General features: G+C 37.7%; 1 protein-coding gene across 8 annotated transcripts; it reads right to left on the bottom strand.

Annotated features, from left to right (window-relative positions):
- Nucleotides 1–38703: 38703 nt before the first annotated feature.
- Nucleotides 38704–107896, bottom strand: LOC139977723 (uncharacterized). Of its 8 annotated transcripts, none has more exons than XM_071987236.1 (29): nt 107591–107882; nt 106007–106079; nt 99225–100035; nt 90139–90409; nt 89378–89677; nt 86386–88124; nt 85506–85708; nt 84497–84573; nt 83714–83775; nt 79276–79336; nt 78677–78741; nt 72611–72721; nt 70684–70942; nt 68942–69265; nt 68167–68387; nt 66920–67057; nt 65629–65766; nt 64790–64903; nt 62776–62925; nt 61655–61774; nt 60912–61022; nt 59012–59270; nt 58269–58344; nt 57575–57743; nt 57033–57184; nt 53931–54062; nt 52477–52587; nt 51382–51512; nt 38704–39605 (listed from the first exon to the last, which is right to left on the bottom strand). In XM_071987236.1, the coding sequence occupies exons 2-23, from the start codon at nt 106036–106038 to the stop codon at nt 58322–58324; spliced, it is 5589 nt and encodes a 1862-aa protein (XP_071843337.1). In that variant the 5' UTR covers nt 106039–106079; nt 107591–107882; the 3' UTR covers nt 38704–39605; nt 51382–51512; nt 52477–52587; nt 53931–54062; nt 57033–57184; nt 57575–57743; nt 58269–58321. The 8 variants fall into 8 exon arrangements, with proteins under 8 accessions (XP_071843337.1, XP_071843338.1, XP_071843339.1 ...); XM_071987237.1 differs by lacking the exon at nt 38704–39605 and adding an exon at nt 44291–46035; XM_071987238.1 differs by lacking the exon at nt 38704–39605 and adding an exon at nt 52990–53136 and having other exon boundaries at nt 46160–51512.
- Nucleotides 107897–142010: the final 34114 nt, after the last annotated feature.

Below are 142010 nucleotides of genomic sequence, written 5' to 3'. Positions count from 1 at the left end.
CTCCAAATATCAAAGGAAATGTGTTTTGAAAATTAAAAAAGACATAAAACATGAAGGTCTCATTCTATCAGGTCGCTAGAACCTCCAAAAAGGCTACGTACTGGAATATACATCTATGGCAGTTTGACCTTTTCTTGCCATGTATCAAAGGTATTAAGCATATTAAATAGTATCTAGTGTGGCTTACGCTGTGCCTTTCTTTAACGAAAATGCAAAGGACAATGTTTTCAATACTACATGTGATATATGCAGTGCCTGTTTGGTACCATTTTATATTGCAAAAAAAAAAACAAAGAAAGAATTTTGAAGCTATATTTATAATATACCAGATAAATTATCACACTAATAACATACCAATGATGCAGGACTTGTGATACATCATTTAAGGCACGGCGCCTGCCAATATAATTGTTACTGAGCTTTATAAGGATCCACACCGTTATACTAAAGAGTATCTGTCCCATCATGCCATGGAAATTGACTTCCGAAACAATTTCATAAACAATGTTGTTAAGACCTAGGTTTTGCCCAAAGCTGGAACAGATCCGGTCGATGTGGGGAATGGGGTCGGGATAACGATTACATAACACCATTGAGCCTCATTCGGATATGTTAATTAATTTCGTAATGGATAATTTAACCTAGATAAGTCATTATACGTATTCCTGTATAGTTCTTTTCAATGATACAGTACTGAAGTTCTTTTTAAGATGTTAGGGGATGGTTGCAATAAGTATAGCCCTAACTGAATTTCACAACGACATTAAATTAACACGAACAACGTGATATCTAAATTAAATCCATGTTATTCAGCTTCATTTATTTGTCAGCATCAGGCACTCCTTGCACTCTCTAACCTCTCCCCTCACCATATCCAACCCCCTCCATGCCACCCAAGTAAAACATACTAAGACACATGTTGATATATCTTGATAACCTATGCAAATCCCTTGTATATTTTATAGATTGTAGAAAATTTTGGGGGTTCTTCTTAAGATAAATAAGACCAACGTACCACCCCTTTCAGCAGCCGGCTCTCCATGCCCTCCCTACCCCACTACCCCAATACCCCCCTTTCCGACGCAATATACTAAAAAACTTATATCCGCGCATTACCCATTCAAATTCCTTGTATATTTTATACATTGTAACAAAACGTGGGCGTTCTTTTAATAATTAATACGACCCATATACCACCTTTTCAGCAGCCGGCTCTCCTTGACCTGTCTACCCCTCCCCTCACCCTATCCGACCCCATTCATGCCACCCAAGAGAAACATACTAAAATACGTATGTTGATACCTGCGTATAAACATTCCTTGTTTATGTAATACATTGTAGTAAACCTTGGGCGTTCTTTTTAACATAAATAAGACCAAAGTACCACCCCTTTGATTATTTTCTTCTATCTAAGGTTATTCCACCTTACCCCCTCCCCCCCACCTCTCCCCACGTCACAGTGAAAATTAACGGTGTACCCATATGGCTACAACACACTATAGTGACGAATATGAGTATGTGACAGGACGAAACTTCAAAATTTAGTTCTAGCATAGTGACGAATGTGTGACGAATGTGTGACGAATGTCATACATTAACTGAAAAATGACATGACATAACGACGAATATGTTTGCACTAAAATTACTACTTTGTAAGAAAGTTTCCGATCAGCAACAAATATGAGAACTCAAAGTTCTATTTGTTATATTAAATATATTGACAACTTTTATTACAAAAGATCCCTTATTCATAACGATATACTAAAGTCAAAATGTTGAAATCTTTAGAGCGCGTTTACTCAAAACTCACTTTTTGCACATTCGTCACTACGCCAAAACGGGGACGAAGTGTAGCAATCATAATATGTTACATTAGTAGTTGCTATAGATGTGTTACCTGTACCAAGTGTAGCAATCCTAATATGCTACATAAGTATTTGCTATAGTTTTGTTCCCATGTACCAAGTGTATAGTAACCCTAATATGCTACATTAGTAATTGCTATAGTTTTGTTCCCCTGTATCATTCCTAATATACTACATTATAGTAGAAGCTATAGTTTTGTTCCCCTGTACCAAGTGTAGCAACCCTAACATGCTACATTAGTATTTTTTAAAGTTTAGAGCCTACAGGTTCAGCCATTATTTTTGTTACCTATGCAAATCCTACGTCATCTTAACTGTTGAATAATAACATGTTTATATAGTTGATTATGGCACTTATATTGCACTCAACCAAAACAAGCTGATATGTGTATGTTTATGATGCGACCTACATTGATATTACTGTAAGAGTATCGAATGTGCTGGTATAACATGCATCCACAATTGGATATGTGCTAGTGTTACTATGCGCTATAATGCTGTCGAGCACTACTTCCTGTTTACTGTAATTGACTCACATGTGTTAATTGGATGATACTAAGTGTTCCCTGTTCGACCTTCTATCCCATGCATGATGCAATGTTACACTTTTACTAGTAGCCATGGTGACAGGAACAACCAAACTTTTTTTGAATTTCTAGGTTGCTAGAGTTGTAGCCGTATGACAATATACATATCGACATTGGGAATTTGAGGGCGGGGACTGCAGCCGCCACCCCCACCCCCGTACCCCTCTTCCATCAAGAACATATTTTCGGGAAATTCGGGTAATATGCTGATATTGATTCGGGCACTGCAAAAAAAAAATCGCAAATATTCATGTTTGATGAGAGACATTGCTAATATCCTTATAGTGCTGACATGCCGACTAGGTATGTATGGTGAGTCAACTTTTTATTTACGTAGGTGGTTAGATGAGTCATAATAACCTATGTTACTGCTGATGTGTGGGCAAGATCGTCAAGTTAGTAATCTGTCGTTATTTATATGTGATGTGTTTAATGATCAGTTGCATAATGTTGAAGTAGCTATTGATTAGTCGGTAGAGGAGATGAGAAATGAATTAGGATTGGTAGCACTATAACACGAAATGAAATCTTAGAAAAGAGCAAAGTAAGTTAATGTTACAATGGTATTCGAAACAGTGACCTCTGATCCGAATCCAGCTATCGCTATAACTGTCTTTGTTCTTTCCATTGTTTAAAATGCCGAGCCATTTTTCGATATTCGTTTACTATTTTAAATGTTGAATCTTGTCAGCAAGAGTTTGATCAACATTAGAGATATAATCATTGATATACTTTGCGACCTCAAGGTCATTTTAAATTCCATTATCATTATATGTAAAAGCTGATAAATATTAACCCGGGCTGAATCCTTTCGTTTTGCCAATGACTTCCTTAATAGCTTTCCAAGTTTTCCTGAGATTAGTCATTTATTCACAGAAAGTGTTCGTAAAGTTATATTTCTTTGCTACGCGAATACTGGTTGCCAACTTGTGTTGTAGATGGTGTATTTAAGCTTGTTTGACGGGGCGCGGCTATGAAGGAATGCTTTGTAGTATACTTAATAGGCCTACATAACTTACATTATACAGTCACCTAATGTCCTCTAATGTTCAAGAATGCATACATTATAATACCAGTATCTGTCCTCTAACTGTATATACCATATGCTACATATAAATAACACTTCCTGCCCTCTATCTGTATGTACCAGTATACGTAATAGGCCTACATAACTTACATTATACAGACACCTGATGTTCAAGAATACATACAATATAATACCCGTATCTGTCCTCTTATACTGTATGTACCATATGGTACGTCTTCTAACTGTATGTGCCAGTATACTTAATAGGCCTAAATAACTTACATTATACAGACACCTGATGTCCTCTCATGTTCAAGAATACATCCATTAAATACCAGCATCTGTCCTCTTACTGTATGTACCATATGGTACATGAATTACACTTCCTGACCTCTAACTGTATGTGCCAGTATATTTGATAGGCCTACATAACTTACATTATACATACACCAGATGTCCTCTCATGTTCAAGAATACATCCATTAAATACCAGTATCTGTCCTCTTACTGTATGTACCATATGGTACATACATTACACTTCCTGTCCTCTAACTGTATCTGCCAGTATACTTAATAGGCCTACATAACTTACATTATACAGACACCTGATGTCCTCTAATGTTCAAGAATACATACATTATAATACCAGTATCTGTCCTCTAACTGTATGTACCATATGCTACATAAATTACACTTCCTGTCCACTAACTGTATGTGCCAATATACGTAATAAAAGAAACTTAACCCTACTATAATTTCCAAAATAAAATAAAACCGTTTAGTTTATGGAAAAATCAAACTCATTAACTAGTTGAAAATATGCATGTCCCATGTCTGTTTCGGACTTGCTAGATAAACTCCAAAACTTACTGGTTTGGATATTTACGAGTGACGAGCTTACCTGTCTCCCCACAACCTATGCACCTCATTCTACCGCGCCTAGAATGTCCTGGTAATCTTTTAACACTGTGCACCCTCTGTGACCCGGCTTCACGGGTCACCAACCTTCCTTCTCATGAGACCAAAGCCCCTCCAAAGTGGTCTCTGCCTTGGAGTCGAGTAGTAGTCCTTCCCGACAAATGGGAGGGCTACCCCCTCGACTCCTAGCCTAACATCGAATTTCTGACGCTTCCAACGGGAGGGGTAGTACTCCCCTTCCTGTGGGGAGGGGGGCTACCCTCTACGACTCCGTCCACGCCTGTACCCCTTAGCTCTAAAAAAGGTAGCAGAAGGTACTCTACAAGTTACGCCCAAGGCCCTGAACACCGTAGTGTTTAATGGAGAAAGACAAAGGAAAAAGAGTATCAACATTATAAAGGAAATATATATATAACGCTTCTCCATATATATATAAAACACTCTAAGACACTCTTCCCTAAGTCACTCATAGTGGCCCTAAGTTACTACGAGATACTACAAGTTACTACCGATTACTACAAGTTACTACCGGTTACTACCGGTCAAGATAAAACTATCTTTGCAACAAACTCGCTGGTAACAATAGGTGATGGTACGGGGGCTCGTACGGTAGTGGAACCTCCTTTCCTCAGGTCTCTTGGCCTGTGCTAGAAGGCGTTTTGTTAAGTCAATGCGACCGCTCCTCCGTCCAGCTGTGTTCCAACCCCCTCGGGGGAGGGAGGCGGGAATGGAGACAGGTAAGCTCGTTACTCGTAAATATCCAAACCAGTAAGTTTTGGAGTATTTACTTCGTTCCTCGCTTACCTGTCTCCCCACAACCTATGCACCGAGTGGCACTGCCCGATGGTGGGAGGCCCGAGGAGTGGGACCTAGTACCCGCCGGATCTCGCATCACCACGCTATGAAATGCCGCCTCAGCCTGTAATGAGTCTGAAAGGTAACAGGCGACGAACGTCGTTGGTGTTCGCCAAGCTGCTGCCTTAAGGATGACCTCTATTGCGACTCCTGCAAAAAGAGCTGTCGAGGCCGCCTTTCCTCTAATGTCATGGGCTCTCGTTAAAGTTGTGCCAACTGCGAAGGGGCGAATAATCTCCGTCAGCCACCGCGAGAGGGTGTCCTTAGACACCGTTGAAAAGATGCTCTGGGTAGTATGAACAAGGACATGGTTGTTCCTCTCAGGGGTTGAGTCTTGTTTAAGTACCATTTGAGAGCCCTGACTGGGCCCCACAGTTTGTCCTCTGCGACTGAGGAAAGCGTCTTTATTTCAGGGATAAAGATGTCCCCCGGCAGGAAGGAAAGGACCTGGTTCTTGGGTATGAAGGACGGATCGGGGACCATTCTCCCGTGGTTCTCAAACCTAATATGGTTCTGCTTTGTAGGCAGAGCGTGGAGACAGCTCCTTCTTCTTGCTGACGCGAGGGTGATCAGGAAAAGGGTTTTCTTACTGAGGGCTGCCAGCGAGGCTGAAGCCAGTGGTTCGTATGGTGATTTAGTGAGTGCCTGCAGTGCTGCTGATGGACTCCACGAGGGGGCGAGGCGTCTGGTCCGAGGACGCCTGTTTGCCATCCCCCTGATGGGCTGGGTGATGTCCCCGTTGTTGCCCGGGTGGACCCATCTGGAAAACCGCGGTGGATCGCGGTAATTGCCAACCTGTAGTTCTTGATGGTTGACACTTGCTTTCCCTCCTCGAAGAGGGAGTGAGGAGGTCTACCACTTGTGCCAGAGAGGTCTCGGCTGGCAGTGCCTGTCTGTTCTGGCACCATTCCCCGCCTAACAAAATAACCCTGATCAGCGATAACCTGTCAAACATAGAGACAGATCCCTCCTCATTGCGGTAGCCAAAAAGCCCCCGACTGACAGTTTATCTTACAGGTCCCCCTTTATACACCTGAATGGAAAGACGCAATGGAGATAAAATGCCTTGCCAAAGACACGACGGAATGATCTGGCCAGGACTCAAAACTGCAAGTCTTAGATCACCAGTCCACTGCCTTCACCATTTGACCACAGTGCTCTCGAAAAATGAGTACTGAATGGATAGTTTGCTTCATCAGAATCTTGGTCAATGCTACAACTGTTATACTGTATGTGACTCCTAAAACTATATATGTATTTATGTATTTTAGTATAATGTATTATATGTATTTTAGATCATCCTGCAAGCAGGAACTTGTGAAGAAACCTCATTGACCTATCAAGGCCGCAAGTTGACCGAATTCAGTCTCTTACATTCGTATTTAATGTCCATGATAATGAATTGTCAACAACTCTGTGACTGGACGACATACATTAATCTTGGAGTGACTCCAACTCGGGACCTTATGGTTGAAAAGCACCGGCCTTAACCACTGAGCTACAGTAACTGGGCTATAGGTCTACTCATCAGGAACAAACTCCCAACAGGGACCGTGAAGTTGGTGAGAGGGTGGGTTTGTAGAAATTCCACCTCATACATCCCTGGCTGCTTTAACCGAGCCCGGGGAGTTACTCATCACGCACAAACGCGTTATTAAACGCTTCGTCTTTTGTTATGATAACGTTATTTGCGGTGTAGAAAAATATGTCACCGAAACGTTTTCAGGCTAGTAAATCCACACAAATTTCGTAAGGACATGAATATGACTTTAATATAACATTAAAATCTCATAGAACGTTATGTCGACGTTTCAACAACACCACATTTGATGTTATAAAACGTATTAAATGTTATGCTAACGTACCTGTTACTTCTCAAGTCTCTTCATGTCGAGATGAGAATTGTATCACTATCGTAGTACAGTGAAAGTTTCCAACTTCCTATTGAAACCAGCTAGCGCATGGTCACGGCCAGCCTATCAGGTGCTACGAAGTGCAACTCTGCTTAAAGTTTTGGAACATCGAACATTATTCATGGAGCGTATCCCGTATGTTCGGAGCGTGATAGCCCTTGTAGCGTTGATGGGGTTCTATCCTACCCCTTATTCAACTTACTAACGCGTATGTCTTGGTAATTTACCAGAGAAATAGAGAGGCTTATTCCATAGGATCGCTCACATAGTCGACAGCTCGTTGCAGCAAGCGTTGAGCTCACACGTGGCAAGCCAGGTGACTGCCTGGCCCCGCCTCCTCTCTTAACAAATGTACCGCGTTATACACATTGCTGGCAGTTTGCCAAGGCTTAAGAAGTTTTCGTTTTCCTGGCACTTTGCCAATGTTTGAGATAGTCCTCTTTTTGGCAGTTTGCCAAGATATTAAGGCAGAGAGAGTACGTCACGAGAACCGTTTGAAACCATTCAGTCTTGCGCATTTTAGCATATTCGGCTTGCGCATTTTAACATGTTCTGAAAGTGGGTTCCACAAGTGTTTTAGAACGCAAGTGAGGTTTTAAACCTAGATATATGGCGATGAATTATAATTAGAGAGGAGTATAATTAGCGAGGAGGATCTGACCCATGAATGCCCAGGAAAACTATGTCATGTCCTGGTTTCTGCTGGTACTGTACTTGTTAAACACATTTGGGATGTGTAGCGATTAAAGGTGTAGCGGTTGCGGTGTTTTCCGCAATTGATTCGAACCTGTCGTCGCAGCCCAAGCTGCTAGTTTCGGGGGGCAACGATCCCCCCGATGTAGAAGGCTTTTCCTCCTCTGGGAAGCGGGAGTGACCGTCCTCTGTAACCCCGAAATATAGGGGTCGACCTCGTCGTCTAGGCCGGACAGGTTGACCGACGTTCTGCAAACCAGAAGTTCCTCACCGGGGGACAAATCAGGTTGCATTCTTTGGTCTGGGATTGGTCGTGGTGTCGCGGCCGGGTGTTCGGTGCCCGTATTTGTCCTTCCCTTTCTGAGGCTGGGGATATGTATATCTCCCTTCGCCGTGGGAACCTCGCTCGGGGCCGGCTCTCTTTTCGGATTGGGCGCTCTGGGGGCCCAGCAGTTGTTACTCTCGTCGGCCCCCGGCCTCGGTATCGGCCGCGGCTCCAGCTAGGAGGTCTGCGGACCGGGTTTCTGCCCCTGCTTCCCCGTTCTGGGGGCCCAGCAGTCGTCGATCTCATCGGTTCCCGGCTCCGGGACCGGTTCTGGGTCCGTAGTGGGACTTTGGTTTCGGGCTTCCTATGGAGTCTCGTCGGACCCGGGCCCTCCGAAGCCTATCTCTCGGGGCCCAGCAGGCGGTTGTAGCTCCGGTTCCCGGCTTCGAGGCCGGTCTCGGATCCGGAGTGGAACCTCCGTTCTTCACTCCCTCTGGAGTCTCGCCGGACCCTTGCTCCCGGAGCCCATCTCTGTGCGTACCACGCCGAGTACCACTCTCCTCGACCCGGACATTCTGTCCGTTCCGGTCGGAATTTCTAATGGGCTTTACATTGGCCTTTAGCCTTGCCCTTGCCTTCCCCCTTGGTCATACAATCCGGACGTCGCCGGGACCTTGGGGGGCAAAAACTCTTTCTTCTCTCTCTCTCTATCTCTCTCCTCCGGAAGGGTAGTCTCGTACATCAGCTAGTACAGTGCGCCAAGCCATTGGACCACTCTATGTGTTCTTGGCCACTCCCCATTCTATCTCTTAACAACTCTTTGGCTTCTTCCTCACCTCCAGGCTCTCCTACAATTCCCTCCCCTCTCGGAGAACCGTTGGGGGTACGGGAAGGTGTCCAGTTTGTCCCGGAGCCTCGAACGCTTGCTAGCCAGCCAAGTGTATAATTCTTGCCAAGGAGCTGGCGTAAACAAGATTTAGACCAACAAGGGTCTCTGGGCTACAGGTCCTGCCTCTGGGGCAAGGATCCTGGCCAAACCCCCCCCCCGATCCGGGCGGAACATAAAAACAATTGACATAATTCAAGTGGCTCCGAGTACATGATTGAAAAACTCACGTTAGGAAGGCTAGGAAAGGTAGTCTATCGTAAGAACGTAAACTAACCAAGGGAGTGGAAGGAGCGGGGTGGGGAGACTAGAATTGCCTTTGCGGTCTTTGAACGCGATAACTTTCGTGGAAAAAACGTAGAAACTTCGTTGACAACCGTGCCCGCAGTGGTCTAAATTTTGTCAACGAACTTATTCGTTTTCAACGTTTGTTAAGCGAAAACAGTACTGTACGCTACAAGAGTGAAAACCAACACTTAGAAAAGCGACCAAGTAACGAAGTACATGAAACGAGCAAACATCTTATAAGAAAAATAACAGATAAAAACATGTACGGATAAGAACATGTAAACAAGGCGAGAACCGCCCATTCGCGCTAATGCGAAAAAGGGGGCTCGTGGTTACAAGGTACGCTACAAAAGTGAAACCCAACACCTAAAAGCGAACAAGTAACGAAAGCATGGAAGGCAAAAATTTTTCTCTTGGCCGGAGCCTGGCCCTTCTCTTTCCACACTCTCTTCCTCGGCCCCCTCTCCACCACCTCTCCTACCTCTTCCTCTCCTATCTGTACTAGGTCTCCCACTACTAGGGAGCCGCTGGGGTTGGGGAGCAAGTCTAGTATGTCCTGTAGCTACATTCTCTAAGTCCTGCTAGCCAGGTATTGATATTTAGCCAAGGAATGGTGGTGAACTGGGAACACACCAGACACGGGGCCCTCCTGGAAAAAGTACGGCGCTAGGGACAAGGGCAAGTTCATCCCCGGCCCTCACTGGCCGGAACATGGAGCAATCAATGCAATTCAGCTGATTCCTAGACATGACTGAAAGACCCCTAGTTAAGGGAACAACTTCTTAACAATATGATAGGAGAAGCCCCCCTTCTCTGGGGGGGGGGGAACCAGCTAACAAGGAAGAGATAGGTATAATGTAAACATATACAAATAAATGTAATTATAAAAGTGAAATACCCATGTAGTATAAAATAATATACACATGTGGTATAAGGATAATAAAATATACACACATGGTATAAGGGCAATGCGATACTACCTTAACACCGTGCCTCGGCTAGAGGCCCGCGGCTTACAAGGTAACAGAATAGGCATAAGGCCAGCCCACAAAAAGGTGGGGAAAAAACCAGGAACGAGCCTGGGAACAAGGAAGGGACAAGTAATATATATATATAACGTATAAAGCAACGATAATACAAGAGAAGTAGAGTAGTAAACAACTAAACAACGGGTGAGGGAAAGAACTAACGCAATAGCGTGTGTAGCCAAAAAAGGCGGGAACTAGCGTAACTACGGTAAACAATTCGCGGAACTGCTACCAGTACTAGAGTTCTGCACAGAAAAAGGCGGAGCGAACGCCGCTCCCGAAAAACAGCCCTAAAAACCTCTCTAAAAAAAGAAAAGGATACTTATCGGGCTGCAAAGACTTGAAATACTTCCAAGAACAGTGGATGGGAAAATATTTCCGATCCTAGGAACCAAAAGTGGACGAAATTCGGTGGAAAAAAACCGCTCGAAAAAATACGAAGTAGACGCTTTGGTTGGTAGAATGAGAAGGAAGGTTGGTGACCCGTGAAGCCGGGTCACAGAGGGTGCACAGTGTTAAAAGATTACCAGGACATGCTAGGCGCGGTAGAATGAGGTGCATATGTTGTGGGGAGACAGGTAAGCGAGGAACGAAGTAAATTAACAGAACACTGATTGGTTAAGAAATATGAATGTGAACGATTCTAGTATAATAGCAAAGCCGAAACTAGTTTGTGAAATTTCTGGAATCTGCAATGTTTACAGGAGAGTTCATAGTTCCTAAGATTCATATCCAGTGATGTCGTCAGGAGCTTTTTGTCAGGGGCAACTGCTGGGGCACCAATGTCTTCTAGAGAGGGGCAACACATTTACTCACCAATAAGGAAGGTGCATGATGTTCTAATGCTTTAATGGTGGAACCTGGGGGGGGGGGGGGTAATTGTACTCTTGTACAGAGAAGTGCCCTCAGCCCACACTTTTTCACTGTCCTGCAGTAACTGTATGTATCTTGATACAAATGTACCTGTCCAGCATCTGTTGGTATCGGAACAAGACAAGTGTCTTCAGGAGATGTGGGACAATAGCAAATACAGGACGGACAGTAAAAGAGTCAGGTACATACTGAGTCTAACACTACAGACATATTTGGTTATCGGATGAAAATAATCCTCTCTAACACTACGAGTTACACCAAACATGTATCTAAACACGCAGCCGACTGTTTTAATGTTTAAATCTTTATTAAAATCTTCTTATTACTTCTCTAATTACAGTACAATGTAACATAGTCACAGGTTTTATGTACAATGCAATACATTACAAGCACAATAGGTTCCATGTAGCAGTTTTCTTGTATAACTGTAACTTAAGAAAGTAAGATACGTTGTAATCGTGCAGTTGTAGTTAAACAAATGAATGAAATGAAGTGTTATTCATACTACAATGAGTTAATTTACAATATTTTAAAGTTTCATATCAGCTTTAGCTTGAATCACGATATGAATGTTATAAAACATATGTAACTATAACACGTATTCATTTCACTATATGGAACATGCTACGTCACGGCCATTTGACATCATTATGGTTGATTTGAAATGTACAACATAGACTGATCATACAAATCAAACCTACTTGTTACGTTAACCAGGGGCGTATCCAGGAATTTCTAATCCGGGGGGGTTCGAATTACTATCTAAGCGGAGTGCCACTATCGGTTGGCGCGCAGCGTAAAAGAAAATTTCTGGTTTTTATACCCCCCAGATCACCGGAAATGGCACTTCTCGGGGGCTTGAAACTGACCAACCAGATGTACACTTTTGCCTGAGACCAAGTATTTCCAAATACTTTTTTTCATCTTTAACCTTTTTGAAGATTGTCACTAGTCACACATCATGTTCGAACTCATCACATCTCCTGTGGATCATTGCTTTTGTAGGTGATTCTACGTCGCGGCCCACAATACCCGTCAGCCAAACTTTTCAAGGTTTTAGCCCATTATTTGTTCAGAATTTGAAAATTCACATTTCTCGTGAATAAATTCACTTCAAAACATACCACAAAATTTCATCTATGGACAATCAATACAGAGGAACTTGAAATGCAGCTATTGGTCAAGACAAATTGGTGGGGACACGTTATATCATGTCCCCACTACTGAAAAAGTTGGTGGGGACGCGTCCCACTGTCCCCACCAGGATCTGCGTCCATGGTTTGGAGGCTGTTCATCTTGGAACGCCATTTTCATGCTCACTGATATGAAGTGATATCTGCTGTTTGCTTTACAAATTCGAATAATTGAAATGAGACTGAAATAAATAATTTTGATCTGTTTATTGTGCAATACCCCACATTCTTTTCATTTCGAAAGACGCACAGTTTCAAGTTCAATACACACTGAAGGCTTCGATTCTCTATCTGCCTTCAGTTGAGGGAAGATCTTGGGATTTCCATCCCTAGATATCGCTGGATATTGCTAGATATCCATACAGTACAGTGTCCTTAGGATTTCTTGGCATTTTTCGGGGCCTGATCTTGGGAAATTGCAAAATCGGGAGTGGTCACACTCCATTTAGGTCAGTGCACGACCTCTAGACGTCACTAATACACAACCCGATCCCTAGTCTTGTTATCTATGATGTGGTGTGTTGCCGGATTTTGTCAAGGTCTTGGTACTACGGGCGAAGGTTATTAAGTTTCGTAACTCATCGGGAAGCGATAAGAGGGGTGGGGCGTAGGGGTTGTGGGGCTCGCGTTTTCATGCAGATGGGAACAATCTCAAGAAGTGATGGGTGCGTCCGCCCCCCCCCCCCGCCCATGAAATCATCGATCCGTCACTGGCTACCCTGTGTATATAATAGGGATCAGCCATGTAATTATGTCACTGTTCCTCTTTCTCTTCCCGGTTTCTTGCCTTATTTTTCTACTCCCTCCTTTTCTCCCTTTTCTCTCTTTCTTCTTTTTCTTTTCCCTTCCTTCCTCCCCTTCGTTCCCCTCTTTTTTCCTTTTTTCTTCTCTCTTTTTTCTCTCCTCTTTTTCTTACCCGGGGGGCGCGCGTCCCCAACGCACCTCCCCCTGGATACGCGCCTGGTTAACGGTAGAAACTAACGTCATCTCGCTCTGCAGTCTAATACTGTGATTTTCTTTATTATAAAAACTGGCTAGAAATGTGATTTTTCTTGTTGATGGTCAATTAAATCTTTCTTCTACTCCAATTTTCTCTCCTGGAACTATTTCGTTTACTTTCCAGATTCTAAAATTTAACATTACAAAATGGCGGAACGGTTCATCATGCTTATCCCTGTTACGATGTGTTATAATGTAATCCACATACACACACAGTATGGAATGACACTACATGTCTTCATTACTTCCTGTAGAATCAAAGTATTGCAACCCCTGAACAGATAGTTTCCTGTTGCGAGAAGTTTCCATTTATAAATAAACTTAAAAGTCAATACGCACTGACTGATCTAGTGTATTACCTTCCGTGGGCTCAAGTAATACGCCATTGTGTGCATTACATCGTGTAGCTTGAAACAACTACATGGGATGTTCACACCGTTTCCTGAGTATATTCAATTACCTTTATACATCCGGTATCCAAATATTATCACTATTAGTTTCAAAAATAGAAACCGGACAATGTCGAACATCTTGAGATCAGTTCTGAACAACCATACGAGTAGCTATCATTCTGTTTATAAAATTTTATAACCTGTAAAACAGACAATCAAAGACGTGGACTTGAACAAGCAGTAGTGATACGAATTTAGAAAGTTGTGTATGTAGCATGATATACCTAGGTATGGTGTGATATGGAAGGCTAGACTTAACGAGAAAAGCATTTGCGATAGTTACAGCCTTTGGTAATGACTGGAAAGTTCTATACTGCCAACGTCTTAATCTGAATATTTTCTTTGCAGATGATTTGAAGTCGACCAGTAATTATATATCAAGATGATTCACTTCCAAACTCTCTGTATTCGTAGTAACATTACACAAGGCTGAATAAACGATAACATGCTCTTGTATACGAACTGGATTCGTAACACGTTTATGTTAGGTCCCTCTTTATAATGATCAAGTATATTTTGTTGCAAGTGTAAATAAGTAAAGCGACCAAAGAGATTAACAAATATGTAGCCTGGAGTCTGCAGTCATAACTGACCTCTAGTCTTACTAAAAATCACGTGATAGGAATAGCTGTGGTAGCAACTTACAAGTCAACTTTTAACAAAATAAAAGTAATATAGCAACCAAGAAAACTTAGTAAACGTACATCTATTAATAAGTCAAGCTCATTGGTGCAGTCGTAGAATCCCCGGATCTAACAACAGTTGTTGCAAATGCGTTGATTTTGTGGGTTCGTTGCTTTCAACATTTTCAGATTGTGGTACCATTTACGATTTGTGCAAACACTTTAAGGGGATAAATATCATAATGCTCCTACCATATCAAGGCGGGCGCTGAAACCCAGTCTTGCTATAACGTTCTGACGAAGTTTCCAAACCTTCTGAAAGTTTGCTTTGCCTTTACGACTAGTAATACTCGCAGTGTGATAAACAATTTTTCAACGTTTCAGGATTTATGTTTGCCTGCAACTAAGGACGTCGCTGGGTTTATATTTCAACGCAGACAATCATTTTCTATAACAAAAATATCTAGCTCTCTTGATATCAAAATAAAAGTAAAAATAATATTAGTTAAACAAACAACAATTTAACAGATTAAAAAAAATGATTTTAAGGTAAATTATCCAAATGCAAAATCTGAGAGTAACATGTTGTGGCTATTCTAACGCCAGTGAGCATTTCTTTGTGAAACCTGTGATGTTATTTGATAAACGTAATAATAGTTACTTTCATTATAAGGTTAATCTGAACGCTTCCCTTCTTGCCTTATCACATTGTTTAGGTACTCTCGAGAAGGAAGTAATTTAGCTACGTAATTGCTGTCTGAGCGGGATTTCAAAGAAAAGGCGGAAATTTAAGGTCAATCGATATAAAGGTTACATTCTTAGTCATATACAGATTGTGCGCTTGTATCCAACCAATTCACTTTTATTTTGCATCGACTAAATATTACGTTATGTTCTGCGTATATAATAAGCCGAGTGGATGATAGCATTATTACCATTCTCGGACCGAGAGTGACAACTTGTATTGTTCGATACAGGTGGAAGTTGCCAAAAGTGGAATTAAGACCTTCTTAACCGGTTTCGAACCTCTTGCCTTAGAAGCGTAGCTTTACCTACAATACAGGCGGTATCCAGTACTTATTAGTTCTCCGACGGTTGGTTCCAACATGTTATGGCCAACGGATTACTATTGTCAGATTGAGTTATTATATTTATATGATATTTGAATGGATGTTAAAACCCTTGTGTTTTAATTCTCTGTTCCTCCAAATATGAACAACTTTTACTGAAATATTGTAAGTCAAGCAGTGTCCACAGTCCATCCTATTTGCATATCGCAGTTATATTAATTGCAAGTACAACGGTCTGAAAAACATTTGCAATTCCAGGAATGCATATATACGATTAAGAATATAAAATTGGTTCACTTTTGGTTTGCAATACTATAGATGCACTCCACGACAGTGCTAAACCTTTTATCTGAATCTTTGTATTTGCAAACAGTGTGGCAGGCGATGGCTATTGTCTTTTTCCTTTCCTAAATGGTTTGAATAATTATGACAAAACAACTAATACAAACATGTAATGGTGAATTCCAGTAACATAATTAAATGCACGTTCCAACTTGTATACGTGACCAACGGTGTAGTTTTTTTTTTTCTTTTCATGGACCGCAAACCCTCCACATCTAATATTATTAGACAAGTAGTCATATTTATTTAATCAGCTGAATGTATCTATTGTATACTTTCTTTAATTGATATCGCGTGACTACTTAACCTATCTACTACCTTCCTATACCCCCACCAATGACAAACCTATTTGAATACCTTCCACCATTTAATAAATTTTTCTATCTTTAACATTCTAAATTGTTGTAACTATTTCACACCTCCCTTACCCCCTTACCCCCCCCTTGCCCCCCCCCCTTAAAAATGTATAAATATTAACAGACAAGTTGTCATATTTAAGTAATAACATATTCATATCAATGGCTCTTTCTTCAATTATCATTGAATGAACGACTTTACCCTACAACTCCCCCCCCCCCCCCCCCTCTTCTAAGAGTGTATATATTTGACATCACTTTTTTGAATTTCCTTCTAAAACAACCGTCCCAACAACAGGTTTTTATTTTGACATTACATTCCCCAACAAATTTACAGGCAATTACAAGAAAAATACACTTAACTGAAGAAAATAAAAACCACCCTAAGTTATGTCAATGAAATGCAACGACATAATATGACTCCAACAAGGAAAACATTACTATAATGTCCATTTGGATGTTAACAAATCAGTAAGTCATTGCGTAAATCGTGTACAAAAATGTGGTTTTATTCGTAAAACGTCTTCTTAATTTTGTTCATTGATTGATCGTTAAAATCGCGAAATTGTTTAGAATGCTTTGTATAACGACTATTTGGTGCAAAAAACACGTACCGTTTTAGTTTAGTATCACAGTAGCACTTTTGAGGAAACATTTTATTCATCGACGCTATTAAATTGCGCCATTCTTAACTTAAGCGTTAAACTCCACATAAGCCTTAACATTTCGCCTTCTAAACAGTCAACGCGACACTGTTGTTACAAGAAAAAAAAGGTCAAAATTCAAAATAAGATTTAATCAAAGAAACCCCAAACGTCGTGATTTTGTAGGAATTTTTGAGCTAAACAATAGTCTTGTTGAGTGTGAAAAGAATTATGAAAAAATTATGAACTATTAACCAAGATGATTTCCGCTGTTCTAAATAATTAAATGAAAGAAACCTAAATTGTTATTTCCTGGCTATCATAGTTGTAAAACAGAGATGCACGTTTACCGATTGTCAAGGTGACCTTCAGCGGTACATTTCTTTGATGTATTATTGGAAAACTAAGATATGTACGAGGACATGTACTGTAGCTGAACAGGTGTTTAATCACGTGACGCATGAAAATGTGATTGACATGCATAGACATTAAACTAGGAAGAATGCTGACACAGTGCATCGCCGTGTGTTTAAGAAAAGGACGTCGCTAAAACGGGGGGGGGGGGTGGTGGGGGCGGTGTCTCACCCCCAAACTTGGTAAACCTGACGATAGTTGTAAAATTGGAGTGCGACAGTGGAAATTTCTGACTGTCGCACTCTAATTTACCTAGGCCTATTCATGTGATTGTGAATGACCAATAACTTAGAAGGGCACTTTAGCATGAAAAATTTAAATGTGGGACACTTCTTCCTCACCTACTTTCCATCTCGTGTATTCATTAACTCGAAATAACAATCATAATTACGATATAGGCATTTATGATTAATTATACCCTCCATATATGATACGTTGTTTGTGCTTGGGGATTAATTAAGATGAAATGTATTAATCTCCATTATTATAATGTTTGCCATAACAGCATTTAAGAAGAAATTCGCTCAATCAAATCGGCTGACAGCCAGCCATGGGCTTTGAAATGCTTAAAAAAGTTAAGTGAGCATTTTAAGTACATGAAGCCACCCATGCTAGATCAAGTGTACGTATATTTAAGATTACTTTGAGAGGGTTGCCTAGAAAAATGCCTTTTGGTCAAACATATGATTTTTATGATATATGATATATTCTATATTTTTAAAACACTGTGCTATCAGGAAACTTTAGTAAGTTTGGGCTGTAGTCCGATCAGAAATGTTACAAAAGACAAAGAAAATAAAGACATTCCAGGGTTAATTTTGCCAAATATCTCTAAATAGTGTTATAATGACATACCGGTATTGCGTGTTTAGGATGAATTCCCACAATATGTCAGCTTGCGGTATATCATAAACCGCGATGTTAACGAGACGATATATCTCTTGAACTGCGACAACCATGGGCGTCAATCCAGGGGGGGGGGGGACGGGAGAACACGTCCCCCCACATTTCGATGGATGGGGGAAACGATATCAAATGTCCCCCCCCCCCCACACATTTGGAAAAAAGAGTAGTGTCGTGGCTCTATTTGGTTACGGCTTACACATCTTAGGATTCATATCATCGAATATCACTCAATGTTGCTGAATGGAGAATTCCACCCAGATCTCGTGAGTCGGTACCCTGAGCTCTCCGACAATCTTAAGCTTAGTCTGCCTTTCTTTCGAGGCCAGTTCCATTCGTCGTCGGTTGAAGGGTATAGACAAATATTCAAGTCGATGAATCCAGTGGTACGGGCTATGTTTGGTGAAGTCGAAGCTCTCTTTGCGGTTGCTCCTCGTCTCCTTCGCCAGTTCGACCGAAGCCGAGAGATCTTTTAGTGCTCTGAGGCGTTTGAAGACAAGGCTACGGAGCACCATGACTCTACAGAGGCTGAACCATGTGATCGTGTTCCATATTCACCGCGCAGGGACGTCGTTAGAGGGGTGTGGGGGTGTCTCACCCCCAAACTTGGTAAAACTGACGCTAGTTGGAAAATTGGAGTGCGACAGTCGGAATTTCCGACTGTCGCACTCTAGTTTATCTAGGCCTATTCATTTATCCCTGTGATTGTGCATGACCTAAAATTTTTTTAAAAATTTCGGTCAAAATTGACCTTTAACCTGTCATATTTACCACGTTTTCCTTGCATCTTTGGGAAATTGTATCTCGCGATTCTTATACTCCACCGTACAAAACTTCGTATGATTTTGAATACTACAAAAAAATGCCTAATAGAACTACCGTCATAGGCGTAGGAGCCCAATTTGATTTGTGGGGGGGGGGGGGGGGGGGGGGGTTGTAACGACTTGCCCGAAAATTATAACCAAAATTTTTCGCGCAGGTCGCGCGCATTCCACATGATAACGTGCATATCATACAGGCATGCATCGGTCTTTACATCGCATGCAAATAGCATACAATCATTTTCCGTCTTATTACCCTTCAGTATTGGTGACAATTGTTGGGTAATAATAATATCAGTTTAACCACTGTAGTACACATTGCAAATTATCTTTCTTTCAGTAGGTGCCCAAAAGCTATCAGCATATTGCCCGAATTTCACAAAAAAATATTTGGTTGGGGTGGGGTAGGGACCAATAAGTTTGTGAAATGAGTGCCAGTGGGAACAAATGTATCGCAACAAGTTCGTAACAGAAGTGCAGTCGCGAAAGATTGGGTTTTCTGACTGACACTGACCGTATCGTTGACGAGTAGCGCGAGGGTGGGGGGTACAAAGCAGCAGTCGCAATTTTCTGGCTTCAAAACCGATTTTCAGCCACTACACCCCCCCCCCCCCCCAATCATCAGGCCTTAGCTACGTCCCTGGGTACATGGTGGTTACATAGTACGCTCCGACCAGAATTCACCCGATAACCAGATGCAGATCCACCTAGTAACCGAGGTAACTTGCTTGAGGACTCCAACGAATAACCACTGATTTATTTTCATGCCTTCATCACTTTAGCCACCACTCACATTGGCCTATTCTAAGTCTGACGATACATGCGCATGCGTGAGGTCCTGAAAACATAATAAAAGTGGTTTGTCTTGCTATCCTTGTTTTCAAATTTCATAGAAATGTATTCTCGTAGACCTAGCAACCTGGTTTAACATGCTGGCGTTTCACGACTTTTGGCCAAATTTGAGCTAAGCTCGCTATACGAACTCGGATCTGGACTGTGCCTAATTAGTTAGTTATTTAAGTTATTAATAATGGCGTATGAGGAAATGCACCATTTTGTGGTATGACTCCCAGGACGGAAAGTCGAGAAACTCACATGCAGTCGCGGCGGATAGCTTCCTTCGCCTATATGTCCGGGGAAATTTTGGGACATCGTTCCTATAGACCAGGGGTGGGCAACCTGCGGGCCACATGCGGCCCGCCAGTGATTTTTTTGCGGCCCGTGAGTTGTCTCAAGAAAAAGAAAAAAATCAATCTAGTTTGCATCATCACCAAAAACGAGCTAGCTGCTTAGAATTTATCTGCACTAATGATGCTGTCAGGTTGGTATATTATCACCATTAATTATCAACTGGACTGTATTGACATTATGGTTTTGTGAATACAGATTAAGTACACACACCTATTGCTTGAACGCCCTCGGAATCAAAGGTTTGAAATCAACAGCAGGTCGTTGGTTAGGTGCGGCCCTGTCAATCTTTCACTCCTAAAATCTGGCCCATTCATTCAAAAGGTTGCCCACCCCTGCAATAGGCCTATATCTGAGGCCCTGGGGTCAGTGGCGTCGTGCCCATTGGAGCCCGGGGGCACAGGCCCCCCCCCCCCAAAAAAAATTGTCAAAGGTGTCATAAAATTTTGTCATAATTTAAAAAGAAAGTGTTTTCGAAATGGAAAAGTAGACTAAATATTCAATTGCTCTTTGATGGTCGTTGCGGATTTTCCACACACCTCAAAGACAACATATCGGGATTAGTAATGCGATTACCTTCGAATATGTTTGTCCTAAGCTCGCGTTTGATACAGTCTCAATTAACCTGGAAAATAATCACTTCGTTATCGCGCGTTTTACCTTTGGTTTCGCTACTTTCGCTTTTTCTGCCCATGTTTTCAAACGGTATAGCTTTTTATTCACCCAGTCACCACTTCTCACGGGCATGGGCGGTGATCAGGGATCAGCTAAAACAAAAATGTTTCGATTTCTTTAATTTTGGGCGCTTCTGGGAGACGAGGAATTGGTAAACTGAGGAATAAATGGCGATAACTTCCTTCGAGAATATTTCCCAAAATAAAAAATTACAGGAAATTTTCATCAATTTTAGGGGTGTTGCTTACTGCCATAATGCACGGGAAGTGCCGCTTCCTGCAATCTGAGGGGTCTGCCAGAAGAAAAATCTTCTTGTACGCTGCGCGCCAACCGATGGTGGCGCTCCGCTTAGATAGTACTTATGGCCGGAATACTCGAATCGATCACGTCCCCCCCCCCCCACGTTTCAAATCGGATTGACGTCCCTGGCGACACAGAAATCACACCATGAAGGATGAAATAAGCCATTACTATTACTGCCAGACATCAATATAGGTCAATGTTATGACCTTTAGAAACTGAGTCAAAGAGAGTGAAAACAAGAAAGGATTGAAATCTATTTTAAAAACAAGTCTATGAAGCAAACCTTCAAATTCACGACATAAAATTATAAGTAAAATAGAATCGGATATCGTCATCGATGTATTAATAAACATTCTCAGCAAATTTACACTTTCGTTTGCGTTTTAGGGTACAGTTTAAGGAAACCATGCAAACGGGCGTGACAAAGTGTTACCTAACAAAGGCCTCAAAGAAATGTTATCGCATATATATCAGCATAATGACGTTGTTAATACATAGAAACAGACATACGCAGTATCCAGTGCAGTTGAGGACGAACGGGGAAGGGAAAGGACATTGTACGGGAGAAATGATTTCAGTAAGAATATATAGTGGCCAGGGGTATCGGTATCATTGATATACCAGTTTATTAACTCATCTTTAATTCAACAAATGAAATTCAATGAGGAAGTTAATCTCGAGTTAAGGTTAATATAATGAATGGAATCCACAATGAACACCCCTCCCCATCCCCCTCCCTCACGCGTGCAGAGACGTTAATGATTAACACAATGAACGTTGACTAGGAGAGATCCTCGAGGAGTAAGAAAAATACAGGAAAATTTAAAAAGTTTAAAATCCTGCCTGCATGGAGATGATTCAGATATAGCCCAAAAAAAAGCTATAAAATCAGATAATGGTCACCGTGTGCTACATTGAGCAATATATTTCACGATCATTTTATTATACGCTCTTGAATATTTGGTAAATAGGTTGAATCTTTCAAAAAGCACTTGTTTCTAGAAAATTGAGATGAACTTGAAGAGAAAGTTTTAATTAAAGACTCATAGAGCGTTATCAACATTTTTATTAGGACAAGATTTTTTTTATCCCAACCTCAACTATACCAGCCTCACCTGATTTGAGAGTTACTGTATAGCCATAACCTTCTGTGCGACCTTGATGCAGGACAGGAATAGAGTAAGAGGTTGAAATAACAAGTTAGTATATAGACTACATGTTACACAGAGATCACACTGTTGACAATATTTATCTGATTAGTTTTCTTTTATTGCTTCCATTGACATTACAACATCAATACATATCAATCATTTCATTATAAGATTCTACGATATGAACTTATGATATAGGAACAGATAAATGGTATGAATATGTTGTAATTGTATCACAATGAGAGACCAGGATCGCCTCCAAGGGAACAAGTGTATTTGGTTGTAAACATTATATATTTGTACAAGCATAGAGAAACACAGAAGATACCAAGAACAATACAAAGGAAAGGAATAATTATTTCTTTGGGAATATCTAATATCATAAACAGATACTGCAACACAATGATTTCTTCCATATTCATCGTTAGTCGGTGTTGGTATAGTATAATGTACTTATATTCAGTTTTGCGGGACGGGGCTTGGGTTATATTGGTAAACTTTATGGCTTCATAAAATCATATTGCCTTAAAGCAAATACGACAAAAACTGAATTACAATGAAGAGATAATGAATATTCATTAATCATCAACCAGCACCATTAATAAGAAGAAGCAAAATAACGAGAAGAATGAAAGATATGTATGGAGAGCCGATCATCGCATTTAGGGTTAATGTTAAATATACAGAACATTATCTTCGTTACTATCATGTTAAAAGCTTACTATAATACGTCGAAGTCACGTGTTCCTATTGTCTTCGGAGAAACATCACTAGAGATCATCATATTGGAACAAAAAACTGGATTGAAAAACAATACATGTCATTGTTATAATTAATGTCTAAGACAATGTTTTAGTATGATTTTGAGTAACACAATCAATGGTATAACGGTAGACAGCCAGTCATTGTGATTATGATAACATTTAACAATATTCTTCTAATATTCACTGTATTACGCGTGAGTAGATTAATTCATAATATATAGGAGGAACGAATGAAAAGTAACTAAATCTTGAAAGAAAGTAAAATTAATGAATGGTTTAAGCAGAAAGCAGTTAAACAACTAATGACTATATAATTAGAGCAAGTATTAGTTAGAGTCTTATAATTGTTCTAAATCGAAAAAAAAATATCGGAATATAAAGAAATAAAAAAGATCTGAAATAAAATAAAACCAGTAAAATCATTTATAAAGTGCATTAACATAACAATGAAAGAATAAAATGAAAAGTATATACTATAGAGAGCCGATCTTTGTATTTAAACTTTAATACGCCAAAATTATGAAATGCTAAAAGAATTTACTTTTAACGTTCTGCGTATATACCTTATTAAAGAAGATTGTTAATGAAGCAATTAATGAAGTCAAATGTAAAATGTCAAAACTTCTTCAAATCTACAATTCTTGTATCTAAACAAATATTCAAGAATCGATATCTCCAAAATCAAATTAATATTTGGCTAAAATGGGTAACTGACCTAAAGTGACTTGCTCATCGATTGCTTACCTATTACATAATATTTAAATGATCGATATCTTACCTATCACATTATATTAAAATGATCGATAGTTTAGCTATCACGTCATATTAAAATACTCGTTGGTTTGATTCTCCTTTAGTCTCACAAACAAATTGAAACTTTAACGTGTACATGATATTACTATATCCGTCTGACTATAGACGTGCATGCCAAATATGAAATATTGTTGACACTTGCCGTAACTATGGCGGGGTTTGGGTAAATGCAGACTTTGCGATTGGAGAGGGCCGTGCGTGTCCCTCGTAATTACGCCACTGACATTAATTCCAATTAGACAAGTCCACTAATTCAATTAATAGTAGTTAGTAGTGTATTAATAAAACAGAGAAATACATCAAAATTACAAAAGTTTACATTTTTTACAAACAATCAAATTTACAAATTCGTTTTTTTTTTGTAATTCAAAATAAGGTGTTTGATGCACTTTAAAGATAACACTTCAAATTTATTATAACACTAGTTAGAGATATTTGGCAAAATTAACCCTGGAATGTCTTTATTTTCTTTGTTTTTTTTTTGTAACAATACTAACCGGACTATAGCCCAAACTAACTAGAGTTTCCTGGTAGCACATTTTTTTAAAGATATGGAATATATCATATCATAAAAATCTTATGTTAGACCAAAAGGCATTTTTCTTGACAACCCTTTCAAATTAATCTTAAATATACGTACACTCGATCTAGCATGGGTGGCTTCATGTACTTAAAATGCTCACCTAATTTGTTTTAAGCCTTTCAAAGCCCGATATTGATTGAGCGAATTTCTTCTTAAATGCTGTTATGGCAAACATTATAATAATGGAGATTAATACATTTCATCATATTTAATCCCCAAACACGAACAACGTATCATATATGGAGGGTATAATTAATCATAAATGCCTATATCGTAATTATGATTGTTATTTCGAGTTAATGAATACACGAGATGGAAAGTAGGTAAGGAAGAAGTGTCCCACATTTTAAATTTTTCATGCTAAAGTGCCCTTCTAAGTTATTGGTCATTCACAATCACATGAATAGGCCTAGGTAAATTAGAGTGCGACAGTCAGAAATTTCCACTGTCGCACTCAAATTTTACAACTACCGTCAGTTTTATCAAGTTTGGGGGTGAGACACCGCCCCCCACAACCCCCATTTTTAGCGACGTCCTTTTCTTAGACACACGGCGATGCACTGTGTCAGCATTCTTCCTAGTTTAATGTCTATGCATGTCAATCACATTTCCATGCGTCACGTGATTAAACACTTGTTCAGCTACAGTACATGTCCTCGTACATCACTTGGTTTCCCATTGAAATTATCAAAGAAATGTACCTCTGAAGGTCACCTTGACAATCGGTAAACGTGCATGTCTGTTTTACAACCATGTTAGCCAAGAAATAACAATTTAGGTTTCTTTCATTTAATTATTTAGAACAGCGCAAATCATCTTGGTTAATTGTTCATAATTGTTTTCATAATTATTTCCACACTCAACAAGACTATTGTTTAGCTCAAAAATTCCTACAAAATCACGTTGTTTGGGGTTCCTTTGATTAAATCTTATTTTGAATTTTGATTTTTTTTAATCTTGTAACAACAGTGTCGCGTTGACTGTTTAGAATGCGAAATGTTAAGGCTTATGTGGAGTTTAACGCTTAAGTGAAGAACGGCACAATTGAATAATTTATGTTAGCGTCGATGAATAAAATGTTTCCTCAACAAAACTACTCTGATATAACTAACACGGTACGTGTGTTTTGCACCAAATAGTCGTTATCCAAAGCATTCTAAACAATATCGCGATTTTTAACGATCAATCAATGAACAATATTAAGAAGACGTTTTACCAATAAAACCACATTTTTGTACACGATTTACGCAATGACTTACTGATTTGTTAACATCCAAATGGACATTATAGTAATGTTTGCCTTGTTGGAGTCATATTATATCGTTGCATTTCATTGACATAACTTAGGGTGGTTTTTATTTTCTTCAGTTAAGTGTATTTCTCTTGTAATTGCCTATAAATTTGTTGGGGAATGTAATGTCAAAATAAGAACCTGTTGTTGGGACGGGTGTTATTTTAGCAGGAAATTCAAGAAAGTGATGTCAAATATATAAACTCTTAGAAGAAGGTGGGGGGGGGGGGGTGGTATCAGGAAGGAGTTGTAGGGTAAAGTCGTTCATTCAATGACAATTGAAGAAAAAGCCATTGATATGACTATGATATTACTTACATAAGACAACTTGCCTGTTAATATTATACATTTTTTAGGGGAGGGGGCAAGTGGTGGGGGGTTAGGGAGGTGTGAAATAGTTACAACAATTTAGAATGTTAAAGATAGAAAAATGTATTAAATGGTGGAAGGCATTCAAAGTTTTGTCATTGGTGGGGTTATAGGCAGGTAGTAGAGAGGTTAAGTAGTCACGCGATTTCAATTAAAGAAAGTATACAATAGATACATTCAGCTGATTAAATAAATATGAATACTTGTCTAATAATATTAGATGTGGAGGGTTTGAGGTGGTGTGGAAAAGTCATACAATGTCAAACAACGTATTTTGTTGTTGGATATATGACAACCGTTAACTATTTAATCGTCACAAATTATCAGTCTAAATTACTAACGATGAGAAAGTATCAATCGTATATACATTATGAGCGATACGCAGATGTTAATAAGAAAAACATTAATCTTTACCATCTTCTCCATTAATGAAGAAATTGTGATATGATGAACTCGGACAGATGTGCAGAATACTGAAATGACGTCAACAGTTATCCTTCAAATAATAAGGTCCATGAAAAGAAAAAAACTACACTTTTGGTCACGTATGAAAGTTGGAACGTGCATCTAATAATGTTACTGGAATTCACCATTATATGTTTGTATTATTAGTTTTGTCATTATTATTCAAACCATTTAGGAAAGGAAAAAGACAATAGCCATCGCCTGCCACACTGTTTGCAAATACAAAGATTCAGTTAAAAGGTTTAGCACTGTCGTGGAGTGCATCTATAGTATTGCAAAACAGAAGTGAACCAATTTTATTTTCTTAATCGAATATATGCATTCCTGGAATTGCAAATGTTTTTCAGACCGTTCTATACTTGCAATTAATATAACTACGATATGCAAATAGGATGGACTGTGGACGCTGCTTGACTACAATATTTCAGTAAAAGTAGTGTTATGTTCATAATTGGTGAAACAGAGAAATAAAACAAATGGGTTGTTAGCATCCATTCAATTACCATATAAATATAATAACTTAATCTGATAATTGTAATCCTTTGGCCATAACATGTTGGAACCAACCGTCAGAGAACTAATGAGTACTGGATACCAGGTTCAATAAACCGCCTGGATGGTAGGTAAAGCTACGCTTCTAAGGCAAGAAGTTCGAAACCGGTAAAGGTCTTAATTTCACTGTTGGTAACTGCCACCTGTATCGAACAATACTAGTTGTCAATCTCGGTAAGCACGTCATACCCCCACAAGAATGTCACTTTCCGTGTTTAACACTTCCGGTATCCACGCCATACTCCATCCGAGAATGGTAATAATGCTATCATCCACATGGCTTATTATACACGCAGAAAATAACGTAATATTTAGTCGATGCAAAATATAAGTGAATTGGTTGGATAGAAGCGCACGATCTGTATATGACTACGAATGTAACCTTTATATCGATTGACCTTAAATTTCCGCCTTTTCTTTGATATCGCGTTCAGACAGCACTTACGTAGCTAAATTACTTCCTTATCGAGAGTACCTAAACAATGTGATAAGGCAAGAAGGGAAGCGTTCAGATTGACCTCATAATGAAAGTATCTATTAAATACAGTTCCATTACGTTTATCAAATAATATCACGGGTTTCACAAAGAAATGCTCACTGGCGTTATAATAGCGACAGATGTTACTTTCAGATTTTGCATTTGGATAATTTACCTTAAGTTTATTTTTTTTTAATCTGTTAAATTGTTGTTTGTTTAACTAATATGATTCTCATTTATATTTTGATATCAGAAAGCTAGATATTTTTGTTATAGAAAATGATCGTCTGCGTTGAAATATAAACCCAGCGACGTCCTTAGTTGCAGGCAAACATAAATCCTGAACCGTTGAAAAATTGTTTATCACACAGCGAGTATTAGTCGTAAGGCAAAGCAAATTTTCAGTACGTTTGAAAACTTCGTCAGCCCGTAATTGCAAGACTGGGTTTAAGGGACCAACTTTAGATGAAATTTATCCCCTTAAAATGTTTGCAAAATATCGTAAATGGTACCACAATCAGAAAATTTTGAAATCAACGAACCCACAAAATCAACACATTTGCTACAATTGTTGTTAGATCCGGGGATTCTACGACTGTACCAATGAGCTCGACTTATTAGTAGATGTACGTTTACTAAGTTTTCTTGGTTGCTATATTACTTTGATTGTGTTAAAAGTCGACTTGTAAGTTGCTACCACAGCTATTCATATCACGTGGTTTTTAGTAAGACCAGAGGTCAGTTATGACTGCAGACTCCAGGCTACATAATAGTAAATCTCTTCGGTCGCTTTACTGATTTACACTTGCAACAAAATATACTTGATCATTATAAAGAGGGACCTAACATAAACATGTTACGAATTCAGTTCGTACAAGAGCATGTTATCGTTTATTCAGCCTTGTGTAATGTTACTACGAATACAGAGAGTTTGGAAGTGAATCATCTTGATATATAATTACTGGTCGACTTCAAATCATCTGCAAAGAAAATATTCAGATTAAGACGTTGGAATTATAGAACTTTCCAGTCATTACCAAAGGCTGTAACTATCGCAAATGATATTCTCGTTAAGTCTAGCCTTCCATATCATACCATACCTATTGTACATCATACTGCATACACAACTTTCTAAATTCTTATCACTATACTGTTTGTTCAATTCCACGTCTTTGATTGTCTATTTTACAGGTAATATAATTTGGTAAACAGAATGTTAGCTACTCGTATGCTTGTTCAGAACTGACCTCAACATGGTCGGGATTGTCTGGTTTCTATATTTGAAACTAATAGTGATAATATTGGGATACCGGATGAATAAAGGTAATTAAATATACTCAGGAAACGGTGTGAACATCCTATGTAGTTGTTTCAAGTTACACGATGTAATGCACACAATGGCGTATTACTTGAGCCCATAGAAGGTAATACACTAGATCAATCTATGTGTATTGACTTTCAAGTATATATATATATATATATATATATATATATATATATATATATATATATATATATATATATATATATATATATATATATACATATATATATATATATATATATATATATATATATATATATATATATGTATATATATGTATATATAAATATATATATATATATATATATATATATATATATATATATATATATATCGCTGCTGAATAAACTTCCAAAACATTTGACAAATCAACTTCAAGCATATTAGTGTGGCAGTAAAAGATTTGTTGTATTGGCCCAAAATTTAGCAAGCTAATATTCCAAAGTAGATTGGATAATAAGAAAATATGATACTTATAATGAAACTATAATACAAAAGGATTACTCTCATGCGGTTACTTGTATTGAAATAATATCATATATGTATTACACTGACAGCAGGAGGTATTTCTTGGCAATACATTGCTCCTTGAGAGGAAATTGACAAGTGAAATCTCGCTTGGGATTGGTTTACTTGGGGGGGGGGGGTGGGGAGGGTTTGTTGGCAAGTTTCTCAGTCAATTTAGGAAGTGTTTTTTTTTTTCTTTTAGAAGTTGTGGACTAATATTAGCCTTGTATTTGGAGTAACATACAAAGATGTGTGTTAACATTGTTGATGAGAGACATATTTAAATTCTAATCAGGATACAATAAAAGTATCATCAAAGGTCGGATTACTGAAGTAACGTTATGTTTCTTGGTAGAATTTATCACGCCAAGAGCATTACCCAAGAATTCAGAATACTATAGTTTGAATCACGGCATTAATAATCAATGCTTTCATGTGAATGACTTTTTCTTGCTGTTATTAACGGATTGTTTTTACAAAATGTTCCCGTTACAATAATAATTTACGATGCATAAGCTAAATAGAAATAACTACACAACAACTCTGCTAACCTTAAATGAGTTTTGATCTGCTCCAAAATTGTGTAAGTCTTTAACACATACTACACTCATTTACCATGCATATTGCTGTCGATAAGATTCTTGTACACAGTATAGGTAACCAAACTAACAACATATTATTTGCTGAAGTTAATTATCTTGAGTTCTTACGTTTACTACCGATAGAGTTACACTAGACTATAAAGTTATGATTTATTTAACGCCTTCGACACTAGAGGTGTTCGTTGTAACAAATCTTGTTTTTTATATGATTATTGACATATTGCTCTTATTTATGAGCACCTGTAGGGGGCAAGGAAAGATCAGGGGACTTGTACTCCACATGGAAAACAAATGTGTTAATAACAATCAGGGACAAAACTAATGATACATACAAATTAACCACATTCCAGCTCGCTATAAGGGCTCAGAATAGCAGGGGTGGTCATTTAATTCTTAAAACATTGCTGGGGCTTCCCCAGCCGTACATTTCTGCGTAGCGTTGTTTGCGGTTTGCTATTATTATGCACTGGCATTATTCCCAACATAACGTTTACATCTGCAAAATTTTCATTGCAGACGACAGCATATTTGGGCATTGTTTGGATTCTAATTTTAGCTCATCAAATGTTACTTCAACATACTTTTATATATGAATAAGTAAACTTGTCAGTCGGAATTGTCTGAAACCTTATTCATGAACCAAAATCATCATGCATCTTACCAAGACGGACAAATGTTAGTTACCAAAGCGTTAAGTAACCCTACTCTTTGCCACATGTATAATATTTCAGGGTAGCTAGCGGGGGTTGGTGGCAGTGTTGGAAAATACATTTGATTTTTTCTAACACATAATTTTGTGAATGACCGTTGGCGTGTCATTTCGTTATTTCATGACGTGTTCAGCCAAGAATGTGTGTCCCGTGAAGCAATCCCCTGATCTTTTCCCCCTCTGTTAAAAAAAAAACAGTGGTTATGACGTATCATTATTCTCATGTTGCCTTCACCCGTAGAGTATTTTTAATTCACAGAATACTCACTTTCAACGTTAATTTAAATATTATAATAAAACTGCAGACATTTTAATGAATGACTGATTGTAACATTGTAATAACAATCTAAGTATAACATAAGTGGATAATTACCAAAAATAATATATAATACACATTTATATCAATAATTGTCTTGAAGAGAGGGGAAAACTGAAAAAAAGAACCACTGGTGCATTTATAATTAAATATGAAATAATATTACCGTTTTGTCGCCTCTGTTAAGACAGGACATTAAATTTATTATCATCCATCAACATTTTGACAGAAATGTCATATTGTTCAAAGGGAAATGATTAAAAGAAACGTGAGTGTTAGAAACAATAACGTTGGATTAAAGCAGTATGTTAAATGTAATTCGTATGATTTCCTCATGTTGTCATAACATGCTTTGAAACTTCGCCAAAATTGGAGCCAATCAGTTTGCATTTCCGGTGATCAAAACGGTTGGAAGTTGGTGTGTTATAAACCGGGAATCGTTTTAAAAACAATAAATCACGTTGGCTACATTTTTATTGAATACAAATACCGAAGAAAAAAAAAGAAGAGATTTAAAAATTAAAATTGTCACATTTCATAGTTAAAGTGAACTTGAAGCAAACAGGTGTGATGTCATTGTTGCACACGTGCAGATGATGTTGTGTATTTCTTAAATATTTGCATTTACTTTTCTGCCCTAAGATGTGTTCCATTCACAATTTTTAATGCACCACGGACATTGACCTTATATGCACTTGCAACCCCGTGAGGTATACTAGCCATATGTCTCTTTCAAGGTCTAAACAATAGACTGGACTATAAGGAAAAACAAAGCAATCAGTTAAAACTGTTCGGCACATCCGTCGGAATAGATATGGAATACATATGGAGTACATCATATCATAAAAATTCCAAGTTTTTGACCAAAAGGCATTTTTCTTGACAAGCCCTCGAATTAATCTTAAATATACGTACACTCAATCTAGCATGGGTGGCTTATACTAAACATGCTCACCTAATTTGTTTTTAGCCTTTCAAAGCACATGGCTGGCTGTCAGCCGATATTGATTGAGCGAATTTCTTCTTAAATGCTGTTATGGCAAAACATGATAATAATGGAGATTAAAACATGTCATCTTAATTAATCCCCAAAACACGAACAACGTATCTTATCTGGAGGGTATAAGTAATCATAACTGCCCATGTCGTAATTATGATTGTTATTTCGAGTTTGTGAGTTCACGAGATGGAAAGTAGGTGAAGGAGGGAGTGTCCCACATTTTAAGTTTTTCATGCTAAAGTGCCCTTCTGAAAGTTCTAAAGTCCCGCTCTGAAAGTTTTAAAGTGTCCCGCTCTGAAAGTTCTCAAGTGTCCCGCTCTGAAAGTTCCCTCTTGAAAGTTAGACTATGCACATTCAGTCCCTTCTACACATTAATGTTTCATGTACACCAGAAGGATGATATTATCTCTGGAAATGGTCAACAATGACCACAGGGGGCAGTCTAAATTTAATGAAAATAATGAATGATGCCCTTTTGCACATTTGCAGATCATGGTTTTACTTTCAAATCTGCATCCAATTTGCTAGAAAAACATAATTTGGTATATTTGTATGACCTTTACAACCTCTTGATGCAAACAAGCCACCTTATCCAAGGGATAAATGTAAAAGTAAAAATAAGAACACACTTTGTTGTCAGTGTGCAACTTGAATGAAAGTTTGATAATTGCTTGAAATTATTATTTTTAGTTATCTTATTTTATTCGTAGGTATATCGAAACGAAATTTCTCATGGAGTATCCTTTCGAGATATAAAAAAAACCGAAATTGCGTGTTAGGCAGATAACATTATTTTATCAAATATCAGTGGCCAATCTAGGATTTGTCTAAAACTGGACTGATATTAAATTGTCAATTGGCTGCTTTAGGCCTGTTCTGGTGTTTGGCGAGTTGGAAGAATTACGTAAGAGACGTAAATATTGAAGAAATAGTAATACTGAAGGCAATACAAATTGCTAGCATAGAAGTAGGTAACCTTGAGTTCAGTCGCAAAGCCAGTCGCTAGGTGAAGGATCCTCCTCTTCACCAAGAAGTGATCAAACATTTAATGGAGTTTACTGCTACCCTGGACCATTTCCAGGAAGAAGAGTGCTTTTCACGTTCTCAAATTGATAATTTGATCGAGATGTATTTTACTTAATTGAGAAGGCTACGACCAATTTGGTTATTTTCCAAAACTTTGAAATGCAAATAAAAATATGTTGGTTTAGGGTTGATTGCCATAACATTTTAATCTAAATTTTTATTGTAATTCAGGTACCAGTGTGTAAAAAAAAGCATACACAATATACACGGATGAAAGAAAGCATGGGCCCATAATTGATTGCTAAGTAGATGGCGTCTACACCCATCCTGAACCATTTATAGAGCAATCAATTCCTGTTGAATAGCATTTTGTATCCTATTTAACTATTACCTATTACCTAACTATTACGCTACGAGGTGCATGGTACAAAGAATGTCGAACTCGACAGCGAGTTAATTGACAGCTTGTGTTCAATGTAAGTTGACTCTATAGGAGAGTATTCGACATTGTTGAAATGAATGGAAACTGTAGGTCTTTCCGAGCGCATTTGACCTATTATTACAAATGACTACTCAATGTAGTGCGATCATACTTCTATATTGCACGCGAACGTTTATCTCACTATTTGTCATGAAGAAAACCTGAAAAACAGAGGGTCGTGAAAATAGTATCAGTTAGAAGTTACAGGTGCATTTTTTATTGTTTACGAATTTCTCGCGCTTGTCAAAACTGGAATAAATGAAGAAAAAAAAGGTACTTACAGCTTCTATAATCAAATGTGTCAAATATATGCTGACAGAAATGGCATATATAGTTAAAGGGAAATGTGTAAGAAGTATACTTAAGACGTAGAACAAAGATTGTATCCACTCCATTATTACTATTACCAGCTATGATTCACCTCAAGGAGACCATCAGTCATCAACTAAAATCCGCCTCTGTTAAAACAATAAAAGTGTCACGCACACGTGCTTCATTTGTAGGGCAAATTTAACTTGGTTTGACGTTGAACTCTTTGATTGTACCTGCCGTGGTCAGTCGAGGGTTTGTTTGATTTTGTTCCACTTTCCACCACTCCCATCGATCGAATTTTATAAATTGTCTTCAGTCATTTTTGGGCCAACAAAATATGCTGGAAAGATGATAAGATAATGAGAAGTAACTTAATTGACAAGATACTGGAAATTTTGCCCGACTAGAACATTGCGAAAATTTTCTGGAACCTTATTATTCTACATTAAATAATTCTCCATTCAACCAATACTCTACCTACGGAAATATTTTCTTTCGGAACTTGCATTTTTGCTTGCCTTACATTGTTCATTTCATCTGTATCAACTCACACAAATATATCAAATGATTCACACTTTCTGCACTATATTGTACATTGTACAAGTCAGTTTGGCCATTCGGGAGTGATATGGTAACTTATTCAATTTCACGTATCTGAAGTTTCGTCCCACTGTTTGCAGGAAGGGATACTTACCACAATAGAGATGTTTTTAACAAAATTTGAAGGAACAAATATATCAGAGGCATGAGTTTTACACGATGAAAGCACGGGATAGTCAGAATTAGATAGCAATAAACTGATATCTTCTGTCAGTTGAGTTAGAATTTTGTATAAATAACCAGGCAAAGAAATAAAGATAGATTCTGGTTTTTCAGGAAGCAGCAAGTGAGCAGTCTAATTGACAAAAATCACTATGGATAGATGTATTAACTGATGAGGTTTGTGAAATTACAGCTGTAGTTCTAAAAGACTGTGCTGGTAGCTTTGTTTTGATCGATGTCAACTCTTCTTATCATATATTGAGCAAGGAATATTGCATTAACGGTCCATAGTGGGAAGAAATTGTTAAGCCAGGTTGTCTTGCTTTGTTAATAGGCAGTTCCATTACATGTCTACATATGTATGGGCGTATGTATGGGATTGTAGTTATTTATTATTAGTCGACTTCTGTGTGTTTATTCAAATTGTCAAGTAGGCCTTATAAATGGTTGAAGACCATTAGGAAACTAGATAAGCAATATTCTGTTTTTGTAATAGAGATATAACATGGAAAATGGGAATTTTTTTTTTAAATATATAAACTTTTAGTATACAAACTAAAATTTAGTCTTCATCGATAACCTCACTTCTGCTTTGTGTGTTTATTCAAATTGTCAAGTTATAAATGGTTGAAGACCATCAGGAAACTACGTAAGCAATATTCAGGTAAAAATTTTTTTTAAATTATTTATGATGGAGAATCAGGCGAGAGAGTATGTCTACAAGAAAAGGCTTAACGAGTTCATCACCAGCCTATGAATATTAATAGTTTATTTTAAATATTTTGTGACTTGACTGGTGGATAATTTTCCTGTTATAAATTAAACCTGCATAGGTTTATAAGCATATTAAACCAAATGCAACTATAAGCAAAAACCAAAAGCGATATTAAACCTGCAACAGGTGCAGAGCTTTTGGCACGGTTTTGAGGGTATGTATAGCAAACGCTGCCCTGTGCTGCTGTTATGTATGCCGTAATATTTCAGGGAGACATTCGAAAGATTTTCATTTCGTTCCACCATGAATCTCTACATTTTGTCTCTGTTCCTTGGCCCGGCTTTATGCGCATTCAAAATATCGTTTGCATCTAGTCACAATGAAGAAAGAGTCCGTCGGAATCCGCCGAAAGAATCTGCCCAGAAGAAAGAAAGACCATTCCAGCCCTTGACATTGGCAAGTGAATATATTTGTATTCTGTGTAAAATATTTAAGAAATCTGAACCAAAATTATAGTGGTAAATTATGGTAGTTTAGTTGCAACTTATTTAATGATATGTGTGTTTAAGAAATTACTACTTAGAAATTGAAGTTGCTGTTGAATTTTGAGGTATTTGAATTTGTAAGTAAGTGAACTTTATTTAAAGGTTGGAACGAAAGATGAACTGCAAACATTTCCAAAATTGCTGCATATATCGTGAGAATGAAAACAAAAGTAGCCGACAATGCTGCAACATTAAGCACTCCAATTTCTATCTGTAGTCAGTTTTACCTAAATGTTTTGGTGACCCCCACGCCAACCTCTCCCTCCAGCGACGTCCTTGGTTCCGTGTGTCTTTTTTCAGACCAAAGGTTCATTTTGATTATTATAACACAGTTATTAATCTCAATTTGTAGTGACCAAAATACTGGGAAAACTAACCTAAAAGGGGCTAATAGAAGGTCCCCGAATTTGTGTTTAAAATGCCTGGATGTTATTAAGAATTCCAAGTCATATATATAAACACTAGAAAACTAGATTAATGAAACGAATGTTGCACCTCTGGCAGGCAAACGCAACTTTGGTATCAATGAAAAGAAGTTTTAAAATATGCAAATCAAACCCACTAGTTTTAATTTAACCAATCAGTGAGTAGTACCCACGTTATGTTATGATCCGTTGCTAAATGTAGCTTCAAAAAGCTGCGTTGATACCATGTACTGCCATAGACAATGTATACAAATATACCATGGTGTTATTTTACGTATTGGTCAATGACGTTCAGAGGTTAACGTAGGGCGGGGTTTATTGCGCTCCTAACGGGGAAAAACAACGTTGAAAGTTGTACATGTTTCAACTTTTATTCCACCATTTGACTTAAGATTGAATACATAATACATCAGTTATGTAAGTCGCTATAACATGGTGGAGTCAGTGAGGTTGAGAAAATAATATGAAAAAGACGCAAAAAGCTGCTTTAAAATGTACACTTCCGAAAGAAAATAGTATGAGTATGCTATAGCATTCTAATGGTAGCCATAGCCTACGTATGCTGAGAGGAAGTCACATGAGCAATTTATGTGTAGGTTAGTTCTTAGCTTTGTGTTATCAATCTTTGTTTCACACGCCAAAGGGACTTACGGGGGGAAGGGAGGGTGGATGAATTGAGTGAAGTGGCCATTAAGGGGACCGGAGCACAACCACCTAGTTGTTCAAAAAATGTCATATGGTGTACTTTGACACGACTCCGTCTTGTTAACGATTTGCCTATAGGAGTGGTGTCCTGAGGCTGGATGCTATATCATTAAGTAAGCCCATAGAGGCCTCAAAATGCTTAATTATCATCCATTCGTCTTAAATTTCATCCTCGAAAATAAAATAGACAAAAAAAGCACAAGGAAAGTGTGTGTGTGGGGGAAGGGGAGGGAGGGGGGGGGAATCCCAGGCCGCTCAGTATTGACCCTCTGGTTTTGCAGAAGAGTCTTAGTTTGCAATAGGGTGGGGACTTAGTTCTGCAGTGTGTCTTAGATCTTAGTTTTGTAGACAAACGTAACAACCGAACATGTTTTCTTTAATTCACCAAGTTTCATTCCTGCAAATGACTTTTGCTTCTTCCTTGTTGCATTTCATAGGGCAATGCAAAACTACCCCTTGATGTAAACAAACAGGGAAACTTAGCAGGTCATGAGAATCTTCGTAATCGTAGATTAGACGACACTGACGAGCATAAAGTGACAGTAAAGATCAGAAGCAGTAAGTTTTGTTAGATTTGAGTAAAATATAGATAATAACCTTTATCAGGCCACTGAACTGGAGCCTTAGGTAATTAAACTAATAACACTATTACAGCAATCTACCATTTGATCCGTGAACATTTCATCTTTGGGGGCAAACGATTATTTCCTTTTTGTGATGTAATATGAAATCGTTGTTATTGTATTAGTCTTGTCAAACAAACACGCATGTATGAAAAGGCAGCTTGTACAATTAAACACATATTCTACCTTAAGTGGCTCACGTAAAGACCTGCAGATCTATATTCCTTCGTAGGTTGACAATTAGTTCCAAAGAATGGAATATAGCACATAGTGTTTTATTTTCAGTTGAAGTGTGTACTTCGATTTGTAGCTTTGGTATCCAGGTTACCGAACGGTGTAGAAATATGATACTTATGTCGTAAAGAAGAGGCATTCGTAAATCTGTATTTGTATTGAAGTACGAACACCATTTAACCTTTAACTGATACTCAACAAGATTTCAAGTTAGTTCAGATCCATGCTTCGTACTATTTCAAGCTGCTCTTATATGCTATTACAGCCGGAGGTGACCAGTCTAATCTCCGAAGTCCTCTAGTAGAATCAGCTAGTGGAGCCATCTACGTTAGATGGGGTCATCATAGTTGTCCATCCTCTTCACAGTTAGTTTATACAGGTAGCTGATATGTAAATTACAAACAAATGTTTTGACAAAAATTTCTTTTTGAAAAAGCAAACTATTATGATCGCATTATTTTATGCTATTAGTTTAAAATGGTTTTTGAAAGAAAAAAAGAATCCACCAGTAATTATTACCGACAAATAGATGAGATTAATTAAAATTTTTATAGAATTGTTAATGATAAAACAATATACCCGAAATACCATGTATGTATATATTCCACCAGGCCAGTAGTTTTCAACTATTCCTTAAAACTTTTTGAAATGGAATTAAAACCTTTTCACCGTGAGATATGTGAAAAGTATTGATACGAATTTCCAACCGATCACAGTTAAGATTTGAATAAAGAGGATTTTGTCTGTTTGTAAAAAAAAGAGGGACGTCCGGGAAGCATATCTAATAAGTTATAAGATAAGATAAGATAAACTTTATTGCATCCGATAGGGAAATTACATGCTTGCAGATAAAACAGTAAGATATAAAAACGATACTATACAACAATAAGAGAACAAACAGTAGGACAATAAAAGCATAAGAAATGCTAATAACAAGGAACGGGAACAGATGGGCCGAAGCTCACAGAATGGCAAGGAATATAAAGTATAAACAAATCACAAACGGTAAATATGATAAGAACCCAATGAAAGAAGGAAAGACAAAGGCAAGAGATTAACGATTTAAAGATGCATTAAAAATTCTAACAGCTTGTCCCATGAAAGATGAGGGGTAACGATTAGTATGAGCCTTCGGAGGTCTCATCCTCCCACTACGAGGGATAATACAACTATTTAATGGAGCGTGGAGAGGGTGATCGATATCCTTGAGAACTGAATGAAGCTTATCATCAACCCGACTATCAAAGACCTCGTCAACCATTGGCAAGCGTTTCCCAACAGCCCTACCTGCCCGTTTAACAGTATCATCTAACACTTTCTTGGATGTCTTATTTATGTAATCAACCCATGAAGTTATGCAGTATGACCAAACACTACTAATAATAGAGTTGTAAAAAATGGATAAAATGTTCTGGTTCACGTGGAAAGAGACTAATTTCCTCAAGCAATACATTCGTGGTTTCAAACGTTTGGCAACGTACTCAACATGTGCATCCCACTTTAGCTGATCATCCATAACTACACCCAAATATTTGTACTCAGTTACCCTATCCACTGTCTTACTGTCAATGACCACAGGTTCGGGCACTATCTTGTTCGCTCTCCGGAAGTCTATAATGAGTTCCTTCGTCTGCATGTTGTTATACTGCATGTTGTCCGTACGTGAGGTAATCTATTCATTTAAAAGTAGAAGAAAACGATGTTTGAGTTTCTGCAATAGCCCATGATTATTGTTTTAATAGTTTGCAAGATTACACAAAGACAATATTCTAACTACCTTTATGCCCGTTTACAGTTGCGAAAATGTATCCATGTCGAAAATAACATCAATTTAAAACAAACAAAATAGGTGATGTGTTGGAGATTGAAGGTAGTGATACACCTACGCGGTTAAGTCAAATAACCTTTCTGACTTAAATAAAGACGTCTTTTGTTGCGATTCATAACGTATTAAAGTGGTCTCCAAGGTGGTATACAACTAACACTGCTCTCAGGCACGTTTCTACTACAAAAGGTTCTTAAATAGATACTTCTAATCGCATTTTCGAGAAAATTATAAATAAAAATCTTTCTACTAAAGAAAGCATGCACAGCATTATCATAAATCTTTTTATATTTCAACCGAGGCTCCGCCGCGGGAACAAACGCGCAGGATTCCGGGGCGGAGTAAATCAACTTTGCCTATCGCAAAACCCTGTGTACGATTCTCCAATAGCTGGCGTAGAGTCAGAAAGATCTTTCATTCATGGCATTGAATATCAGATAACTAATTTTCCACAACTTCAATCTAAACGATGGTATGATGTTCCTTGCGCAGTCTGCTTAGCAACGGCCAGATTCGCTAAACTGATCATTCCTGGAACGAATGTGTGCCCTTCAAATGGATGGACCAGAGAGTACGGAGGTTATTTGATGTCCGCGAGAGTTCATTCAGTACATAAAAGGTCAACGCATGTTTGTGTCGATAGAGAGATGCAGGTGATACCTAGCTCCGATGGGATTCCTCCTGATACTAAGCGGGATTCCCTCAATTTGGTGGAGGCTAGATGTTTATCAAGTGGGGCCGGCGGGGGCATTCCTCGTGGTCCTTATGTTGATGGCTATGAACTGACGTCGTGTGCTGTGTGTACCATGTAAACTAAAAGTATTTGCATATCTAAGCACAGTGACTTTGGATAATTTTTATTTTAAATCTCTAAAAACTCGTGAATATATTAAAATAATTGGTAAAAATATCGCAGTTAAATAAAGTATGAAAATATAAATAATACATTCAAATGATGTAACCAGCAGTATGCATGTTTTCAGACTTTTATCTTTGCTTTCGGTTTTTTTTTTCGTTTTTGCGACCATTTTCCGTTTTGCGAAATTTTATCATTTCTGAAAACTTAACTGTTCGTCTTTTGGGCATTTCTTTCACGTTTTTATGACTTATATTTTTCGTTTCTACTACTTCACATTTTATCTCAAAATGCAGGATCATATAGTCTCTACGCGAGGCCTCAATTGCGAAAAACAGTTCGTTCACGAAGCAAACAGAACATTGCTTCCTGGCGACTGATTTCTCTCTTCTAAAATATATTTTTCGTTTCTACTACTTCACATTTTATCTCAAAATGCAGGATCATATAGTCTCTACGCGAGGCCTCAATTGCGAAAAACAGTTCGTTCTCGAAGCAAACAGATCATTGCTTCCTGGCAACTGATTTCTCTCTTCTAAAATTGGACATCGTGAAATCAATTGTAATCCATCGATCAATCACCTTTAATGTCGGAAGAGTGTCATAGTTGGTCAATATTCTTACGAGAGATATTTCTACTTCGGAGTAGCCTGCGTTATAGGCTCTTATAGAGGTTAACAATATGATATACAGCGACCAGCCTATCGCAGTTGGAGTAGCAATGTAGCATAACTAAACTTCAGGGTAGACATACTAAAAGAATAACTAACTACAGGCGCGTATCCAGGGGAGTGTTGGGGGCGCGCGCCCCTCGGGTAAGAAAAAAGGGAGAGGAAAAAAAAAGAAGAAAAAAGGAGAAAGAGGGGGAAAAGAAGAGGAGGAGAGGAAGGAGGGAAAAGAAAAAGTAGAAAGAGAGAAAAAGAGAAAAGGAGGGAGTAAAAGAAAAACGCCAAGACACCTGGAAGAGAAGGAGAAACAGTGACATCATTACAGCGCTGATCCCTAATATATATACACAGGGTAGCCAGTGACGGATCAAGGATTTCGAAAGGGGCGTGCGCCTCACCCTACCCCTAACATCGTCAACTCCATTTTGGACGTTTCCATTTTGTCCTCTCTCAATAATGTATATGTACATATATACTACATGTAAGGTCTATCATAACGCGTGTGTGTATATGAAACCTGCTATGAAACCAACTGTGGCTGGTCTCGAACTCGACCGTGTCGTCGGGGAACATGACGCATTTCGGGAAGGGGGGGACTGCAACACCACCCCCCCCTTGAGCATATTTTTTTATGATATCTTTAGTAATTTCAAATTAAAAAATGCTTAGATGCAACATACAAGGCCGGGGAATTTTCATTACCAGCGATCTGGGAGGTATTTTTGGCCAAAATTTGCTTGTACGCTTCGCGCCAACAAATGGTCCTGGGTAGTGCCATTTCCAGCGATTTGGGAGGCATTTTCGGCCAAAAATTTTCTTGTACGCTTCGCGCCAACATATGGTGGCGCTACGCTTAGATAGTCTGCCAACAGGCTTCGTAGCAAACTCCTCGCTACGCGCCTGCTCGAATTAAAAAAGCAAACAGCAGATATCACCTTATATCAATAAGCATTAAAATGGTGTTCAAATATGAACAACCTCAAAACTGTCTATGTGTGAAGTCATGGGCGTAGGAGCCCAATTTGATTTGGGGCTGTAACGACTTGCCCGAAAAAAATAACCAACAATTTGCGCGCGCTCCGCGCGCGTTCAACACGTTAATGTCATATCATATATGCCAGCATCGGTTATTACATCGTATGCCATCGTGTACCTTACGATCCGTCAAAGTTGCGCAGTATACTGCGGGATGCTAATGTAAACAACGAAATGTCTTGTGTAGATGGGAAAACCTTGAAAAGTGGGGCTGACACGTATTGTGGGCCGCGACGTAGAAACACCTAAACAAGCAATGATCCACAGGACATGCGATGAGGTCGAACATGATTTGTGACTGGTGACAATCTTCAAAAAGGTTATGGATGGGGGGAAAAAAACTATTGGGAAATACTTGATTCTCAGGCAAAAGTGTACATCTGGTTGGTCATTTTTAAACCTGGGAAGTGCCATTTCCGGTGATCTAGGGGTATCAAAACCAGAAAATTTTCTTGTACGCTGCGCGCCAACCGATGGTGGCGCTCCGCTTAGATAGTACTTGGCGCCCCCGGGTAAGAAAATCCTGGATACGCCCCTGCACTAGAGAGTTATCGTTTAATCCGATTCAGACAATACTGTGACCCACAAATTAATTGTCATGCTTTATTTTTTTGTTTCCAAACCTTTAATTTCTCTGCCTACTCTCATCTTTCCTGGCGTGATTTTAGTGAAAAAAAAGTATCATAATGTTTCAAGGTCCTTATCTCTCCTTTCACGGCCAAGTTTGCTACCAACACATTGTAGCAAAAACAACACAAAGTATACAGACGGAGAGTATGCGCATTTCCAATTTATCCAGATTTCCAGAATCTTAGGAGGCGGATGAAAATGGTCATGTGATACAAGTGAATGAGGCTGAATAACAAGTAACGGTAACAGGAGGGGCAAGTACACGCAAAGACTACAGACAGGTTAATTAGCAGGGTGAACACAAAAAAGATAGATGTAAGAGGATCAGTAGACAATGGATGGAGAGAAGAATGAAACCAATAGGCCGTGGAAGCGAAGAGGTATATGTAGGAGATGAACTGTAGATAGACAAAGTATCTCTTAACAAGAGAATGACAAAGACAGAAAAGTGTTGAGAAAAAAGTTGGAAGAGAGCCACGAGCAGACGGGCGACGGGGGGGGGGGGCGGGTGGGGAGGGGTAACGGAGAAGATCCTGCTAGGATCGAAACGTCAGGCCTACTTACTTTACACTATTCGTCACGCGTAATTGTACAGTTGGTGAACAATTTTCAATATAAAATGAATATTCTATATATATGTATGTACTATTCCTAGTGTATATGAAGCATTGAATGTGGTCAAACCAAGTGTTTAAGTTAGGTCTGAAAATTCGTATCTTAAAATTTGTTTTCAGTAAATATTTACTGACACGCTATGTGAGCAACTTGAGCAGTTTACTTGTTGCCAGATAGGAATGAAATCAACTTGCATTAAATTATATAGCAGAAGCCGTAGAACCTGGACATAGTTGACAGTTGGTTTTCAACGAAATATTGCGAAAGGTTCAACATTAAAGATTATTAAGATCAATAGAAATTTGCGTCTCCATATGATGAACAAAGAATAGCGTAATATTGGATCAACGAATAACGATATGATCAACAAAGCTTCGCGTTTACTGTACGAACAATAGAGATTCGCCTGGTGCAATAGGATCGGTACAGATTAGTGTTACGATGTGTTACGATATGCTCGGGCTACTTATTAACAGAGATTGGTGTCCAGTAGCATCATAGGTTCTTGTAAGGTACAATGGAGGTTTAAGTTTGATAGCATCAACAGAGATCCGCGTATGATAGCAAGAACAAGGACTCTCGTTTATATTATATAGAAAATGAGATTCACGAACAATAATTTCATTAATATATATATTGGAGTTTGATAACATCGACACAGATGAGGATTTGAAAGTATCAACATATAATCGAGTTTGATATCATCATTCGAAATTGATAGCATGAAGAGAGATTTCCATATAATGAAAGAAGTATATTTATTAAAACTGCTATTTGTATATAGATTAATGTACATTCTGTACATAGCTACTGTTATGAAAGCCAAATACCTTAAAAAGTACGTATTAATAGAGTTATTTTAATGTTACAATTTTAAAATGTGTTAACTTGTATAAAATTACTTATTTTAAAATGTTATCCTATTGGGAAATCTTCAATCCACAATAATATTAAGTTACGTTTTGCGATAGTTATATTCGGGTCAGTATTGTGAAAATCCATATCAAAGTAAGGGAGTTGGGGGAGGGGGGGGGACCAATCAGATCGCTTGTTGGGCGCCTGCGAAAATAATGTTCTTCGTGGTAAGGCTCTTGCCCTCATCAACATTCTAGTCCACATTATTGGGTTTTAAGGATTTCCTGGGTCACTTTCTAGCCAAAAGGTTGTAGGAACGCCTGGAACGGCATGATATAAACTGCGTGACATTATTACAAAATGCGGCAATATTTTCTAGATCGGTCAGGATACTTCAAAATGTCGAAGTGTATACCTCATGTGTCCTTCATTGGCTGTTAATGATAAACTGCTGGTTCGTAGACGTGTGCAGTTTGTTCTACGTCAATTTGTGATAATTTGAATGCGACATTTGACAGTTAAAATTGACATCCACTTAAAAGATATATAGGTGTGACATGATGTAAACGTATTAAATCTTGAACAGAAATTAAAGAGTATGATTTTCAAATTTGGGCTAGAATGAGTTTCAAACCAGTGACCTCGTGGTTACCACATTACGGTCACACACTGGTTACTCCCTAAAGTATGTAGTTCTCATAAACATGAACAAATCCCTTTAATTCTTTTATCCCCCGGATCACATACGTTAATAAACTGTTTATGGTATTTGCGTTTAGGATATGCATAGTTATGAAAAAAAACTTCAGTGGGTTTCTTTACACGGATACGTGTAGGCCCTTTTGATTCCAATAGGTAACAAAATACAACTAAGAGGAATGGGAATGGATCTATTCATGTTTCCATTTTGTTGGTATTAAAATGAACATTTCAAATTTGTAGTACATTATCCCGTTAATCAAATTGCGTGACGTATTCTAGTGAGGTCAGTTCAGCGTTCTCATATGGTGTTTAACGAAACATTATGTGTTCATATAGCCTTGCCTACACACCTCCATTATATAACCCTTTTGGGGTTTTGTTGGGCAGCTTTCCATAACAACTTCCTGCTTATACCTATAGTCACGATAACCTGTATTTGAAGGGGACGATGATACTGAAGGGAGGGGACCAGTATGGATGGCATGATGAGAGCTATGAAGGGGATGACGGACGTTGAAGAAAGAAGACGGTCAAACATTGACCACACCCCTATCGTTTCCACATTTGGTTCTTCTATAATTGATTGATACAGTCACCCCCTACCCCCCCCCCCATCACCGTCCTTGTTGCTCAAAATGAGACTAATTATTGTTATATGTCTATTGCATATTGTTTGTAAGGGGGGGTGGGGCAAATACTGTATTATACAATAAATCTTTAGTACGCAACAAAAAAGTAAAACCGATTTTGTATTTCTTTAAGTCATATTTTATTCAAACACGATCTGCAGGAGGTTGGATTTTCCACTTCAGGTTCTTGTGAAATAACATCTCAAGCATTGACGTTCATCCAACTTTTACCTTTGGAGCTATCCTAAAGTTTGAGGGAATTTCTTCTCCATTCTCCGATCAAATAGCTGTCCAACAGACCAAAAAAAAAAAAAACGATAACCGTTCTTGTACTGAACCATTACGGTTGTAATGCATACGAGCTTTATACAAATAAGAATGAACATCGAAAATATCTTGTACAGTTGATGATGGATTTAAAGACAGATTTATTGCACTTACAATTGGCGCTACATATAACGTATGGTAGACATGGATACCTTATGATATCAGTTATTAATTAAAAGACTTTTACTTGTTGACCTCTGCTGACTGAAATGACCCTTGACCTGCAATTACAACGCAACTCAAGACGGTGGCTCTACCGTACGTACCGCCATACGTATGGTCATTCAAGTTATATCGTCTGTTGTTATTAAGTTTGCAGGGTTTTGAAACTAAACTCTGACGACTGAAAAAGACAATTCATATCCACAAAGCAATAAAGTCCTCTTATTCATTAAGGTGGATCTATATACTAAATATGTAAGAATGTTAACGGTATGTCAGACTTTTACTTCTAGTTGCGTTAAAAGACGTTTGGCCAGAAATAGCAATAAATTTAAAATACTGATGTAGATCAACATACAATGTATGAAGTTTATTCACGCCTTACTGTAACATGGACTCAATTCTTGAGTTACTTTGACCTGTAATGACCTTTGACCCCATGAAGTGCAAGAGAGCTACTTCACTAGGGTGGGATTACTTACTTAGTAGTTCTCAAACCACTGCACATGATTTTACAGGCCTATCACTCCGTTCCATTAATTTATTTTGTTCACCTGATTACATGAGCAAATATAAAGTTATAAAGCTACATATCTTACAACCAAGACTTTTACCAGAAAGTAGCATTTGCTATTTGCAAGATTAAATTCTCGGGAAATCTTTAGAAAAGCTTAGCAAACCTTATTAAACAGATATGCAAAAAAATGCAGTTCAGTGGTTAAGATGGTGTAATTAGACACATCTTTTATATGACATCCAAAAGTTCCTTACAAGAGATAGCATGCCTACAAGACCACGCCAGATTGTGCTGTTTTATTGACATCAAGGAACTATTGATTTCCACTAACTATAGCATCAGCGATATTGCAATGCAGTTAATTTGACTTTTGCACTTTTTTCACCTTCTATGATGGTTCATGGTTAATACACCATGAAATACATCATTCAATGTTGCCGAGTGTGTAGTAAGGAAGAAGCCAACTTTACCTATCGCTGCTTGTCCTACTTAATCTTGTCCATTTCCAAATTATGGAAGCTTGTAAGTAACTTTCGTATTAATACCATTAGAAGAAAAACACAACTCTGCTTTGAACTGAAATGACCTTTGACCCCATTACCACTCATTACTGAAACAAGCCAAACGTTCCATCAAACAAAACCTATTGTGACTGGAAGACTTTATCTAAAGTATTGCTTTTGTTGTAAACTCCAAACAGTTATCAATAAAGTAACATGTCCAAATATACTTCACCCATATACAAATACAATATTACCATACACTGAAATAAACCTTGACCGTATCATCCAGCAGGAAAAAAGACATTTCCAACAACTGTGATTGGCAGAGTAAATCATTACAATAAAACACTCTGATAATCCTTGAGTGCTTTTAAAGGGAGATAAGAAAGATCTGGTTGAGAGCACCAATGGCATGTAGTACTTAATCAACTTTGTTTTCACATAACATCATACTCAAGGTTACCTGCGACCAGTTTTATGAAAACAAAATGGCTGCCCTCTACTAACTTGTTTGCTAGCAATGTGAACGAGCTTTTGGAGAGATGGCACATTGGTGGCCCTTTCCAATCAGCCATTGCAAGAAATGTCCACTTGGAAGAGACTAAAACCCTTGCAGAAGAATTTGTATAAATTATTTCATATATGGACCGGTCTCGACCACCAATGACCATAGATTTATCTTTTACAGATTAATGAGGCCATTAACTAAGGCTAAAAATTGGAGAACCTTCTTTAGGATTGAGCAAATGGATTGCCAGCAAATATCATTAGAACAGATATTGACAGAAAGAAAGACACGATTGTTATGGCACAAGCTTCATTGATGATGCTAATTAAGCAACAGACAATGTTTGGAACCCATTATGAGGGTTCCTCATATGGGGTATTGGATTAAATTCTTGTTTGCTAAATCTGATATCATTACAATGTTTCAAACCTTGAACTTTGATAAAATCAAATGACGTTTCGTTTAGTTTATTTCTATCATTAAATCACAATAATATACATTTGTTCATGCCGAGTTATAATAATGAGGCAGCGGGACCAGAAGATTATTATCAGAATGCCAAAATACATTGAAGTTGTCAAGCTTGGCGTCACAATTACACACACATATACACCATCATGAATGCAAAGGTTAAGATTATCATCAAATCCAAAAAGGAAAATAGGGTTCATTACCTAATATAGAGCCTCCACATACCAAATAAGAATTGTGTCCAAGATTCCTTCAATGAGACATCATGTTTACAAACTATTCAAGTTCATGAAATCAAATAACCTTTGACCGCCAACAATTAAACCATAGTTCATTCATACTTAGTAAAGATTCCTAAATCATATTGGTCGTTTCAGGTCAGCTGACCGTGGTTAATCCTGTGAGTAACGCACGGTAAAATTACGGGGCATCACTTTAATAAATCTTTGGTTATATGTAACCAAAAATGTTTTGTTTTATGATTTTTCCCCTACACAAATGGTAGTGTATGAATGAACGGGGTTAATCAACGGTCTAGCGTGCGTTACTCACATGATTAATGCACTCCGGGTGTTAATGCTATCGTTGGATGCTTGCATTATCCCCCGATCGTGCATTAATCCTGTGAGTAACGCACGGTAGACCGTTGATTAACCCCTTATTAATTTTCTCATTATGAAGCAGTATCCAAAACTCAACTCTTGAGATATCCTCTCAAAAAGTTTTTCATTTTTGTACCTCTGCTGACCTAAAACGACCTTTGACACAATAAGTTTCTTGAATTTTAAATGTGGGGTATCAAAATTGTAATATGAGATTCATTCAATATTTCTTTCTTGAGATATCGTGTTTGGAAGATTTGTAGCTTCTGATCTCTGCTGACCTAAAGTGAAAGTTGACCTCCAATGATAACAATAGAGGTTCATCTAATTGAGTATAGAGCAAATAAACACTAAATATGACATTCATCCAAGGTCAAGTATGGTGTTTACAAAGTTTCACATTTCGTCTCTGCTGACCCCACACGACCTTTCACCTCCACCGTAAACAAAATGCTTGACATCATCATGGATTAACCACAAGGAAAGTTTGAGGTCCATCCAGTCTTATTGTGTTAACAAGCAAGGTAACACACACACACATATGCCCGTTACCATAATTGGTTACAACTCACAACAAAAAACTAAGAATATGAAACCCACAAAGGTGTAAAATATCTTCTACTTGCATGTTGATTACTGTGTGACACAAAGTGTGTGCTTAAATACACACAGTTATATTATTGTAGACTTGTTATACTGAATATTACAACATGAACATAATTAGGCTATCATTATTAATGTAAACCTAATATGTATGAACAAAGAACTTGCTTTTTAACACCATAACGTTCCCACTAGCTAAAGATAAGATGATTGGAATGTAACTGGAAGCTATTGACTAATAGTAGGTCTACTGGGTAGAATGTGCATGTAAATAAAAACAGTGTAAGGACAATCCATGTTATACACTATATGTATTAATATATGCTTCACAGTGATAATAAACACATCCTGTAACCATCAATGGTCTTTGCAATGTTCTTTGAAATGCATTCTGTGAAATGTTAGATAATTCATAGTTCTACTGAATTTTCCTTTACAAAATGTTATCAACCATAACATTAATATAGTACTTAACAGATAAAATGAACTCTGAATGTTCTTTTCTCTCATCATACTTACTATGTAAAGGAGGACAGTACATTACCAACTTGCAAATACCACTTGCACATACTTGTTTATATGATACTGACGACTATGAGCTACGTACAACACTACATAAATTGGAATGGGAAAACTCTCTGATAGTATTTAAGAGGCAACACTGGCAAATTGACACATTGAATAAACTATATATTTAAATAAAATATTACCCGATTAACCGAGCAATTCTATCATGGACAAATGATGTGTTATAAAACTCCTAGTTGATTGCATTGTGTATATGACAAAAACCAATTCCCAGTCTACTTGTCGTATAACAAACATGCCTTCATAATCCCCTTTGCTGAACTGATTGCTATTGTGGTAATTATACTGTATTAAACTCCTCCTCCTTCTTCTCCCCTATTTAGTCATTGTAACTGTAACATGTACTTTGTTGTACATTCAGTAGTACTGCAGTATATATTTGCTACAAATGCTGGTGATTTTCCGGTGATGTTAATGAAGTCAGTGATCTGATCTCTACCAGTTTCTACAGCATACATTACATTTGTCATACTTGTAGCTTCAGTGGCGTAGGAAGGTACTTTTGAGTGGGGGGGCTGAAGACTAATAGCCGGCCTGGGGGAGGGGTCTAAGGGGAGGGGGTCTCCCCCTCCCCTTTGGAATTTTTTGCATTTCCAGGTGGCCTCAGATGCAATTTGGTGCAATATAGCACACTTCAACACCCACTCCATTTTGTAAACTTAATTTTGTATTTTCACCTGGCCTTAGATGCAATTTGGTGCTCCAAATGAGATTTTTTTTCTCATTTGGAAATGAAAAAGGGGTTTTCTGACTTGCGAACCGGGGGGGCGGAATGATACTTCCGCCCCTCCACATTTTTCACTGGGGGGGCTGGCGCCCCCAGCCCCCCCGGTTCCTACGCCCTTGTGTAGCTTGCATGTAGAGTAGTTCTTTAGACTGGTCCGATGTCAAACTTCCTAATATCTCCTTCAGATGAGAGCCTGTGAGTTGCCCTGTGGTCATACTAACATCGCTTTATCCCCTATTCAGATAGCAGTTTTATGTAGATGCGTTTTCCTGACAATAACTTTCTATCAAAATAGCAGAAACTGGTTCTTCATAATAGCAGTACTCTATTGCCACAGATGTTGTAACAAAGTTGGTGCCCGCAGCCCAGTTACTTCACATTGTGCCCCTTAAATTAAATCTCAGGCATAAATAAATTGGTTACAAGATGGCCACTTGAAGTCCTTTCCTTTAGATTGAAAGTCTGTACCTTTGCTACAATATGTTGATTCTTCTTCAAAGCTTGTATAAAGATAGCTTTAAGTGAACCATAATAGACACTTTGTCTATTGACCTCAATGTTACAACAAATTTGGGTATTAAGTTAATTTTCAGTGCTTTGATAGATCACCGAGTCCATGACTTACAATTCTGATGTCATAACTGCCTCAATCCCTTAACAAGCATCCTTGGAGCAAAACTTTAGAAATTTTAGGTCTGTTGGATGGTCTGGCCTTCAAGTTGACATGTTGCTCTCCTGATTGTATCGAATTCAAAGCTGTTCATGAAAAAGAAATCATTCATTTCAAATCTATTAATTCCACAGTTTTTTGTCAGTTTGGTTCAAGTTTCGATTTAGTGATTATTCAGTTCTATGTTGAATTATACATCTAGTACATTGTACAACATTTATTAAGATAGCCTAAGATACAGTAACACATTTAATTTGTAATATAAAACTACCAATTTACAATATGAATCATCAAGGTTGGTCCATCATCCAGAGCTTCACTGCAAAGAAAACGATCCTTTTTATCTGAGGTTGGTTAGTACATGTAGTACAGCTATTGCAACCAATGCCAATTATATAAAACCATTTTCACTATTGTATTAATATTGGAACAAAGTATAGAAAGTATGACACCATCATTCCAATGATGGATTTCCAACGTAATTATCGAACTGCCCTGGAAAAGGATGTTAGTTCAGCAAATGACCTGTCACGTAGATACAGATTACCAATTCTGTTTCTACATCCTGATTCTTAACTTTATAATGATATACTGATTTTGTCATTGCAGACTGTCTGATATAAAAAAGATGCTCTCAATAAAATCCAGGGAGGTCCACTAGTTTAGGGTCCTCGGTGGCTGGAGTGTGTTTGAGTTTAACCCCTCTGTGGAAGACAGCAGTCACCTGGTGGGTTTGAAGGCTGATCCCTGAGGAGTTTGGTGCCAGATCTGGGGTACTCAATCTGCCCAAGCTTTCAAGACCATGGTCTTCTCTTTATTTCCAGATTTTCGTTATTGATGTGTCCAAAGTCACTGTCTGTTTTTTCCCTACCCTTATTCAATTTTAAATATATTTTTTAAAATAATATCGATTTTCCCACAAATGTTTTCCCTACCTTCATACAGCTCAAACTGAATCACATCACTACACACACGATCAATCAATCTTGACTTTTGACTTGGTATTTCTGACTGACTTGAGACTGACAAAACTATGAATATATAACATACCATAGGATAAGCTGATGAACAGGAATACAGCTCAAAGTATTACTGACATCTGTTCTCCATCACAGTGGTGTTCTATTCTGGATCTCTGACTCGGTCAAACTTGCTCGAGAGCTATGAAATGATCAATGATGTAAATGATGTAAACACGAGGACAAGAAAACCGAATGCATATTCATAGCTGTAACTATGATGGTAGCTCATTACAATGACAGTATATCATTGTTATGTTATGAATGTTAATGAGAAAAAATGGCACATTATACACAGATTGTTTAAAGGGGTTTAGTCAGTAGCTGTAGCAGAAATTAGGTTTCGTTTTTATTATTCCTTTTAATCAACATTAACTGATACAGTAATTAGTGGCAATTACTCTCCTGGAATATTCATTGTGCCTGTCAATGATTGTCAGGTAGATTATTAGTAATCCCAAGTCACTTCACATCCACTGAGGATATCAGTTATATGGTAGCTAATTTCCATTGGGGTATTTATATTATAACATTGAATATAAACCTTGCTTAAGCACTTCCTCCTGCAGGTCTCTACAGCCAGCTGCATTTAGAGCCCCTCCTAGTACCCTGTATGTTGATTTACTCCCATGTCCCTGTTTCCTTGTCCGTAGCATATGATAAACAGTCTCCTCGTGTCCCTCAGTGAAATCTGTTTTGATGTTCACAAGATCTACTTACCAATTATGAATTCATCCACAGTATAGTTTTTTAAATTGTCTTATTTACAATCCAATGATTCCTACACACAATCATGCACGGATTGATACTTTTTTTAAATGCTGTACACTGAGCAAAGCTAATGTAAATATATTTAAGCATGTTCAGTAGGTTCATCATATTAGCTTCACTACAGTACAGAGTCACAGTCACCCATTTGATGTAGCGTATACAGGTTTTTTTTAAATTTGTGTTATTTACATATTTTACATTTGTCATGCCACTATTGTAAGTAAAACAAGATGGCAAATCCTGGAGTTGCAGATCTCATCTCCTCCATACTTCCTAACATTTTTCGTGTAGGGTTAAGTACGATATCTCATCTCCCTATACATTACATGTATGGAGATGATATAATGACACAGAATACATAATACCATCACTGAAACTGAGGATGCTCAACCAAATGTGTACATGATTACTTTGAAGAAAGACTTTCAGTGAAGACACTCAGAGCATCACTAAACTCCATCTAAGTGATCAGAATGATTGTCACACAATTTATAACATTTTTTCAATATTTCTTATGAGAGCACTCTTGGTATCTTCTGGAAAGGCATATCCAAGTGAAGATATTGCAATAAGTAAGCTCCTGGCCAAGTAAAAGTATTTACCATCACATTATTCAATATACCTTAAAACAGTAAACCTATTGACTTTGTTGTATAAATTAATAAGACATTAGTTCTCATATAAGCAGAGTAACAAAATGTATATATTACGTACCAGATAACTGAATGGATATCTTCTTTCCTGTCCTGCTGTGATATGACTGTAATGTTAATACACAGACAGTCTAGAGCAGATGTTAACAACCATCATACAGATGATGATGGTAGAAGAGCATACCAAGAATATCTACAAAGAAAATAGGAAACATGCTAAGTATAGCAGGTGTGTTAATATAACTATTATCATGTAACTGTGTTCTACTTATATAGCCTACTGACAGATTATCAAGTTTTAATCTTGACTGTTTTATTTGTACTAATTTCATGATTTTGAGATTGACTAATACACACTACATGCTGCCATTCAAATGTCACAAGTTACTGACATTTTGTAACTGTGGTCTACTTATATAGCCTACTGACAGATTATCAAGTTTTAATCTTGACTGTTATATTTGTACTTATTACATGATTTTGAGATTGACTAATACACACTACATGCTGCCATTCAAATGTCACAAGTTACTGACATTCTGTAACTGGGGTCTACCTATATAGCCTACTGACAGATTATCAAGTTTTAATCTTGACTGTTATATTTGTACTTATTACATGATTTTGAGATTGACTAATACACACTACATGCTGCCATTCAAATGTCACAAGTTACTGACATTCTGTAACTGGGGTCTACTTATATAGCCTACTGACAGACTATGAAGTGTGAATCTTGACTGTTTTATTTGTACTAATTTCATGAATTTGAGATTGACTAATACACACTACATGCTGCCATTCAAATGTCACAAGTTACTGACATTCTGTAACTGGGGTCTACTTATATAGCCTACTGACAGACTATCAAGTGTGAATCTTGACTGTTTTATTTGTACTAATTTCATGAATTTGAGATTGACTAATACACACTACATGCTGCCATTCAAATATCACAAGTTACTGACATTCTGTAACTGGGGTCTACTTATATAGCCTACTGACAGACTATCAAGTTTTAATCTTGACTGTTTTATTTGTACTTATTACATGATTTTGAGATTAAATAATACACACTACATGCTGCCATTCAAATGTCACAAGTTACTGACATTCTGTAACTGGGGTCTACTTTTATAGCCTACTGACAGACTATGAAGTGTGAATCTTGACTGTTTTATTTGTACTAATTTCATGAATTTGAGATTGACTAATACACACTACATGCTGCTATTCAAATATCACAAGTTACTGACATTCTGTAACTGGGGTCTACTTATATAGCCTACTGACAGACTATCAAGTGTGAATCTTGACTGTTTTATTTGTACTAATTTCATGATTTTGAGATTGACTAATACACACTACATGCTGCAATTCAAATATCACAAGTTACTGACATTCTGTAACTGGGGTCTACCTATATAGCCTACTGACAGATTATCAAGTTTTAATCTTGACTGTTATATTTGTACTTATTACATGATTTTGAGATTGACTAATACACACTACATGCTGCCATTCAAATGTCACAAGTTACTGACATTCTGTAACTGGGGTCTACTTATATAGCCTACTGACAGACTATGAAGTGTGAATCTTGACTGTTTTATTTGTACTAATTTCATGAATTTGAGATTGACTAATACACACTACATGCTGCCATTCAAATGTCACAAGTTACTGACATTCTGTAACTGGGGTCTACTTATATAGCCTACTGACAGACTATCAAGTGTGAATCTTGACTGTTTTATTTGTACTAATTTCATGAATTTGAGATTGACTAATACACACTACATGCTGCCATTCAAATACCACAAGTTACTGACATTCTGTAACTGGGGTCTACTTATATAGCCTACTGACAGACTATCAAGTTTTAATCTTGACTGTTTTATTTGTACTTATTACATGATTTTGAGATTAAATAATACACACTACATGCTGCCATTCAAATGTCACAAGTTACTGACATTCTGTAACTGGGGTCTACTTTTATAGCCTACTGACAGACTATGAAGTGTGAATCTTGACTGTTTTATTTGTACTAATTTCATGAATTTGAGATTGACTAATACACACTACATGCTGCTATTCAAATATCACAAGTTACTGACATTCTGTAACTGGGGTCTACTTATATAGCCTACTGACAGACTATCAAGTGTGAATCTTGACTGTTTTATTTGTACTAATTTCATGATTTTGAGATTGACTAATACACACTACATGCTGCAATTCAAATATCACAAGTTACTGACATTCTGTAACTGGGGTCTACCTATATAGCCTACTGACAGATTATCAAGTTTTAATCTTGACTGTTATATTTGTACTTATTACATGATTTTGAGATTGACTAATACACACTACATGCTGCCATTCAAATGTCACAAGTTACTGACATTCTGTAACTGGGGTCTACTTATATAGCCTACTGACAGACTATGAAGTGTGAATCTTGACTGTTTTATTTGTACTAATTTCATGAATTTGAGATTGACTAATACACACTACATGCTGCAATTCAAATATCACAAGTTACTGACATTCTGTAACTGGGGTCTACCTATATAGCCTACTGACAGATTATCAAGTTTTAATCTTGACTGTTATATTTGTACTTATTACATGATTTTGAGATTGACTAATACACACTACATGCTGCTATTCAAATATCACAAGTTACTGGCATTCTGTAACTGGGGTCTACTTATATAGCCTACTGACAGACTATCAAGTTTTAATCTTGACTGTTTTATTTGTACTTATTACATGATTTTGAGATTAAATAATACACACTACATGCTGCCATTCAAATGTCACAAGTTACTGACATTCTGTTACTGGGGTCTACTTATATAGCCTACAGACAGACTATGAAGTGTGAATCTTGACTGTTATATTTGTACTAATTTCATGATTTTGAGACTGACTAATACACACTAGATGCCGCAGTACATAATGTCAAAAGTAACTCCATAAGCGGCCGATTACGTAGCAACATACTTGCAGTCACTGATAATGTTAGACTCTTCTAAACTTACACATCTCCACTAGTACCATACACAGAGTTCACCAAGAGAACTAGTATGTGACAAATGACATTTCTTAATTTCTCACACAAACTTTTACCAAATTGTATGGATTTATCACATACCATATGATATGCTGATGTATAGGCACATGTTTTGAAGTATCACTGACTTCTAATTTTCATCATGGTACTGTTGCTTCTCTTTTCTCATATTCAGTTATACTGACTCTATAAACTATGACAAAGCCAGTGTTATGTTCATATGAGCCGTAGATCTAAGGAAGAGAAAACAATGCACGTAGATGGAGTCAGCTACAATGATATGTAAATACAAATGAAGGTTTTTCACTTTAAATCAGTGAAGCATATGTTATAAATATTATTATTAATAAAGCTGAAATGCATATTAAAATTTTTCAATAACATTTTTCTGCTAATGTTCAGAATTAAAAGCCATTGTTTAATATTTGAATTGCTTTCTTAATAGTAAATCAAGTAAATTATTTGCATGCTTATCAATTTTTTTAAAATCAGTAACTTGACAGACGTTTTCTTTCTATATCATATAATAACTGGTCCAAAATATTTCATTCATATTAAGCAGTTCAAGCACTCTCAGCTCACAGACCAAATATAGACTATGAGAGGTGAAATGATTAACATACCTAACATTTCCCAACACCAGTTCTAACAGACTCCTACATTTTTGTGGAGAGTTCCACAAGTTGACTAATTGCCATATTTCTTCCTACTTGTAGTAAGCATTTGTAGAATCACTTCCTTCCGACGACCAGAATGGTCTGACTGAATATCAGACATACTCTCCACAGTCATCTGCGAGATGCAAGATATGGCAATAGCACGAATATAAAAGTGTAGGTTATTTCCTGTTTTTACTTATAGAATGACCTCTGAAGTGGATTAAAAGTTTCAAAGAAATGTTTTTAAATAAGATCATACAGAAATGTAAAATGATTGCCGGGTCATTGAAAACTGTACATAAAAGTTTGAATCCTTCCATGCAACAGAAACACTTATATCAGTTTTATTTATTTAAGGAAAGTGCAGCATGGAAAACTGTTATTATAATAGTAACCTAATTATTTAATATTCAATGACAATTGTAAGGATACTTGTGAAACTTTGAGAGAAGCCTGTTTTCCGACATTCGGTAAATGGCTGTACACTATACTATATTGTAATCCATTATGCAGTTAAGGACAACATTAATACTAAAAAGAATCAGGATATTTTAATGTTTAAAGTACAATACATATTATAATTGCTGAGATAATATGAGAGTGAAAGAGTCTGCATGATGGACAAATATTGTTAAATATATTAAATGATCTCACTTACCAGGCATTACAAGTACTTCTACAAAGTCACTGAATATTTTTTGGCTCTGCTCATCACTCTATAGCAGTGCCTTCAACTATGGAAAAAGAAAGTGTAAAATTTAGATACAAGTTTTGAACTATAAATATTGCCATTTATTTTTTGCTTGTATTTCAAATTCATGACTAATGTTTGCAATTTGAGATTTCTCTTTAAAATGTTTGTTGAGTTTTTAATGTAGCATGATAATTCAGCAACTAAGTTCATCTTTTTCTGAATGATTTGAGCAAAGAAACTGACTGACTGAATGATAAGTTCACTCACTGTACTGTCATATCATTAAAGTTTACTATGATTTACATTATACATATACTCTTCAAATTTTTGTTACCACGAAGTGGTTTGCAATTTTATAAGCTGGCCAACATTTACAGCAAATTCTTGATAGCTTTGATTTCTAATATCCCCCTTAAAATATTATATAATAAACTCCCCTTAAAGACGGACACACCAATGTATCAATAATGTGACCAAATGAATATTCATATATCTCATCCTTCTATGCAAAATAGCTTTTACATTTACGTTAACTCCATTGCAGAATAAGTAGGTTTTCACAAGTAAAAGTTAATTGTTCTTTCTACAGGCTAATATCCTTTTTAAATTATATTTGGCTATTGAATGTACACCTGTATAGTGTAAATACAAACCAAGAACTACATAATCCTCCTTACTGAGCTAATGTTTTGTTGTCTTTGACTTACCTGAAGTCGTTCCACATTGTTCCCTATTAAGAAGATAATCGGACAGGTCTTTTCGCTTGGCTGCTTTTAGAGCGTCTCTCAGTGTTTTGTTTGTTGCTTCCATCCCATGTTTCCGTTTCCATAGTAGCAACATGTGGTACACCACTTCTTTTTGTCCTTCTCTTCTGTTATCTGCCTCTATGTTGTAAAGCTCTGTCTCATCAAGCTTTAGATTTCTTCCCAAATCCCGCCATTCTTTGGAAAATTTTCCTGACAGGTCCTAGAAATAACCAGAAAAACAAGATGTTTCATTGTTCTGATTCTATCTCATGATGCCATTTGAACCTCAGTGGACGGTCAAAAACTAGAACAATAATGAGGCAGGTCGTCATGTCATATACTTTTAATGAAAATTAGTTGTGTACTAGACAGTTAAAAGGGCTAATGTAATCTTTTCATTTTTCCCCACCAATTCATTAATATGCTTGACAAATGCTATCATTATCCATGGAAACAGCAGCAATTTTTTGTGAAAGTATGACTTTGACACAAACAGACACATAATAGACACAACATTGCCACACGTTTGTCCCACAGGTGTTTCCTGGAAAAGGAGTGGAAAACTCAAAAGGGTTGACACAGGAATGCAGAAAATAGTGCAGATTCTCAATACTACCGATGTGCTTGTAGTTTTATATTTTGATGTTTTGTAGAGTATCATTGAAGAAAGATATTTTAAAGTTTTTTTTAGGTGGAAGTTATTCAATGCATTTTGGTTGACAGACGTTTTCCACACAGAGCATATATTGCATAATTGAATACAAACATCCCATATTCATGTAGATAACACCATGATATCATTAAAGTCAATCCGAACAAACCGAAAATAGTTCCTCGCATAACTGTGAAACATGCTATGATTCCAATATTGTGTTATATGTTTTGTGGACAACAAACTCAAGCAACATTCTTCTTTTCAAGAGTACAATCCAAGCTGTCTAGACCGTTGCAGTTCCATGGTAAAATCAACATTTAATGCCAGGTACGGAATACATCAGTCAATTACAAGCTACCAAGACCACTGTCACATTAGCACAGTCTGTTACATTAGTGTTCAGTTAAGTATGTCAGTGGCTCCTGCAGCACTACACATGGTAATTGATCAAACGTCAGATGCACAACGTCCTTCTTTACACCTTCAGTACTTTGCTAAGATCAGCAACCATTTAACAAAGGTACTACAAGACTGTAGTTGACATTTAGGTGTACAATTATGAGCATGTTTCAGACATCAAAATAAGGTAAAATACCTCAAAATAAGGAAAAATACCTCAAAATTGGTCTCTGAAATGATTTTAGTTACAAAAATAAATAGCTTTTTCTAACAATTTCATGTACTACCTACTGATAAACTTTCAAAAGAATTTTCCAATCTGGCAGCAGAAGCAAAAAAGTAACATCAAATCCCATCTACCATTTGCATAATGATTTCATTTCAACAATTTAATAAAATAACCTCATAAACACTTACAATGAAAACATGCCAAATATAAAAGATAACAAACATTTCTGTTGCCATATTAATATTGTTAATATGCTTCGCCTACTTATCAATATACATGATATTACTTCTTAAAACAATAGGAAGCATATAGGGCTATAATTTATGTACACTTTCTGATATTGTGTGGGATGTGTATAGATGTTATATGTGTACAACATGCAACCTTAATTTAGCAAAGATAACTTTCAGTAATGTCTTAATGTCGGCCTCAAACTCGTAGTGAAAAAAAAGCAAGTTATCAGTCACGATTGTTTCAATTTAACAACCAGTCTATATCAGTCAGAAATGGCAGACTTAGAGTGATATTGGTCAAAAGTCATGAATCATACTTGGAAGTTCTCACTCCCTAATACTTACCCACAAAGTTGAATCTTTCACTACTTTGTTATCTATTGTCGTTGCTTCAGCCCCTGCTGGGTTCCCTTCAGCTTCTCCTCTAGTTGCTTGATGAGATTGCAAACAAGGATTCTGTGAGAAAGAAATGGAAAAGGAGTTACGAATAAGAAAGCTAATATGATTCGTAGCTAGGACAAATGTTTAGCGGTTGATGGAACATTATTTTTGTATAGTATGTCACTGAGTATGTAGTCATTATGCAATGTAAAGGAATTTTCCAGCATAATTTTGTATTACTGTGTAGAAAACCACTTGAATTCCTACATGTCATTATTGTAATATCTTTCTCATACCAAAGTCAACCTAACTACTTTGGACCAGACTTGTAGTGAATTCATACTCACACTCATATTCTAGCAAAGATATGTGCACTCATAATCAGCCCTGTCCTATCATAGTTATGAGTTTTCATAATCAGCCCTGTCCTAGCATAGTTATGAGTTTTCATAATCAGCCCTGATCTACCATAGTTATGTGTACTCATACGAAGCCCTGTTCTAGCATAGTTATGAGTTTTCATAGCCCTGTCCTAGCATAGTTATGAGTTTTCATAATCAGCCCTGATCTAGCATAGTTATGTGTACTCATACTAAGCCCTGTTCTTGCATAGTTATGAGTACTCAGACTCAGTCCTGTTCTAGCATAGTTCTGTTCTTATCAACATATTGGTAATAGTCTTAATTGACAAATAGGATGAGCTTTACCATCACAGAGATATCTATGACTTCAGCTGTAGATTCATCAATGCATCTCTTCTCTGAGTACGGCACATTGCCTGACTTTGATGGCACAGAACTGTCTGAGAGGGATGATGCTTCCACGTCCTGCAATTAAATATGTTGAAATGAACACACATTATGATAGTCTATACAGCACTGAATATAGTTAAACATATACAACTTATGACAGTTCTCTATTAGGCCCCATGTTTAAAGATTGTATACTACAGGAGTTAATGTAAAAAATGTACATGGGTCTCCGGGGTGAGGGGGGATATAAATGATGGTCATTTATGTGCAATGTGCATTTCCAAAGAATTTAGTCTCCGAGGGAATAAAAGACCCAAATGAACATGTTAATATCTATTAAGTATATTGAAACTATTTGATCAACATGAACACTTCTCGGGGAAATAAATTTAATAAAGGGACCATTGCCAAATCGTATTGCCGTCATGACGGCGTGCGCTTGCAAGGCTATTGTTCACTTCTTCAGCTTAGTTACACATTAGTGATCAGCACTCAGCTGAGACTCAGATTTAATGAGAGGGGCTGTCTATGACATGATGCGCATGGACAATGAACGTCCTTAGTGACCAACATAAATGACATTTCTTTTTGAATAAGGATTAAGTTTCAAGGGTAACTTGTTCTGGACCTTTCTTTTCCATTGTTGGGTGATGCATAAAAATCAGGTATATGTAACGTAAGATTCATGCCGTGTTAAGGGCCTCAATAAATAATTTTGATTCATAATATTCGTAAAGACTAGTTTATTTTATCGTATGTATATTGTGTAAGCAATATTAATCCACCCCCCTACCCCTACAATTGAAATAATTCAGTATCATTAATGAAACTAACTGCAGCAAGAACATACCTCATGAAACTCAGGTATCATAAAATATTATCAGTACTAGATGGCAAGCATTTTTAGTAGAAATAAATCATGATGAAATATATACAAGCAAACCACAGAGCTTGAACCTTTACATACGAATGCCTTAAGGGCCAGTATGGACAAACTGTCAAGCACCAATTTGTGTTATATGCTCTGAAAAGAATGTTTGCCAAGACAACAGAATCTTGTGTATGTAAATTATTACCCTGAGACTTTCTGTTCTGACTTCTGGATCAATGTTTTCTAATGGTTGTTTGACAGTTTGACTTTCATCACCAGTCTTCTTCTGTGACTGAGATAGTCCTGCAGCTACTAATTTATCAGAGCTGCTAGCTGCAGAATCTTCCTCTCCATCCTAACATCAGAAACAAGAAAAATATTAATAAATATGTTAAACATGGGCTTTGAATTTTTTTTAATTTTTTATCCAGTGTTGCAAACAAGTCATATTTTGGTCTCATAAATACACCAGTCAATGTTTCTCAACTCAAGTCACAGGTAATGTTGATTTCATCAGGTCAAGTCTATCACAGGTCATTGACTTCATTGCAAGTCAAATCAAGTCACAAATTAATATTTCTTTAGTCAATTCACATGTAAATGTTATTTCAGTAGGTCAAGTTTTGTGATTATTGTTGAGGCCGGTGATGTGAGACTTAAAACGAAAGATCCAATCAATTTCTTTACGTTTACGTTCAGTAGCGGATTTGAAGTTCGAGGCAATCACCAAAAATGTATTCGTGATAATTTTGCAGGATTCCCAGATTCCGAACATTTCAATCTTCATAGTCATTCTCTCAAAAACCTAAAATGTATTTTAATTGCCTCGAACTTGAAATCGATTGGATCTTTCGTATTAAGTCTCATACAGTAGCACTAGCCTCAACAAAGACTTGGGACCCCTTAACAACTATCAGTTCTACAAACATATGTAATCCGTTCTTTGCTCCTTAATCGGCTAACTGTAAAGTCATGGTTTATTTGGTTCTAATTCCATCAATGCAACTTACACTTATCTAGCGTCATACTTACATTGTGTTACATTTTGTACTTTCATTCGACTGCCAAGTATTGCTGACGAAGGTCCCAGGGGGACCAAAAATTCCAATATATTTTCTAAAACTTTACTCCTTATTTGTCAATTATGAGTCATATTAATTTTTCTGGTTTTCTCTAATAATATATATTTATATATATATATATGTATATATATATATATATATATATATATATATATATATATATATATATATATATATATATATATATATATATATATATATATATATATATATATATATATATATATGATATGTTATTGGGAGAGGGAGGTATGAGATATATTATGTTGAAATCCTGAAACATGACACTACAATATCCACAATATCTTCACTGAATAAAGCTACTAATAAGTATACAGGCGCTGGGTGGCAAGTTGTATTGTCATGTATAGGTGGAGGAGAAATGTTTGGTAAAAGGCACAAAATTGTAGCTATTTTGCTGTTTTTAAGATTTTCAACTGTTCAGGTTGGACTGTACATGTATGTCACATGTATAGGACCATAGGGATTTTTGTCATATTTTGTCTGCAGTGTGTTATGGTTGGGGAGGGGGAGTTGCATTGATTTTTAATCCCCCACCCCCAGAGGTATGTGTGTTTGACCCCTGCCTATGTACCAACATTTTTATATCAACACTAATAGCAATCAATCCAGTATTGGATTAAACTCAGCAACTATATTTCTCACTCCTCACATTAGTAGGATACTTAAACAGACTGCATACTTCATGCCCCACCCTACTCAACCCCACCCCCACAAAAAAACTCATTTATATGAATGCTTCCAGTATATAATATAGCTCATTTGAGAAAACAGATGATGAATTATAAAAGCATGTCCTGCTTAAGACATATGAAACATTGTAATATTAAAATATTAATGATGCAATATTATCAGCTGCAAAATATTCGTTCTCAACATAACGTGGTGTAGTAAAGGTTTCCCAGATGATATGCTGGTGTCAATGCCAAGTTTTCTGAAGAAAAATACCATACTAAATTCATAGTCTACACCAGAATCCAGCAAGTTATGATATGCCAAGAAAACAATTTAATACTCATTTCTATAAACAGTGTGATATATTATGTTGTTTAAGGCATCTCATACCAAACATTTCTTTACATTTCTCTATGGAATATATTTTCAAATAACTTTTACCACCATGGATGTATCTGTGTCTGAAGGTGTAGATTCATTAAAGCGTCTCTCCTTTGAGGATTGGACATCCACTAACTGCGCAGAACTGCCTGACTGGGATGCCGCCAACACTTCCTGCAACCAAAGATGTTGATATGCGTCACACACAATTGAAAGGTATAACTGACAAAATATTGAAATCCAGGATGAAATACACTTTAAAAAATCACATGTGTAAATAGCCTGGTACATATAGAATTAGTTCTAACTATTAAAGAGGTAACTTATAAGGGTCATACTGCTTTCAACTTATAAAAATGGTACCACTGAAAAAAAAAAACAGATGCCCACACAATCTAGCATATCGCACACCATGTATCATCCAGAATTAAAGCAAGAATGTACATAAAGATTATTGTACAACCATTACATTTACCTAATGATGCATACTTGAAAATATAGAAGGTTAACTGCCACAGCCAAAGGGATATATAGGTTAGGAATGATCATTATATATCTCGAAAATTACTAACAGAGGGCTAAAGGCTCTACTGTAACTTAGTGTTAGACTCAAGTGTCACTGTGGTATGATGTGAGTAATATTGTTTTCATTAATTTATTTATGATTTCAAACATTTATTTATATTGGGCAAATGCTAAAACAGCTCCATGTTAACAAAAGTGGAAACTTTCATTGCATGAAAACATTGATGTATTGGGAAAATTGGTTAAGAATGACATAAACTTTAATGCAAATATTCCTCGAGGTGACCAGAGTTACATAAGTTATATGAATGGTCAAAATAACAGTATGCTCAAATGGATCAGGACATATGTAGGTTACATAACTATTTACAAACCTTGTATGGGACTCGCAATTCAATTGCTTCCTTCTGAGTAGCTTTGAAGTAAAACGTACAATCTTCTTCTCCAACTTTATCAAAGGAAAACGGGCACGAAAATTCTGTATTGGTCTCTACTTGCGTGAATGGAATTTCCTGCAGAAAAGAAAAATTGATAGTTTTCTACCAAGTGCAGGTTTCATTATATACTGCATGTTGCATGCAATATCAAGACTGACATAACTCTAAAACAAATGATAATGTACGTTTCTCTTCCTCAAGACTAATGACTATGGTTAAATTCAATACAGAATAAGAATTCCTTGCTAAGTGGAATATTAAATTGTTATATGTTAATCACACAATATCATAATATTTATACCCACATGTTCCTGCTATTACACCAAAAACTGTATTCCAAGTTTGGATTTTATCTGATTTAGTTGTGGAATATACTTGCACCCCTCGCCCCCCCCCCCCCCCAAATGATACCTCAAAACAAATGGTCCCAACAATATTGAGCCTTACAAATTCAGGCCCAAACAATGTGTCCCATTATGCATTTAAGGTGGAAATAAAAGTTGGGGCCAACTGGCGCAAAATATGGGCACCGAATTCTTTGGACCCGGATAGTCCCAAAGATGTAAACCTCCATGGACCCACTATTAAGCTACTATTGTACACCAAGTTTGGCTACAATCATTCTTACGGTTGCGGAGTTAATGCAATGTAAATATTCTACATAGCAAATATGACAAATATTCATCACTCCGTTGTTGAGTTAACGCGGACCGAAGCAAGTGTCATAGATGCCAGTCTGGCTGCAAAGGTTCTATTGCTTCCAGCAAGGAACCAAAATAAATCAAAATGACAAACAATTTTGATATTTTGATCTACCAATGCTGCCATAATTAACATAAACGTTAATATATCAGCAAGTTCAATGGGGATTCTTCTACATTCTAGTTGAGGGTGTTAGGTCCTAATATTTCAAATGTCTGAATGAAAGTGGCAGAATAATGTGAAAGAGCAGTGCTAACAAGCATGTGAACGTGCCGGATGACTTTGTATGCACATGGGCTGGATGAATGACTGAAAGTTTCACTTGTACAATTTCATTGAACGAAAAAATGTATAAGAGAGTAATTCTTGAGGTGCAAAAACAACTTTTCTGACACGGAAATTCCAACAAATGTTCCACTGATCTCTTCATATTTCTTAATCATTACGAACAAGCTTATGGTAATCAATTCATAGTACCACTACATTGGATTATTAAACCTATACTGTCTAAAAAGAACCTAATTACCTTTGGGTTTGTGTCTTCAGTGCATTCCCAAGACTTTGGCCGTATCTTTTCCAGTAATATCTTCAAAGGTATTCGTCCCTCTTTCCAAAATGAGAAGGGTTTTTGTTGCAGGACTCTCAAGTTATTTTTTTCGATTATCTTGAAGAAAAATCAAAACAAAGTACTAAAAACTAATAAAGAAAAGCAGATGCATGTGAAAAGATATTACAATCTGAATGCCTAGAAATGGTATTCATGGATCTATTTCTTTTTCATAACATTCCTACACAATGAGCTGGATACATGTTTATCATTTGTTTATTTGTAACATTCTTAGTCAAGGATGAGTCTTACTTGGAACAGAGACTAGTTCCAAGAACTGTAAAATTGGAAAGAATGTAACAAACGAGAATGTAACAAAGACATCACATTAGTATGGCAACCTCTCAGATGTATGTATTAAACGTGCAATGCAATCAATAACCATAGACAAATAGAAAATATGACATGGTCAACAATCCCTCTTAGTTCTGATATACCAGCAGGGCCATTTACTAAATGATGCCCATGTTTATGCAGACTACATTTATTATCAAAATCTCAGTTTCTCACAACACTTAAATACAATAACTACTATTACATGCATAATGGTGTATATAGTAACTTCGACCATGGAGCTATTAACGTTTTAGCTCCATGCTTCAACTCCGCAAGCTCCCTAACTTTGCAAGTCTTAAGTGGTAAGTCAAGTTGTTACCACTTTTTCATTCTCGCTTTGAATCTAAAAAGCATTACAAAACTTTCAACAGTGAAAAAAAGGAAACAGAATTGTTTACTTTGAGACACATTCATGGATTTTTGCACTGCACTTAGCAGAATAATACAGTAATCTTCATCACATAAGCAAAGTTAGGGAAATCTTCAAGCAGTTTGACTACTGACCTTTACAAGTACAAATTTTTCTATTGCTGGTGGTTTCTGGTCAAACCATTTATGAAATCACATAGTTGAAGGGTAGAACTAAACTGAGCAGAAACAGCGAGATCGTCATCACCATTATCCTTTAAAAGAACAATAATGGCCCTACTATCCAAAAATGTATCGTTAACCATCATAATTTGGTCAGTTAGATGTATGAAAACAAACCAACAAATAAGTAAAATCAGATATTGGAGGTAAGTCCTACTGCTAAACACCCTACAATATTAGTTTCCAAATAATTAGCTCCAAGTTCATTTTGATGATGAAAATTATTACAAGTAACTCACCTCTTTTTTACCTGGTACGTCAATATAGTATCCAAGTTCCATATTTGTAAAATGAGAATGCCAATCGCTACAGGCAGCATAGACTTGGATCCTCTTATATAAAACATCTTTATCATCAATCTGACATGTCTCCCATGAAAAGCTTTCAACCCAGATTATGCAGTTTGTTTCATTCAGTTGATACAAAGCATGTTGTTTTGGTCTCCACATTGGCTGAGCCCCTACCAAAGTAAAACAATTGCTAAATCAGAAGGTTGGTACTATTATTTTGTTTCTGTTTTCTCTTCAATCAAACACTTTCCAAGATACCCGTAACACAAGGTTAAGCTTTCCTACCAAGGTTTCACACAGCCAAATAGTAAGATGGGAATCACTGCAACATTCTCAGTTGCTTTGATGGCATTTGCTTTGAAGGCTTGTATACACTGTAACATTTATGGTGTGATAACTGTTGCATCCTGATTAGCCCTGAAAGGGGTCAGCATTGATAAAGTGGACAGATCACTGACATACCCACTAGCTTAAGAAGGTGGCAAGACAACAAGTACATTTGCTGTGATCACCTCTCTATGTACCAATGATACTGGCTATGAAGACTATTATATATATAAATAAGGTTTTGAAAAATAACAAAGACAACTAATTTCAATCAATGACAGGTGAGCACCAAACACACCTTGGTGACAATTGCTACATACTGTTAAACGACACAAATGCACACGTGGGTTGTGATTTACTGCTTTTCAAGTTACCCTAAACATAAGATAAGATGTACCTTGATCATGGTGACTGCTGAATACCAGAGCTTTGCATTCAACAGGGTTCTTCAACTTGAGACAGTGAGGCAGGGTGAGCTTTGCACGATGATGCAACTTTAAGTTATCTGGAAGCAGTTCTACTACCACTGTTGTGTTACTGGTAAATGATGATTTAGACTCTTCTTGGATATAGTTTGGAATGATTTTCATCTGGATCAAGCATTTCCGGTCAATAGCACCAGGAGGAATATCAAGTCTAACACCAGTCCCTGGTATCTCTAGAATTCTACCTGCTTTGTCAACCACTGCTTGTACACTAAGAGCCGTCTCCACATAAGAATCTTATGATTATAATACAAAGAGAGAAATATGTTATGTGAACAACTGGCAGATTAGGACTTAAAAATCCTCAACTCAATCAATGCTTAATTTATAGCTTATATATCTGCCAGTGGTCTCCCCATGGTATAATCCCTCATTGGAGTAAAAGAACACTGTGATCTTAATTCTGTTTGCTGTTCCTAGCTCAATGTCCTTTGCTCTGTGGTCCATTGCTCAAGGTCAGTACTATTTGACCTTGCTTAACAACAATATGTTTCCTGTGAGCTGCTCCATATCCCATATTGGAAGCAGTTACTTCAAAATGCAGAGGTGATAAACATGTGTGTTTACAGTAGCTTTAGGTTTTTTCAGATATTGTATTTTCAGATATCACCCTGGATCAGATACTGAAATACTTGGTCATTCTGACAACATACTATCATATCTGTGAAATGTGAACCATTTTAATAAAATACAATGCTCCATGTAACCAGTCTCAGTTCCTTTCTCTGTGAATCTCAATAAACTGATACAGCTAAAAACATTCTCATCTCGTATAGAAAGGCAGAAAGCTGTGTATCAATGTTTGATATTGATTTCAGGATTCTACGACATGATGAGTTCATTCACTATACTGTCATATCATTAATAAGTTTAGTATGATTGACATTTCACATGTACTCTTCATATCTTTGTACCACCAAACGGTTTGAATATGTATAAGCTGACCAACATTTACGGCAAATTCTTTATAGATTTCCTTTCTACTGTAGTGATGTTCCTATTGATAGTTACTTTTTATAAGTAGTGGCTTGTGAGACACCCTTCAAAGATGAAGACATAACTGTATAATAATAGTGAGACCAAATGAATATCTCAGAATACTGCCAAATATCTCATTTGCATATAAATGTTTACATGATTGTTCTTGCAATTAACATGATAATCTCACACCTCTTTCAATGCATTGTTGACAGAAGTCATGTATAAGGAGAACTAAATTGATATTCATTTTGTTTCCAATATATCAACGTGATATTACATAGTCAGAATATTGAATGCATGCATGTAGGCTGCATCATAGAAATGCTCCTTTCAAGGGGAATAACCTGCATATGATTTTGCATGTTTTATGCAGTTCTAACATAGAGTTATAAGAAGTAAATATTAGACTCCTTAACAACTTAATGTTCTTTACAGCTGCTTGCTAACTAAAAATCTGCAGATTATACCTCCATTCAAAATCGCTTCTAGACTTACATAAGTTTTTATTGCACAATAAGTAGGTTTTTCATAAGTTATGTTAATTGTTCTTACTACGCTAATATTCTTTTCATATTGTATTTGGCTATTGAATGTACACCTGTATAGTGTAAATACAAACCAAGAAATACATAATCTCTCTTACTGATCTCATGTTTCGTTGTCTTTGACTTACCTGAAGTCGTTCCACATTGTTCCCTGTTAAGAAGATAATCGGACAGGTCCTTTCGATTAGCTGCTTTTAGAGCATCTCTTAGTGTTTTGTTTGTTGCTTTCTTCCCACGTTTCCGTTTCCATAGTAGCAACATGTGGTACACCACTTCTTTTTGTCCCTTCCTTCTGTTATCTGCCTCTATGTTGTAAAGCTCTGTCTCATCAAGCTTCAGATTTTTTCCCACATCCAGCCATTCTTTGAACAAATTTCCTGACAAGTCCTTGAAATAACCAGAAACCAAAAATGTTTCATTGTTCTGATGCTATTTCACTATGTCAATTGAAATTGAGCTAATCCATATAAGAATCTCAGTAGACGGTTAAAAACTAGAACACTAATGAGGCTAATGCTCATATTAAATACTTTTCATGACATTGAATTGTGTACTTGACAGTTTAAGGGGCTAATGTAATGGTTTAATTTTGCCCCACCCATTCATTAACATGCTTGACTAAAGCTATCATTATCCATGGACACAGCAGCAATTTTGTGTGAAAAGTGTGACTTTGACACAAATAGACACAGAATAGACAGAGTTGCCGCATATTTGTCACGCAGGTGTTTACTGGAAAAAAAGATTGGAAACTCAGAAGAAGGGTTGACACAGGAATCTGTAAGGATGCGGAAATGTTGCAGAATCTCAATACTACCAATGTGCTTGTAGTATATGCTTGTTTAGAGTTAGACTATCAGTTAAAACAGGTATTTCAAGTGGAAGGTATTTAATGCATGTTGGTTGACAGACCTTTTCCACACAGAGCATATGTTGCAAAATTAATTACAAATATCCCAGATTCAGGTGGGGACAAACTTGGGAAGTCATTATATAATTAAAGCTTATCCCAACAAACCGAACTAAGTTCCTCACATAACTGTGAAACATGCTATGATTCCATTATTGTGTTATATGTTTTGTGGGACAACAAACTAAAGCAACATTCTTCTTTTCAAGAGTACAACCCAAGCTGTCTAGACAGTTGCAGTTCCATGGTAAAATGAAGCCTTTAATGCCAGGTACAGAATATATCAGTCACTTACAAGCTACAAATACCACTGTCACATTAGCACAGTCTGTTACATTATTGTTCAGTTAAGTACGTCAGTGGCTCCTGCAGCACTACACATGGTAATTGATAATACGTCAGATGCACAACGCCCTTCTTTACACCTTCAATACTATGCTAAGATCAGCAACCATAACGTAGGTACTGCAAGACTGTGGTGGACATTTTGGTGTTACCTTATGTGAGTGTTTCAGACATCAAAATATGGCAAAATACCTCAAAATTGGTTTCTGAAATGATTTTTGGCTACAAAAATGAATAGCTTTTTCAAACAACTAATATGCACTATCTACTGATAAACTTTCAACAGAGTTTTCCAATCTGGTATCAGGAGCACAAAAATATGTTGCCAGCTAAGCATCACAATATTTCAAGTATTGAGATAAAAAGTAACATAAAATCCCATCTATCATTTGCATAATTGATTTCATTCTAACAATTTAATATTAAACACAAACACATAAACACTTACTAACGATACAAACATGCCAAATATGAAAGATAACAAACATGTACGTGGCAATGTAATATGCTTACAATATGCCTCACCTACTAATTAATATGCATGATATTACTTCTTAAAACAATAGGAGGCATATAGGGCAACTAGACATGTATACTTTTTGATAATGTGCGGGATGTTTTCATTGTTAAATTGGGAAAAACACAGAAATGTGTAAATGTCGGTCTGTTATCACATAGTGAAATATCAGTCACGACTCTGTCAATTTAGGAACCAGTCTGTATCAGTCAGAAATCATGTAGAGAGATATTGGTCAAAAGTCATGAATCATACTTGGAAGTTCTCACTCACTAATACTTACCTGCAAAGTTTCATTTGTTACTTCTTCGCTATCTATTGTTGTTGCTTCAGCTCCTGCTAGGTTCCCTTCGGCTTCTTTGCTAATTGCTTGATGGGATGGCAAAGAAGGATCCTGTGAGAAAGAAATGGAAAGGAGATAGTTGAGAATTACAGGGGCGTATCCAGGATTTTCTAACCCGGGGGGCGCGAATTACTATCTAAGCGGAGCGCCACGTACAAGAAAATTTCTTGTTTTGATACCACCCAGATCACCGGAAATGGCACTTCTCGGGCTTGAAAATGACCAACCAGATGTACACTTTTTGCCTGAGAACCAAGTATTTCCCAATAGTTTTTTCCATCCATAACCTTTTTGAAGATTGTCACCAGTCACAAATCATGTTCGAACTCATCGCATGTTCTGTGGATCATTGCTTTTGTAGGTGATTCTACGTCGCGGCCCACAATATCCGTCAGCCCCACTTTTCAAGGTTTTAAGCCCATTATTCGTTCAGAATTTGAAAATTCACATTTTTCGTAAATAAACTCACTTCAAAACATACCCATAATGTTGTACAAAATTTCATCTATGGACAACCAATATAGGAAAATCTCCTTCAACCCCTAACAGATCGGTCAAAATTGCACAAGTAGAGGGAAGTGTGGGGAATGTTGGTCAGAAATTTTCGAAAATTCAGACACAGTTCATTTATTGGTGTACAAATATTAAAACTCTTATAACGGCTATTATAAAACTTGGTTGAATGAAAAAAAAAAATAGCATATATTTCCGAAACCGAAAACTATACACATAGGCGTAGGAGGCGGGGGGGGGGGGGGGCTGCAGCCCCTAGTTCGCCATTACTAATGTAAAAGAGAGTTTTGACATAATTGGACCTTCTTGCTTTTCTCCATTTACATAAGACATTTCGTTGTTTACATTAGCATCCCGCGGTATACTGCGCAACTTTCACGGACCGTACGGTACACGATGGCATGCGATGTAATAACCGATGCTGGCGTATATGATATTGAATTTCACATGAGGAAAATTTTTGGTTATTTTTTCGGGCAAGTGGACAGTTTTGAGGCTTTTCATCCTGGAACGCCATTTTCATGCTCACTGATATGATGTGATATCTGCTGTTTGCTTTACAAATTCGAACAGGCGCGTAGCGAGGAATTTGCCACTGAGGGAGGGACGAAGCCTGTAGGCAAATTTTCTAAGCGTAGCGCCACCATAAGTTGGCGCATAGCGTACAAGCAAATTTTGGCCGAAAATGCCTCCCAGATCGCTGGAAATGACACTTCCCAGGCCTTGTAAGTTGCATCTAAGCACTTTCTATTTTGAAATTACTAGCGATACCATAAAAAAAAAATATGCTGAAGGGGGGGGGGGGGGCGGTCGCCCCAATGCGTCATGTTCCCCGACGACACGGTCGAGTTCGAGACCAGCCACAGTTGGTTTCATAGCACAATTCTACAATTGTTTAAGGCGTATACACACACATGCGTTATGATAGACCATATATAGTATATATGTTATGCGCTATCGACCGATTTGCGCCATCGATCGATAGCGCTGCGCTATCTATGGATCCGTCGTTAGCGCAAGCATCGGTAGATCGCGCAGGTATCGATCGATGGCACAGGCAGATCGACGGATTGTATGTCTATTTTTGATAATGACAATGTTTTTTTCTTAAACTTCCGGATGACGCCAAGTGCTGTTTAATGGACACATTACCGATTTTTCTCAAAATTACCCGTTTAATTACCATTTTCTATGTAAATATTTATGATAAATTCAATAAAATTTTATCAATTGATAGTGATACAATGAGTTCCAATAAATTGGTTGTATCATGGAGATAACCTAAATCCATTGCTGAATCAGGCATTTGTATCAGGTTGTATCATATGTCTTCAGGCCTTGGTTCTAAGAAATCTGCTAAATTACTGATGTGATTGGGCCAACAGTGACTATCGACCTCATATAGTACTGATATATAGTGACGATATTCGTAAACATGGAAAAAGAGCCAGCTTTTCGAGAACACATGCAGGACACCGTCGACCGCCAAGCTGCTTCAACAAAGAGCCCAGTCATCAGCGCGGAGAAGTACGATGCCATAAAATCTCATCTTCTTCATCCAAGCATCAAGGTGGACTCGCACTTCCGACATTGGGTCAAAACACAGAATTTTCAGATTGTCGACCTTCCTGGCCTTGAGGGAAGCGCCAAGTTCCTGCGAGTTGTCAATGCTGAAAACGTGTTCGATGTCGTAAAGGGTATTCACGTAGACGAACTCAGTCTACGTCAAGGGTATTCACGTAGACGAGTTCCCCTCTAAATCTCATCCTACACGGCCCATGAACTATCGATTGATAGCGCAGCGCGATCTACCGATGCTTGCGCTAACGACGGATCCATACATAGCGCAGCGCTATCGATCGATGGCGCAAATCGGTCGATAGCGCATAACATATATATTGATCATGAGTGATGAGAGAGGAAAAATGGAAACGACAAAAATGGAGTTGTCGGTGTAAATGGGGTAGAGTGAGGCACACGCCCCTTCCGAAATCCTTGATCCGTCACTGGCTACCCTGTGTATGTAATAGGGATCAGCGCTGTAATGATGTCACTGTTCCTCTTTCTCTTCCCGGTGTCTTGGCTTTTTTCGTTTACTCCCTCCTTTTCTCCTTTTTCTCTCTTTCTTCTTTTCTTTTCACTTCCTTCCTCTCCTCCTCTTCTTTTTTCCCCTCTTTTTTCCTTTTTTCTTCTCTTTTTTTCCTCTCTTCTTTTTCTTACCCGGGGGGCTCGCGCCCCAACGCCCCCCCTGGATACGCGCCTGAATTACCCACTGTTTGTTATAAATAATGAGACCACAATCATCTTGATGATGCTTGAACTTATTTCTATTTCACCTGCAGAGTGTAATGGTCCGCAACTGAAATATAGCTTACAAAGACTAGGCTTATGTGTCTAGTAACGGCTTATGTGTGAATAAAAGTTCCTGAGTTTCAGTGAACATGAGTTTCAGTGAACATGAGTTTCAGTGAACATGAGTTTCAGTGAAATGTTAAATATTTTTCAGACATCATTATTCTGATATATGATGTGAATATTATTTTTGTATCACTAACTGTATCACGTATTCATAGTGTGCTAAGCCATAGATGTAAATATTCATGAACTTGTACACACCATAATGAAGATCTATTGACTTGTGTGGCAACAAATAAAGAAAGGTACCAGGAATCAGTTATCATGTTGACAAAGCCTATGAAGTGACATAGTATAAAAACATATTTATGCATGAATATTAGTGAGGTTTATGATATCATAAAATCTATATACTTATTTAATTTAAATTTAATTATCCAAGTACATGTAAAATGCAAATTAAACATACTATTTCAGAGGTATAGATCTGATAAAGAATTTGATGTTCACTGGTTGATATTCATTATATGCACACACAAACAACACGGTTGATTGTATGAATGAAGTGTGACACCAAATATGCCAAGAAGGAAACCAAGGAACACTTGGTTCATGTCTTGTATTTGAAAGCCATTTCTAGCAATTTGATGAATATAAATGACTTAGAGCTGGATATGTCATAAAAATGTGCTTATTATGCAGCAATATCACCATACAAGTGTGAACCAAATGTTACGGTTAGCCCCACACACTCTTATATATTCATGAGATGAGAACCAAGAACAATAGGGTGTATTTATTCACTAGGGATCATCTATCTTCCATGAATCATATTGATTCTACTTGTGGTTGTTGAGGTATCATGTTTAAAAGCTGCTTTTGACAATTTCCCATTAAGCCTCAACCACCATGAATATTAACAAGGTGAAAAGTGTTGTTGAAAAGAACAGGTACATACTCTGCACTTACATCACCATACCAAGGATAAACTTAATGGGACATACGGTTGCATTCACGTATATCTTATATGCAAGTTGCCACACACTTTTATCGTAATTACTAGTTTTTCATACTTTTCAAGCTTACAGGAGAAAGAAGGTTTAACATTAGTTAGGTGAGATTATTTTAATCGTGTCTTTAAATATCACTACTGTTAAAGATATTTTTTCGTCGACTGCTTAAAAGATTCAAAATTATCTTCATGCACTCAGTGTCGACAACAAGGGGGCATTGTTCTCCCCCCCCCATTCTTATGATACTTCCCCCCACTTATGATACTTGCCCCCCCCCATTTGACCTCCAAGTCAGCTATAAACAAAAATGAATTTCTCTTCTACCCAATTTTTATTCTTTGGGTAATATTAGACAGGGTCTTTGCCCCCTGGACCCCACAGGGCCTTGAAATATATTCCAATGGAATTGCAATGTATTTCTGTTCTTAAGTTAAAATAGCAACAAAAAAAGGTCTGAAAGCTTTTCAGCGTCTGGTCTTGAAACACCCATAATAAAGCTTGAATTCCGCTTTCCAACAACTTCTGGGTGTTTCTCCCACTGCTCCCCCCCCCCCCCCACCCATCAGGGCTTTGAAATGCATTCCATAGAAATTGACTTCTCTCTCTCACATATATTTTGTGCTTTTAAGTTGCTGTTAAAAACGTAACTCAGCTAGTCATTGCAGTCAATATGCAAAAATTCAAGTTGGTCTCTAGATCAATCAACATTCCTCAATAAAAATGATGAATGTATGACCTCTTATATGCCACAAATCTTTTCCACAATATTTAACTTAATGCAAAATAGAAATTATCATAAAATAAAATTTAGTTCACTGATGTAGCTGCGGTAGAGGTTAGGACATGTTCTCAAGCCCCTTAAATTTTCCTGTGATGTGCACTTTACACAGGTCCTCTTTTACACTTCAAAATTCTCTCCAACCTTTGTTGCCTCCCACACCCCACTTGTCCCTCTACTTAGGAATTTCTGGTGCAGCCTCTGCATGCACTGTATATAGACATTTAAGAAAATTCCATTCACTTAATAATTCAACTTATCAGTATAATATCAGCACGACTTATTATTAATATAAAAGATTTATGTAAGGTCATGATATTATGAAACAAACAACATGTATATCTTCAAATATTTGTCGATTCATAGTATAAATACAATGAACTCATCATCTGGAACTTAAGTGAGTCTCCATAATCATTGAAGGCCTAAATAAATAGTCAATAATAAACAGTTGAATAGTACAATAACAGTTATTCCAGATTTATGAAATAACATGCACATAGACCTGTGGTCAATCCTATAATATATAAGACGAATGAATGTCAAATTTCAAAAGGGTGTTCCTCTCAGTAGTACAAAGTTTGCTGCAATTGCAATACACATACATAATAGTTGTAACAATTACATATGTGCTTCAAACAAAATGGAACTGGATTCATGATGGCACAGTGGAATGTCTTTCCAACTTTCATTTGATTTCACCTGTGTGCAATCTACTGCACTGTCAAAGATTAAGCTAATATGCTGTGTACAATTACTAATACAATTAAGCTGAACATGCCATTAGCAATCTTGTCACACAAAAGTATCTCATTGGTATCAGTTATCATAAGGCAACATAGCAGTCATTTTTCAGCCTAATCCCTTTTCTCGTCACCTTATAGACTCATAATTACTTATTTGACTTTTATTTATTTAAATTCCTAACGTTTTTCTTTATTGTAGTTCACTGCATAGTTGATATCCTGCATCCATTTTCATTTGCAGTAATCCGTTCACCTCCTACGTCATTTTATTTCACTGCCTATTGTACTAATTGTACACCATTCATTGTCCAGTGTCCCAAACAGCTTGATAAATCTGTATGTGAAAATGTCTGTTTGATCTGTTTTCCTCCCTTTTCCTTTATGTCTGCGTTTGAAGATCCTTCAGATGCTCTAAGTTTGATGTACTTATTATCTTAGAAATTATAAGATAAATTAAATCTACAAGGTCCACTTCTTATGTGTGATGGTATTTAAGAATATACTTTTGATACGTATGTATGATCTGGACAATCCATAAATTCCCAACAGGTCTTATTACATTGTAGAACATTTCAAAAGTGAGCCATGATTCTTAACTTACATTTCCTTTGCTTGGAACATCGTTGAATTTGTCTTCTTGTTGTTCCACTGCTTTATTTGTTTCGTCTTTTGTTGATGGAGAAAAGTGACATAAACATTTATATGAATTAACCACAAAAACAGTTATGGAAGACATTATATCATCAATTGTACCAATCTTTCATGCAATATATAAAACATCATAAGCCAGTCCAACAACAAAAAAGTCTCAAAGACTAGTTTTGTCCTTACGTTTTCAAAAGTTGACTGAACCTTTAGTAAGTATACTTTAAGGCCAGCCTCCACAGTTTGTTCCAAGGCTGGTCAATAAGGACACCGGTATATTATTGTGAAGTTAGTAAAAATTAATGAAAGGACAGGGCTTGTAGGACCATCAGGGCAAAGAACGTCATCAAAACTGAGGATGAAGAACCCTTATTTATCAGCAGAATTACAACCAGGACTATGTATGCCTGCTTCAATTGTGGTTACAGATTATTGCATGTACTTCAGCAATTGTTCTAGAGTTACAGCAATTGTTTTGACAATAACAAAAAAACCTTGTTAATTACACATTTTAAGTTTGTAAATGATTGTTCCTATTAATACCAGAAAACTCACCAGAGATTGGTTTCAGTGATGGTGATGTTGCTGACATTCTCCCTGGTAATATAAAGTCCATCTAAATGAAAATTTCATTCAGACAAGAAAAGACAAAAATAAATATTGTGGAAAATCATACAAACCTGATAAAAACTATATCATGAACCAGAAATCCCAGACAATTTGCTATACATTGTTATATATATTTTTTCATTTAAAGAGTTTGCCGATGTAGGTTACTCAATAAAATTTAATCAGAATTAGAAGATCACAAAATTCAAGCTCCATTTGCCATGACATCAACATATTTGTATAATTACATATCACCAAGGATCTTACAACAGACAACAAAATGACCCAATCCAGGCCAAACAGCTTTCTGATGTCGGCTAAAAAAGTCAGATGGATGTTTTATATAATAAGGGATATTTCCCTGTTGAGCTTTAGAATAAATTAGATCCATCATTAGCCCTTTCAGAACTGTTACTAAGGAAGGAAGCTCATGGCATTATAATATTCATTGTGAAATATTTTGATAGTTTACAACTTTCCTTTAAAAAATACTTCTATCATATATCGCAAATGATTAGGTAAAATACTGCAGACAGCAAAGATATCATGTGTGACAAGACATAGGTTGTGAAAGTCCCCCAATACAAGAGCATCATATTTCTGAGAGCATTAATTCTCTGATACATATTTCATCTTTTGACTAATCTATACAGTGTTCCAAATTATTTGAAAATATTGTAGAATATTGTGCCGCATCGCAAACTGAGTGGCAACGAAGAAGTCAGTATAAAGGAGTATGAACATACTACTGTATGTATGACTCTCATCAATGGTGAATTTCATGAGTAAAATTTGTACACAGTTTTCAAATTTTGACTATTGCTGACATTTACATATGATCCCTGCCAAAACTACTACAAGGATAGTATTCATGAAGGGGTACATACCTACTGTACCAAGTATGAGATTCACTTACACTGTTAATTATATTGGCCAATGGTGACCTTAAATTTTCTTTACCTAATTTTATAACAAACAGCTAAGAATTCACTAGGAACATCTGCACACCAAGCATGATATTCAGCAATGCTACAACTATTAAGTAAGGTTGGTTTGAATTTTGAATTCTTCAGTTCTTCATTGACATTTGATCTCCACTAAAAGATACTAAAATCTAGGATTCAGATGACCTCTGACCACCACAATCATAAAAACTGCCAACATCGTTCTCAGAGAAGTCTTCATGCAACGCCTTCAATTCCATGATAGTTAATTATGTTTTAGCAGGCATATCTCATACACAAACACACAAGAATCAAATATACTTGTTTGCATTTTGTTAAGGAATAAACCAGAAAGCCAAGAGGCTTAGATATTCCATGCTACATTTACAGTGTATCAGAACATTTACTGACTTCTGTGCAGTGGCGTAGCTACGGGGGGGCCTGGGGGGGCCGAGGCCCCCCCATGAAATCGGCTGGCCCCCCACTGGCCCCCCCCACTGGGAATGGGGTAAAAAAAAAAAACACTCATCAGTGCGATTCGCTAATATTTTTTGTTCAATAATTTGGGAAATAGAGTTACACAATTTTCTCGTCTGCATCTGGCAGAATAAGAATAATACAATATCTGTAGTAATCATGAGAATGGTCACACAGAATGGCATGGCAATGGTCGATGCGACGATTGCGACCATACACCACGAACCTTGTTGTGCTGCGTGATAGCGATATCTGCTGAAAATATGTTCAGTGCTTCCACCTAGCGCAACAATCTATCAAAAGATTGGCTCCGTTTGTACTGAGCCGAGGTATCAGGTATTCATGGGCGGCGATCATGGGGGGGGGGACGGGGGGGACATGTCCCCCCAATATTTTAGGTGGGCAAATATAGTATCTTATATCCCCCCCAATATTTGGTGGCATAGTTTTTTTTAAGCATATGTTTTGTATTTTTTTATGATATCGCTAGTAATTTCAAAATAGAAAATGCTTAGATGCAACTTACAAGGCCTGGGAAGTGCCATTTCCAGCGATCTGGGAGACATTTTCGGCCAAAATTTTCTTTTGCGCTTCGCGCCAACTTATGGTGGCGCTACGCTTAGAAAGTCTGGGTACAAGCTTTGCCCCTCCCTTGGCAAATTCCTCGCAAAGCGCCTGTCTAACCGTGTCACAATTTGTTACTATATATGACCGAAAGTAGTTTTTACTTTGTTTTCTCGAAATGAATAGCTAGACGGACCGCATCCGTAATGAAATTTGGTTTGCATCTTGTGTATGAGTGTAAGAACGTACAATCATACATAGGATCCACATCGATATGGGTTCACTGGGTTTCCATTTGGCCTGTTTCCTACAAGATTTCTAACCGCAGGTGCGTAGCCAAGGGAGGGGGGTGAAGGGGTGGAGACCGCCCTCCCCCTCGAGCATATTTTTTTTGGTATTTTCTATGATATCGAAGTTTTATAGTAGCCGTTATAAGAGGTTTTAATATTTGTACACCAATAATTTAACTGTGTCTGAAATTTCGAAAATTCCTTGACCAACATTCTTCATCATAGTATACTTCCCTCTATACTCGTACAATTTTGACCGGTCTGTTAGTTGTTAAGGGGGGTTTTCTATATTGGTTGTCCATAGATGAAATTTAGTGCAACATTATGGGTATGTTTTGAAGTGAATTTATTATTCAAATTCTGAACAAATAATGGGCTTAAAACCTTGAAAAGTGGGGCTGACAGGTATTGTGGGGCGTTACGTAGAATTACCTACAAATGCAATGAGGTCGAACATGATGTGTGACTGGTGACAATCTTGACAAAAGGTTATGAATGAAAAAAAAAAACTATTAGGAAAAACTTGGTTCTCAGGCAAAAGTGTACATCTGGTTGGTCATTTTCAAGCCCGAGAAGTGCCATTTCCGGTCATCTGGGGGGCTATCAAAACCAGAAATTTTCTTGTACGCTGCGCGCCAACCAATGGTGGCGCTCCGCTTTGACAGTAATTCGCCTGCATCCAAGCAGATGTCCCCCCCCCCCCCCCCAATATTTGAAACAGATCGCCGCCCCATGCAGGTATTCATATATTGCCTCGAGTCAAATGAATATATGTCATTGAATATTCCACAAAACAACTTTTTTTATGGCAACGAAACTGTCGAAACAGGATTTTCCACTACTGGTAGAGATATAAAATATTGGGAATTCTGAAATTCCTGCAAATGATGCCAAATTCCCTCAAGTTAAAAGTCTGGTTGAGTTGGCAAGGCCAGTCAGCATGAAAGAGAAAAAACTTTTTTTGCATTTCTGTCACCAAAGTTGCACATCTTTTTGGTTGCTATTTTGCCTCACAGGTGCCATCTCCTGCGATCTGGGGGGCTGCTGAAATCTCAAATTTTCTCTGTACGCTCCGCGCCAACCATGGTGGCGCTCCGCTTAGATAGTAACCTCCGGCCCCCCCACTAGAAAGAACAGCCCCCCATGGCCCCCCACTCAAAAAATCCTAGCTACGCCACTGCTTCTGTGCACAGGCAGTTTTATACTTAATAGGCTGGATCCAAATACCAAGTGTTAGGTTCATCCTAGTTTTACCTGGAGCTAATATTGTCACCATGAGTGACATTTGAATATTCAATATGGTTGAGCCACACACCACGTGTAAAGTTCGTCAAAGCTAACCTTTGACTTCTGGAGTTATCAAAATGACAATAATTTGAAATTTGACATCTACTGACCCCAATGAAAATTTCCAAATAACTAAAGCAACCAAGAACTTACTGAGGGGCGGGCACCCACATACCAACTATGTGATTCGTCAGGCCCAATTAATTGAGTCTGCTTGTTTATATCGACAGATTTTGACTCCTAACCTAACTTGACCTTTGACCTCTACCAAAGCTGCTTTATGGAGCACCTCACACCCTAGAATTACATTTATCAATGCTATTGATGTCCAGTAAGTTTGTTTACAATGTTTCCATATTTTGTCCTAAGGTAAACTCAAATGAAATTTGACATTGCAAATACACTAAATCAGTCAAAAGCTTATCAACATACAGTTATCAACATACAGAGATTGATGTTTGTGGACCACACGCTTGGTGAGTTATTGTGTTTACAAACTTGTTTTCTAATAAATTATCTACATCCAAGGACATTTCCCTTTATTCCAACCCCTTGTCTGGACAACGGATGACTATTGTCCACTATTGTTTGACTACTAGTGACACAAATTTATTTTCCCATGTCACCACTTCTGAGGCCGAGACATGTACACACACGCTATCACCACGTCATAGGTTCCTTTTGCCTTGACGAAAGAATCACGAATAGAGCTAAACTCAAAGAGGAGGGTTAAGCAAAGGAATGTTAAAGACGGCCACATGTCAGTACACAATCTGAAATGAATGACAATAATGAAAAAAAATACAAGATAATGCATCTCACCATCCATTCTCCAGTTGTCACATTTAATGTGTGAATTAAGTTTGCTCCAATGATCCATTCAACTGAAATGAGTATAAGTAGATAACAATTAGACCCTCAGCCACTCTCACATGGAATATTTTATTGAACACATTTTTGTATACATTGCCACATTTCTCTATTTTGAGGATGAAAAAATATTTCAAAGTTACAGGTTATATTGGCACTAATTCTTATCATATAAATTGCATCACGATCACTTAGTGAATACCACAACGTTTTGCACTAATATAATCTAAAACATTTCCTCCCTCCTGAACAAATAGAGCACTAATGCAGGTAATTAACTGTGCATAATCTCTTTCATTGTAGTAATTTATTTTACTCAGCTGATGATGTTCAATCTACTTTACAGCTCCACACTCACACACACACACACTAAAAAAATGTAACACCTTCTTGAATTGCTGTCTTCACACTTCCTTGTGATGATTGCTATCACTGTTAATATGTCTAGTTCTGAATGAAATGAAGTTTTCTGATTTCAGCTTGTCCAAGCTATTATCATAATCTATCTCGCTTAACTGTTGATACAATTAATACCATTTTGCGGGCTAAAAGCCTTAAGTCACATTTTTTTCAACAAGCTGGACAGAGCTATGTTTCTTACCACCATGCAGAAGTAGGACTAGCATGAAACAGCTTAAAAAAATATGAGGCTATGTTATTGTATCACATACAGAGGAATATCTGTTACATCTAATTACCAAGCTCTTGTTATTTATGAAATAGAATGTATGTTACCTGAAATGTTTCGGGATTGTAAGTTATTCAGATCTTTTTCATCTTTCACAGCCACCGGTGGACTTGGTAATAGTATGCTGAGAAAAAAAAGTAAAATGTACGATAAAATATCTCCCACTGTGCAGATTTTTATTAAGAAAAGAAATAAATACAATTGTTAGATAAATTAACATAGAAAGAAGTATGTAGAGGGCATAAGCCCTTAATTTTCAGGAAAATTTTAGTTTTCTACAATTATATATAATAATAAGTACTGTATTTTGTACAAGGAGAATTGAGACCAACTCTTGGAATCACCTATATACACAAGATTTTCATATTGGTGACCTCAAATGACCTTTGATCTCATGTTAAGTAGGGGGCACCTATTAACCTACTGTACATTTTACAGATACTATAACTGTTAAGTAGGCTTGTTACAAGGTTTTCAGTTTTGGAACTGATGAACCTAGATTTTTAATGAGCTCTCATCATAGTGAGAGCAGTTGAGAACTTACCATTTAAGAGTAGAGCTTTAACTGGCAATTTTAAGACAAAGAATACTGATATAATGATACTTAAACTTAATAATATGCAGATCAAAAAGACAAATGATGATTTGTGCACGATAACACTTTTAGGCACCATGGGTGGAAGAGTTTGATTGACTTTGACCAATAGCACTGGTCATAGAGGGTATACAGTGCTAACAAGGTTACCAGTTCACCCTAGACTGATGGTCGAATGAGAATGAGCTAAGCTTGTGGGGAGACAGGTAAGCAAGGAGTGGAGTAAATTATGACCAGGTAATCTCGTAGTAGCAGACTGTCAGAAAAAGTAATGATGCAGTGAGAAAGCCAAACCTTTTACATGGTTCCCCATTGTTCATAAGTATCAAATGCTTGGAGATATTTCTGCTGAATGTTCTTCCATTAGCTCTATAAATCACACATTCCAATACAACCTAATTTTCAATATCACATAGAACAAAAGCTTTAGTTTGGTTTGCCAACTTTGACTTATTCCTCACCGTACTACTTCAACTTTTTCATTGTTGATAATGAATTTAATGAGATCTTTATAATCTTGTTCAATCAGCTTCTGGTCCCACCGATTCACTTCAATAGCCCTCAGGGTATTCAAAACTCCCAGCGAGACATCAGCCTTCAAGATCAGGGCTTTCTCTGTAATTTTTTCCACAACATCTGAAAGCTTCAGACATTTGATTGGAATCTGGAAAATAATCCACAGATATGTCAACCTGAAATCAGTACCCAACAATAACAAGTGGAAAACATAAACCTAGAAACCTGAAGAGAGACATGATGATTTTTGTTTGCTAGTGAATATATGAAAATTGTAATTTATGTCTCATGTAGTGCATAAAATCAGCTAAAGTTGTCCCATGCATCACAATATCCTAAAGCAACACTAAGGATTGATTGCCAACCTTTGTTTCATACCATTGACGAAATGTGTACTTTACGATACACTGATCTTGTAAATTAAATAGATGGTTCAGCCTTCAGCGTATAATAATGTTGTATTGAAAATGATTCACACATCCAAGAATGATCTGTCACTGTATCATACCTGTAGATCAATTAATATATTAGTCTGATATAACCAGAATGAGTACATTAGGTCGATCTTGTACTAAAGATCAAATTTGTTCTCTGGATTGAGAGCCACATTTCAAGAGGTAACATATATTTAATTAAACTTACATCATCAATATCTCAACATACTAGATTTACTTAAGTTTGAATTTTGTATCCTACAGATTGATGCTGTACTCGACACTGGAAAATTGAATGTTGCATTCATGCACACTTCAGATGATGTATCACAGATATCGGGATATAAGCAGAATGTTTGCTGTGTATTTGAGCAAAGAAAGTTGTATTTACTTGTGATCTTGAAGCAAAGGTGAGCATAGAAACCTTTGACCTCAGCAGCAGTCGACCATCTCCAGAGCTGAAGTTGACGGATTCTCTTCTACAGATCTCTTTGACAATGTCCTTGACCTTATGTCCTTTGTAACCATCATACTCAGCAAAACAGAGACAGATGCAGTTGATGATGTAATCAGGAATCTCACCATCTCCTGTTTTAAAGTCTCTCATTAGAAAATTGGCAATGACATGAAAACTGGGAGGGCAGATGTGACAAGTGAAGCGCAAGACATAATGGAGATCAGCTGGGTCTATGTTAGCCAGGTGTTCTCTGAACAATTGATACTTGTAATGGTGTTTAGTTGATTTGTGACTCCAGAAGAGGCGGGCTAAATACTGTGCTGCAAACCACTCTTGGATTAACTTATGAAGGAATTTAACCTGTAAAGAGACATATTTTGCAGCTTTTCCTTTCTGTAAAGGTTTTGATTTTTTCTCTTTCGATTCCAATATTGGTTTACTCTCTGATTGACTGACAGATGCTGAGAGATCAGGATCAGGGGATGCCCCTCTCTTTATCTCTGAAGTAACATTAGATGTGTTCAGTGACTCATCACTGATGGAATCAGTCTGGGGAGTTCCACTGCCTGAGTCAGTCTGAAGATTCCTATCAGTGGAATTAAATGGAGGTCCTTCCTCAACAACAAGTATCCCAGACACTATCCATGCTTTGCTATTAGTGACACTTCTTTCCACAAAGTCTTTCTGCCAAAATAATTGTTGGTTTCCTTTACAGAGGCCATTAAATGCAAGTTCCTCCAATGTAATATATGTTTTCTGGCCAGACAGATGACTATGTTTGTCTTCCTCATCCTGCACAGGACACAGAATGTCTACAATGGCCTTCACGAAAGGAGTAACCCTGTCAAGCTGACCCTTGTGTAACTTTCCTAGTCTATCAATGTTATGTACTAACAGCACAAAGAGTAGTGGAACATTACAAAGATCAAGAATAAATGGAACATTATCAATCAATTCCTTTACTTCTTCTTGCCTTTTGACATTATCGGAGTAGACTTTTTCAATGTATTCATCCCTCTCATCCTCACCGAAGTTTCCTATCTTCAACATTGGACCTGGAGGTAGATGCTTGGCATAATCTGTCCTAGCTGTGATTATAACAATGCAGTTGGGCAGTTTTTCCTTTGTCATTACTCTTATGACTTCTGAGGGACTTCCATCTTTGGTTCCACCATTGTATTCTTCCAACCCATCCAATATGAGGTAGACTTTCCTCTTACCACTGTTAAGCATAGACTCAATATCCTCTTCTGTTATGGGAAGGCCTTTACGGATGTAGAACATCTTGATAGCTTGAATAATTGTCATGTCATCAACAATTTTCAAGGGCAGATAGATGACAATGGGGATATCCATAAGCTTTCCACAACACCAGTCATAGGCCAACTGAGAGGAGAGCATTGTCTTGCCGGAGCCTGGCTGTCCTTCCAGAATGATTCGAGTCTCTGCTTTTAGTCTTTCATCAGTAAAGATGTCTAGGTAGTGCAGCTTACATTTTCGGTCAACTTCTCTGCTAGATATTTTTGAACCAGAATTAGTTAAGACTAAGCGGCTGGCTATAAAGAGATCGTTAGATTTCCATTGACAAGACTTCATCCAGGGGACAGGAGTCATTGTTTCAAACCAACTCTTCATCTTCTGTTGTAAGCATTTCAGGAACAAGCTATCTTTGTCTTTAAAACAAGGAAACAGAAAGCTCAGTTCAATTTCTATTGAAACAAGTTAAAATGTTTCACAATTTATGACAATATAAAGAATATCTACAGTACCATACTGAAAAACAAGTGTGCTTTGATATCAATAGTTTGGGCAATCTCGTAACACTGTATCTTTGGTAACACTTATTAAAAACTACAGCAGTAAAATCTTCAAATGTAAAGGAAACTCACTCCTATTACACAAACTAAGAGACTCTCATTGCTCAAACATACTAGCCAGTTTAAACTTACTCAGTAATACAAACAGCAATGATAAAAAAATAGTGCCATACATCCAGACTTGAAACAATTGGAGACGCAGATGTTATTATATTTCATTCATACCATCAGATACTGTTCTCTATCTGCAATTTATTATCAAAGACACTACAAGTAGTACCACTATTGAAAAATCAAAATATTTACTTTTATTTAGAGACAAACATTGCACAATGATTGCTATCATAAATGGAAAGAATTGATACTGTCTTTATTTATTTGTCACTGATCAAGTAGGACTTGGACTACATAATTAGGAGCATTGTTTAATTGTGAAGTTATTTGAGTACACTGCAAACTGCAGCTTCCTGGGACACGGCTAAATCACTTTCAAATGGTTAATATAATAACTTTAATTTTACAAGAGAAATAGCTGTTGGTATAGTCACTGTATGACATCACAGATTACACAGTAGAACAATGCACTCATCACACTAAAGTGAAAACCTGCAATATTATATTTCTCAACAATATACAATGCTATGAAGGTGTGATTTGCATCAATGTGCTTCAGTTCAAAACATATTTTGACATCTTAGTCTTCATTATATCCTTAAATAATCACATATTAATTATATATTTATGATATCCCTTATTTATACATATATTTTATTTAGATATATTATATAAGATATAATATATATATGAAAATATATATAAGATATAAATAATATATAAGATATAAATATAAGATATATTTATTATATCCCTAAAATGTATTATATCTAATATATTATATTTTCTATTATATCTTCATTATATTCCTAAAATATCCTGTAATCCACACATAATTTTTGTAGATAATAAGTGCATTTTGTGTGTTTAACTGTTTTCGAGCTAGGAAGTCTTAAGGAATGAAGTCTTAAGGTATGGTCCTTAAAACTGGCATGAAACTTGTACCAGTGGGGTGTAAAAGTTTGTTACATACTGTACACATGAATTTACACTACCTTCAACTTGTGGCATAGTTTTGTCAGAAAGTACCAAGGACTGGTATTCGTGTATCTTAGCTACTGCCTGGAGAAGATGATATTCCTCTAAAGGAGTCTCTAATTTGCTGACATCAGAAGGATTAATGATACCCATCTCATCAATTGTCAGGAGGAAGGAGAGTCCTGGATTCTGATTGGAGATAACTGTGTTCTTGTTCTCATCTGTAACTTTAAAGTTATCACACAGTTCCACTGTTATTGAAAATGTCAAATGAGCAGAGAGGCCGGCGAGGAATCTATCGTATTCAGTCTCTTGATCTGAAATGTTTAAGGTAAACATCAAGTTGAAGTTTCCAGTGTTGTTAAATATCCACAGAGATGTACAGGCATGCTGATTGCATGATACACATCATGGCACAAGGTGATTTTTGCAAAAATCAGCCCACTTGTACATACTGTACATATATACAATGTTTCGTTGTATACATTATGGTTTCCAGCATCTAGAATAAATCACCACCTGTGTTGTGTGTTGCATAAAGTGGAATCTTTCTGGGGAGGGGGTGGGAGGGGAGGGGGTGGGAGGGGAGGTGGTGGGGCGAGCTGGCAGGTCATAGTCTATCACTATCCATAAAGAGGTTTTGCTATATCATGGAAAATATGAATGATTGTTGAGCTATACTTTATGGAGATCAAGACCTCTCTTAATTACATTTTGAAAGTACAAGAGGTGAATCAAAATACAAAATTACAAAGAAGGCTATTGATTAGGGGCCTACCTCTTAGCTTCATGTACGTCTCTGTTAGTAAGTGAGTATGGTTGATCTTCAGCTCAGTGAGTGCATCAGTTAATCGATTCACATTTGAAGGGTGTATGAATCCTCTCTCTTCAAGGGCAAGCAGAAAGTTCTCAGAGTACCAGGGACTTGTAATAATGGTCTGTACTTGATCAGGTGGTAGTGAAAAGTAGTGGCCTAAATTCCCACAGTCAGTTTGGGTAAGCTTTGAAGACAGTTCTTCTTTGAGATGGCTGAAGGTGAAGATGGATGCCTACGGAAGAGAGAAACAACAATCAATCCATTGATTTAGTAAATCTTTGCCAACTAATCACATCAATTACTTTCATTTTAGACTAGCCTTGGTCAGAAGATTTCTGAAACGTGATGTTTGAGATGTAACCAACAGCTTGTCTGAGACTTGAACTTCTCTTGAACTCCACATAAGAGAGTAAGATTCTGGTTACTCACACAGAAGATCCACACACTAAATGAAGTCAAAGCAGCTACTATACTGTAGGTATTGACCTCTGATCGGCTTAATGGGATATACATCAAATATATTGTAAGGAAGGAAAGAAAATCTACAAACCACATCTAAAGTTACCTGTGTGTGTTCGCATTTGGTATTTATGCAAACTAACCTACTGTATGACCTCTAGACCAAGGCTGCAGAAACTCAATACTGTACTACTGATGTGCTCAGTGAATCAGAGAAGAAAGTTATTGTTGGTGAGATGAAACCAACAGCTTGTCCGAGACTTGAACTTCTCTTGAGCTCCACATAAGAGAGTAAGATTCTGGTTTACTTGCACAGAAGATCCACACACTAAATGAAGTCAAAGCAGCTACTATAGGTATTGACCTCTGATAGGCTTAATGGGATATACTGTAAATCACATATATTGCAAGGAAGGAAAGAAAATCTACAAAACCACATCTAAAGTTAACTGTGTGTTCTTCCCATTTGTTTCTTATTGATATTTAGGTGAACTGACCTATGACCTCTATCTAATAAGAAAGTAAGAAGGTTATTGTAGATGTACATTATTTAAAGGGTATATTTGTTATCAGACATTTCAATGCACACAGTGTAATGTGCAAAAGTAATGACTGATCTATACTACTTTTCGGTATGACTAATAAGGACAAACAATATGTATCCTTCATTATGTACAGTTCTTTAAAGCCAATTCCAACAAACAAAATATCGTTAAGAGAGCACTAGCTATCTGCTCACTGAAAAAGACCTTTCAAACTTGATATGATTTCACAATTGTATAATATACAGTACTTTCAAGCAAACAATATCCTTGCAACAGTTCAATCTAAGCTTATTTGACTTTTCTAACTCCATTGTCAAATCAAGGCTTTACTGCCAGGTAAGATGGAAACTGTAAGACACTTCCGGGCTACTAGTGGTATTACTGGTCACGTTTGCACAGAGCTCGCTAACCTTCAGATTCCTAACATCCTTTGTTAATTGCTTTACTGCTTGCAAGCATTTCTGGAACCAGTAGTTCAGGTGGTTACAGCAAAACTGTGGTTGACACCTAGATGTAACCTTCTATCAGATGAGATGTACAGTAACCACAGATGATTAATGCATCAAATTAAGCTATACTGTAATTGCCTAATAATTTGTGGCTGAAATGCTTAAAGGCTAAAAAAGTATTACCTAAATTGTAAACCAAGAGAAAATATTATCAAGCAATGCTGTGGGAAGAAGCAAAGCACCATGATGCTGCCAAGCATTACAATATATATGTTAATAAATAGAGGTATTGAGATGTATAGGGCTTTATTGTTAAGTGTACATAGTCTACACTGCAGATTTGTGATGGTTTACAAATTTATGGAGGTTTTGGTCCTGTTGGATGTCATCTACAGTAAACATGCTTTAATGTGTATACAGGGACTGTACTGTAGCCATTGTCTGTCATTTTCTAACAAAACTAATCTAGAATGTCCTCCAAGTTGCTTTGGTGTATGTGCAGGGCGGTAGCCACAGTCTGTTCAAAAACGTGAAATCTTAAACTGCACAATGCAGTTAGAATGTTGGAAATGATATACACATTTTGTATCTAACCCCTTACCCAAATAAATTATCCAAGGGGTGGACAATACTGTGTCTGAGACCCCTCTTTCAGGGGGACATCAGACTCCCTCTCCCACTTCAAACTCTGGCTAGATGGCATTGTAAACTGCATGTGTAAAGTTTAAGAAACATTGTTGCTTGTTATACGCCAAATCCAACTGGCTGGAGTCTTGAAATTTGTTGTGTTTAGGCATCACATACAGACACAGCAATACACCCACACAAATACACCTACAGTACAAGCAAACTTGATAATATAGGTTTCTGATGCTTTCAGCATAGGAACTGAATAAGACACCAAAATGGCAAACTATTATAGGGGTTTGATGAAATAACTGGTTGCGAATCAAGACATCGCTTAAAATTACAAGGCTTTCACATATTTTGTCCTTGCTGACCTCAAATGACCTATGACCACGATAAAAAGATAAAGAGTTCACCTAATCAATTGAGGGATATTCATGTGCTAGACTACAGTGAGACCCATCCATGTTTCTCTTTCATACTGTATCATTTTTACAAGAATTTACCATTTCTGACCTTTGACCTTCATGAAAGCAGGATTCATCTTATTACTAAACAAGAGCCCAAGGGCACTATGGTTCCTTGATTATAAGGACTTTAGAAGCACTATCCTAAAATTGTTATTTCAGGGTTGAATGAACACACATGATATTATTGCCATAAATATCACAAATCAATGATTGGTCCTTTTGAGAATCTGTTGACTGTTGTTACATTTGTTTAAAATACAGTAACTTTCAGAATCATCCTAACTGTACTTAATAACTTTGGTTGCACAGGATTCACCCCAGGGACATTTAAAATATGGCCACAAAAATTCAAATATTCAACTAAAAACTAATACAGGTCACTGGAGGTGCAATTCCAAGGTCATGTGAGGTCAACAGAGGTCCACCTCTCAAAACCACACAAAACCTTGACCTCTGATAACTTTGCGCATGAAGTTCGCACAGGGGTCAACCATGGACAATTTTGGTCAGTTTGGAGATTGAGTTTTTGACCCATAATTGACCTTTGTTTACCTTGGATCACATGACCATTATGTTTGGAAATGATCGCTTAACCTATTCACAACTAGTCCCAAAAAGTCAACCATGTCAGACCCCATCAGTGGGAGTTTCACAAGTTATTGCCCCCCCCCCAAAAAAAAACACATTTTGAGCCATAATTGACCTTTGGTGACCTTAGATTACATGATAACGGGAATTTAGAAAAATGTGCATCGACTCCATTCACAACTTGTCCCAATATATCAGCCATGTCAGACTTCTTCACTGAAGTTGTTGCAATAATTAGCATAAGTGGGCAGTTTTTTGCCCATAGGTGACCTTGGATGACATATGTTATGTTTGGAATGATTGCTTACCCCATTCACAACTAGTCCCAAAATATCAACAATGTCAGACTCTGTCAGTGGGAGTTTCACAAGTTATTGCCAAAAAAAAAACATATTTAACCCATAATTGACCTTTGGTGACCTTGGATTACGCAACAGTTATTTTGGCAAATGTGCCCCTACTTCATTTACAACTGGCCCCAATATATCAGCCATTTTAGCCTTCATAATTGGAAGTTGTTGCAAAATTTAGCAGAAGTGGGTAGATTTTTTGCCCATAAGTGACCTTGAATGACCTTGGATGACATGACTGTTTTTATTAAAAATGTTCACCTCAATGATGTGCACTCCAATGTACACACACAATGTTATTGTTAAGAAGGTATCAAATCCAACCATTGGCACCTCATAACTCAAGAACCGGCTGTCCGATCAAAGCGGGAGTTAGTTTTGTCTATAGAGCACACAGAGCTCTATCATATATTAAAATATTGACAAACTTTTTTCTGTGCCCTGTATCTCCTAAAATGAGCATATTTTATTAAAAAAACCTTAACCTCTGATAACTTTGCACCCGAAAGTCGCACAGGAGTCAATCCATGGACAATTTTGATCGGAAGACCATTTTAGAATATGGCCACAAAACTTGAAAATAACCAAAGAAACTAACACAGGTCACCAGAGGTCAACATTAGGTCAAAGGTCACAAATATGACTAATGGATTTCAATAGCGTAACTCCCAACCTTGATGGACATTTTATTCTCAAGTTATCGCAAAAATACTAGTTTTGACCCCTAATTGACCTTTGTTGACCTTGGATCACACGACTGTTATGTTTGAAAACATACCCCATTTACAACTAATTTCAAAATAGCAAACATGTCGGACCCAGTCAATGGGAGTTATTGCTTTGTTTATTATTTTTCTTTTTCTGCCCTAACTGACATTTACAGGTACCGAAAACAAAAGGCCTACCTTCTCACTATGGCGGATCTAAATACCAAGTTTGAGTTACAGGTAAGTTCAACTTGTCCTTGTTGAGTTACAGTGTACCCAAGCAAGTGTTAGGGACACACACACACACACACACACGTTGACTACATAGGATCCTTTTGCTAAAGCAAGGAACCAAAACAATGTGATTCGTTTCTACATGACATCCACCTGCTAAGTTTGACATCCATTCATATTTGGTCACACTCAATCATATCTCTCTCTGAGCTTGGCCTTGATACAAAACACAGGAATGTGTACAGAATTTGCGTACGGCTGTGAATACAACGCAATGACATCACAAAGGCCTCTCTCCTCTGCTGGAAAGTTAAAAGTGATTCAAAAAATCTCACAAATAACAAATATCTGAACAACAGTGAACATATTATGAAGAAGAACTAGTTAGGGATCTCTGGAAAGTTTTAGCTCTCCAAAAGGTTGCTAACTTGCAACTTCACAGGGAAATTTCCATCTAAACCCTACTTTACTTTCAGCAATTTTAATTTTCCTGGCTACAGTGTAGCTTGGTTTAAGTAAAATCTTGTCTAGTAGGGTGGGAAAAATTATTTCTCTCAAAGCTTCTTTGTTTTAAATTTCTAAAAGACACTAATGTTTGCAAGCAACTCTACCATTCATCAAGACACTCCAAGCTGTCATGCATCTGCAGTAGAGACAAGCTATAAGACTGTTAGAAATTAGTTACATTAATTTCAATACAGGTAAAGAGTTCATCTTTTAACTTTGCCCCAAACCCCTTAGGAGCCTAGTCAGTTTCATTGTGCATACCTTCTTTATATTACCTGTGAATGTATGCACTATGCAGGTTAGTTTTGTGATAGCAATGTGCACACAGAGTAGCAGCCCTTATTAAGTGTAATTTTGAATTAATTAGTATATTGATCTCCTATGGTGGCAGAATGCACAAAGAATTTATTTATTATTTAGGACGTAATACCAGTAACAGCTATAGTGAGTCTACAGGTACAGTAATTACTATTGTAATGTGTGTAAATTCTGTATCATTTTAACTGAACATTGTTTAATAGCTGTTTACAGGGTTGATTATGGCACTTATATGCCCTCAGCCATAATGTGTGTATGGTTAAGTCCTAACCTACATTGAATTAATGCGAGAGAATTGAAAGTGCTTCAGGTTATTGGTCCAACGAGAACCCACATTGGGATATTTATAAGTTTTATTATGTATTGCTGTGATTATGTCAAGCATTACCCGTCCCTCTAATGCACTCACATTTTTTTTTCAGTTGGTATAAGTGTCGCCATTCGAGCTATGTTTAGATCCCACGATGCAATGCTACACTTTTAATAGTTGCCATGGTGACAGGATTTGCTGAACTTTCCATCAACTTCTGGGTTGAAAGATCTGTAGCAATATATTTTAGTAGATAGGACTGAGGCTCTATTAAGGTTTTGTTAGAATGTTAGCAAGTATTAGCAGCCCTAATTAATGCATCATTAATTGTAGCCTACTTTTGGTCCAAGGGGTTGCTTAGGTACATGCAGCAAAGGTGTTTGTTGCCATGGCAACCTGTTGTCTAAGCCAGAAGTTGCAAATGGGCCGAAGTGGTTAGAGTGCTACTTGTTGTTGTTATTATTACTAGATGAGGGATTTCCCGCTCCCGAACTTGGCAGTCATTTGTTGCTGTTAATTAGCTACAAAATTCATCATCATTTGATTTTTCTTTCTTGACATATAACTATGGGCTTCTGTTGGGCACAAGCCAATGTGTTGTCAGGAGTCATTACAGCTAAGTATTGTGTGTTCATGTACGGGTATTTTAAAGGGCATGTTTTCATGGACTGCAGGGACATAAGTTTTGCTGAGCGAGTTTTCAAAACTTTTTAATTCCTAGTATCAATACTGTATTAAGGGTCCACACAGTTTTAATAATGAAAGAAAATTTCAGGGGATTTGGGCATTTATTCGCCCTGTGCTGTATGTATGTGTGTTGCTATGAGAGGTTTTGCTACTTCAATCCTGTTAAAATTTCTTCTCATTTTTCACTAAATTCATTCATATTGCCACAAAATAGCAATAAATGTGCTCTTAGGAGATGTTCGTATGCACCAAGCCCAAATATGTTTCTATTGGAGGTCTAGAACTGGTCTACAGTTTTTGTAATTCAAGAAATTTGAGAGGAGTTTGGATTTATTCGCCCTGTACTGAATGTATGTGTTGCTATGAGAGGTTTTGCTGCTTCAATCCTATTAACATTTTCTTCTCATTTTTGCTCTAAATTCATTTATATTGCCACAAAATAGCAATAAGTGTGCTCTTAGGAGATGTTCGTATGCACCGAACCCAAATATGTTTCTATTTGAGTCTACACAGTTCTTCAAAATGCAAGAAATTTCAGAGGATTTTGGAATTCATTCACACTGTACTGTATGTATGTGTTGCTATGAGAGGTTTTGCTGCTTCAATCCTATTAACATTTTCTTCTCATTTTTGCTCTAAATTCATTCATATTGCCTTAAAATAGCAATAAGTGTGCTCTTAGGAGATGTTCGTATGCAACAAACCCAAATATGTTTCTATTGGAGGTCTACACAGTTTTTTATAATGCAAGAAATTTCAGAGGATTTTGAAAATTATTAGCCCTGTACTGTATATATGTGTTGCTATGAGAGGTTTTGCTGCTTCAATCCTATTAACATTTTCTTCTCATTTTTGCTCTAAATTCATTCATATTGCCTTAAAATAGTAATAAGCGTGCTCTTAGGAGATGTTCGTATGCAACAAACCCAAATATGTTTCTATTGGAGGTCTACACAGATTTTTATAATGCAAGAAATTTCAGAGGATTTTGAAAAATTTTCGCCCTGTACTGTATGTATGTTTTGCTATGAGAGGTTTTGTTACTTCAATCTTATTAACATTTTCTTCTCATTTTTTCTCTAAATTCATTCATATTGCCTTAAAATAGCAATAAGTGTGCTCCTAGGAGATGTTCGTATGCACCGAACCCAAATATGTTTCTATTTGAGTCTACACAGTTCTTCAAAACGCAAGAAATTTCAGAGGATTTTGGAATTCATTCACACTGTACTGTATGTATGTGTTGCTATGAGAGGTTTTGCTGCTTCAATCCTATTAACATTTTCTTCTCATTTTTTCTCTAAATTCATTCATATTGCCTTAAAATAGTAATAAGTGTGCTCTTAGGAGATGTTCGTATGCAACAAACCCAAATATGTTTCTATTGGAGGTCTACACAGATTTTTATAATGCAAGAAATTTCAGAGGATTTTGAAAAATTTTCGCCCTGTACTGTATGTATGTGTTGCTATGAGAGGTTTTGTTACTTCAATCTTATTAACATTTTCTTCTCATTTTTGCTCTAAATTCATTCATATTGCCTTAAAATAGCAATAAGTGTGCTCTTAGGAGATGTTCGTATGCACCCAACCCAAATATGTTTCTATCAGAGGTCTACACAGTTTTTTATAATGCAAGAAATTTCAGAGGATTTTGAAAATTATTAGCCCTGTACTGTATGTATGTGTTGCTATGAGAGGTTTTGCTGCTTCAATCCTATTAACATTTTCTTCTCATTTTTTCTCTAAATTCATTCATATTGCCTTAAAATAGTAATAAGTGTGCTCTTAGGAGATGTTCGTATGCAACAAACCCAAATATGTTTCTATTGGAGGTCTACACAGATTTTTATAATGCAAGAAATTTCAGAGGATTTTGAAAAATTTTCGCCCTGTACTGTATGTATGTTTTGCTATGAGAGGTTTTGTTACTTCAATCTTATTAACATTTTCTTCTCATTTTTGCTCTAAATTCATTCATATTGCCTTAAAATAGCAATAAGTGTGCTCTTAGGAGATGTTCGTATGCACCCAACCCAAATATGTTTCTATCAGAGGTCTACACAGTTTTTTATAATGCAAGAAATTTCAGAGGATTTTGAAAATTATTAGCCCTGTACTGTATGTATGTGTTGCTATGAGAGGTTTTGCTGCTTCAATCCTATTAACATTTTCTTCTCATTTTTTCTCTAAATTCATTCATATTGCCTTAAAATAGTAATAAGTGTGCTCTTAGGAGATGTTCGTATGCAACAAACCCAAATATGTTTCTATTGGAGGTCTACACAGATTTTTATAATGCAAGAAATTTCAGAGGATTTTGAATATTCTTTGCCCTGTGCTGTATGTATGTAATTGCTATGAGAGGTTTTGCTACTTCAATCCTATTAACATTTTCTTCTCATTTTTTCCCTAAATTTATTGATATTGCCACAAAATAGCAATAAGTGTGCTCTTAGGAGATGTTCGTATGCACCGAACCCAAATATGTTTCTATTGGAGGTCTACACAGTTCTTCATAACGCAAGAAATTTCAGAGGATTTTGGAATTAATTTACACTGTACTGTATGTATGTGTTGCTCTAAGAGGTTTTGCTGCTTCAATCCTATTAAAATTTTAGTCCCAAATTTCATATTATTTCCAAGACTCGCAAAAACAGTACAAATAAACGTAATCTACAGAAATGTTCGCAGTCACTGATACCTAACTTGGTAGTTTTTCTAGCCTATTTTTATTATTCTAGATGTAAAATAAAATTCCTATGTTTACTTGTTTACACTATCCTACTGTACTTACTGTGCTGTATACAGTCAGTGTTCCGTGTCTTGTTGTTGTAAACATAAACCTGTTTACATCGTTTATCCTGATTCTACGCAACGTCGCATCAATAACTCGGAAAAAAAACAATGTATGATTCTCAGAGAGAGAGAAAACAACAACAACATCAACAGGGAGATCCCAACATGATACAAACACCAGACCAAACTCACTGCTTACAGTGATACTGTATGCACGTGAGTAGTATGGTGGTGTGTTGTATTCATGTAACATCACTCCCTCCATGTTGTATCTAATGGCTCGTCTATTGATTGTACATATGAACAGATTATCTCCATAAACTGTTATATCTTCAGGATTATCACCTACTAATCCTTTCAAGGTGATTGTCTTGATTTTATTTAAACTAAAATCAAACACAATCACCTCGTTAGATTCAAACAAACCAATAAATATCTCTCCCTCTCTGACAGTCATACAAATGGCGTCTCTATCGCGTAACCGATCACTGTGTGTGGGTATGTCGTCTGTCTTGATATTGAAGACATCCAACTGATCACCACACACAGTGACTATACGAGAATCATCCAAGAATGAAACATAACGAGGCGGCCATCTTGAAGGATCCTTAAATTCTTTAGAATAAAACCGAGTTATAAATGGCGACGAAGAATCAGGAATATTTAATGCAAACAGGTCTATGAATGATGTCCGTGTGCCTTCGTTGTAACCGCTAACAGCAACTTTGGTAGAATCCACCGTCATATCGCACAGCGTCCATGCCCGACGAGCTTCAGCGGTAAACCTGGGCAACTGCGTACGTTGAACTCTATTATATACAAGGGGAAAAAGTACAATATTAGGTCAAGTTTACAAGGCTGTGTCCATGGTAACGGAGAATGTTGTCAGACACTATGCATATAGTCGCTGGAGAATGTACGTTTTCATAACAAAAACAAGAAAATAATGGAAGCTGAAGCACCCTCCCCATAAGTATTAATACTAAATAATAAACAAAAAATAAAGAAATAAACAATTAAACAATAAAACAAACAACTAAACAAACTAACGGATCGAGTATATTTGCGAACATGTTGAGAGGAATTTCGCCCTAAACACGAGCTCTGGGATATGGAAATAGCTATTTACACTATTGAGTGTATCAATTCATATGACATACAGTATAAGCGATTAGCCCGTAAGACGGGCTTTCGTCGAGCACCCGGATCACGGGTGAACATTATGCTGTAATTTATTAATTATTAAAATTAACAAACAAACAATTAAATTATTTAGGTTTCTCAGAAACTTGGCATATAGCCGCTGGTGATTACGTGTATTATATTCTCAGACTGAACTCCTCCTCGTGCAAATTAAGAAAGAACGTAAAAAGGAATTAACAGGAAAAATTTACAGAACCTGATCGAAGCCCCCCCCCCCCCCCTGCCAATTCAGAATAAATTGTAAACAACTATCAATAAATAAGCAAACAATTACACTAACGGATCGAGTATGTTGAGAGAATTTTCGCTCTAAGAACGAGCTATAGGATATGGAGATACATGTTTACACGATTGAGTGTATTAATTTATATGACATATATACAGTATATAATAGGCGATTGACCCGTAAGACGGGCTGTCGATCGTCGAGCGCCCAGATCACGGGCGTACATTGTGCTGAAAAGTAACACCACATGGAAACGATCGATGAAATATTTATGATATAATACAATATCTTTCTTACCCGCCCGTTTCCTACTTTCTATGTATATATAACATATTTGAGGCCAATATATTTCAATCGATTTTAGGCCATTCTTTCAATAAAAGTAAGCAAAAAACTGAGCAAAAACAGCAAGGAAAACATCGCTAAGAAAGTAGGAAACGGGCGGGTAAGAAAGATATTGTATTATATCATTCAAATATGCCGGTCACGTTTGGTCAAAAATGTTTTAATGTCAACCTTCAAGGAAATTTTCCTCACTCGGATTTTCAGTTATCTTGAGTGTTCCTTAAAAATGTTGAGAACAATTTGGAGAGTAAAGACATGAAGGAAAGTACTTTTTGAAAACTTCTAGCAATTTTAGCATCCTATAAATTTAGGGCCACATACTGGCTAGCTATATCGACCTTTAAGGACCTTGATTCTCCACAAAGCTTGCAGTTGTCTGCAACATGCGTAGCAAGCAATAAGGCCCTATGCTGATCCTTCTTCCTCTTTTGAGAAAGTTCTTTTCTTAATTAATTTCGGGTGGGTTGGTCCCTTGGCCAACTATCAGAAGTACAACACCTAACAGAAAAGAACTGATCCAGGACCTCTGCACAATTTTGCAAACATACACAACGTGGCGAAAGTTTTTAAATCGATGGCACTATACCAATGTAAATAAAGCGAAAATGTAAAAATCGATGGCGGGCTTCCACAATTCATTATCAAATAAAGTTTTACACTCTACAAAGCGGCCGCAATGTGCTTTTCGCAGTAGGGGACGTCATCTTCTTAGGGGATAAATACGAGGGGAACCGGTCTTAAATTTGATTTGAGACCGATGATGACGTCATCGAGAAGGCTGAACGGACCAAGGCGATATATTTATATATATATATATATATATATATATATATATAAATGAAAATCGTAATGAGATGGAAAATCAAGAACAGTGAAAAAACTTTCAGCCTCCACCGGGATTCGAACCACGGGCCTCCCGCTCTGTACGCGGACACCCTAACCACTAGGCTATGGACGCTGATTGTATGTCCAGAGGTTCGAAACCGGTAAGGAAGATCGTAATTCCACTGTGGGCGTTTGTCACCTATATCGAACAATACTAGTTCTGTTTTTGGTGACATATTTTGCCCTACTCTAGAGATCAAACATGATGCTATCCAACTCGAAAATCATTTGTAAATCCTAAAGCCGGATCTCGAATGAGATACTTTGAACAGACTTTATGTTAATGCAATAAAGTCTGTTCACGGTCTGTTCACGTTTGGTCACGTTTGGTCAAAAATGTTTTAATGTCAACCTTCAAGGAAATTTTCCTCACTCGGATTTTCAGTTATCTTGAGTGTTCCTTAAAAATGTTGAGAACAATTTGGAGAGTAAAGACATGAAGGAAAGTACTTTTTGAAAACTTCTAGCAATTTTAGCATCCTATAAATTTAGGGCCACATACTGGCTAGCTATATCGACCTTTAAGGACCTTGATTCTCCACAAAGCTTGCAGTTGTCTGCAACATGCGTAGCAAGCAATAAGGCCCTATGCTGATCCTTCTTCCTCTTTTGAGAAAGTTCTTTTCTTAATTAATTTCGGGTGGGTTGGTCCCTTGGCCAACTATCAGAAGTACAACACCTAACAGAAAAGAACTGATCCAGGACCTCTGCACAATTTTGCAAACATACACAACGTGGCGAAAGTTTTTAAATCGATGGCACTATACCAATGTAAATAAAGCGAAAATGTAAAAATCGATGGCGGGCTTCCACAATTCATTATCAAATAAAGTTTTACACTCTACAAAGCGGCCGCAATGTGCTTTTCACAGTAGGGGACGTCATCTTCTTAGGGGATAAATACGAGGGGAACCGGTCTTAAATTTGATTTGAGACCGATGATGACGTCATCGAGAAGGCTGAACGGACCAAGGCGATATATTTATATATATATATATATATATATATATATATATATATATATATATATATATATATATATATATATATTTATATATATATATATATATATATATATATGCATATATATGCATATATACACATATATATATATATACACACATATATATTTATATTATTGAATATTCATAGGCATATGTTTTAAGGGCATATCCTACGGAAAGTGCATGAAGTAAAAGGAAACGTGTTCTTTCGCAAAATTATTGTTTGACAAACAAAAACTTTTTATAGATATTTGCTGGCGTAATTCAGGCTGGTTTTACACTCCTTGAGGGGTGTTGGAGCGGTGCGGTTTGTCTCTTGGTTAGTGTTTCAGCACTTGATTGTGTTCACGAATATCGAATCGGGATTCCAATGAAACCACTACCTTATTGTACCCTAAATGTAAAAAAAAATGATGAGTTTTAAAAAGTTCAGCCAAGACATTTCTGAGCAACAACCGTTATCAGCAAGGAGCGATGTATTAGCTGAAGCTGGCCAATCTGAAATAGCTAAAGCGCCAGGGGCTGATCCACATGAAGAAAGCACAGATGTAGTATCAGATCTACCTGAAAAACAATTAGCTGACACTGATGCCAATGCACCCAATGTCGTTCAAGCTAAAGTCGAGGGACCAATTAGAGGAAATGACATTGGTGTTTGGCCATCCATTATTTCAAAACAGATGCGTGATTACTTGCTTAATCAGGGTGCATCATTCTAATATGTAGTCCATGTGGTATTCCTCTCCCAAGTCTTTTTTAACATATACTATAAGGTGACCTAGTCTTACATTTCTCACTATGCCTAAATCTGGATGCATGAAATTCTTAATTTTCATATTCTCAATTATTTTTCTAAACATACATAATAATAAATTTGTTTGATTTGAGAAATGATTTTAATAATCAAAGTAGGCCTAAACGACCGCTCAATATGTTATCGTAAAGATGGGTTTGATTTTTGTCAATTTTAGTGCCATGACATCGTTACGATGCGCATAATGTCGGACACCAGTACCGTCACTCAGTAGTTGAAAATTTATAGAGGGGGCCCCCCACTACCAAGCTGGCCCCAGGCCTCCCACAAGCTTAATCCGGCCCTGCGTCTCCTCGTACACCCACCAAAATGGTAAGTAAAGCGAAATAATATGAAGGGGGGGGGGCGGCTGTTGCTCCTTGCTATTACGCCACTTAAATATTTCAAAACGCTTAAATGTCTGAGGGCTTGGCCCTCTAAACCCCGCCGGGCCTCTTTCGAATATATTTGACGGTTAAGCAGTTATATAACATGTAGATTCTTTTAATGTAAATCAATGGACCGGTTATCGAGATCCTAAAGTTCGTTTGACCAGAGAGTTGTTCCATAGCAACTCCTTGATTTGACCGCTATGATATTTGCTGCAGACGCAGATGAATCGCTCGCAATAAACAGACGGGGGACGTTAAATTGACATGTGATGTACCGTATGCCAGGCCCCTTAGCCATTGACAATAGATGGAGCTAGGCTTATTTACCTCACAGATGACTTTTTTATGCATTTTTCTAGTTACCACCATCCGTCTGCAGTCAAATCACGGATGTACATAGTGACATGGATATACAAAGGTTTTTACTTCTAAATCTAAATTTAAGAAGGCTATAATCCTTCCAGTATGAGTTTCAAACTTCTAATTGACAGGATTTTGATATTCCTCTCTGTCGTGAGGTTTCCTTGAAGACTATTTGCTGTCGCGAAACGATGCTTTGAAAACGAACTTGTTGCCGCCAATGCCACATGTATAACTCACAAGAAACGGTTATTTACATTTATCAGCAAACGCACTGCCTGTTACTATGAAGTTTATCTCAACAGAACAACCTATCACACATACACACACACCAACTATTAGACGACTTCCCTCTGAATATCCAAATATACACATTCCGCAGTTTTCCTCATTATTTCTAATATTCATATTCCACAGCCTCAAATACGAGAGCGCAACCCTCTTGCTTCATTATGCAGACAGATAAAGAATTTAAAATTTGATTTACGGTCGCATTTATGAATACTGAGATCTCAACCGTGAGTAACACTATATTTATAGATCTGTGTGCTAAGTATACCTGTTTGTTTCTACACACGGGTGAGACCTGAATGTATCAGTGACGTTGACGTTTTAAATAGAATGACCTTTGACCTCACAAAAAGCAATATATTTGTACTGACCCAGGTGAATGTACGTACAAATTATTTAGTTCATTTAAGTTGCACCTCTGGAGTTATGGTGTTTACATGATTCTCAGATTTCCATTACTGTTAACCTTAAACGATCTTTGACCTCCATGCACTATAAATACATAATGATTCTTGCACTCACTAATATGAATCTCTATACCACACATTCAGCCCATTCAAGTTTCAATATTTGTGGCACTGTCACAACAACATTATCAGACTTTGACCACTATTGACCTCACATGAGCTTTGACTCCAACATAACAAAATGCTTTCTTTGTACTCACTACGGTAAAGTGTCAATTTTGGAAGTCAATAGTGATTTTATTGTATTTTGGTGTTTTCCATTAAAAACAAAAATGCGTCCTAATTTGCATATAATTTGCATATAATTTGCATTTTTATAAAATTATCAATTCCAAATTTTGTTCCCTATTGATCTAAATCAACTTCCTAATAGAGAAGTTGTCCCTAACCTTTGTAAGCCAGCCCTAACAAGATAAGTGCCCCACAACCTAATTGTTTTCCCCACCCCCCATGCGGAAAAATCCATATACAATGCATTACCTTCGGCCATCATATACTTTTTGAGTTATTGTGTTTACAAACACAGTGTCTCATACACACAGACGCACCCGCACAAATAACGACATCACCATCAAACAAATTCCTTATGCCTCCGCCAATTTAATGAAAAAAGAACCGAGGAAGAAATTAACCGTAGCATCGCTAAAAGGAACACATGGATATATTTATGACATATTAGAATAAAGCATTGTTAAGTGGGAGATGGGTGTAACCTTCAGTCTAAACAGATGGGGGACTGAATACGTTAAAGTGGGAGGAGGGTCACATTAGAGGCAATTGATTAAGGCGGGTTACTAGAGAGGGTATTACTTACGGTGTGATGGCGGGCTGCTTCAAAACTTCCATCTTCTGACAGATATCTCAAAACTTCGCACGATCCTGCTCAACTAAACCGAAATAATAGTACTTAATTAAAGGTTCATACTAATCATATAACACAAGTGCAAAATGTTTCTGTCTTTCGTATAAGTAAGCAGTATTGAACCTCAAACATATACTGATTTGAAAACTATATATATAAATATGTCTCACATACGCACAGCGTTGTTTGTTCTATGTAGACATGTTCAATAGGCTACTTTCGGAACACATAATTTTAATACAAGGTGTCATCGATGTTCAGAAATATACAGCATAAAAATAGTGCGTCCCAGAAGTGATTGAATCTTTGGAAGAATTAATGTGTTGAACTAAGTACAGTCAAATTAAATCATATTTAGTAGAAATATCATTTCTTTAATGTACCTCAAATGCAGTATCAAATGGTATTATAAATAACTAGTGTGATGTACGTAAACAAAATAGTGTAACAGTGAGAAATATTGATGCAAACATGTTAGTTCTCTCATTAAGATTTCCAATAATGAAGTAAGTATTTTACGAGTTGACAATAGGCTTACACTGCAAGAGCGTCAAGAGGAGTCTACAGTTTTTCATCTGAATTGAGGTTGACCACTCACTAAGAGTGAATGTTTTATAATGGAGTGATATGTAAGCTACAGTAATAACGCTATAAGAACTTCACGCTTAAACATGATATACTTATATCAATTCAGTCAAAGAATATTCCCATAGCTGAACTGAAGTTTATTGTCTAAAATAATCACCGGAAATCTTAATTCATCACAAAATTTGATGAACGTATCTGACAACAGTATTATTGTTTGTGTTTCTCCATGCGCAATGTACGAAAACAATACAATAAATAAGTAAACAATTTATGAAATTTAATAATGTTAGTTAACAATATATATCAGGAATATAAAGCTTGTCAAGATCATCTGCCATTATGAAACACATATTACTTAGAATGAGCAGGAAGTTTTTAACCTACACTTCCTGTAGTAGAAAAGGTTTATAGGTAAAGGGTATACATTGAAATAACTATATCCAGGCGCGTAGCCAAGGGGGTGGGGGCGAAGGGGGCAGTCGCCCCCCCCCCCCCCTTGAGCATATTTTTAAAGAAATTTTGTAATGTTTTTATGATATCGCTAGTATTTTCAACAGAGAAAATGCTAAGATGCAACTTACAAGGCCTGGGAAGTGCCATTTCCAGCGATCTGGGAGGCATTTTCAGCCAAAATTTTCTTGTACGCTTCGCGCCAACACATGGTGGCGCTACGCTTAGATAGTTTGCAATGCCTAATCTACAGTTTCGCCCCTACCTTGGCAAATTCCTGGCTACGCGCCTGACTATATCTAGGGTTAGAAGCAGTGTATTAAAATGGTGATCTCTGTTAATTAACACGATAGACTACCTGTCTCGTTTAACTTATGTGTCACAGTATACCCGCTACCGGAGTACCCCATAACACTACCTTCTAAACCACAGCCATTGACATATATAATACTTATAACTGTGTACTGCTGTAATACACACAGAAAGGGTAACACTTACATTGAAAGCCGCTCTAATTCACTTGTGTGATGTTGCCGTGTGAATCAAGGATCCTGTGAATCCTTCTTCGTCAACTTAGAACACACCCGAGCTGAAAATTATCACGAAGAGTACCTTGATGTAACCCGAAGAGGAGAAAGTTACCCCAATGTAGTAAGAACGACGTTATGGGAATACGATAAATAGAAATGAGTTGTGAGAGTGGCAATGTGAATGCAGATTATTACACTGAACAGCACTGTACATATCAATACCGATCGCGTGACTGATAAACAACGCCCACTGTAAACACGTACGCGACTGTGCATTGAGCTCCACGGTTCAAAGGTTGATTGTCTTTTGTGCTATGCACGTATACATACTGATCGAAACTAGAAGATTTCTGATATGTTATTCAAGTCAGCTACTAGAGTAGTTTTTCCTTTCCTGTTTAACCTACCTTTCTAATAGAACGTTTCACAGTAAATTGGATATATTATATTTATCGTGTAGCCACACGACGGATGTATCACCAGCTCCCTTGTATTGTAATGACCAGTGGCGTCACCAGACTTTTCAGTCTGGGGGGGCACGGGGGGGGGGGGCACCAGCATTTGATGGGGGGGGCACTTAGGTGGATACGGATCGCCGTCCTGGGGGAGGGGTCTAAGGGGAGGGGTGCCCCTCCAGGCGTGGCGGAACGGGAAAATTATTGGGGGGAGGGCTAATGTGTAGAGACTATCTAAGCGGAGCGCCACCATCCATTGGCGCGGAGCGTACAAGAAAATTTTGGGTTTTTCAAACCCCCAGATGGCCGGAAACGGCACTTCCCGAGTGTTTTATGCTGCAAATACCTAGCCCTAAAATATAGGTCTCAAGCCTGCAATTTCTCAGATTGCACGTAAAAGTCTGTAAAAACATAGTAATTTGTATATTCGATGGTGTTTTAAGAGAGTAGGTATTACTCGTAGTGTACTCGTAAAGACGTTTTTGAGTGTAGTAAGGGGATGTTGGAGAACTGGCTGAAATGAAGCAAGTCATTGGCCTAAGACGAAGTTGTGTTGCGCTTACCGGTACTCACACTCACTGCTTCCACTTTTCACGGGGCGTGGAGACGCGGTTGGGGTGACAATGTGGTCTATAGCCAGGGGACGGGCCGAGGGTCCCCCCAGCATTTACTGAAATTATTACACCTTTATAGCATACGTGTGCATCGGACAGATCGACAAGTATGCATTGAAAAATGGGCAGATGCACGTTTCGGAGCGTTGTTAAATATTGGGGGGGCTTATCATGCATTTGCCCCCCTCAACTTTTTCATTGGGGGGGGCTGAGCCCCCTAAGCCCCCCCCCCCCCGGTTCCGCCGCCACTGCCCCCTCCCCTTTGGAAAATTTTCGCATACGGAGGATGGGCTAGATGCAAAATGCTGCCACATTTGATGCTAAATTCGATTTGAAGATATCTCTAGAAATTGCTATTTTTGAGGTAATGATTTTAACAAGGCGCAGAATTTTGCAAAGGATATGAACCACATGCTGCCGATATTATGCCTAACCCTATCAATAGAACCTACATTTGTTGAATTAATGTGTGAATGACCCCCGACTCCTTTCTTGTCCTTCTCGTTTTCGCCCATTATCTATTAAGATGTAACAGGTTCCAGCATCGTTATTGGCTCCTATCAGGGATCTCACCATGCAATCCAAAGTTTGATCACAATCGAGTATGGCTCAGTATGCAGGTGTGAACATTCGCCATTTGTTCCTACAAGCATCTGGCCTCAAATGACCTCTGCACCCCCTACACAACAGGGTTAATATATGGGTCCACAAATATAGGCAAGTATGGTGCCTGCGGACCCTCACATTCTCACATTTCGTCAGCTCCTAACCTGTCAACCTCAGACCAAGGCAACATACCGCAGTACCCTCCCTTCTCACAGTCATGTAGCTCGCGAAGCGGACGTGTATATCCGCTGGTATGGCGTGAGCACTGACACATTCAATGTAAATATCGACACCTGTTGTGATGGCGCGGGTTACGACTTCGACGTTCAAGGATAAACTTTTTCATTTTTTCGCAGCTCATTTGAAGAAAATACGAATTACTGTGCTACTTTGTCCTTATGAAACACCAACTCAGATGTTGGGAGTTGAATATAACAAAATATATATATATTTTTTTACTAACCCAAATCTCAGATGGGGGGCACTCGGGGGGGGGGCACTAGGTTTTCCAGGGGGCACGTGCCCCCTGCCCCCCCCCCCTTGGCGACGCCACTGGTAATGACCATACATAGTACGTACACTATGCACTGTGTCATTCCATGAAGTCAGTGGTGAACTAGAGTTAGATAGATAGATGGATATATAGATAGATAGAAACTTTATTGTCCACTTCAGAAAACAAAAAACGGAAAATGATTTCCCTGCGACAGTAAACATAAGACAGTAGTGAATACAAACAGAACCATGAAATAAACAAGCTATTAGTGAACAACTACGAGAACAACTAAATAGGCAGAACCAGAACAGTAATAAAAGCAGCACAGAGACTGCAAGTATAACAGATCACACACCAGATCACTTTGCATGCGAGTTAAACAAGTGTTCTCAGGTAGGAATTACGGAACCTGGACGTTTTAGTATGGGGCACCTGTAATAGCATCCCGGATCTGTTGAACACGATAAGACTATTAAAAGGGTGTGTGTGATCTTCTTTAATATTATTTAGTTTCTTCATCAGTTTCTCTTCATATATGGATGAGACTGACGGAAGGCTTGAACCAATGCAGCGTTCAGCTAACTTATGAACACGTTCCAGCTCTGCCCTGTACTGTGTTTTGCACTCTTGAACAAAAATTTGTGATTAAAGTGACACCCACACATTATACTACCATTGTGAATGATTTCAACGTTTTCCTGACAGTCGCCGGAATTACTCTTTAAATCAGCTTTGGTTTTTGCTGGCAGTGGCGGCACCAGCAGTTGCAAAGTTGGGAGGGGGCTCAACACAAGAAAAAAGCAAACAGTTAATGGGGCAAACATTTTGGAAGTGCAAAAACCAACCTGTATCTATTGCATATAAAAGGGAAATTTAAGGGACTAGAGATCACGCCTTAACCCGTCACCGCATAGCACGCTTTATCGGTGATCCACGGTTTAATTTATTAATATTTTCATGTTTTACATGAAATTCAAATTGTAAGAAATCCAGGGTCGTCTTCTGAAGGACTCTCTTTTACGCTCAAATAAACCAAAACAAAATGCTGCAACTTCCGGGTATCGCCGTCTGAGACCGTACAGGAACTTTGAATTTTATTTCAATGAAACACATCGATCTTTGGAATGTGTCTATATTCTGTCTTATGGTTCTGCGTTTAAGATTACAAGTCTACAAGTAGTGCAGTGAGAGAACAAGATATATCTTGAATCCTACGACTCTGGGGATTCTCCCTGGATCCCCACCAGGGCTTTTACATAGATTCCATATAATGTCAATCTCACAAGTACTTTGTGCTTTAAACTCGCTACGAGAGAACAATGAATAACACATTTATATTCAACTGAGCTCCACAACTAAAGTTACAAACGTTGAGTGGTTTATTATTCTATTTCAATATTTGACGGTATTCGATATTCTAAGGTTGCTGACATGTTAAGCCAGCTATAGTGGTTTCTCTTTCTCTTCGTAACAGTAAATCACACGGGCAGCATCCATTGTATAGCCATACAATGGAAGTAATGAGTTCCTTGTTCACGGACAGTATGTCCGCAGGTGGTAGCATGGTCACTGGGTGGGTTCTGCAGTTTATAATGGATTTCCCAGGGAAGGATGGTGCTCGGTCTGACCACCCTCCTCCCTCACCCTACTCCTCTTTGGTTCTCTGTTTCTTCGGTTAGGCCGATACTAGTTTAATCTTGCAGGAGCTGCTCGAACGGGTATGGTAGGCACTGGGGAAACAAATATACCATATATTTTACGCATACTAATTGGAGTATATATATAATTCCAATATATATATGCGTATTAATTCGAATATATCAAGTATTAAATCAGCTGATAATACATGTATGTATTTGAATTAATATACGATTAAGGACAACCATAGAAATCGACCTTCCGATTAGCTAATAAAATATGCGTGTCTATATTGGAATTAATACGGGTACAAAGTATGTTATATTTGTCCCACATGGCGAACCATAAAACGGGAACGCATCTCAAATACGTAGTCGTTATTAAAGGATTGGTTCAGTTGCCATATATGTTTATGTTATATGCAAGAGTACAATAAAAGAAACACAATGGTAAAAATAATGTTCAAATATCTTTTTCGGTTACAGAGATATTTAAGTGTAAAGTTTTATCAGATTGTGTAGAAACTGCTGAAATCTGACTAACTGTGATGTCATATCCTCACATTCCTGTAAAGTCTTTGTTTTTTTCTCTAAATATTTGTGAGATTTCATGACTTTCAACCAAAAGATATGTCATGAGATCTCATATTTGTCAAAGGAAGTATTTGAGATTAAACATCTGAAGAATTTTTGATTATATTATTTTCAAATGTGTTAAAAAATGTAAATAATTTTTAAAGAAATATGTTCACAGATGGTAAGGAAGTTAGGATGTGACGTCACACCCTCATAGTTAGTCTTTCTAAACCAGTCGTTTTCAAAGAAATTTTGATATCTTCAAAGTGTCATATCTCCTTAACAGAGCATGCTATCATGGTAGTGTCTTCACTGTTCTTTTTTGTCTTTTTTGTGCTCTTTCATACAAAATAGACATGTCAAACACCTTAATACTTTAATAAGAAAAATTACACTTTTATTGTAACATTTTCAGGTCTTCATTCTCAGTGTACGATTATACGCATACGAGATTTATGCATATGAATAATCGAAGGCCCCAGCTTCGATTGTAAGAATTGTAGATTTTGTCACATGCTAATCTTTTCTGTAAAACTCACTGTGTTAATGTGCACTATAAACAATAGTTCTAGAATTATGATGATTGAGCTGTAACCAAAACCATTCTTAGTCCCTTAAACTCCTCAATACCTTGTAATTTATTAGTAAGTTAGTTTGTTTTACTTTGTCAGTTTGAGGCGGAACGGACTCTTACGCTCATAAACTTACCCCCCCCCCCTCCCGGTAATTTAGTGGTAGGTCCCCCAAAAAATGAACAGAATCACTCTATGCTTGAAAGAATCAAACAACATTTGATTTGCTTGTAAGTATAACATTGACTCAACTATTTAATAATAAGGGTTGAATAGCCACGCCCGGCCTGGAGCAGGTGCAAAGCAAATAAAGAACAGGTGTTACATGTACAAATCAGTTCGCAGGTTAATTTAATTAAACGAACAGTTGTTTAAATTCTTTCCATTACGTGACTGAAGGCCCGCATAGTCAACATTTCGTACTAACATTAGGCCCTCGTTATATGGTATTGGCCGAGTTTGGTTTTAGATTGAGTACGTATGAACGCGTACCCGCTAGACCATCCGAACCGCTGAGACGCAAACCAGGTTAAGATTTTTGGGACCGGTCCCATCACTAAATTCCCGGCCTTCACTCTCCTACCCTGCCCATCAGTCCCTCTATGAACACATTGCCATACGCCTTCCATTCGTTATCACCCACAGGCGGGAAAATTAAAGAATGCATACATAAGTAATCAACCTTCTATCTGAACAATATCAAACTATGAAATATGTAACCAATATGCATGAGCTCGGCTATTGTAACAAGAAATAAGGAAATATGATTTGGCCAATTTAAATCCTCTAACCGCTATATTATTAATTCACACGATCCAAACTTCAAATGGAATTAGGTTTCCAAAATAGTAACTCGGGACAAACAGGCACAGATGAACATCTACCTTTGCCATTGGAGACTGATATTGACTGTGTACAATTACTTCACCATTTAAAATCTCTCTAACACTTACGACCACGGAGACCGCATATCTGCTGTCACCTACTATCAAAATTTCAAATTTGATTAATTTGAAAGTTCGTTCAAAAGATGGATCATCATTACCCTGTATGGCTGACATAACTTCCTGACAAATTTCGTTATCCCCACAATGACGTCACTAAGGGACAATCTTAAAACAAACTGATTTCCTTTTGACATAAGTACTGAGTTTTGATGTACTTCAGTGATGTCTAGTTTAATGATGTCTAGTTTAAATTTAGTCCTACTCTTCCATGCTTCCTTCTAGGTCAGTGCATTCTTTATAATGTGACACAATTATAACTCCACCCCATTGCAAGAGAGAAATGACGGTCTTTAAATGCAATCCGTACTAACTGATGTAATAACTACAAAAGTTGAAAGAAAAGTTAAATACAAAAAATAAAAATATCAATTTTGTGGTTTGCATAAGTTTATGTCCCTTTTTGGAGAAATGCCCAAGACGTTTGTATCGGACAGATCCTCGGGCATGTAAAATACAGTGGGCAAGCACATTCGTGGTAGGCAGAAACGGACTCATGGAGGCATGTACAGTTACACGCGAGAAAAGAGTATAACAAAACAAGCGTATAACTGTAAGTCTATCAAACGAAATGAAATATTTGTTTAAGTGTTTGTCGGATTTTGGCTGATGTTACTAACATTATGAAACATTGGCATTCAAATTCATTACATTCCGGGGTCCCAGTAGAGCAAAAATAAACGTTTCCAAGCATAGATATACATTTTCAAGCATAGATAAGACGTTTTCAAGTTGCATGCTCTATGACTCAGGGAAAAAGTTAGTGTTCACACTTTTTTGTGTAGCATTTTCAGACGCTCTGGTGTTTTTCTCATCATTGAATACCAATATTGTGTTACAAAGTTTGATCCCTCTCACCGTTAACGTGCACATGAAACTATCCGAGGTGTTAAATTGAGGGAGACATTCAGTAACTAACCATTCCGGAATTAGTGTTGGTAGTATTAGCGAATGAAGAAAAGTAACATTACATCTATAGAAGTCAAAGAATATAAATACGTTGTTACGATTCCCAAATTAACCCTGCCCCATAAACCTTATACTTCTATTGTTCAAGTTGCAATCACAACCGTGCTTCCTTAAAGTTTGCTTAAAATGTCGCCGCATATTAAACGATTCCCTTTTACGTCTTGGAGCATAAAGTTTTTCATAAATCTTTTGTATATTAACCAAACTGACTTGATAATGAAAAAGTACTTGTAAACATGATCTCGACTTTCTTTAGATGGCTGATCAATGCAATATGAGGTATACTTCCTGGTTCATCATATCTCTCGTTTCCTACACGATTTCTCGTGTAGGAAACGTTTTCTCGTTTTTTACATTCAAGAGCTTACGGTTCGACCAATCCCTGTCAAAGGTCTGGTCACCCCTGTTTAATATTCATCATTTACGTCATACCACTCTGCGTAATAGCTGTTGCATATGCAAAAGTGAGTTTTGTAATATATCCTTTTTCTTTCTTTCTTTTTTTAAATAATAAACAACAATACAGCAACAAATTTAGGCCTATACTACACAGTGTCTGAGCAAAATGTTGCGTTTTGAGCAGCTAATCTCATGTAGTGTTTATGGCAAGTGGAGATCGAAAGGGTGAATGGATCCTGTATAGTGGTTATTCATTCCTTGAAGCATTAATGAAACTTAAAAAAAAAAGCTTTTAATACTTGAAACCTGCATTAATATTGATTTACTCATTTTTGTGAAAAACAACTTATGTACTAATCCTTGGAATAATACTATAAACCAATCGCTATTTTTACCAGGATTATTCAAGTGACTTAGAGAGAGTGTTATTACTCGCATCATCAAGGGACGTTTACAGCTTGCATAGCATTTTTACGATGAAAAAGTATAGTCCGATAACCTTTCTTTTCATAAATCGAAATGCGATCGCTAAATTATGGCTTATATGCGAGATCTTCGGTGTGGGTCCAATTCCCGGTCTATGCTTCTCTTCTGGATTAATATTTTTTCCATGGGCACGTAAATTAGCTATCGACATAGTTTGCCCCAAACAAGGTACATAGTGGATAAGCTTAGCACGTTTCTCGAGTGTGGGGAACTCCTCACTTCTTACTTTAACAACAACAACAACTTATGAATGTAACTCTTGCGCGCATGGTGCCTGTTAAATTGTGTTACATATTTTGACCAAAACATTTTTGGGGCGCATTATAATAAAAATAATACATTATTTTTATATAGCGCCAAACTAACTATGAAATAATTCTCGTAGCGCTTAAAATAATAATAACAATTATAACATATATGCGTTGGTGAAAAGATCCGCATAATTTATACATATGTTTAAACATATATTGATAAATAAACTAGAATAAGCAATATAGGAGGACTAAGCCCCTTCTTGGATCAACACAAATGTTATATTTTTAACATTCTTACACAGGTATGCATGCGTCTCAGGTCCGCCATACCAACCGAAGAAGCACGTTCACAGCCATCGACAATTCGTTCCTCGAAAATGTTTAACTCTGACAGTAAAAGTCAGAGTACAAAGAGTACAAAGTCGAGTACAGAGAACCAAAAAGAGTCCAGAAGGAGAGTAGCCCGGATGTTGATATACTGGTACTCATTTTTGCCGTGTGTTACTTCCTTATGCACGCGTTGAATCGTACTAGGTGGGTACCATTGAGTACGTTATGTGTACACTATAATAGATGTACTTAAATGTAGTGAGGACATTAATTTAATCATTTAGTTAGCGACAAACCTATTAAACAGCCACTTGGGACAACTTCCTCATGTTAATACCACTCTATACTGTGCTTCCAAATCATGCTTCAAAGCACTCGTACCGGCAGTATGAACAGTTCCTATATATATGATAGAAACATGATGTTCATACTGCTCGTAAGTTCAATGAAGCACAGTACAGAAGAAAGAAATTGTCAGTATGTGCTTTAAAATCAGAAGCCCATCAACAGAAATGGCTATAAAGTCTAGTTCACTTTCCAATGGTCAACTCCACAGATGTACTACAAAAGTCAACCCGAATATACAAGGATTTTTTGTTTAATAATATGCTTTAAAATGCATTACAAATTTCACAAGGTGGCAAATTGAGTTAGATAGCATTACTTGGCGTCCTGTTAATTCTTATAGGAATCTTTAGGAACAGTTTTGGCTTAGTTATTACAATTTATTGGATAAATCTTTGTTTGTTACTATTGACGATTTTTGTCTTGTCTGAGGCAATGACGTCATCTTCAAATTGCTCTTGAAGGGGCATTTCAGACATTGAGTATTTTTAAAGTTGATTACCCTGAAAGAAAAACAGCTTTTAAAGAGACCTTTACTGGACTCATGTTTTCCTTTCGGCAAGGGAGGGTTGGTAGGGGATAGGGGGCGGGGTATGTGTTGGACACATATATTTATACTAAGGTCTTGTCCCTTTGAGAGCAACACGCACTTATTGGATAAAATCAACATGGATAACCTTTGTATGCAAGTTGATCATTTGCAAGCTGTTTATATTGCTCATGATTAATTTCGTTGCGAGCAGATTTTACGGATTTCTGCAATCAAGAATGTTACTGAATTGTATTTTTCTATTGAGGGGACAGTTAGGGTCAGTATATAGTCTCTGACGTAGATTTCATTTTATATTCCAATTTTGAAAAAACAAATGTTTGACACGATTATAAAGATTATTTTCCACTTCCAAATTCAACTAGTTAGAGTTATTCATGGCAGTTCTATTACAGTAAACTAACAATGATGAGAAAATGTACGTTAATATGTGTATTATGCATAAGAGTGTATACTGTAATGAAGAATACACCACGCAACGGAGGAAAGGCAACTAAGCACCTGTATACATTATGTCAGGGATGGTCTTATATGGGTCGATCTTATTAGTGAAATACTGAAATGTTTGGCCGCGACACTGTAGGGTGTATAGTGTCGTACCACAATTATAACCATCTCCTATATGCACATTCCCATGACCAAAAAATAAAACTGCTACATTAAAGCAAGGCGAGAAGATTAGAAAATTCTACAATGGTATTGGCAATCCATCATGGTGAACTATCTAAGCACAAGTAGGTCCTACGCCCAAAATTTAAACTCTTCACAATGTTATAGTAAAAGTACTGCCGGACCGCATGTTGACCACCTTTGTTATTTTCATATTGAACAAGAAATACTTTCACTCTCTTGTGGACACTTTTCCAGCGCTACACTTAAGTACTATAACAACAATGGCCATTTATTTTGGCATCGAATAGGTCATTTGAAACATTAAAGTTGAAGTGGGTTTTTTGTCCATTTACAAGTGATTAATACTAATGTGAAATCTGTCCGTGTGACAAACTGTGACGAATCGAGTTATTCAATCAATAAGGCTACTTGCTCTTGTCATGAGCCAAATCGATAAATGGACCCGGTTGATTTGGGGTTTCCCAAATGAACTCTAAAAAATCTTTCTAACACGTTAAGAGAATATATCATGATTGTTATGAAATAATCGGTTCTGTTTATTGGTAAAGTATACTGGGCTTGTTTTCTACAGCACCAGCATAACATCGAGGAGCCAAGTTCAAGTAAGAATTAGGCCGACAAAATATATGAGTTGAGATAATACACCTGAACTCTTTTAACCTTTGGCTGCGTTGTGGAGACTATTATAGACTAAAGAATTGTGGAGCGATTTCAGCAAAAACCAGGCAAAAGCACCCATGGCAATATCCAACAGCTCCTTTATCTGACAAACAGGCGACAGTCATACAGATATGATAACAAGTAACCACTACATCTTCCCTAGTTACGTACACAATTACCAATCTAACAGTAACAGTAATATAAGTAAAGATATGGCAGTGCTGCACAAGCTAAGCAAATATATTCACTACGTCATCAAGGAAGGGTGTGATTGGTCAGCAGCAAATGTAAACTAATGCATATCTAGCATGTGCGTGCAAGGTGATGACCTCACTGCTTAAACTAACCAATCGGAGCTATTATCTGAAACGTGAGCTGCTAAGATACGCCAAGATACAAGTGTCCTAAGATAGTAATATTACTTAACGCGTCATTGTAAACTCGACCAATTTGGACATAAATGTAACCTTGTAACAGAGCGTAAAAACAATATAATACATTAGAAATTGGCGTGAGAAAACTCTAGTCCTTCCAGAGAGTTGAGAAGTGAAAGAGTACTCCAAAGCAGCCCTCGACGGGCACTCCGAGGGACGTGGGGATTAAAGGAGCAGACCAGACAAACTAGTACATGACACACTGTACAAAACACATGACCTGGAAATCCATGCAGGTCCCTATGTACAACTTTAAATGTGAACTATATCTTTCTCTAATCAGTAGTGTACATTTGAATGTACAAGAAAATCCATGTATTAAATAATATCAGTAATGTACGACATCACACGAGCGCTCCAAAAGTTCATGTCTGTACAGTTTTCCATTGAACGTGATTTGCGTGTTCGGGAGACGCGCACACTGTTGTACGAGAAATGCGACAAAACAAATGGATATGCATAGGTTTCTAACACACATGATGCAGTGAAGAGCAATCTAAAAGCAACATCAGAACCTGATTTATGAAGAACATATCCACTAATTCCACATACCCTACAAACCAAGTAGCCATGTGTACGATCCTAAAAGCTACGAACGATCAGTATCAGTTATTCAATTGTTTTCAGAAAGGCGGGAACTTTGGAGTTGAACATTATAACCTCTTAACTGTCCTTTCGTATCAGAGCACTCGTATTGACTGTACAACAGTTCATAGCCTTTATCTGATAGGCACATGATATTCATACTGCTGATACTGTTAGTACGAGAGCTCTGAAGCGGGACATGGCACTACAATTTACATTTAATTTATTTTTGAAGTTTAGGTAAATAACCATTATTTAGACCTAAGATATCATAAATAAAACCCAAGCAAACAAATTTAGCTTTTGTACTATTTTGTGTTTATATTTCTTAAATGTATCCAAGAAAATAAATAAAGACAGTTTTAATACAGTTTTTAAACTTTTAACAGGTTTTTTGTTTTCTTATTTCCTTCGTTAAAGGAATGTTCCTATGAATTATTGTTTTATTGTATATGGTAAAGCAAAATCTAAGTTAAAAATATGTAACTATTGAACCGAACAAGGTATCAACCTGCTTTTTTAACAAGTCTGTGTCTAAAATTATACTCCATTTAGGAATTTTTACAATTTTACGGGGAAATTTCCTTTAACCTGCCTGGAGGTCAACTGTAATCGTCCCAATTTAGTGTCTTTGGGCAGTTTTTTGACTGGCATATTGGACTATTAATCAGTGAATTAAAAGTATAAAATGACGATATTCCGTCTAGCCACTTTTTTTTTTAAAGTCTAACTGAATAAAATAATTTAAACCTTATAGGCTGGATTCTAATCTAATTTGGCTTAATTTCAGTGTAAGAAAGGGTAAATTCCAGTCCTGTTACACTGAAATCATTAAGTCTAGCTAGACTAAAAATCAGTCGTTTTACAGACTGAAAACTTTCAGTCCTTCCTTAGATTGAATTTCAGTCTGAAGGAACTGGTCCCTCAGTTCGTCCGCTCTTAGACTGAAATTTCAGTCTATTAGACTGAAATTTCAGTCTATTAGACTGAAATTTCAGTGAGAACATATCCGCTAATTCCGCATACCCTACGAACAAAGTTGCAATGTGTACGATCCTAAAAGCTACGAACGATCAGTATCAGTTATTCAATTGTTTTAAGAAAGGCGGGAACTTTGGAGTTGAACATTATAACCTTTCACAAATTTAACAATTCCCGAAAGTTCGTGGTTCGCTTAGTTACATAATAAATGTGGCAGCCATGCTTTTATGACATTACTTGTTAACAGAATACAAATAATATGGAGTTACATAAGACTGAAGTGACGCCGCGGTACGACGTCACGTCTCATGACTCACCATGGCTGGTACATTACGTCACCGTAAGAAACGTAGCGTCCTAGCCTCCGCCGTGTATTGTAAACCAATATACTCAAACAATTTAGTCTTTCATGTAACGTATACGCTATGTGAGAGTATGCAGCAATAATTCGATATTCATAATAGTTGAATACAAACGACTGTCGAATAATAATTCAACCAGTTGTGACAGTTGCCTAATGATAATACCTCTCTAAACTGTCCTTTCGTATCGTGCTTCAGAGCACTCGTATTGACTGTACAACAGTTCATAGTCTTTATCTGATAGGCACGTGATATTCATACTGCTCATACCGTTATAGTATGAGAGCTCTGAAGCGGGACAAGACAGTACAGTATAGAACAAAACTGTCCCATCTGGTGAAATGATGATACAGTTGAAGTCTACACTAAAATAATTATGCAAAATCCATTGTATGAAGATCTTTAGACAATGTCTTTAATTGGAATTAGGGTGCATTCCAGTGAAAATCGAAAGCACTTCGTTTACGTTGTACAAAATCTGGTATTCACGGCCTTAACCTGTAAATGCAGATGAATGCGGTCTTGATCTGAAACATATTAATTCGAAGCATATATCGAATATACCATTTTGTTTCCAACAGCTAAGTTCCGCCGAGAGTTTCAGGCCGCCCTCTGTCCTTTCCTACAAGCCAAACAACGCCCTAGAGGCTATTCCAGAGCAACACTTAACAGCCGGACCAGGCGGACGATAAGCCGGGAATCACGCCCGTTTAGTAACACTGCCGCTCTATCCACGGAGAGTATGCGCATGTCCAATTTATCCAGATTTCCAGAATCTTAGGAGCCGGATGAAAATGGTCATGAGATACAAGTGAATGTTCTTATCACAAGGAAGGTGACACAAGAAGTGTAGTTCTAATGTCTACGACAAGACTAGAGTATATGGCCCGGTGAATCTTAAATCTCGTTTGCTGTAATATTTATCATGGAAACATCGTAATCTCCATGTGATCTGACAAATAAGTCGAAGATGATTCTGTACAGTAGTTCAAATATCCGAGCAAGATGTCCAAACAAAATGTCCAAACGAAATCAAAACTTTAGGATTAAATGTGTCTTCCGAAACGAAATAAGGGCGGCATTGAGGAACTTAGCATTCATAGACTCCGGATGTGTGACCTGATTAATTCGTAACGTAAAATAATACAAAACTGTTATCAAACTGCTTATCAACTAAAGAGCCCGTGTGAGAAAATGCGTACAATTAAGTGGGCCTGACGTTTCGATCCTAGCAAGATCTTCTTCAGAGGCTGAATGACAAGTAACGGTAACAGAATGGGCAAATACACGCACATAATACAGGCAGGTTAATAAGCAGGGTGAACACAAAAAGACAGATTTAAGAGGATTAGTAGACAATGGATGGAGAGAAGAAAGAAACTAACAGGCCGGTGGAAGAGGAGAGGTATATATAGGAGACAAACTGTAGAGGGACAAAGTATCTCTAAAAAAGAGAAGGACAAAGACAGAAAACATGTTGAGGAAAAATTGGAAGAGAGCTACGAGAAGACGGTTAAAAGGGGGGGGGGGTGGAGCAGAGCCTGCTAAGATCGAAACGTCAGGCCCACTTACATTTACAATAATCGTCACGGGTAGTATTTGCAATAGGGGTTCTATTCGTAATGCGTTAGGTTGGCATATAATATTTATTATAATAGTCTAATGAGAACTTCATATCAGAATACATAAACAAATGCGTATGTTTCTAATACGTCTTCTGCCGTGCAAGCAGTAGTGTTTGTTACAGATCCTTTCCCTTTTTTTCGTTTTGAACGGATCAACTTACGTGACTCCTATCAAATAATGGTACTAACCAAATATTTAGTACATGGACTATTGTACAGTTGGTAAACAATTTCAATAAAAAATATAGTGTTGTACTATTCCTAGTGTATATGAAGCGTTGAGTACGGTCAAGCCAAGTGTTTAAATTTGGTTTGAAAATTCGTATCTTAAAATTTGTTTTTTCAGTAAATATTTACTGGCACGCTATGTGAGCAACTTGAGCAGTTTACTCGTTGCCAGATAGGAATGAAATCAACATGCATTAACTCATATAACAGAAACCGTGGAACCTGGACATAGTTGACAGTTGGTTTTCAACGAAATATTGCAAAAGGTTCAACATAAATGTGTGTACATTAAGATCAATGGAAATTCGCGTCTCTATATGATTAACAAAAAATAGCGTAATATTGGATCAACGAATAACGATAGGATCAACAAAGCTTCGAGTTTAATGTACGAACAATAGAGATTCGCCTGGTGCAATAGGATCGGTACAGATTAGTGTTACGATGTGTTACATATTAACAGAGATACGTGTTCAGTAGCATCATATGTTCTTGTATGATACAATGGAGGTTTACGTTTGATAACATCAAATAAGTTTACGGTTGATAGCATCAACATAGATCCGCGTATGATAGCATGAACAGGGACTCGCGTATACATTAGATAGAAAATTATAACATCAATATATATTGGAGTTTGATCACATTAACATAGATGAGGATATGAAAGTATCAACATAGAATGGAGTTTGATATCATCAACATAGAATGGAGTTTGATATCATCAACATATAATCGAGTTTGATATCATCAACATCGATTCGCGTTTTGATTGCAGGAAAACAGATTCGCGATTGATAGCATCAAGAGAGATTTCCATATAATGAAAGAAGTATATTTATTAAAACTGCTATTTGTATATAGATTATTGTACATTCTGTACATAGCTGCTGTTAAGAAAACCAAATACCTTAAAAAGTATTAATAGAGTTATTTTAATGTTACAACTTCAAATTGTGTAAACTTGTATAAAATTAATTATTTATATTTAAATGTTATCCTATTGGGAAATCTTCAATCCACAATAGTATTAAATTACGTTTTGCGATAGTTTATTCGGGTCGGTAATTTGGAAATCCATATCAAAGTAAGGGAGTTGGGGGAGGGGGGGGGACTGATCAGATAGCTTGTTGGGCGCCTGCGAAAATAATGTTCTTCGTGGTAAGGCTCTTGTCCTCGTCAACATTCTAGTCCACATTATTGGGTTTTAAGGATTTCCTGTGTCACTACGTCAATTCTGTGACAATCTGAATGCGACATTTGACAGTTCAAATTGACATCCACTTAAAAGATATATAGGTGTGACATGATGTAAACGTATTAAAACTTGAACAGAAATTAAAGAGTATGATTTTCAAATTTGGGCTAGAATGAGTTTCAAAGCAGTGACCTCGTGGTAACCACATTACGGTCAAACACTGGTAACTCCCTAAAGTATGTAGTTCTCATAAACATGAACAAATCCTTTTAATTCCTTTATCCCCCGGATCATATACGTTCAAAACTGTTTAAGATTATGGAGGGGCGTTTATGATATGCAAAATTATTGAAAGCTTCAGTGGGTTTCTTTATATGGTTACGTGTAAGCCCTTTTGATTCCAATAGGTAACAACATACAAGAAAGAGGAATGGGAATGGATCTATTCATATTCTCATTTTGTTTGTATTAAAATGAATATTTCAAATTTGTAGTACATTATCCCGTTAATCAAATTGTGTGACGTATTCTAGTGAGGTCAGTTCAGCGTTCTCATATGGTGTTTAACGAAACATGATGTGTTCAGATAGCCTTGCCTACACACCTCCATTATATAACCCTTTTGGGGTTTTGTTGGGCAGCTTTCCATAACAACTTCCTGCCTATACCTATAGTCACGATAACCTGTATTTGAAGGGGACGATGATACTGAGGGGAGGGGACCAGTATGGATGGCATGATGAGAGCTATGAAGGGGATGACGGACGTTGAAGTAAGAAGACGGTCAAACATTGACCACACCCCTATCTTTTCCACCTTGGGTTCTTCTATAATTGATTGATACAGTCACCACCAACCCCCCCCCCCCCCCCCATAACCGTCCTTGTTGCTCAAAATGAGACTAATTATTGTTATATGTCTATTGCATATTGTTTGTAAGGGGGGGGGGGGCAAATACTGTATTATACAATAAATCTTTAGTACGTAACAAAAAAGTAAAACCGAGTTTGTATTTCCTTAAGTCATATTTTATTCAAACACGATCTGCAGGAGGTTGGATTTTCCAATTTAGGTTCTTGTGAAATTACATCTCAAGCATTGACGTTCATCCAACATTTACCTTCGGAGCTATCCTAAATATTGAGGGAATTTCATCTCCATTCTTAGATCAAATATCTGTCCAACAAACCAACAAAAAGCAAAAACGATAACCGTTCTTGTACTGAACCATTACGGTTGTAATGCATACGAGGTTTATACACATAAGAATGAACATCGAAAATATCTTGTAGAGTTGATGATGGATTTAAAGACAACATATCACCTTTACTTCGGGATTTATTGCACTTAAAATTGGTGCTACATATAGCGTATGGTAGACATGGATAACTTACGATATCAGTTATTACTTAAAAGACTTTCACTTGTTGACCTCTGCTGACTGAAATGACCCTTGACCTGCAATTACAACACAACTCAAAAAGGTGGATCTACAACGGACCGTCATCGAATGTGCGGTACCGAAAAATCGAATGTGCGATAACGATACATCGAAAGTGCAATACCGATAAATAGAATTTACGGTACCGATAAATCAAATGCGGTACCGATAAATCGATTGTGCGGGACCGATAAATAGAATGCGCGATACCGATAAAATGAATTTACGATACCGATAAATCGAACATGCGGTACCGATAATTCGATTGTGCGGTACCGATTTATCGAATATGCGGTACCAATAAATCGATTGTGCGGTACCAATAAATCGAATGTGCGAGACCGATTAATCGATTGTGCGGTACCAATCAATAGAAAATGCGGTACCGATAAATCGAATTACGATACCGATTAATAGAATCTGCGGTACCGATAAATCGAATGTGCGATACCGATAAATCGAATGTGCGATAACGATTAATCGAATTTACGATACCGATTAATCGAATGTGCGGTACCGATAAATAGAAAGTGCGGTACCGATAAATCGAACATGCGATACCGATTAATCGAATGAGCGGTACTAATAAATCGATTGTGCGGTAACGATTAATAGAATTTACGATACCGATTAATCGAATGTGCGGTACCGATCAATAGAAAGTGCGGTACCGATAAATCGAATGTGCGATACCGATTAATCGAATTGCGATACCGATAAATCGAATGTGCGGTACCGATAAATCGAATGTGCGGTACCGATAAATCGAACGTGCGATACCGACAAATCAAACGTGCGATAGCGGTTAATCGAATGTGCGGTACCGATAAATCGAATGTGCGATACCGATCAATCAAACGTGCCATACCGGTTAATCGAATGTGCGATACTGATAAATCGATTGTGCTGTACCGATAAATCGATTATGCGGTACCGATTAATCGAAATAACGATACCTATGAATAGAATGTGCGATACCGATAAATGGAATGTGTGGTACCGCTAAATCGATTGTGCGGGACCGATTAATCGAAAGGCGGTACCGATAAATCGAATGTGTGATACCGATTTATCGAATTGCAATACCGATAAATCGAATGTGCGGTTCCGATAAATCGATTATGCGGTACCGGTCAATCGAAAGTGCGATAGCGATAAATCGAACGTGCGATACTGATCAATCGAAAGTGCGGTACCGATCAATCGAACGTGCGATACAGATTAATCGAATGTGCGATACCGATAAATCGAATGTGCAATACCGATAAATCAATGCGGTAGCGATAAATCGATTGTGCGGTACCGATAAATCGAACGTGCGATACCGATAATTCGAACGTGCGTTACCGATAAATCAAACGTGCGATACCGATAAATCGAATGTGCGGTACCGATAAATCGAATGTGCGGTACCGATAAATCGAACGTGCGATACCGACAAATCAAACGTGCGATACCGGTTAATCGAATGTGCGGTACCGATAAATCGAATGTGCGATACCGATCAATCGAAAGTACCGATACCGATAATTCGAACGTGCGTTACCGATAAATCAAACGTGCGATACCGGTTAATCGAATGTGCGGTACTGATAAATCGATTGTGCTGTACCGATAAATAGATTATGCGGTACCGATCAACCGAAAGTGCTGTAGCGATAAATCGATTGTGCGGGACCAATAAATCGAACGTGCGATACCGATAATTCGAACGTGCGATACCGATCAATCGAAAGTGCGGTACCGATCAATCGAACGTGCGGTACTGATAAATCGATTGTACTGTAACGATAAATAGATTATGCGGTACCGATCAATCGAAAGTGCTGTACTGATAAATCGAATTTAAAATACCTATGAATAGAATGTGCGATACCGATAAATCGAATATTCGGTACCGATAAATCGATTGTGCGGTACCGATAAATCAAACGAGCGATACCGGTTAATCGAATGTGCGGTACTGATAAATCGATTGTGCTGTACCGATAAATAGATTATGCGGTACCGATCAACCGAAAGTGCTGTAGCGATAAAACGATTGTGCGGGACCAATAAATCGAACGTGCGATACCGATAATTCGAACGTGCGATACCGATCAATCGAAAGTGCGGTACCGATCAATCGAACGTGCGGTACTGATAAATCGATTGTACTGTAACGATAAATAGATTATGCGGTACCGATCAATCGAAAGTGCTGTACTGATAAATCGAATTTAAAATACCTATGAATAGAATGTGCGATACCGATAAATCGAATATTCGGTACCGATAAATCGATTGTGCGGTACCGATAAATCGAATGTGCGATACCGATTAATCGAATTGCGATACCGATAAATCGAATGTGCGGTACCGATAAATCGAATGTGCGGTACCGATAAATCGAACGTGCGATACCGACAAATCAAACGTGCGATACCGGTTAATCGAATGTGCGGTACCGATAAATCGAATGTGCGATACCGATCAATCGAAAGTACCGATACCGATAATTCGAACGTGCGTTACCGATAAATCAAACGAGCGATACCGGTTAATCGAATGTGCGGTACTGATAAATCGATTGTGCTGTACCGATAAATAGATTATGCGGTACCGATCAACCGAAAGTGCTGTAGCGATAAAACGATTGTGCGGGACCAATAAATCGAACGTGCGATACCGATAATTCGAACGTGCGATACCGATCAATCGAAAGTGCGGTACCGATCAATCGAACGTGCGGTACTGATAAATCGATTGTACTGTAACGATAAATAGATTATGCGGTACCGATCAATCGAAAGTGCTGTACTGATAAATCGAATTTAAAATACCTATGAATAGAATGTGCGATACCGATAAATCGAATATTCGGTACCGATAAATCGATTGTGCGGTACCGATAAATCGAATGTGCGATACCGATTAATCGAATTGCGATACCGATAAATCGAATGTGCGGTACCGATAAATCGAATGTGCGGTACCGATAAATCGAACGTGCGATACCGATAAATCAAACGAGCGATACCGGTTAATCGAATGTGCGGTACTGATAAATCGATTGTGCTGTACCGATAAGATTATGCGGTACCGATCAACCGAAAGTGCTGTAGCGATAAAACGATTGTGCGGGACCAATAAATCGAACGTGCGATACCGATAATTCGAACGTGCGATACCGATCAATCGAAAGTGCGGTACCGATCAATCGAACGTGCGGTACTGATAAATCGATTGTACTGTAACGATAAATAGATTATGCGGTACCGATCAATCGAAAGTGCTGTACTGATAAATCGAATTTAAAATACCTATGAATAGAATGTGCGATACCGATAAATCGAATATTCGGTACCGATAAATCGATTGTGCGGTACCGATAAATCGAATGTGCGATACCGATTAATCGAATTGCGATACCGATAAATCGAATGTGCGGTACCGATAAATCGAATGTGCGGTACCGATAAATCGAACGTGCGATACCGATAAATCAAACGAGCGATACCGGTTAATCGAATGTGCGGTACTGATAAATCGATTGTGCTGTACCGATAAGATTATGCGATACCGATCAACCGAAAGTGCTGTAGCGATAAAACGATTGTGCGGGACCAATAAATCGAACGTGCGATACCGATAATTCGAACGTGCGATACCGATCAATCGAAAGTGCGGTACCGATCAATCGAACGTGCGGTACTGATAAATCGATTGTACTGTAACGATAAATAGATTATGCGGTACCGATCAATCGAAAGTGCTGTACTGATAAATCGAATTTAAAATACCTATGAATAGAATGTGCGATACCGATAAATCGAATATTCGGTACCGATAACTCGATTGTGCGGTACCGATAAATCGAATGTGCGGTACCGATAAATCGAATGTGCGATGCCGATTAATCGAATTGCGATACCGATAAATCGAATGTGCGGTACCGATAAATCAAATGTGCGGTACCGATAAATCAAACGTGCGATACCGACAAATCAAACGTGCGATACCGGTTAATCGAATGTGCGGTACCGATAAATCGAATGTGCGATACCGATCAATCGAAAGTGCGGTACCGATCAATCGAAAGTGCGATACCGATAAATTAAATTTACGATACCGATAAATCCAATTGACGATACCGATTAATCGAATGTGCGATACCGATAAATCGAATGTGCGGTACCGAAAAATCGAACGTCCGATACCAATATGTCGATAATTCGAATTTACGAAACCGATTAATCGAATGTGCGGAACTGATAAATCGATTGTGCTGTACCGATAAATCGATTATGCGGTACCGATAAATCGAAAGTGCGATACCGATAAATCGAACGTGCGATACCGATCAATCGAAAGTGCGGGTACCGATAATTCGAATGTGCGATACCGATAAATCGAATGTGCGATACCGATAAATCTAATGAGCTTTACCGATCAATCGAAAGTGCGGGTTCCGATAAATCGAACGTGCGATACCGATTAATCGAATGTGCGGTACTAATAAATCGATTAATCGGTATCGATAAATCGATTGTGCGGTACCGATACATCGATTGTGCGGTACCGATAAATCAAATGTACGATACCGATAAATCGAATGTGCTGTACCGATAAATCGAATGTGCGGTACCAATAAATCGAATGTGCGATACCGATAAATCGAATGTGCGATACCGATAAATCGAATGTGCGGTACCGATAAATCGAATGTGCGATAACGATAAATCGAAAGTTCAATACCGATAAATCGAATTTAATATACTGATAAATCAATGCGGTAGCGATAAATCGATTGTGCGGGACCGACAAATCGAACGTGCGATACCGGTTAATCGAATGTGCGGTACTGATAAATCGATTGTGCTGTACCGATAAATCGATTATGCGGTACCGATAAATCGAAATTACGATACCTATGAATAGAATGTGCGATACCGATAAATGGAATGTGCGGTACCGCTAAATCGATTGTGAGGGACCGATTAATCGAAAGGCGGTACCGATAAATCGAATGTGTGATACCGATTTATCGAATTGCAATACCGATAAATCGAATGTGCGATACCGATAAATCGAATGTGCGGTACCGATAAATCGAATGTGCGGTTCCTATAAATCGAAAGTGCGATACCGATAAATCGAATGTGCGATACCGACAAATAGAACGTGCGATACCGGTTAAGCGAATGTGCGGTACCGATAAGTCGAATGAGCGGTTCCAATAATTCGAATGTGCGATACCGATAAATCGAATGTGCGGTACCGATCAATCGAAAGTGCTGTACCGATAAATCGAATTTAAAATACCTATGAATAGAATGTGCGATACCGATAAATCGAATATTCGGTACCGATAAATCGATTGTGCGGTACCGATAAATCGAATGTGCGGTACCGATAAATGGAATGTGCGATACCGATTAATCGAATTGCGATACCGATAAATCGAATGTGCGGTACCGATAAATCGAATGTGCGATACCGATAAATCGAACGTGCGATACCGACAAATCAAACGTGCGATACCGGTTAATCGAATGTGCGGTACCGATCAATCGAATGTGCGATACCGATCAATCGAAAGTGCGGTACCGATCAATCGAAAGTGCGATACCGATAAATTAAATTTACGATACCGATAAATCCAATTGACGATACCGATTAATCGAATGTGCGATACCGATAAATCGAATGTGCGGTACCGAAAAATCGAACGTCCGATACCAATATGTCGATAATTCGAATTTACGAAACCGATTAATCGAATGTGCGGTACTGATAAATCGACTGTGCTGTACCGATAAATCGATTATGCGGTACCGATCACTCGAAAGTGCGATACCGATAAATCGAACGTGCGATACCGATCAATCGAAAGTGCGGGTACCGATAATTCGAATGTGCGATACCGATAAATCGAATGTGCGATACCGATAAATCTAATGAGCTTTACCGATCAATCGAAAGTGCGGGTTCCGATAAATCGAACGTGCGATACCGATTAATAGAATGTGCGGTACTAATAAATCGATTAATCGGTATCGATAAATCGATTGTGCGGTACCGATACATCGATTGTGCGGTACCGATAAATCAAATGTACGATACCGATAAATCGAATGTGCTGTACCGATAAATCGAATGTGCGGTACCAATAAATCGAATGTGCGATACCGATAAATCGAATGTGCGATACCGATAAATCGAATGTGCGGTACCGATAAATCGAATGTGCGGTACCGATAAATCGAATGTGCGTCGAAAGTTCAATACCGATAAATCGAATTTAAGATACTGATAAATCAATGCGGTAGCGATAAATCGATTGTGCGGGACCGACAAATCGAACGTGCGATACCGATAATTCGAACGTGCGTTACCGATAAATCAAACGTGCGATACCGGTTAATCGAATGTGCGGTACTGATAAATCGATTGTGCGGTACCGATAAATCGAATGTGCGATACTGATGAATCAAATTTACGAAACCGATAAATCAAATTTACGAAACCGATCAATCGAAATTGTAGTACCGATAAATCGAATGTGCGATACCAGTAAATCGATCGTGCGGTTTCGATAAATCGAATGTGCGAGACCGATTAATAGAATGTGCGGTATCGTGATTGTGCGATACCGATGATAGAATGTGCGATACCGATACATAGAATTTACGATACCGATAAATCGAATGTGCGGTACCGATAAATCGATCGTGCGGTACCAATAAATCGAATGTGCGGTACCGATAATTCGATTATGCGAAACCGATAAATCGAAGTGCGGGACCGATAAATCGAACATGCGGTACCGATAAATCGATTGTGCGGTGGGCTACCGATAAATCGAATGTGCGATACCGATAAATCGAATGTGCGGTACCGATAAATCGATTGTGCGGTAACGATAAATCGAATGTGCGATACTGATTAATCTATTCGCGATACCGATAAATAGAGTGTGCGGTATCGATAATTCGAATGAGCGGTACCGATAAATCGATTGTGCGGTACCGATAAATCGATGGTGCGGTACCGATAAATCGAAAGTGCGGTACCGATAAATCGATTGTGCGGGACCGATAAATCGAAAGTGCGGTACCGATAAATCGATTGTGCCGGACCGATAAATCGAAAGTGCGGTACCGTGATTGTCCGATACCGATAAATCGAATATGCGGTACCGATAAATCGATTGTGCGGTGGGCTACCGATAAATCGAATGTGCGATACCGATAAATCGAACGTGCGATAACGATTAATCGAATGTGCGATACCGATAAATCGAGTGTGCGGTACCGATAAATGGAAAGTGCGGTACCGATAAATCGAGTGTGCGGTACCGATAAATCGAAAGTGCGGTACCGTGATTGTCCGATACCGATTAATCGAATGTGCGATACCGATAAATCGAATGAGCGTTACCGATAAATCTAATGTGTAGTACCGATAAATCGAATGTGCGGTATCGATAAATAGAATTTGCGTTACCGATAAATCGAATGTGCGGTACCGATAAATCGATTGTGCCGTACCAATAAATCGAATGCGTGGTACCGATAAATCGATTATGCCAAACCGATAAATCGAATGTGCGGGACCGATAAATCGATTGTTCGGTGCGGTACCGATAAATCAAATGTGCGGTACCGATAAATCGAACGTGCGATAACGATTAATCGAATGTGCGATACCGATAAATCGAATGTGCGGTACAGATAAATCGATTGTACGGTAACGATAAATCGAATTTACGATAATGATAAATCGAATGTACCGTACCGAAAAATTGATTGTGCGGTACCGATAAATCAAAATTGCGGTACCGATGAATCGATTGTGCGAGACGGATAAATCGATTGTGTTCGGTACCGATAAATCGAATATAGGGTACCGATAAATCGAATTTACGATACATATGAAAAGAATGTGCGATACCGATAAATCGAAAGTGCTGTACCGATAAATCGATTGTGCGGTACTGATAAATCGATGGTGCGATACCGATCAATCGAATGTGCGGTACCGATAAATCGATTGTTCGGTACCGATGAATCGATTATGCGATACCGATAAATCGAATGTGCGGTACCGATAAATCGATTATGCGATACCGATAAATCGAATGTGCGGTACCGATAAATCGAATGTGCGGTACCGATGAATCGATTGTGCGGTACCGATAAATGGAATGTGCGATACCGAAAAATCGAATGTGCGGTGCCGATTAATCGAATGTGCGGGACCGATAAATCGAACGTGCGATACCGATAAATCGATATTGCGGGACCGAAAAATAGAATGTGCGGTACCGATTAATCGATTATGCGATACTGATAAATCGAATGTGCGAGACCGGTTAATCGATATTGCGGTAACGATAAATCGAATGTGTGATACCGATAAATCGAATGTGCGGTACCTATAAATCGAAATTGCAATACCGATAAATCGAATGTGTAGTACCGATAAATCGAATGTGCGGTATCGATAAATAGAATTTGCGATACCGATAAATCGAATGTGCGGTACCGAAAAATCGATTGTGCGGTACCAATAAATCGAATGTGCGGTACCGATAAATCGATTATGCGAAACCGATAAATCGAATGTGCGGGACCGATAAATCGAATATGCGGTACCGATAAATCGATTGTGCGGTGGGCTACCGATAAATCGAATGTGCGATACCGATGAATCGAACGTGCGATAACGATTAATAGAAAATGCGATACCGATAAATCGAAAGTGCGGTACCGATAAATCGATTGTGCGGGACCGATAAATCGAAAGTGCGGTACCGTGATTGTCCGATACCGATTAATCGAATGTGCGATACCGATAAATCGAATGAGCGTTACCGATAAATCTAATGTGTAGTACCGATAAATCGAATGTGCGGTATCGATAAATAGAATTTGCGTCACCGATAAATCGAATGTGCGGTACCGATAAATCGATTGTGCCGTACCAATAAATCGAATGCGCGGTACCGATAAATCGATTATGCCAAACCGATAAATCGAATGTGCGGGACCGATAAATCGATTGTTCGGTGCGGTACCGATTAATCGAATGTGCGGTACCGATAAATCGAACGTGCGATAACAATTAATCGAATGTGCGATACCGATAAATCGAATGTGCGGTACCGATAAATCGATTGTACGGTAACGATAAATCGAATTTACGATAATGATAAATCGAATGTACGGTACCGAAAAATCGATTGTGCGGTACCGATAAATCGAATGTGCGGTACCGATGAATCGATTGTGCGGTACCGATAAATGGAATGTGCGATACCGAAAAATCGAATGTGCGGTGCCGATGAATCGAATGTGCGGGACCGATAAATCGAACGTGCGATACCGATAAATCGATTGTGCGGGACCGAAAAATAGAATGTGCGGTACCGATTAATCGATTATGCGATACCGATAAATCGAATGTGCGAGACCGATTAATCGATATTGCGGTAACGATAAATCGAATGTGTGATACCGATAAATCGAATGTGCGGTACCTATAAATCGAAATTGCAATACCGATAAATCGAATGTGCGATACCGATAAATCTAATGTGTAGTAACGATATATCGAATGTGCGGTATCGATAAATAGAATTTGCGATACCGATAAATCGAATGTGCGGTACCGAAAAATCGATTGTGCGGTACCAATAAATCGAATGTGCGGTACCGATAAATCGATAATGCGAAACCGATAAATCGAATGTGCGGGACCGATAAATCGAATATGCGGTACCGATAAATCGATTGTGCGGTGGGATACCGATAAATAGAATGTGCGATACCGATGAATCGAACGTGCGATAACGATTAATAGAAAATGCGATACCGATAAATCGAAAGTGCGGTACCGATAAATCGATTGTGCGGTACCGATAAATTGATGGTGCGGTACCGATCAATCGAAAGTGCGGTAACGATAATGCGAACGTGCGATACCGGTTAATCGAATGTGCGATACCGATAAATCGAATGTGCGGTACCGAAAAATAGAAAGTGCGGTACCGATAAATCGATTGTGCGGTACCGATAAATCGAAAGTGCGGTAACGATAATTCGAACGTGCGATACCGATAAATGGAATGTGCGATACCGAAAAATCGAATGTGCGGTGCCGATGAATCGAATGTGCGGGACCGATAAATCGAACGTGCGATACCGATAAATCGATTGTGCGGGACCGAAAAATAGAATGTGCGGTACCGATTAATCGATTATGCGATACCGATAAATCGAATGTGCGAGACCGATTAATCGATATTGCGGTAACGATAAATCGAATGTGCGGTACCGATAAATCGATTATGCGAAACCGATAAATCGAATGTGCGGGACCGATAAATCGAATATGCGGTACCGATAAATCGATTGTGCGGTGGGCTACCGATAAATAGAATGTGCGATACCGATGAATCGAACGTGCGATAACGATTAATAGAAAATGCGATACCGATAAATCGAATGTGCGGTACCGATAAATCGATTGTGCGGTATCGATAAATCGAATGTGCGATAACGATTAATCTATTCGCGATACCGATAAATCGAATTTGCGGTACCGATAAATCGAATGTGCGATACCGATAAATAGAATGTGCGATACCGATAAATCGAGTGTGCGGTACCGATAATTCGAATGATCGGTACCGATAAATCGATGGTGCGGTACCGATAAATCGAAAGTGCGGTACCGATAAATCGATTATGCGATACAGATAAATCGTATGTGCGGTATCGATAAATCGATTGTGCGGGACCGATAAATCGAATGTGCGGTACCGATATTTCGAACGTGCGATACCGGTTAATCGAATGTGCGATACCAATAAATCGAATGAGCGGTATCGATAAATCGAAAGTGCGGTACCGATAAATTGAGAGTGCGGGACCGATCAATCAAAAGTGCAGTACCGATAAATCGATTATGCGATACCGATAAATAGAATGGGCGGTAACGATAAATCGAAAGTGCGGTACCGTGATTGTCCGATACCGATTAATCGAATGTGTGATACCGATAAATCGAATGAGCGTTACCGATAAATCTAATGTGTAGTACCGATAAATCGAGTGTGCGGTATCGATAAATAGAATTTGCGATACCGATAAATCGAATGTGCGGTACCGATAATTCGATTGTGCGGGACCGATTAATCGAACGTGCGATGCCGATAAATAGATTTTGCGATAACGATTAATCTATTCGCGATACCGATAAATCGAATTTGCGGTACCGATAAATCGAATGTTCGATACCGATAAATAGAATGTGCGATACCGATAAATCGAGTGTGCGGTACCGATAATTCGAATGAGCGGTACCGATAAATCGATGGTGCGGTACCGATAAATCGAATGTGCGGTACCGATAAATCGATTATGCGGTACCGATAAATCGATTGTGCGGTACCGATAAATTGATGGTGCGGTACCGATCAATCGAAAGTGCGGTAACGATAATGCGAACGTGCGATACCGGTTAATCGAATGTGCGATACCGATAAATCGAATGTGCGGTACCGAAAAATAGAAAGTGCGGTACCGATAAATCGATTGTGCGGTACCGATAAATCGAAAGTGCGGTAACGATAATTCGAACGTGCGATACCGGTTAATCGAATGTGCGATACCGATAAATCGAATGTGCGGTACCGATAAATCGAAAGTGCGGTACCGATGAAATCGATTATGCGGGACCGATAAATCGAATGTGCGGTACCGATAAATTGATTATGCGATACCGATAAATCAAATGTAAGGTACCGATAAATCGAAAGTGCGGTACCGATAATTCGATTGTGCGGGACCGATAAATCGAATTTAGGGTACCGATAAATCGAATTTACGATACATATGAAAAGAATGTGCGATACAAATAAATCGAATTTACGATACCGATAAATCGATGTACGGTACCGATAAATCGATGGTGCGGTACCGATAATTCGATAGTGCGGGACCGATAAATCGATTATGCGATACCGATAAATCAAATATAAGGTACCAATAAATCGAAAGTGCGGTACCGATAAATAGATTGTGCGATACAGATAAATCGTATGTGCGGTATCGATAAATCGATTGTGCGGGACCGATAAATCGAATGTGCGGTACCGATATTTCGAACGTGCGATACCGGTTAATCGAATGTGCGATACCAATAAATCGAATGAGCGGTATCGATAAATCGAAAGTGCGGTACCGATAAATTGAGAGTGCGGGACCGATCAATCAAAAGTGCAGTACCGATAAATCGATTATGCGATACCGATAAATAGAATGGGCGGTAACGATAAATCGAAAGTGCGGTACCGTGATTGTCCGATACCGATTAATCGAATGTGTGATACCGATAAATCGAATGAGCGTTACCGATAAATCTAATGTGCGATACCGATAAATCGAATGTGCGATACCGATAAATCGAAAGTGCGGTACCGATCAATCGAATTTGCGTTACCGATAAATCGATTGTGCGGGACCGATAAATCGAACGTGCGATACCGATTAATCGAACGTGCGATACCGATTAATGGAATTTGCGGTACCGATAAATCGATTGTGCTGTACCGATAAATCGAATGTTCGATACCGATAAATCGAATGTGAGATACCGATAAATCGATGTACGGTACCGATAAATCGATGGTGCGGTACCGATAATTCGATAGTGCGGGACCGATAAATCGATTATGCGATACCGATAAATCAAATATAAGGTACCAATAAATCGAAAGTGCGGTACCGATAAATAGATTGTGCGATACAGATAAATCGTATGTGCGGTATCGATAAATCGATTGTGCGGGACCGATAAATCGAATGTGCGGTACCGATATTTCGAACGTGCGATACCGGTTAATCGAATGTGCGATACCAATAAATCGAATGAGCGGTATCGATAAATCGAAAGTGCGGTACCGATAAATTGAGAGTGCGGGACCGATCAATCAAAAGTGCAGTACCGATAAATCGATTATGCGATACCGATAAATAGAATGGGCGGTAACGATAAATCGAAAGTGCGGTACCGTGATTGTCCGATACCGATTAATCGAATGTGTGATACCGATAAATCGAATGAGCGTTACCGATAAATCTAATGTCTAGTACCGATAAATCGAATGTGCGGTATCGATAAATAGAATGTGCGATACCGATCAATGAAATTTGCGGTACCGATAAATCGAACGTGCGATACCGGGTAATCGAATGTGCGATACCGATAAATCGAATGTGCGATACCGATAAATCGAAAGTGCGGTACCGATCAATCGAATTTGCGTTACCGATAAATCGATTGTGCGGGACCGATAAATCGAACGTGCGATACCGATTAATCGAACGTGCGATACCGATAAATGGAATTTGCGGTACCGATAAATCGATTGTGCTGTACCGATAAATCGAATGTGCGATACCGATTTATCGAATGTGAGATACCGATAAATCGAATGTGCTGGACCGATAAATCGATTGTGTTATACCGATGAATCGAATGTGCGGTACCGATAAATCGAATGTGCGATACCGATAAATCGATTGTGTTATACCGATGAATCGATTTTGCGGTACCGATTAATCAAATGTGCGATACGGATAAATCGAATGTGCTGTACCCATAAATCGGATGTGCGGGAGAGATAAATCGAATTTGCGATACCGATCAATCGATAGTGCGATACCAATAAACCGAATGTGCGGTACCGATAAATCGAATGTGCGATACTGATTAATCGAATGTGAGGTACCGATTAATCGAATGTGCGGTACCGATAAATCGAATGGGCGATACTGATTAATCGATTGTGCGGTACCGATAAATCGATTTTCGGTACCTATTAATCGAACGTGCGAAACCGATGAATTGATTGTGCGATACCAATTAATCAAATGTGCGATACCGATAAATCGAATGTGCTGTACTCATAAATCGATAGTGCGGAACCGATAAATCGAAATAGCGGTACCAATAAATCGAACCTACGATACCGATGAATGGATGTGCGGTACCGATAAATCGATTGTGTTATACCGATGAATCGAAGGTGCGGTACCGATTAATCAAATGTGCGATACCGATAAATCGATTGTGTTATACCGATGAATCTAATGTGTGGTACCGATTAATCGAATATGCGATACCGATAAACCGATTGTGTTATACCGATCAATAGAATGTGCGGTACCGATAAATCGCATGTGTAGTACCGATAAATCGAATGTGCGTTACCGATAAATAGAATGTGTAGTACCGATAAATAGAATGTGCGATACCGATAAATCGATTGTGTTATACCGATGAATCGAAGGTGCGGTACCGATTAATCAAATGTGCGATACCGATAAATCGATTGTGTTATACCGATGAATCTAATGTGTGGTACCGATTAATCGAATATGCGATACCGATAAACCGATTGTGTTATACCGATCAATAGAATGTGCGGTACCGATAAATCGCATGTGTAGTACCGATAAATCGATTGTGTTATACCGATGAATCTAATGTGTGGTACCGATTAATCGAATATGCGATACCGATAAACCGATTGTGTTATACCGATCAATAGAATGTGCGGTACCGATAAATCGCATGTGTAGTACCGATAAATCGAATGTGCGTTACCGATAAATAGAATGTGTAGTACCGATAAATAGAATGTGCGGTACCGATAAATAGAAAATGCTGTACCGATGAATCGAATGTGCGGTACCGATAAATCAAAAGTGCTGTACCGAAAAATCGAACGTGCGATACCGATAAATGGAATTTGCGGTACCGATAAATCGATTGTGCGTTACCGATCAATCGCATGTGTAGTACCGATAAATCGAATGTGCAGGACCGATAAATCGATTGTTCGGGACCGATGAATCGAATGTGCGGTACCGATAAATCAAAAGTGCTGTACCGAAAAATCGAACGTGCGATACCGATAAATGGAATTTGCGGTACCGATAAATCGATTGTGCGGTACCGATCAATCGCATGTGTAGTACCGATAAATCGAATGTGCAGGACCGATAAATCGAATTTGCGGTAGCCATTAATCGAAAGTGCGGTATCGTTATATCGAATGTGCGGTACTGATAAATCGATTGTGCGGTACCGATAGATCTATTGTGCGGTACCGATAAATCGAATGTGCGATACCGATAAATCGAATTTGCGATACCGATAAATCGAATTTACGAAACCGATTAATCGAATGTGCGGTACTGATAAACCGATTGTACGGTACCGATAATCGATTATGCGGTACCGATCAATCGAAAGTGCGGTACCGACTTATCGAATGTGCGATACCGATAAAGGGAAAAGGTGGTACCGATAAATCAAACGTCCGATACCGATTAATCGAATGTGCGATACCTTTAAATCGTTTGTGCGGTACCGATAAATAGAATGTGCGATACCGATAAACCGAATTTTCGGTACCGATAAATCGATTGTGCGGTTCCTATTAATCAAAAGTGCGGGACCGAAATATCGAACGTGCGATACCGACTAATCGAATGTGCGGTACCGATAAATAGAAAGTGCTGTACCGATGAATCGATTGTGCGGGACCGATAAGTCGAATCTGCGATACCGATTAATAGATTCGCGAAACCGATAAATAGAATTTACGAAACTGATGAATCGAATGTGCGGTACTGATAAATCGAATGTGCGGTACCGATAAATCGATTATACGGTACCGATAGATTGATTATACAGCACCGATAAATCGAATTTGCGGTACCGATAAATCGAATTTACGATACCTATGAAAAGAATGTGCGATACCGATAAATCGAATGTGCTGTAACGATAAATCGATTGTGCGGGACCGATAAATCGAAAATGCGTTACCGATATATCGAATGTGCGTTACCGATAAATCGAATGTACGGTACCGATAAATCGATGGTGCGATACCGATCAATCGAAAGTGCGGTACCGATAAATCGAATGTGCGATACCTGTTAATCGAATGTGCTGTAATGATTTATCGAATGTGCGATACCGATAATTCGAACGTGCGATACCGATATATCAAATGTGCGGTACCGATAAATCGAATGTGCGGTACCGATAAATCGAATGTGCGATACCGATAAGTCGAAAATGCAATACCGATAAATAGAATTTACGATACCAACAAATCAAATGCGGTACCGATAAAACGAATGTGTGATACCGATAAATCGAATTTACGAAACCGATTAATCGAATGTGCGGTACTGATAAATCGAATGTGCGGTACCGATAACTCGAATTTACGATACCTATGAAAAGAATGTGCGATACTGATAAATCGAATGTGCGGTACCGATTAATCGAACGTGCGATACCGATAAATAGAATTTACAATACCAACAAATCAAATGCGGTACCGATAATTCGAATGTGCGATACCGATCAATCGAATGTGCGATTCCGATAAATCGAAATTATGATAGCGGTATATAGAATATGCGGTACCGATAATTCGATTCTTTGGTACCGGTTTATCAAATGTGCGATACCGATAAATCGATTATGCGGTACCGATAAATAGAAATTGCGGTACCGATAAATCGATTGTACGGTACCGATAAATCGAACGTGCGATACCGATTAATCGAAAGTGCGGTACCGATAAATCGAATGTGCGATACCTGTTAATCGAAAGCGCGGTACCGATAAATCGATTGTGCGGGACCGATAAATCGAATGTGCGTTACCGATAAATCGATTGTGCGGTACCGATAATCCGAATGTGCGTTACCGATAAGTCGATGGTGTAGTACCGATAAATTGAATGTGTGATACCGATATGTCGAATTTGGGATACCGATTAATCGAATGTGCGATACCAATTAATCGAATGTGCGATGCCGATAAATAGATTGTGCTGGACCGATAAATCGAATGTGCGGTACCGATGAAT

This window comes from Apostichopus japonicus, chromosome 12, assembly GCF_037975245.1.
Source record: "Apostichopus japonicus isolate 1M-3 chromosome 12, ASM3797524v1, whole genome shotgun sequence".
NCBI classification, from domain to species: Eukaryota; Metazoa; Echinodermata; class Holothuroidea; order Aspidochirotida; family Stichopodidae; genus Apostichopus; species Apostichopus japonicus.
Note: the sequence above shows the minus strand (reverse complement) of the source record. Positions and strands in the feature narration are given on the sequence as shown.

What these genes read in the sequence shown, in the direction of transcription:
- LOC139977723 (XM_071987236.1), bottom strand. Translation starts at nt 106,038, where the DNA reads ATGGAAGTTTTGAAGCAGCCCGCCATCACACC. An exon ending in AATTGCGAGTCCCATACAAG is followed by an intron (nt 64,904 to 65,628) that starts GTTTGTAAATAG and finishes CTTTGGTTGCAG; the next exon opens with GAAGTGTTGGCGGCATCCCA. An exon ending in TGAAAGATTCAACTTTGTGG is followed by an intron (nt 59,271 to 60,911) that starts GTAAGTATTAGG and finishes GGTTATTTCTAG; the next exon opens with GACCTGTCAGGAAAATTTTC.